The 140,248-nt window shown below is 41.4% G+C and overlaps 9 protein-coding genes and 1 long non-coding RNA gene across 25 annotated transcripts in view; 6 read left to right on the forward strand and 4 right to left on the reverse strand.

Moving 5' to 3' along the window:
- The window catches only part of edem3 (ER degradation enhancer, mannosidase alpha-like 3), a 13,736-nt gene extending 4,224 nt beyond the window's left edge, over positions 1-9,512 (reverse strand). The window contains exons 1-18 of one of the 3 annotated variants that reach the window (XM_040129504.1): positions 9,245-9,512; positions 7,558-8,951; positions 7,387-7,432; positions 6,854-6,954; positions 6,569-6,608; positions 6,113-6,225; positions 5,721-5,874; positions 4,923-5,057; positions 3,610-3,715; positions 3,164-3,261; positions 2,744-2,869; positions 2,569-2,652; positions 2,232-2,315; positions 1,662-1,786; positions 1,056-1,227; positions 813-958; positions 543-687; positions 1-15 (exon numbers count right to left, since the gene is read on the reverse strand). The exon at positions 1-15 is cut by the window's left edge and continues 177 nt beyond it. In XM_040129504.1, coding sequence (XP_039985438.1) covers positions 1-15; positions 543-687; positions 813-958; positions 1,056-1,227; positions 1,662-1,786; positions 2,232-2,315; positions 2,569-2,652; positions 2,744-2,869; positions 3,164-3,261; positions 3,610-3,715; positions 4,923-5,057; positions 5,721-5,874; positions 6,113-6,225; positions 6,569-6,608; positions 6,854-6,954; positions 7,387-7,432; positions 7,558-7,646 — 1,779 coding nt within the window. In that variant the 5' untranslated portion in view covers positions 7,647-8,951; positions 9,245-9,512. Of the gene's footprint in view, positions 16-542; positions 688-812; positions 959-1,055; positions 1,228-1,661; positions 1,787-2,231; positions 2,316-2,568; positions 2,653-2,743; positions 2,870-3,163; positions 3,262-3,609; positions 3,716-4,922; positions 5,058-5,720; positions 5,875-6,112; positions 6,226-6,568; positions 6,609-6,853; positions 6,955-7,386; positions 7,433-7,557; positions 9,079-9,244 lie in introns of those variants that run through there. The other 2 variants (XM_040129505.1, XM_040129506.1) reach the window with 2 other exon arrangements.
- On the forward strand, positions 8,793-18,925 carry npl (N-acetylneuraminate pyruvate lyase (dihydrodipicolinate synthase)). 7 transcript variants are annotated; one of them, XM_040129508.1, is made up of 14 exons: positions 8,863-8,891; positions 9,396-9,428; positions 9,637-9,693; positions 9,956-10,053; positions 10,264-10,337; positions 12,540-12,627; positions 12,738-12,795; positions 15,052-15,127; positions 17,393-17,485; positions 17,603-17,748; positions 17,889-17,935; positions 18,015-18,099; positions 18,195-18,234; positions 18,388-18,925. In XM_040129508.1, exons 4-14 carry the CDS (start codon positions 9,974-9,976, stop codon positions 18,531-18,533), a joined length of 933 nt encoding a protein of 310 aa, XP_039985442.1. In that variant the 5' UTR covers positions 8,863-8,891; positions 9,396-9,428; positions 9,637-9,693; positions 9,956-9,973; the 3' UTR covers positions 18,534-18,925. The 7 variants fall into 7 exon arrangements, with proteins under 7 accessions (XP_039985441.1, XP_039985442.1, XP_039985446.1 ...); XM_040129512.1 differs by lacking the exons at positions 8,863-8,891; positions 9,396-9,428 and adding exons at positions 8,900-9,015; positions 9,797-9,816; XM_040129507.1 differs by lacking the exon at positions 9,396-9,428 and having other exon boundaries at positions 8,793-8,891.
- A 3,879-nt stretch (positions 18,926-22,804) lies between these two features.
- On the forward strand, positions 22,805-27,700 carry sec22bb (SEC22 homolog B, vesicle trafficking protein b). 2 transcript variants are annotated; one of them, XR_005707565.1, is made up of 6 exons: positions 22,805-23,054; positions 24,878-24,987; positions 25,207-25,367; positions 25,976-26,122; positions 26,331-26,567; positions 26,658-27,700. XR_005707565.1 is itself a non-coding variant. In XM_040128386.1 (5 exons), exons 1-5 carry the CDS (start codon positions 22,980-22,982, stop codon positions 26,483-26,485), a joined length of 648 nt encoding a protein of 215 aa, XP_039984320.1. In that variant the 5' UTR covers positions 22,805-22,979; the 3' UTR covers positions 26,486-27,700. The 2 variants fall into 2 exon arrangements, 1 of the variants encoding a protein (XP_039984320.1); XM_040128386.1 differs by having other exon boundaries at positions 26,331-27,700.
- Positions 26,381-39,962, reverse strand: LOC120790640. 3 transcript variants are annotated; one of them, XR_005707568.1, is made up of 3 exons: positions 39,838-39,962; positions 29,897-30,412; positions 26,381-26,481 (listed from the first exon to the last, which is right to left on the reverse strand). It is a non-coding gene; the product is annotated as an uncharacterized LOC120790640 (long non-coding RNA). The 3 variants fall into 3 exon arrangements; XR_005707566.1 differs by lacking the exon at positions 39,838-39,962 and adding an exon at positions 38,763-38,895; XR_005707567.1 differs by lacking the exon at positions 39,838-39,962 and adding an exon at positions 38,512-38,617.
- On the forward strand, positions 38,727-87,272 carry notch2 (notch receptor 2). Of its 2 annotated transcripts, none has more exons than XM_040128383.1 (35): positions 38,727-39,315; positions 54,008-54,089; positions 65,796-66,070; positions 66,927-67,134; positions 67,314-67,447; positions 67,901-68,023; positions 69,031-69,264; positions 69,890-70,045; positions 70,139-70,324; positions 71,053-71,166; positions 71,342-71,455; positions 71,632-71,865; positions 73,196-73,306; positions 73,473-73,665; positions 74,125-74,270; positions 74,405-74,518; positions 74,664-74,783; positions 74,962-75,114; positions 75,524-75,752; positions 75,986-76,187; positions 76,706-76,859; positions 77,155-77,339; positions 77,505-77,637; positions 78,071-78,322; positions 78,530-78,642; positions 79,776-80,311; positions 80,416-80,757; positions 80,896-81,038; positions 81,175-81,379; positions 81,787-81,874; positions 82,025-82,178; positions 82,260-82,579; positions 82,708-82,855; positions 83,286-83,383; positions 84,170-87,272. In XM_040128383.1, the coding sequence occupies exons 1-35, from the start codon at positions 39,243-39,245 to the stop codon at positions 85,607-85,609; spliced, it is 7,512 nt and encodes a 2,503-aa protein (XP_039984317.1). In that variant the 5' UTR covers positions 38,727-39,242; the 3' UTR covers positions 85,610-87,272. The 2 variants fall into 2 exon arrangements, with proteins under 2 accessions (XP_039984317.1, XP_039984318.1); XM_040128384.1 differs by having other exon boundaries at positions 80,082-80,311.
- A 1,307-nt stretch (positions 87,273-88,579) lies between these two features.
- slc35a3a (solute carrier family 35 member A3a) lies at positions 88,580-95,224 on the forward strand. Its single transcript, XM_040129482.1, has 8 exons — positions 88,580-88,961; positions 89,135-89,344; positions 90,641-90,795; positions 90,945-91,067; positions 93,279-93,453; positions 94,358-94,476; positions 94,650-94,783; positions 94,905-95,224. The coding sequence occupies exons 2-8, from the start codon at positions 89,155-89,157 to the stop codon at positions 94,993-94,995; spliced, it is 987 nt and encodes a 328-aa protein (XP_039985416.1). The 5' UTR covers positions 88,580-88,961; positions 89,135-89,154; the 3' UTR covers positions 94,996-95,224.
- A 5,050-nt stretch (positions 95,225-100,274) lies between these two features.
- Positions 100,275-102,936, reverse strand: fam78bb (family with sequence similarity 78 member Bb). Its single transcript, XM_040129308.1, has 2 exons — positions 102,560-102,936; positions 100,275-100,797 (listed from the first exon to the last, which is right to left on the reverse strand). Exons 1-2 carry the CDS (start codon positions 102,934-102,936, stop codon positions 100,275-100,277), a joined length of 900 nt encoding a protein of 299 aa, XP_039985242.1.
- Positions 102,937-105,094: 2,158 nt separating this feature from the next.
- rex1bd (required for excision 1-B domain containing) lies at positions 105,095-107,890 on the forward strand. The gene is made up of 5 exons (XM_040129676.1): positions 105,095-105,242; positions 105,784-105,866; positions 106,081-106,285; positions 107,097-107,185; positions 107,426-107,890. Exons 1-5 carry the CDS (start codon positions 105,240-105,242, stop codon positions 107,496-107,498), a joined length of 453 nt encoding a protein of 150 aa, XP_039985610.1. The 5' UTR covers positions 105,095-105,239; the 3' UTR covers positions 107,499-107,890.
- crlf1b (cytokine receptor-like factor 1b) lies at positions 107,891-119,977 on the reverse strand. Of its 3 annotated transcripts, XM_040129672.1 has the most exons (9): positions 119,954-119,977; positions 119,538-119,806; positions 116,732-117,010; positions 115,270-115,399; positions 114,859-115,031; positions 112,538-112,695; positions 111,998-112,166; positions 109,631-109,812; positions 107,891-108,767 (listed from the first exon to the last, which is right to left on the reverse strand). In XM_040129672.1, the coding sequence occupies exons 2-9, from the start codon at positions 119,593-119,595 to the stop codon at positions 108,744-108,746; spliced, it is 1,173 nt and encodes a 390-aa protein (XP_039985606.1). In that variant the 5' UTR covers positions 119,596-119,806; positions 119,954-119,977; the 3' UTR covers positions 107,891-108,743. The 3 variants fall into 3 exon arrangements, with proteins under 3 accessions (XP_039985606.1, XP_039985605.1, XP_039985607.1); XM_040129671.1 differs by lacking the exon at positions 119,954-119,977 and having other exon boundaries at positions 119,538-119,846; XM_040129673.1 differs by lacking the exon at positions 119,954-119,977 and having other exon boundaries at positions 109,627-109,812; positions 119,538-119,846.
- On the forward strand, positions 119,364-132,635 carry tmem59l (transmembrane protein 59-like). Of its 2 annotated transcripts, none has more exons than XM_040129675.1 (8): positions 119,364-119,487; positions 122,720-122,825; positions 123,558-123,652; positions 123,848-124,000; positions 130,143-130,248; positions 130,383-130,497; positions 130,635-130,752; positions 131,790-132,635. In XM_040129675.1, the coding sequence occupies exons 2-8, from the start codon at positions 122,729-122,731 to the stop codon at positions 131,946-131,948; spliced, it is 843 nt and encodes a 280-aa protein (XP_039985609.1). In that variant the 5' UTR covers positions 119,364-119,487; positions 122,720-122,728; the 3' UTR covers positions 131,949-132,635. The 2 variants fall into 2 exon arrangements, with proteins under 2 accessions (XP_039985609.1, XP_039985608.1); XM_040129674.1 differs by lacking the exon at positions 119,364-119,487 and adding an exon at positions 121,221-121,385.
- The last annotated feature ends 7,613 nt before the right edge of the window (positions 132,636-140,248 follow it).

Here is a 140,248-nt window from a genome sequence, read left to right on the forward strand (position 1 = left end):
TACTGCACTCACCGCCTAGGTGTGGGTGTGACAGCGTGGGAAAGGAGAGGAACGGAGAGAGACTCTTGAAAAGTCCGGATGGAAAGAATACCATTGTTTTGGGAGGTTGGGAGAAAGAACATGTCTGCCGAATTTACACGGTCTCTTAATACAATGGCAGCAGTATCAGTATGTTTTCATGCTGTTTTACATTTAAATGATAGTACAGATGCACAGACTGTTGTATGATGTGTTGACATCAAGCACTTTTATGCACACTTCATAATGCAGTGATTAAATGTGACTGGTTCCTGCTTTTTGAAAAATAACTGTATCCTCACATTCTAAAAAGGTGGTTTTTCTTCATTAGTTCTACAGATATCATTATGTTTATGTCATGAATATCTACATTATATCATGAGTTACCTATTCCCACCCGTGAAGCTTGAAAGTACCGCTCTTGTTAAGAAAATTAATTCTTTTGTGGATTTTGTGTCTTTTAATGACAACCAGCCACTTACTAAAACACGTGACTGTTTATCCTTGATGCGAAATTGTTGTACCTGTGTAGCATGTTGGACCAGTTGCACTCTGCCATCTTTCAGGTGGATGAGACTGACTCCCATCCTCCTCAGCAGCTCCAGATGTTCAGGGTTGTTTGCCATGAAGTCCTGAGCCCTCAAGGGAGGACGACCCATTCCGGGCTCCCTGGAATGAGGGTGACGAGGAAGAAGAGCAAGAAGTTAAAAAAGATGGAAGGGATACAGTAGTTAGTGAAACAAAAGATAATAAGTGCAGGCATATAACCTGGTAAAACCTGTATTTATATATACCGGTAAGGAGCAGGACGGGGGCAGCTCTTGTCCACAGCACTACGGATTGGTTCTCTTAGGTTACGGGGGAAGGCGGGGTCAGGAAACATTAGGCGAGTGTTAGGGCAGGTCCAATCAAAGTTAGAGTCGTCCAGGTCTTCCTCTGACTGAAGTGTGAGCGTAAGACAGGTTTCGTTATACTGTATACTGTAGTGCTTTCATCAGTATCCCAGATTTTAATTATAATGGTATCATGTCCATTACCGTTCTATTTGAGGGAACAGATGAAGAGTGAGGGGCTGCGGAGAGGGACAGAGGAAGCAGGTGTGCCTCAGTTGTGAAGACATAGTCCTCCACGTCAAATGGCAGGTCCTCCGCTTCAGCAAACAGCAGGAACAGGTATTTGAACATCTCAGCAAGGAAGAACGAGTCCATTCTGTCCAAAGAGTCCAAGGGGAGGGGTATAAGATATGAGGCACTGGGCTAACAAAGGGGGACACAGTTAAAATGTCTGTATATTGTCTATATTTATCAATTATCAATATGGGCATTACACAGTAGAGCTTGTCTTATCAGCAGACCGATATTTTTTCACAAAATTTGCTTATTGTAGATATACCAGCGTGCATGTTGGAAGATATACTGCACACTAATGTTTTATAGGCTGCAGTTTTTTGTGTATCCCACTATATATGTTTTCCTTCCTTGCAGTTTGCTGTATTTCATGCCTTACATAGCATTATCTCATGGTATGTATATACCTTTTGGTACAGAATATAACGCATGTCTGAATGGTGTCTACAGTAGTAGTTTAGTAGTCTACCCTCCTGCAAATAATCGTACAAATATTCTGAGTCTTCATATTCTCACCGGTCCTCATGGCTCCCAGTTCGCACGTCCTTCATTGCAGCAAAGCCACAGGGAACACGAGCAAAGCGATTGAGGTTGTCCAGGATGGTGCGACCTGCCTCCAGGTAGTAGGAGTCTCCTGTGGCCTTGGGGAATGAGAGGACAGTAGTGTGGTCATAAAAGACGACAGTACATCAACTAAGGCTCCAGTGAAATCTGGTCAGACACAGAGATGTAACTTCCATTCCTAAGAGAAATTATATCAATGTTTTATCATATTCTTTTCAAAACTTTTATAAGACACCAAAATGCCAAAGGCAGAGGATTATTATATGATAATTATGAACCCTAATTAGGGGTTTGTATGCGGGAGGCTGCTTATTAGTGGCAGAAATTGAGATAGTGTTTCTGAAACATTGTGAGTAAGTCCTGATGCACCTTGAGATTTTAGTCAAATGTCTGAAACTTGAGATCAAACAACAAGTTTACGCCATTTCGCATAAAGTGGTGCATGATAATAGATGTTTACCTCGGGACTGTGGCAATAAAAAGAAAACGCCTGCATTATGTCACGCTTTCTTGATAATGTACCTTGTAAAGGAAATAGGTGCTCTCTGCAAACTCAGGCCTTAGGGGATGTTGGGCCCAGTGTACCCTGAAATCAGTAGTGAAGGCCTGGGGACAGACAGAGAAGGACATGGGGGTCAGACCACCATCCAGAGCGTTGTAATTAGAAAAGACAGACCAAGCTAAAATGCAGCCTTGCTGCATGAAATGCAGGGTGGTTCATTTCAAATCAGGTTTTGTCGCCAACATAAGCCATATGGATTATTCAAATCTATTTGAATGACACCAAGTCATTTATTGTTTAGCAGATAGAACATGAGATTTAGTTTTTTTACGTTACATACACAGAGAGACAGATTACCTCTGGAAGGAAGTTGTGTTTCTTGGTAACTTGGTACAACATCTCGTGAGTCTCGATAGCAGGACGGATATCACCTTTCAACACCTGGGACATGCACAATATGTCAACATTACTGAAATGCTATAAGACACTAAAAGGGACAGTAAAAGGTTCACTTCACATCATCCAATCTGACCTGCAGTCCAGGGAAGAAGGCCAGCAGAGAGTCCATCCAGGTGCGAGCGGGAAGCAGAGGTTTGTGAATGTGGACATCCAGCAGCAAAGGAGGCTGGCTGATGTACTTCATTATAGATGCATAGTGCTAAATGGGACGTAAGCAATAAAAGGACTGATGAGGGTTTAAACCAGGTAGAGTAAAAAGGTGTTCATTGAGTAAAATGTTTTTAAAAAGCAAGATTTTAATGCTAACTTGTGCACTGAAGGACTACACAGAATCCTGAAATGCACAAATGGAAAAGTAGAATGCTGCTTTATTTCGGATTTGCCCCTGTGAAAAACTGCTATTATAGAGACAGAGAGACTTCAAATTACTCTGGTAAGTGTGTGTGTGTGTGTGTGTGTGTGTGTGTGTGTGTGTGTGTGTGTGTGTCCTCACAATATTGAACCGTTGCAGAAACAGGTCATCTCCCAAGAGAATGTAGGCCTTTAGTAGGTATTCATAGTATGAGTCAATTCCCGCGCCGACTCCACTGTCTGTAGACACACAATCATACATCATTTTATAAGACAAGAGAAATCAGATAACAAACAAATGTTCTGTTTTTACCCTTTCACTCCCTGTACGGCCAAATCCTCTCACAGAGACAGAAATATTTATAGCTGTATACTTAATATTCACTTCCCCAAGTCCTTGTCTCCTCATCAGTCCATAACTGCCAAAGCCTTCTCCCCCATTTCTTCACTCCTGTTTCTTTCCTCCCTGTCCTGACCCTTCATCTGACCTGTTCTTCTTTAACTCCCTCCCCCAACCTGTCACTCAGTCATGTCATCCCACTTCCCTATTTCATCTCCCTCAGACCCTCTCTGCCCCCCTTCTCTCACCTCTTCGGACCCACTCTCCAGAGTGAATGTTGATGGTGGTTCCCACCAGATTGCTGTTCCTCTGTCTTTTTTCCCACAGAAAGTCCAAGGCTCTCCGGGCATGGGCCTGTGTGTGTGAGAGGAAGGGTGTATTATTGATTAAAAAAGTCAAAATCGATCTGCAGTAGCTGTCCACTGTTAGAATGATTATAGTGATTGACTCTGTGCTTGTTCAGCAGTTTACTGCTGCCAGGAAATGAACCAGTCCCAGGCTCAAATATGGTAACAGAATGTAAAAATAGTAAACTTTTTCACAAATATCTGAAGTTTTCATTACGTTGCTTGAATAAAAAAAATGTACAACAAGATTTAGTGCCCTGCGGTCGTATGTCTCTGACAACAAGGCAAGTTGCAGGAAATACGGTCACAATTTCCCTTTCTGTTCTTGAGTTATGGCATTGAATAATGGCCAGAAAATTGTTTTTTTACAGAACATTATGATGTCACAGTGAAGTTGACCTTTAACCTTTCGGATATAACGTCTGACTTCATCGTTTTATCCTATTAGACATTTGTGTGAAATTTTGTCAGAATTAGCATATGAATTTTTGAGTTATGGCCGAAAATGTATTTTGAGAGGTCACAGTGACCTTGACCTTTGATCACCAAAATCTAATCAGTTCATCCTTGAATCCAAGTGAGTGTTCTTCACAAATTTGAAGAAATTCCCTTACGGTGTTCCTGGGATATCACGTTCACAAGAATGGTACAGACGGACGGACGGACGGACAGAGGGACGGATAGACAAACAACCTGAAAACTTTATGCCTCCAGCCACGGCTGGCGCCGGTGCTGAGGCATAATAAAATGACAAAGTTTAACCTAGATTACAGATAAAGAAGCTGATATATGTCTGTTCAAAGAGCTGATGGCTTTCTAACAATTTAAAGCTCTTCGACAGTGGTGATAGTTGAATATGTTTAAGTGTCAGCACAAGAAATATTCCAGGAGACCAGACCAAAAAGGAATTAGTCTTTCTGTGTCAAGGTCAAAAATGTGAACTTGTTTTAGTCAAAAGAGGATGCAATCCCCAATAAATATTTCACTGTTTAAGACATGTTGACTAAAACATATTGCTTCAGTATCAAATACACTTTTATGAGCATGAGTATAAATCTGTTTCCATTGTTGATTAATGTGGTAAACAGACATTCTGACTGTTGACAATGGGTTTCTCCTATCAGTGTGGTCAAAGCATTTGAGGTATTAAAGAAAAGAAAAAAAATGTTAATGTGGGCATGGAAGGATTTGATTATCCGATGAAAATGTAACACCTCAAACACAGGATCCCCAGTGAAGCGACTTAAGGCAGCAAACTCCAGGATGATGGTTCCTGCACACGCAGTACAAGTGTCTGTTTCTGTGCCTGTTCTCGTCTCAGGACCCCTGACACCATGTTTCAAGTTCACCTGTGAAGCAGAAAAATCATTCAAAAAAAAAATCTGTTTTTAGAAACACATTTGGTGTGCAAGAGATTGTGCATGAAAACTATTCATGCCACTAAAACGTCTGCCTCTAAAGCTGTGACAGCCTAGCAGAGCAGTCGGGCAGAAAATGGAAATATGTAGCTATGATCTGAAAGAATGCTGCAAGCAAAAGTAGATGTCAATTTGTCGAATTGCAAGCCTGGAAGTGTGAGCATGAACTATAATATTTCTTTTTATAATGCATATATGATCAGATATGTTAAATGAAGACTTAGATAGAACTGAATTTTGTAAAGAGGTAAAGAGATTTCTACTTTTTTCAACATACAGACTTGAACTGAGTCCATAAAACGCATCACAAATCAATCAGAACAATAGTTTTTTCATGCAATTTTATAAACTAAACTACATTTATTAGCATACAACATGAAGAGCCATTTACTTATCCCAAGCCATAATATCTTTGAAATGAAAATCATGAAAACAGAATATTCTGTTACTACCACCAATAAGATACAAGCCCAGTATGTATAAAATTCTTGTTAAAGATCCCACATCAAACAGCGTGTAGTGTATTTTTGGTTTGTTTCTGGATTTAAGGAGCGAAATTACAGTATGTGTTTTTTGTCTGTGTCTCTCTCTCACCCGGGGGTAAGGCAAGCCACTGCTGGTGTTGAAGGCCGGCAGCAGTCGGAGACCAAGGTCTTTGGCCATATGCAGTAGCTCATCCTGATACCACAGCATGTTCTGACCTCCCTCCTTCAGCATCACAGCCATGGAGTGCCCTCCTAACAGACCCCTGAATACACACCCGCACGAGTACACGCACGTACACACACGTACACGCACACAACAATCAAATATTAAGAACAAAGTACAATACAGTCCACTGATTTCTTGTCTTTTGCCCATTTGGAACTCCAGCTGTTGTTTAGTGCTTGTCAGAAAAATAAAGTTTTACTTTAAAATATGTGACAGTATATGAGCGATACATTTCTTAACAGTCATTGTTTGTTGACAGTCCAGTCTAACCTTACCCAAGGACTCGAATGTTGGTTTCAAAGACCGACACTACAATGTCATTATCCAGCCTCACATCTGACAAGACTCTTCTCACCGCAGCCTCAAACTCTGTGGTCTTATTCAAAAGCTGGTAATGAGAAATAGTACAGGATTATAAAAATGTGGCTCAATTATAGACCATTACACAGTTTAAAAGTGGAATAAAATACATTGGACACTGCTCAAAAAAATTGCTCCCATAAATTTTTAATTACAGCCCTTGTTAATTTTTAACTAGTAACACTGACACTTCTCTCTACATTCTACAGTATTAAAGACTCACAAAGACAAAATTTCATTATTATTGAAAAAAAATATAGGATCAATTTTTTGTATAATGTGAATTCTTCTTTCCTGCTATTTTGTCATCACCTCCCCTGTGTTCTTTCTATTACAACCAAGTGTCACAAATACACAAAACTGATACTTACCACCAGAGTATCCAGAGTATCTATGAGGGTCAGAGAGAACCTAGCAGAGAGGGACAATTACTGTTTACCAAGGGTGTCGGTGCCCCTTCAGAAAAATGTGTAAGAATATTCAACACATTGATGGTTATTCAGCAAGTATAAGTACAATTTGCCTCCACCTTCCACCTCTGACATGGGTAAGAAAAGAGCTAGACCAGGCATGGTAATGTGTGTGGCTTTAACCTACATCATCACTTCCCCCATAATACATCAGATCTCAAAGAGCAAAGGCAGTAAGGTACTCACTTTCCCAGAGCATCGTCTATGTCACCTCGACTGGGTTCAAGTCCACGTACTCTTCCTCTGCATGTTAGAGGCATCAGCTCATCTGCTGGGTATGCATGGTCCTGGGAAACACACACAAACTCACTTTTAACACCATGCTTTGACCTTCGGTTCTGTTTTTTTTTTTTTTTCCTCCTTAGGTGGCCAGCTCAGTCTGATTAGACCTCAGTCATCTTAAAATATACATGATATGAGTTATACAAACATATAGAAGTTTCAAAGCCAGATGAAATAGTTAGAGACTGACATAAAAAAAACATGCACCAAAACATCAGTCATGTGTATTTATTGTTCAGTACTAACCCATTACAAGTAATAATATGACATCTTATTTTTAAATCAGACATTCCCTGCTTTACACTAATAGTATGGCTAGGGATGCAAAAAGGTCTTTTAAAAAATAGCCTTGGTCACCTAATAACTGTAAGGTTGTCCTGAAACAGGTACAGCACAAAGAGCAACTTATTAAATTCCTGTTTCTTTAAAGAACTTACCATGTAATTCTGATATGCATGGTCAAACATCTCAACCACTTGGTTCCTTTGGTGAGGAGACCGAAGACAGACATCAGTCAGCATGTGAAACATCTTTTCAGGAGAGTAAATGTTTTGTTTTTTATTACTCACATTATGTTCCAAGAGTGCTGGGTGTTTTTCTCAACTCACCTCAACCTGTGCTTCTCCTCCCGTGACATGGCCTGTCCGAGACTGCATAGTGCTCCAGACAGAATCAGTAAGAACAGTACAGGCGGCATTGTGGCAGCTGGGCAAGATCGTATTATACAACTACAGCTTGGCTAGTCAGTGACTGAGTAAATATCTAGTCATTGACACTGCCTTAACCAAACATCGTCAAATAACAAAAACACCAAGGAAACATAAACCTACACCATCCCATTAATATTATATCTCATCATCAGTGGGTACAGATAGTCTCACGAAACAATCGTAGTTTGTCACTCACACTTGCCCACTTACACTCCATCTGTCTTTCTCAGCAAACACCTAAAACAAAACTATGAGTCAAAGAGTGACTGTGTACAATGTGTGCAGCAACATGTATACTTACAGTCAAAACTGCAACTAAATATATTTGTAGGAATGTTATTTTAAGTAACCTGATATCTGAGTGTATCTGATAGAGATGCCTCAGACATGAGCTGTAGTGTAAAGTTGCTTCAAGTCCTGCGAGCAGGTTGGTCTGTCACACGTTTACTTTTCCGAGCTGTCATCCGGATCCAGTGTACACAAGACGTGTGACACGTTGACTTGCAAAAGACTAACGTTACATGTACCTCTGCCCTAAAGCAAACCCGTTCAGTCAAATGAATCCAGTGATTTTCATATGAAAATTACAAGACCCTTATTTTCCAGATGTAGTGTTCGCGGAAGAGTAATCAGGGAAACCTCGAGCCTTTGCGGTTATCAAAACACACTGTCATCGTCAACACAAACTGTAAACCAAAGCAAGCAACGCCGTGTTAACAGTCCCTGTCTTATCATTTATTATTCCGTTTATAACCCCACTCCTCGAATCGTCTACTTACTCCACACAATCTACAGCCAACTAAACCAAAAGTCAAGCCAACAGCCCTTGAACGCTCCCGTTCATACCAGCTACTCCTCTCAGTCTGATGTGTCTACGGTAAAGCTTTATAAAGCTAGATAAAAGGTTAATTATTTCCTCCTCTTGACAATTTTCCTCCGTCACCTAGTCAGACAAGCAGCCGAGCACTTGACAGGGTTTAATCAGCCAGTTAGCCAGCTGCGCTAACTAGCCGAGCTGGTGTCCACGGACAGGCCGAGAACGCAAGACAAATCGACGAAAACCGCCTCCATTGTTGAGCAACAGATCCGGTCGGGCAATGTTTTATGTCCTCCGGGGTATATAGTGGATAATTACGCCGTAAACTGCTGTTTCACCAAGCCAGTCCGCCTTAAAAACCGGATGCCGTTGAGATGAAAACGTCAACAATATCCGCTTCCTGGAACGCAGAGCGGTTAGTGCCCTGAGTTCAGCTTCTCAGGCAGCATTTTCTCTCATGTGTTGCCTTTCCGTGCTGCTCATGAAAAATTGGGGGAAAAAAGTTTCAGCGCCTCTAGCAAACCCAAGTGATTATGTTTGTAAGAGATAACGAAATTTAATCTTTAATAATAATAATAATAAGTTGAAGTAAATATTGTTTTTCAAGTAATAAAACAACTCTAAGGTCATGGTAATTATTTACGTGAATTCCCGCTATCCATAAATGCAGCGCTTTTACCATTAGTAGCTTGTTTCACGTAGCTTATATGATTTGCTTAAAAAGGCTTAGATCAGCCATTTGGGAGTTATCGTGGCCGCAATATATACCGTTACACGAGATTTCCATTTTCTTAGTGTACCACTTTGTTTGTACGAGTTTGCCGGCCTACAAAATTAAAATATCCTGACCAATTGAATGCAGCGTTAATGTTTTGTAAATGAAAGAATAACCGCATTAAAACCTCTTATTACGTTTCAGTGCTATTGGAAGCACAGTCTTACGTGTTTAAAGGTGAGCTAGAAACTTTCTAATTCATAACTAGCGGAAATGCGTGTTCATCTCGGTCTCTTTTCGTGTTTTTCATCCATTTCCCATGGAGCTTTGCGGTGTCACTTGACGCTTAGATGGTTTCACATGACCGGCATGCCAACAACTCTCTGACTAGTGTCCTGGAAAACAAGTTAAAGTCAGTAACCTACTTCCTTTGCCTACCTTGCAGTAAAATTGATGTTCACAACACACAGAAGTACAAGCAGAAGTAGAAGCAGTCTTACAGGTAGGTTGGCGCTTACATTTGGATTCATTTAAATTTTTTCGATGGTATATTTGAATTTTCTTTCCATAAATGAGTCATTGCTTACATACCGTTTATTCTTTAGGTGCATCTTAGAACATTTATGTAAGTTTTACTTTTTAATAACGGGATAGTGTGACTTCAAAAGTTACACCAGGCTAGCTTTCTCTGTCTGTCACTGTTTCTTTCGTAACTTGTTCTTCCTTTCTTTCTTTGTTTCTGACTAACTTGTCCGGCATATAAGTGTGTATATCAGGTTGTCATGTCAGATATGGCTCCTGCTGCCGATAAAAAGCTGAAAGGACTTGTTGCGGCTACATTTACTCCATTCACCACCCAAGGGTAAGCAGCCTTTATACACCACTTCCCATTGTCTGCCTGTTTTTTCCATAAATCCAGCACTGAATGATGTGTTTGGAGTGTGAGTGTACACATTCAGTTCCCCTGTGAAAAAGTTTAAAAGTGAGGAATGAGTGTAGACATATCTCAATACTGTGGCCAATGTACACTGCGGTAGATCTGTACCACATTTTTTACGTTTTCCCAAAACAGTGAAATCAACCAATCAGAGATTGGACCTTATATTGACTACTTGACAGAGAAGCAAGGTGTAAATAGCATATTTGGTAAGTTTACAAGTGGATTCTTCCTTTGATAGTTGTCATTTTCTGTGTTCCCACCTGAATCACTGACTTATTGGTTTGGTGTGGTGCTCCTCTGTTAACCCTTACCTCTGGTTTAAAAAAAATAATAATAATCAAAAGTTGCTGTTTTAGGTCAGATTTCTTTGAAATGTTGTCAGTTTGGGTTGGAAACACAAACTTTAAACCTTAGTTAGTTAGTTATTTTTGTACTTTTGGATTACACATACTCTACCGTTATCTCTGCATTTAACATTGAAATTATACAGCTATTTTTTTTCTGATTAAAAATCCTTCAATACACATGAAATAATCCCATCAGTTATTGCACACTCATCATTTACTTCATTATACTGAAGAACTGAACAATATTGCTTCATGCTGTATGACTCGTTTTCATAGAGTATAATTCCCATAATGATTTTGTCATCAGCTTTAGTGTCCTTTTAATTGCAATATCTCCAACATTAAAAGATAAATTCACATTTAATTTTCTACAATTTTTAAAATAAAAATGATAATCCCAGTTACAGTATTGCCCCATAATCTCACATAAAGGTGCCATTTGGATTTTCTGGTAAACAAACAAAGTTATGTTTACATTAAGTGTTTCTTACTAAAACGCATTGTGTGTATCCTTGAGGACCGACAAACATGTTAAATGCATTACCTGTATCATTAGACATTTTCATACAACTTTTTTTTTAATTAAGTATATTTCAGATTGAGCATTGTTTACATCCATCACTGTTCCAAATCCATAAATACATATTAATTCTAAGCAGGTTTTGAGTCTTTAGTGTGTTCACGCTGAAAAGCAACAAAATAAAGTGTACTCAAAACTAGGGCTTCAACTGATGATTATATTCATTATCAATTAATCTGCCAATTATTTACTCTATTAGTTATTTTCTCTATAAAATGTCAGAAAATAGGGAAAATTATGCCAAATTACATTTTGCCAGATCCAAAGGTGATTTCTTTTGTCCGATCAACAGTCCAACAGGTTTAAAGGCAATCAAAACAATTGATTATCAAAATAGTTGCAGATTTTCTGTCAATAAAATTGAGGTAACTTGTTGGTGGTAGTGAGACACCCCCACAAAGATCTTGGAAAACTAATGAAAAACATTAAATGTGAATGGAAAAAAAAATTGCTGTTTCTTTAATAAGCAGTGGTAGTTAAGTATGTTGTGTACCCATACAATACAAACAAACCCAGGACCCACTTGTACGAATACTGCTACATAGCTCCACAAACTCAGTGTTGGCTGTTAATGAAAAATACTGCTTCACACTGTATTAACGTTTGCTTCAAATAATTTTCCTGGAAAGGGGGAACAAAAAACTATGGTAGGGCATGTTGAGCTTAACACTTGTGATTCGTTCTCATAGTTAATGTGTTGCTCTTAAAGTAACACAGCTTTATCTGATTGTTTTGTCTCAAAATCTGGTTGCTATCTGTCTGTTTCACATTAACAACTGTCCTTGAAATGGAAACACAGAGAGAGTCTCTCCTTTTCTCTGCATTGATCAAGGGTAATCAGTGTTTCTTGTGTCAAATGTGACTCAGATTACTGTTCATTTCACACTTTGCTCAAACTCAATGAACCACTCTAGTTTGTGCTAACTTTCTCCTTCTGTTAACGCTTCATTTCCTTACTAGCCTCTCTAAGATCTGTCTGTATGACCTTACCCAGCAGAGCATGTTTGAGCTTTGTGCCTCATCATGTTTTATGTTCTTTTCTTATCTCACTCTCATTGTCTGCATCACTGCTCATTACCCTTGACATTATTTTGTCCTGGCAAAAAATTGCAAACTCAGCCATCCTGGTGGTGGATGCCTCTATGAATGGGCCCCACCAAAGGTTTGTTACATTTTTTGGTTTTTCCTCTCCTTCCCTGAAGGTCTGGTGGTGCCAGGTAGGCTAAGCTTAGCTATGTAGGTTAGGTAATCCCTTTACTTCTATATATCTTGCAATTAGCTGTCTTTTGCTTTGCATTGTTTCCCTTTTTATTTGTGGGTTTTGTACGACATACTCCGTTGTAATGTGTCGGTTCGTTTTGTGAGTACCGATTCATTAGGCCTAGATTCATTTCAGCTTGTTTTCCTTACTTTCATTTAAGATATGCTTTCGTGATGTTGAAAATGCTATATAAACAAGACGAGACTTTACGTGTTTACAGTGAATGGCACCACCGGAGAGAGCATGTCTCTCAGTGTCACAGAGAGGAAAATCCTGGCAGAGGAATGGTGTCAGAAAGCCAAGGGAAAGTAAGTCATCACACAGCCTCCGTCTGGAGATTTGTTATTATGGCGAGTCTAATGCAGGACAAAAAAAAGTTGGTTAAATTTCTTTTGCATTTGTGTGCATGTCTCTACAGAATGGATCAGGTGATTGTGCATGTCGGCTGCATGAGTCTGAAAGATTGCCAAGAACTGGTGAGTTGTTGCCTTTATGTTGTCTGTGATGACATGAACATTAAACAAAACATATGACTCACAAGAGGACCAGGGGAAGTGTTTCATAAAGCTAATCAGGCTGATGTAAGTCTGTCCTAGACTAGCCTGGTCCCAGTCAGACTAGTTGTCATGCTTAGCTTCTGAACCAGAATCGGAATCAGAATCATTTTAATGATCCCCGCAGGAAATTACTTTGTTACAATTGCTCAACACTCAGTTATGAAAGAGGAAGTAAATAAAAACTACTGTAAAAACTACTATAAAATCATAAAGATAAAAAATACACAGTTAGTGAACAGAAAAATGTACAAATGCAAATGTGCAAAAAGTAATGTGCAAGCTAGAATCACAGCAGAGTGCAAGAATGGGAACGTGCAAAGTAGATTAACAGTAAATCAATTTTGATGTGTAACGGTAAAGGGAATGAAAAGTGTAAGGGTCAACAGTAGTTTAAACAGCAGTGTTGATGGAGATGTGCATAAACGGGAGGAATTGTATGACTGGATGGCCACAGGAAGGAAAGACATCCTTTGGCGTTCAGTGGAGCACTTAGTCATGAATGTGCTCCTCTGGCAAACCAGAGCACTGTGTAGGGGGTGGGAGACGTTGTCCATGATGGACAGGAGTTTTGACAACATTCTCCATTCTGCAACTACATGCAGAGGATTCAGCTCCACCCCCCTGACCGAGCCAATTTTCTGAATCAGTTTGTTGAGTCTGTTGGTATCGGCCACCCTCAGACCACAGCGTAGAAAATGGCACTGGCCACCACAGAGTAATAAGGCATCCGCAGCATGGTGCCACAGACATTTAAGGACCAGAACCTCTGCAGGAAAAAGAGCCGACTCTGGCCCTTAATGCAGAGAGCCACAGAGTTCCTGGTCCAGTCCAGTATGCTGTCCAAAAAGACACTCAGGTATTTTTACTCCTTTACCATCTCCACCACCTCTCCCCTAATGGAAAGGGGAGTAGCAGGAGTCCTGGATCTCCTGAAGTCCACCACTAGCTCCTTTGTTTTGCTGACGGTGAGCTGCCAGTGGTACAGCTCATTCCAGTCCACAAAACTGTCCACCACCCTCTGGTAGTCTGACACATCCTCCACCCAGTGCATCCCACAGCTGCAGAGCCATCAGAGAACTTCTGTAGATGGCAGGTCTCTGTGTCCTACCTGAAGTGCAAGGTATACGGGGTAAAAAAGGGAGAAAAAGGGAGAGGGCAGTCCCCTTTGGAGCTCCAATAGTGCTCACCACTGTGTCTGACACACAGTTCTGAAGGCGCACATGCTGAGGACGTCCAGTAATGTAGTCCATGATCCATGGCACCAGAGGAGCATCAACCTGCATGGCAGTCATCTTCTTCCCCAACAGGGCAAGCTGAATAGGATTAAAGGCTCTGGAGAAATCAAAGAACATGACTCTGGCCGGGCCCCTTGGCCTGTCCAGGTGGGTGTAGACACGGTGGAGCAGGTCCAATGAAGGCGTGAACAATGGATGGAGGGAATCTAGGACCAGTCTTTCAAAAGCTGTAAATGTTAATCCTCCAGACTCAAACATTGTTTTCCTTTTTTTCTCCAAAGTTATTTTCAATCGTAACTCATATCTTTTCGGTCTATAGTATCTGCATTGAATGATAGTCACCATAAGTGCTTTTTATATGCACTGAAATTAAAATAAAGATAATAAAAAAAAAAAATTTAATTTCTTAAAATTATTTTTTTTTCATCACTTAATGTCACTTAATTCTATAAAGAGTTTATTCTATACATGTAATTCTGTTAATTCTGTAAATTTGTGTTCATTTTTACTTTTCAGTTTTTGAACAGATTGAACAAAAAATATATCAAAGATAAAGTGTTGTTTAGTGAACCTAAGAGGTGCTGGTGGGCAATATCAGCTCAATTTGACTAGCCTTTGGACAGAGCCAGGCTAGCTGTTTCCCACTGCTTTCAGTCTTTATGATACGCTAAGCTAACTGTCTGCTAACAGTTTTGAGAGTGGTGTCAAACTTCTCGTGTAGCTCTCTGCCAGCAAGACAATAAAAGTATTTTGCAAAATTTTGAACTTTTCCTTCAAATGAAGGAAGTGTTTTGTGTAGGTCCTTTTTTTTAACAAACGGAGCTCTGCTATAGATCAAAACACTACAGTGATAGTTTACTGTATAAACTACCTTGTTTAAAATATCTGCTATAGCATTTAATGTCATTGTTCTTCCACACTATGTTCATCTTCCCTCCAGGCTCGGCATGCAGCACAGATTGGGGCTGATGGGATAGCAGTCATTGCCCCGTCTTTTTTCAAGCCCAGAGATGCAGGTAAAGGATGTTGGCAAATGGAAAAATGTTCATGTTTTCAAGTGAAAAGTCATGCACGTAGAAAACGTGCTAACAAACATCCAATTTCTCATTCCCATTCACACGTCAGCAGTATACTTCTCAAACTTAAAAAAGAAAAAGAAAAACGTCAAGGCACCCTTTCTTTTTGATTATTGTTACTTTCCATATGTTTCCATAGCATCACTACACAATAAGTGACAGAAAAACACTACATAAACCCAGAAAAAGATATTCACCAAAAGTGAGAGAAAAAGGATAAATATGACAGAAAAACAAAAGAAAAAAAATTAAAGTAAGATAAAAATATACAGTATATAAGTTGCACTGAAGTGTTTAGTTGTATACTGTTTATAGACCTAAACGTCAACATCAACCACCAACATACAGGGGTTGAAAGCCTACGCCACTACTCCAAGATCAGTCAAGCTTGGTAGGTTTGAAATACTTGCGTGGTGGTAACAAAACTTTTCACTCTTGACAGGCCGGGGTTGATTGTTCAGAGGAAGCAAACTGCCTTAACCTGATATGCGGCGAGTCTTCAAGACCATAATGGCCCTGCAATAAGATACATACATTTCCCCCATTTGGTGTGGTACAGGTCTAGCCAGTTTACCATTATATATGTCAACTCTTTGTCTTTGGCTGCTACTATACTAAATTAAGCGAGCCAGAAGCAGGATGGAGGGAGATCCACCGATTCCCTAACAAGGAGGTTTCGTCCATTGCCCGTCAGGGAATAAGGGATTCTGGTGAATAGCTTGCGCCAGGGCTTCCAGAGGGACCGCGAAGAGGAGGGGTGACAGAGGGCATCCCTGTCTTGTATCTCTTTGCAAATCAGATTGAGCTGATATCATGTCATTTGTCAAGACCACCATCCATGGGTTTGAATACAGCAACCTAACCCAGGAGATGACTCCCTCCCCAAAGGCAAAGGCTTCAGGGGAGCTGAACAAGAGGCCATTCCACCCTATCGAACCCCACAGATTAACCCCACCTGGTCCAGGTGTATAAAATGAGTAACAATTTTGTCTAATCTATTTCCCAAAATTTTTGCCACAATCTTCCGGTCCTGCCCAATTGTCAATATAGACCTTTAGCTTTTGCAGTCTGTAGCCTCTTTGTCCTTCTTTACTATCAGTGTTACAAGAGCTTCACTGAGTATTTGTGAGAGCTCATTCACATATGTTTTAAAAATTCGTCTGTGAAGCCGTCCAAGACTGGAGCCTTGCCATTCAGTAGCTTTTGAATAACCTCAATGATTTCATCCAGTGTGGATGAAAGTCAATGTAGGCAGATATTAAGAGGCTTCCTATAGTACATGACACAGTAGATGAAACAATGCTGTGAGATATGAAGAAATAATCAATTCTGGATAAAAATTATGTGGGTGTCAGTAACATGCGTTATCATTCGCAGTCAGGTTAAGTAGTTGCCAGATGTCAGTATTTCCCAGGCTCTCACGCAATTCTTTCAAGACATTAACAGACTTAAGAGTTCATAGATGTGGGGGTTTACAGTTCACTTTGGGGTCCATTACTCGGTTGAACTCCCCACCCATAATAGTGAAAAAGATACCAAATTCATGTAGTTTATTCTCTACACTGGGAAAGAAGTTTCGGTCATTAACACAGGCGCATACACACAGGCAGGAATCACTGTTTGCCCCTGAATTTCAGCAAGAACTGAAATAAACCTCCCTGAAGTGTCAGCAAATTCCTTAATGTATTTAAATGGTGCTTGTTCACTAAGACTGCCACTCCCCTACTGTTAGTTGTCCCACACGACGAATATACCCTACCCACCCACTGCACAGCCTCCTGCACTCTTGGTCTTTAGTGTGCATCTCCTATAAGAAGGCCACATCAAAGTTCTTGGATTTAAAAAGGACCAACTGTAAAATGTAAAGAGCCATGTTAAACACATATATCAATCCAAAACTACCTACAAAAGTACATTCACTCGTTGTGTATGATCAAATTAATTAACAAATGTATAAAAGAGCAGGAAGTATACTTATACTTAGTTAAATAAAAAAAGACAAAGGGGGAAGACCTACCATTCATCCTACTTAGTAGTAAATGAAATTAAATGCACACACACCAATCATGCCATCTGAAGAGCACCTCAAAGAAACTCAGTTTGAGTCCAGGAAGCACTCGAACCTGTCACACCTAGTTGGAATGTAAAACCAAAACAAAACAAACTATTTCTACAATGTAAATTCTCCTTCTCACCCTGCTTCAGACGCGTTGAGGACGTTCCTCCATGAAGTGACTTCAGTTGCTCCAACTCTGCCCTTCTATTATTATCACATTCCAGCTGTCACCGGTGTTAATGGTTAGTGCTATTGTTGACCAATTTTGCATTCTGTCACCATGGTGAAAAGCTTGCTAAATGTCTTTAATGATGGCATACTGAATGTGACATGATCTTTTTTTTTTTATTTTTTTACAGTGCCTGTGAGGGATGTGTTGGAAGGTATTGAGGAGCTCATTCCCTCCTTCAGAGGAGTGAAGTTCACTGGCAGCGACCTGATGGACTTTGGCCAGTGCGTCAGCTACAGTCAGCCTCACTGGTCAGTCCTCTACGGCGTGGACGAGGTCAGCCTTCTCTCCTTCTCCATCTGTTATGGTTCATCTGTTTTCTGCTATAGTTATGTGTGTATATATACTGCGAGATGACGTTTTGCGACTCTAACCAAGAACCAGCCTAAAACAATTTATATTTCATTTTTCCATAGCAACTGCTAGCAGCTTTGGCTATGGGAGCCCACGGAGCAGTTGGCAGGTGAGTGTGTGATCTCGCACATGCTCTGTCTTAAACAGTTATTTACATATAAATTTTTTATTAATATCTCTGCCCACAGCACATATAACTATGTGGGATGCCATGTCAACGAGCTCATATCAGCATTTGAGAAAGGCGACATTATCAAAGCCAGAGCAATACAGGTACTGTCCATGACCCTGCTTTTGTTCCCAACCTCTCTTCTGATATTTTGCATCAATTTTGGTTACTGACATGTTTATCTAATTTCCATGAGCAGTTCAAGATACAAGAACTTCTCAGTCACGCCATGAAATTCGGTGAGTTGATGGTTGTGTCATGATGAGTTGTTTTGGTTTTTTTTGTTTTTTTTTTTGAATATATATTTATTTGAATATATATAAATGCTCTTATAATATAGCTTATAATGTAGTCTTTCTCTACCTTTGAATCTGCGTTACTGTCATTGACAGGCTTTGATCTGGGAGTGAATAAGCAGCTGATGAATGAGGTGTCAGGCTTATGTCTGGGGCCCCCTCGACTCCCTGTGATGCCATGCCCTCATGTCCACGCTCTGTCCATCGCGCAGAAATATCACAGCATTTTTCCTGAAAACTGATTTGTTCATACTGGATTGTTTAACCCTGAAAATCCCTCAATCACCTCGACATTTAGAGCTCACCTAATGCCAGTTACTGTATCTTGTGCTACTAAAGAAGTAAATCTGAATCAGACAGTCACACTTTGCAATAATCCTTACTGTTAAATAGTATAGGTATAAACTACATGTTCATTTTTCCAACTAAATGGTAAATTTGCATTTAAGTGTCCCTGTGCAAATAGTTCCAGGTGCGCAGTCAGAAAACAGTTTAAGGTTAGGTATATCTCTAAAATCAATCCAAAACCATCTTTGAATTATACAGCAATTTAACATTTTTATCTTTAATTGTCCTGGAAATTACCAGTACTGTTGCAATTTAAAAAAAAAAAAAAAAAAAAAAAAACCCAATTCAGGTGACATAGGGCTTTACAAGGATATTGTCTTGGTTCAGTATGCTACATTATTTTTCATTGGCATACTCTATTGAAATATTTTTAGAGTTAATACTTCACATTGATTGGGAAAATTCTAATATGCTAAAAAATACCTTAATCTCACATTCATCATTTCATAAAATGTGAACAATAACTAACTTCCATTGCCAAGGGAAATGTGGCACTTTTGCTTCATTTAGGGAACTGAGGACTGTCACAAATCAGCAGTATTATTGTCATTATCCTGTACTGTGTACGACCATTACTGAATCTCATTTTAGGAATTTGAGCACTCAAAGCCTTAACTCGAACTTACTGCATTGTTTCTGCGGTTCAGATTTGCAGAATCTTTTGCCTCTGTTCATCATTGCCACCAGTCAAATAACAGTTCAGAATTTATTTTTTTTTTACCTTGAGCTGATTCCATCAGAGGGAGGTTAATGGAGACAGAGGGAGTGTTAATAGAAAATAAATGCTGTTTATTGAGTCAATTGTCTGACACTCCAAAATGAGATAATTAAGCAGACAAGTAGATGGAAGGGAGCATAAAACACTCATAAATGAGATTCAGCCCTTTTCTGTTTGTTGTTACTGAATGTGTACTCTGAATGGCATAAAAAGGGAAATATGTTGTGTAATGAACACTCTTTGCTCAGTATTTTAACAAATAATCAACCATTTCTTACTAATAAATGATTTGATACTTTCATTGGTTCACACTGAGTCGTGTCTCATTCTTACACTTTGTTCCTGAAAAGTTTTAAAATCACGAGGCCTGGTCATCTCCAAGACCTGCACAACAAACATGCAGGTTTGTGTGTGTGTGTGTGTGTGTGTGTGTGTGTATGTGTGTCTCTGTGTGTTCCTCTGTGTCTGTGTGTGTCTTTTGAATGTTGCCAGTGAGTTTTTTCTGCCTATTGCTTAAAAGACAATAAATTACTCTTCTCTTTGGCCTGAGGTTACACAGACTGACACTATTCTTTAATTGTGTGCGGATAATAAAATTGCTGATCTGTTTTGGATTTTTCCTTTTCTTTTGAGAGAGGGCATATATGTTCTGGTTGATTCTGAGAGCAAGTAATAACCTGTTTGCATTTGTGGAACTACAGGAGATTGCATATTAAAATTAAACATTATCATTGGTTTGTTAGCTCAAACTAATAATTAACTTTAAAAAACTGATTAAATTGTGGTTTGTCTTTAAATTCTGTAGCACCCAAAATCACCCCCGCTTTTATGCTAAATTGAAAACCTTTCTTTCAATGCTAGTCCTTTGCAAACCTTAAATGTGACTGCTATTGTTCGAAATTACCCTATAATCATTTATAGCAATTTTGGCAAAAGTACCTTGTAGCCACTTCTTCGCTCTCCACAATAAGGCAGTGTATGTACAGGTACAGTACCCACTGAGATAGACATAACCACCATCTATGGATTCACCAGCTGTGTAACTGTCTCACTTCCATTGTATTTTGCACTTGCTAACTCATCTTGAGCTTGAACAAGTACTTTTACTTTTGATACTTTAGGTACATTTTATCGATAATACTTTTGTACTTACTTCTCTACTTTGAGTGCAGAACTTTTACTTGTAATGGAGTATATTTACGTTGTTGTATTGGTACTTTTATTTAAGAAAGGGATCTTAGTTTTTCTTCCATCAATGTGTGTAGCTATAATCTTTGGACACACTTGCTCCATGTCTCCTATCCTGAGTGTCCTGTTCTTATTGAACAATTTAATCACAGAAGGATTATTTTAAGGATTTAATGGCCTTTGCGACCTAATTTTCTCACTGGTTCTTAGTTGTTCCATCAATATACTAATCAACATACCATGCATGGCACATCAAATATCAAAATAAATGCTTATTAAAGATTACATGGATGATGTGATACTAATATACTTTGGTCAATAGTTTAAACACAAACAGAGATTCAACCATATTTGACACTTGACACTGATCTTCTGTCCAATTACACCCTGAACAGATACAAACTTCTGATCATTTATCTCCTTCCCCTCGGAGAGGTCATGCAAGGTCGGGTGATCTGTTTCACAATCTGGAACGTCCTCTCTTTCTCTCTGCAATCCCCATAACACGTCTAAGCATAGTCTGGAGGAGAATGACTCTCACTGTGGTTCCAGAGTATCAGCCTGTAGATGATGCTGCCTCACCGTTTGGCTATGAGTGCAGACTGCTTGTGTGTTAGTTTTAAAAATGTGCGTATGTGCATGTGTTTGGAGAAGAGTTGCCAAACTCCACTTCTCATGCAAATCCCTACTGAGTGGATTCTCACTGGTGCGTGCACTTGTAAATAAACTACGCTGCATGGTAATGTGTGGAGTTCCTTGCTCAATCTGACTTTTTTTTTTTTATAATTCAGTTGTTTTAAAACATAGTATTATCAGTGTATCATGGGAAAACTAATTGGTGTCCTGAACTTGACCTTCCTTCTCATGAGATGAAAAAGTGCTGCTTTGTCTCTAACATTCCACATTTATGATGCAGGTGATTCTGTAATGCCACCAATCCATTTCTATTTACACTCTATTGAAAAATCCTTATAGAATAAAGGATTGAACAGTGATTAACTCAAGTCATTGCTGGGAAACAAGCTATTTGAAAAAATCAGGCGAAAAGTCACTTTCTTCATGTTGTGAAGAACTCTTGCCCCACTGAGGCCTCTCCTCAAGGTGAACAATGCTGCCCCCTGCTGCCCACAATTCAAACATATAACTACTCATCTGGAGCTTTGGTTGCTCCATGGTGTAAAGGATAATAAAGGATTAGTGGAGCAAGAATGATAACATTCTTGCAATGCGAAGAGGGTGGAAGGTGGCTTATGTAATGACTCATATCAAGCAGACTGACCTGGAAACAGCTTAGCTTGATATTCACAATAAAAGCATCAAGTATCAGTAAAAAAAACTTGTGAAATAGCCCAGACAAATTGTAAGTTTTAAGATTCTTATCATATAAACATATTGTAAATGATTTTTAAAATGAGAACATATTTTTCAACTCTTTATACCAGACATACACACGGTTTCCAGTTTAGTAGGTACACCTAGCTAATGCAGTCTAAAGCGACAGCCCTTGAATAAATCCTACCGTCATGATAATTACAATCTGTTGTTTTGGTTGCAACTTTGTTTCTTTTTATTGGTATTGCATTATATTGAAAGGTGTTTTTAATATTTAGTCCACACATTGATATGAATGGAGTGGACAAAACATTAGAAACACCCGTGGAGAAGAGTTTCAACAGAAACTGAACATTATGACTTTCACGAAGACAGGATTTATTGCAGTGCTGTTAAATTAGACTGCCGTGGTTTTAGCTAGGTGTACCTAATAAATTGGTAACTGAATGTACATTTTCAATTTTAAAAAAAAAATCTCCTAAGGGTCTAATCATTACCAATCAATTAGCCCAATTTAGTAAGCGTGAGGTTCATCCACATTTTCAAATTAAATGGCATCCATTCAAGATACTGAACGTCTTCTTAGCTTTTTTGTTCTTCGCGTCTTTCATCGAGGTATCACACTGCTCAAGTTCAACAACAAAACGATGAGAGCAGGTTTGGGCAGCCGGTCCATTAAGATCTGTTTACGTGAAAGGTGCCAAGAATGACAGGCATCTGAATTATGTAGGAAATACTCACTTCCATCCCACTAACCGCAAGATACAACCTGCCATCAATGACACTAGGTCCCATTTACCTGTTGATAAAAATCTGTCTAAAAATAAAGACAAGTAGACACAGAGAAAAGACAAATGAAAAGGCGTTTCTCTTTATGAAAAGCGTAATCAGCAAAAACACAAACACACACATCGTATTCAGTCAGTGGTTCCGCCTAACAAGAGGGCGGAAGGATTTAGCTGAGACACACAAGCTCCATTGTTTCCGGCCAGCTCAGCGCGTCAGCACTGTGGTGTTGTCAGTTTACAGCCTGTCAAACACTGAGACCAGTCACCTGTAACACTCACGGGGCGGCGGAGAACCACCAGAGGACGAGGGCGACATGGTGCTGCTGACGATGATCGCTCGCCTGGCCGACGGCCTGCCGCTGGCCGCCTCAATGCAGGAGGACGAGCAGGTTCAAATTTCAGCTGTTGTGCCTCTGCGGTCGCTAGCTGCTTGCCGTGCCGTTGCCAATTCGGGCTTCTCCTTTGAAACGCTTATAAGTTTTCCGGATGCTGTAGTGACACGTTAGCTAACATTAACCGGCTGGCCGGCCGTGACTCCCAGACCATCAGGGCGATTTTGATCCAGATGTGGGTCCTGGAGGACGCAGGGACTCGACCAGTGGCTGTTGTATGAAACTTAATTCGACCGCAGGAGGCCCTCTCTATCTGCACACAGAGCCAGCCTTTTATTTACCTAAAGCAACTGACTCATCCCTCAGACATCGGGCTCACTGTGTATCACCCCTGAGCCTACTCAGAGGCTGTCTCAGATCATTTGATCATAGCTCAACTTCGGTGAAACTTGGTATTCAGCTGAAGCTTCTTACTGAGCCTAAACTCACTTCAATTTAGGTCTTCGGAAACCTGATGAACCTGCAGTCCACAGTTAGACGTGTCTACATACTGTTCAAAAAACAAAAAAGGCTCAGAATCGTGCCCTTTATCAGGTTTTAATTGCTGAATAAAATCATAAAATCATCTAACATCTGATCAAATGCATTAGTTTATCTTTTTTTTGTCTTCAGTAGAGCATGTAAAACTGTATCAGCCAATTTCAGCTCATCAAAGAGACATCGGTGTTATAGTATTTATGTTGGCTGTTAAGTAACAAGGAGTATCCGCACATAAATGGCAAAGATACAGTATTTGTAAGAGGTAATTGGGAAAGGCCGTTGCCATTACATACTTTGTCCACCAGAGAGCACTCGCATGTTTATATTTCAACTGTGAAGTATCCTGCTCAGTGTATATCCTGGTCACAATTCATTAATAGCCAGATTTGAAAGACACTTGTTAAAAATGTTTGATAAGGGCTTTTCTGCAGATATATCCTTAATAGATTTTTTTAAAAAACCCTCAAGTATCGTTATGCTACAAGTCTCAAAATCCAGTATCGGTCGAGCTAAAACAAAAGCTGACTATGAGCGTTTTTTTTTTTAAAGGAAAGTTTTATAATGTTTTTTTAAGCTCCTAGTGACATCAAATAATGTGCTTACTATAATTTTTGCAAAAAAAAAAAGGGAGGGGGGGGGCGGGGGCCTGAAAGGGGTACTCCACAGTTTTAGTATTGCACTCCCATAAAGCCTGGGGACACACAAGACACACATTAATGTTATGAAATGTTCAATTGGTTGGCATTTGTAACCTGTTTTATTGTGTTTGAGCATTACTCAACAGGAGTCTAACATTTTTCCTCATTCTCTTTTTTGCTTTCAAAAAGGGAAGTGAAAAGGTTTGTTGTGTCTCTGCTCTGTGCTTCAACCTCATACATACAGACATACATACATGGTTCTGTGATGCTACAGTGCTGCTGTAAAGAATCTGTCACTTGGTAGAGAGAACCAACGCCCAAGAAATGAATACCATCCACCAGGCAAATGCTGGCCATAAACAATTTACCACAAAGAGCTGGAGTGGCTATTTGCTGCCTGCAGTCTCAGATGTAGCATCACACTGATGAGTCTGTCTGCACTCTTTTACACCACGTATTTATTTTCAGCACACTACAGGGAAAGAAATTCACACCATCAAGGGAAATAGTAGTAGGTGCTCCCTATTTTTGTCTGTTTTATCACTATAGTTTATATATCTTCTGGTGGTTAAATAGTCAAATCGGCCGGTTAACTCAAACTGCGAAGTTTTTTTGCCCCGATTAAACACTATTTTTTCTGTGTGAGATGTAACTGAGTTGCTTATTAACCGTTATTCTTTTTTTCCTTTTTTTTCTGGTTAGTTGGGTCGGGATCTTCAGCAGTATCAGAGTCAAGCTAAGCAGCTCTTCAGGAAGCTCAATGACCAGAGTCCCACACGCTGCACTTTAGAGGCTGGTTCCATGGCATTTCAGTGAGTACGAGTATGGCGGGCAAAGAGAGAATTGCACGCCAAAATAAGTCTAGATAACCCACCACTTATTTCCCAGCGACAGTTTCTAGATAGTTCTGAAGTAATTATGTCAGTGAAGCTAAGCTGTGACAAAACCAACTAAAAGACATGTTTCTGCCCAGTGCCCACACCACCAGCTACATGTTTTCATTCTGCTCACTCTCTCGGTCCCTCCTGCAGCTATTTTATAGAGAAAGGAGTGTGCTACCTTGTGCTGTGTGAAGCCAGCTTTCCCAAGAAGCTGGCCTTTGCTTACCTAGAAGACCTGCAGGCAGAGTTTCATGAGCAACATGGAAAGAAGGTCCCCACAGTATCCCGTCCTTACTCCTTCATTGAGTTTGGTAAGAACAAAATAGAGCTTGGATTGAATTAACTGAATTACTGAGGTATCGTCTTTTTTTTTTTTTTTCATTCCTTGTCAAAACCTGAGGCCTGCATTACCCACAACACAACTCCACTCACAGTTCAGCTGGAGATTTGGGTCCCCCGCCCCTGTAGCTTGTTGCTATGGGCAAAGACTTTCTTGCACACCACTTCGTAAGCTTTTAGGCAAATCACCACACAGCCTCCAGGCCAATTTTGCTCTCGACTGCATAAAGTCTAAATTTACACTTTCAGCTCACTGGTCACCTGTTTTGCCACAATGCCTTGAAGAAACTATGTCACTCGTGTCCCCCCAAAAAAAAAAAAAAAAAAAATCAGTAGGAGCAAACTCACGCTGCTCTGTATTAAGTGAATCTTCAACTTTAGTTTATTATGTCCTTTATTAAATTTACCAGAATTGGGAAATCGTCAACCATGCACACATGCGGATATAACAGTCTACCAGCATTGTGGACCGAAGAGTCAACAGTTATATCAACAACTAATTTGGCAATAACATAATTTGAGCAAACACTCCACAGGATGCATTTAACTGATTCTACTTTTGACGTCTCTTCCTCATCAGACACCTACATTCAAAAAACCAAGAAGTCATACATTGACAGTCGAGCGAGAAGGAACCTGGGCAGCATCAACACAGAGCTCCAGGACGTACAGAGGATCATGGTGGCTAACATAGAGGAGGTTCTGCAGAGAGGAGAGGCTCTCTCTGGTGAGTCCACTGTTCCGGTGTCTTCAGGTCAAACTGATGCATGGTGTGCACGTTGTTTCTCATGCCGAATCCTAAAAGCCTGTGATCGGTATGTTTCTGTATCTGAATTTGTCCTTATCTGTGTCTCTCCCTCCTCCTTTTTCACTCTCCTCTTCCCTCTTTTCTTTTGAACTCCTGCTCCTCTTACTCTGGTTTCTCCTCCCGGCAGCGCTCGACTCCAAGGCCAGCAACTTGTCCAACCTGTCAAAGAAGTACAGGAGCGACGCCAAGTATCTGAATACCCGCTCCACCTATGCCAAGCTGGCAGCTGGTGGTGTCTTTTTCATCATGCTGATTGTCTATGTACGCTTTTGGTGGCTCTGAGAGAGAAAGAAGAGTAGAAGAAGAGGAAGGAGGTACTGGAAGTGGAAAATGAGCTGCACACTCTGCAGACACTAAAAAAAAAAAAAGCTGTCACCTTCGACTAAAAACAGGATCCCTGCTCTTAATAAGACTTTACAGACATATGATCGGCCATTATGTTCCTCGCCTGTCCATGGATGTGTGATCTCAATATAAATGGTGTCATCATACATAGTTTTATTATAACAATAACATTATATTGATTGCTTTGTTTATGAAGGCGACTTTCTGTGCAAGCGCAGAGGAAAAATTAAGAGAAAAAGAAATTTCTTGCTTTACGAGTTTCCAAAGCTGTACTATACTGCAGCAGCAGTGGCTGATTAAATCTTGTATACTGCCAAATAATACAGAGAAGAGGAAAAAAGAAAAAAAAAACAAACGTTTTTTTTTTTTTTATCCTGAGCACATCATATAGGTATTGCCATTCCTTAACATGATAATAATAGTAGTGTTGGCTTGATGTGCCTGGACAACATACAGTATGTACTACAGTTACAAATATTTGGAAAACATGGCATCAGTTCTTGGGCAGTTGAATAGGCTCAGCAACAACACACACAGACACAGTAAGTGAAGTAGACTGTTTTTAAAAAAAATGCTGTATGGAAGCCTTTAAAATGCTATTTCACCCGTGTCCAATTTACCCAATTTTTTTCGCCACCATGGGATGTCAGTGACCCTGTAAGGGACTGTACAAAAATTATTAGGAGGGAAAGGGTGGTCAGAAAAGGGGGAGGGTGATTTATTTTTTCTTTTTGGGAAGTGAAGATACTTTTTTTTTTTTTTTTTTTTTTTCCCTATGGAAGAGGAGGGGAGGGTCATTTAATTTTTACTCACCCAAAATGTATAGTCCAGCTTTCCCTTAAAATAGGGGCATTATAAATATGCCCCTTCTCATACGCAGAGGACAATGAGAGGGCCCAAAGAAAATATTAATAACGCTTGGGAGGGTGTTGCTTTTTTAAAGAGTGAAATATAAGATTCAACCCCTCTCCCCAACCCAGTAATTTTCATACAGTCCCTAACCTGATCTGAACACTGTGTATCCACGCTCCCTTTATGCTCTCTTGCACCGTGACTATGTGGACCAGCACCTTTCTGTAAGCAGGCATAAAAAAAAAAAAAAAGATGTGATGTCTGGTCGGGTCCTTTTATTTTGTATAAAGTTTACACAAGTCTAGACTCGATTTAAAAGTGGGTGGAGGCTGAGAGATGGTAAAGGCAGCCGCTCTCTCACCTGGAAAGGACACCTTCTGTTTTTCTGTTCTGTCTGCTGTCTATAAATAAAATCATTTGTTAGAGGACTTTGAGTTGAACTGATGTTTATAGGGTGTCCCTGAACTGGAAATGCAAATTGAGATGCTTGCATTATAAAGTTGGGGTGAAATTCTCACTGTTGATTTAACCATTTATGCAGAATACACAATCAGGACTGCAAATTGCCGCCGGTTAATATGATCATGGTCCTGTTCTGAGGCTATTGAGAAGCAAAAGTAGGTTATTTAATTGGCGTTGTCTAAGAAGGGAACTTGCTACTTTAACACAGAAAAGAGTTTCAGATGATACTTTGTCAATCAGTGGAAGATTTAACCTTTAAGAAAGGTTTTCCCTTGACTGTCTGAGTAATGGAGAGTATGCAGAAGACTTCCGAGAAAAAAAAAACAGTCTAAATATAAGATGGGGGAAAATTAACTAGAAAACTCACAGTCAAACCCAAATTCTGAGTAAGAAACTCAGTGACTCAAAGAGTTACTCCTGGGTAATGTGTCAGAATATTATTTAGATAAAAGTTATTTCTCTCAGACATCCAAAAGGTTTTGGTGGAAAGTGCCAAAGGCTGTTGGTGTCACTGCCAGAGCAATCGCTTTAAAACACTGACTTTCCAGAAATACTTTATCCACATGCTACTTCATGGTGTTCGCAACCATAAACACAGTCCAGTGATACCATTATTGACCAGCAGGTAGAGTGCTTTGCTCACTGTTGCAGTGATGCATCAGAAAAGGGAGGCTCAAAATCTCCATGACTTGCAACCTGGGCTTCTGGCAGTGGTGTCCTGTTAGCTGAGCTCCAAATCATAGGTTAGTCTTAACAAATAGGCCACAGCTTCTGGAGTGGGGGGGGGGCAGTGTTGCTTATGCAGGCTTCTAGCACATTCAGTAAATGCAACAACTATTAGCAGTGTATGCATAAAGAGCAGCAGTCTGATTCTTCAACTTGAGGCAGAACAGGAAATGTCAGAGGAAAAATGAGAAGCAGCAGAGGGTAGCATGCCAAAAACAAACCACAGGGCACATGCTAACCTTTTCACCTCTCAAGAGAAGTGGATCTAAGTCATCTCTCTTTGTAATTTTTTCCGCAAACACCGATTTGATTACCTGAGACATGGTTTTTACAAACTTTCCCTTTAATTAACTGTCTCTGTTTTTCACTTTGTGTCTGTGTGCACATTTGCAGTACCAACAGCAGAAGTATAGAAATAGTCTTGTGTCAACTTGAAAAAATTATTTTTTAATCATATCCTACAAGTCTTTCACCATCGGCAAAGCCGCTCCCCCTATATTTAAACAAGTTGGCCTTTTGTCTGTATGCAACAAAACAGTTCTTTTGTAGCTATAGGCTACAATGATGCAATTATATTTAAAAGTATGTATATATAATTTTGAATTTTATTTCAGGGTTAATCTGTAAGTGCTATGCGAAGGCAACTGGACTTGCTTGAAATTCTTGAACACGTTTCGCCTCTCATCCGAAAGACTGAGAACTTATAAGCCTTTCGGCTGGGAGGCGAAACATCGTCAAGAACTTCAAGCAAGTCCATTTGCCTTCGCATAGCACCTTCAGAATACCATGACCTGGATCACTGAGAATGTTCACAGACATTTCAGGATTGAATTGTTTCCAATCTGGCACATATATTTTTGTCATGAACAGGCACTGCCTCTATCACTTTAATATGCAGATTATATCAGCTCTGATATACGCTTTTTGATGCTGAAAAAAACGGGACAGATGGAAAATCAATTCCTTTCTGAAAACTTGAATTTCCACACACAAAAAGTAAGAATGCTTGAATATCATTTTGTTTTTGTTTTTTTTAAATTTTGTTGTTATTTAAGTAATGGACATCTTGTTATTTGTGATTTCCCGCTTTTGGCTGACTTTCTTTCTCTGCCATATATTTTAATGTCATGTCATCAGACTTCCTTCAAAAATCAGGGTTTGTGTTTTTTCTTTAAGTAAGAAAAATACTGTACATCCAGCTCAAAAACTAAATAAGTGCAAGTCAAGCGTCACATTAGTAATGTGTAAAATACATGTGTGATATGTGTGCGTGTAAATGTCACAGCGATTAAAGAGAGGACAACTTACCCCTTTCTCCGTCCAGCCCTTTCTCTCCTTCCTCTGCAGGTTACCATAGCAGCAGCGAGTGTGTGACAGTCATGTGAAAACAAAGCTGATTGGATTAAAATACTTTGTGTGATCAGGGGTCAGGAATACAGCACATGTACTAAACACACAGACTGATTTAAACACACACACATACACACTCACTCACAAACCAAGACTGCTAGAAAGGCTGCAGTGCCTTCTATACTTGTATCTGTTTTCAAAAACAAAACCTTTGATGTGTATTCTTGCCAACTCATATTAACCTATCTTGATTAAATTTCCTGTCAAAGACAGAGACCCAACCACAAGACCATCCACCCACACTATACGACTCCTGAGTCTTGTGTAATCTTAAAGACACAAGACATTAAAACAACATGACCTTGAACTTGATCTTCAGCCACTTCGTCTCAAAGTCAGTGGAACAGTCGCGCATGCAAATTCAGACTCAGCGAGAGAGTTTCAGTCATGTTTCTGGCAGACCAACTTCAGCACCTGAGGGGAAACAATGTAGACGGCATGCTTAGTTGCAAATTCATTCATTTTCCCCCTGTGCGCCCTAGGTACACTGATCTTCACAGATATGATCTTATTAATGGTAGGCAACACCATAGAGATGTTAGAAGGGCGTATGTCCTGCTGCGCACACTGACAACTTCATCTAATCCCCCAAGGGGGATTAGACCTCAATCTCTGACAGGATGTGTCAAAAAAAACCCAAAAAAAACACCCGTACAATTTTAAACAACACCCTAAAAATCACTGGGTTAAAAATTTACCCAGTGTGGGTCAGTTTGTCGTTAACTTTAGCCCAACACAGTTATCTTAAAACGGTCACAAATCTATTACTGGTTGCACAAGATGATGTGCACATGACATTAAAACTGCAAAGGATCCACATATCATTAACAATAATCTTTGATTAACAAACAGTGATAGATTATGTAAATTAGCAACCATAGTTTAATTAGGTAAACAAAGACTGATATAAACCAGACCACAGCCACGCTAGCACCTCTGGGGCTGTACTCATCTAATGCTAATGCCAACAGGCTAACGGGGTTACAGTGACAATGCCAACACGCTGATGTTTAGCAGGTATAATGTTTACATGTTCATCATCTTAGTTTAGCATGTTATCATACTAACGTTATCTAATTTGCACTAAACACAATTCACATCTGAGGCTGACTGGAACGTCATTAGGTAGCTGTTTTGTCATAAACCACACCACTACAATGGGCAAATAAAAATTTTGTCCTGATGATAGTACTAGATCAAAGGTCAGGACATAACCACCGTTATTAGAATTCATCTTGAGGGAAATGTCAATGTCTGTACCAAATTTGATGGCAACCCATCCCTATCCAATAGTTGCTCTAGATATTTCAGCCTAGACCAAACTGATGAACCAACCAGCAGACCGACATTGCCATCGCCATTGCCATAGCGTTCTCCGCCTGCAGATTTGAAAGGACATAGAAAACTGTTTTCCCTAGCCTCTGATTCCCACATCTCAAAATTTTTTCGGTCATTCTAACAGAAATAATATATAATGAAGTGAAAGCAAAATGGCAATTCAGTCATAATGTCTTCTTTCCTACTGTACACAACACTTTACACATGTGGTGTGGTGGGGAGATACAGGGAGATGGGGACCACAAGGGAGGTTGTGTCCATCAGTCATCTGTAATGGCTATGATAAAAACTTGCTCCATCCCATATCAAACCAGCTTCCCACCTCATCCCAGCTGCTTCCCGGTCTTTTCCCCTTCATCATCTTCCCTCAAACTCCGTCTAATCCAATCAGAGCAAAGAGAAGCTGTGGAGACAGCAGCTGTATGGCAGAGGAGACGGTCATAAAACGCAGAAGGCCGAAAGAGGAAGTCAAGGGAACCGGTGAGTTATTGCCCCCCAAACGTACACACTGGGTCCTGGGAACGGGGAACTTCTCACAGGGGGGGTCAAGTATTGAGTGTTTTCCACAGGCCTGGACCTGCTCTGCGCTCTGTGTATTCTTTATCACCTCATCACAGACCAATGATGACCCTTCACACCTTGCTGTCATAATACTGCACAAGTCTATTTAAAAAAGAGCAGACCTTTAACTCAGTAATAAAACCAATGTAATAAAATCCCCCTTTTTTTCCCAGCACTACATATTTACCCACATCTCATACTGAGTGCTAGAATTACCCTTTAGGTGTGTAAGAATATACCATAAACAACAACAGGATATAGAGTGGGAAAAAATGTGACAGTAAGTGATAAAGAGGAGGAACAGAAGACATTCACATACATAATTGTATGCCACATTGGAAGAGATGCTTTGTTCCGAGCCATGAGTCAATCTCCCAGCGTGTCACATTTATTTCTACATTTCTTCAAATGGATAACATTATTGGTTTATAAATAGTGTCATATCTGACACAATGCTGAGCTGAGCCAGTGAGAAAGTGGGGGCTGAAGTGTGAATTCCAGCCATGCCTGTCTTTTAGCAGCTTGTGAATTTATGATACAAGTAACCCTGGAAGATATGTCGAGCACACTCACTTTACACTCTCTGTAACTTTCAGCATGTTTAGTAAAGCACGCAAACATGCAGAGAAACTTGTTATGAGTATGCGAGTATGGAGAAAATGCAAAAAATGACAGACAAAAACTCAACCAGGTAGATATGTTATACAAATTGATAACCAATGATGATCTGTCAGTCGCTTCTGTTAAAATTTACAGACACCACGGAAATAAAATATGTTTACTTTGAGTTCTTTTGTTCTGTGTCTTAATCCACGTAATATGTTTGTGTTAGATGGTATTTATAGTTTGTTTCATTCTATTCAAAGTCTCTTTATTTTATATCCTTGCATGGCCATGATGTACCCTTTTTTTAATCTGCCTGTGTTTTGTGTATTGTCTATATTTGGGCAATAACGGCAACCCACATATTCTGTTTGATTCCTGTTTATCTTTTAGTATAATTTCTCCTCTCTGTCCTGTCCCTGGTGTTCTCAACTTGGCTGTGTGGTAAACATCATGGACTGTGGCAGATTGGTTTGACCTAATGGACCCTTGGGCCTCAGGGACAAGGGCATGATGGAAGAGGATCTTAATGTGCGTGTATTTTTGTATGTTTGTGTTTTAGCATTGGTGCGTGCACAAGTGTGGTCATACATCTGCGTCCCTGTGTGTGTTAATGTATGGGAGAAAGATTCCAGTGACCCTGGGGGGGAGCCGGCCGGGTTGATATTTGCCCACACTGAGACCTTTCTCAAATCCAAATATCATCAGCAACATAACATGTACATTTGTTATGGGGGATTACACGCAGAGGTCATGGTGTTAACTTCAGGTCCTCTACTATTACTTCCTTTAATAAAGCAGCCCCACCATCAAAACATACTTCCACCCTTAGAGGGCCTAAACAACAACCACAAGTGTTTCATCTTTCACTTTGGCTGAGGCTGTTTTGTGCCTCGTCAAATATTTTTTGCACCACTGAACAGTGAAATCAAGGGCACAGTTCAGGGTTTAGATTACAAGAGTCATATGGTCATTTTGGTTAATCTGACCCAGTACCACACTCTGGTGAACAGAATTTTTTCAATATTTTTTCCATGTTAGATTACATTCATCGTACAATTTGTGACTCCCTCGCTGAATTATAGGCTGTAGGAGGCAAAAAAAAAACAAACACAAACCTTTACAGATAAACTCCAATTGGTCTTTTGTGGAACTGCACTTCTTTTTTTAAGTCAAGCCAAGAGTAGCGTTAGATCCATGCAGGTGCCGCATGTTCACATGTTTACACGTTTCAAAATTTACACCATTGTTTTAATTTTTTCTCCCTATTTGCCTCCTGCAGCAGAAAAAAAAAAAAATATTCCTCCCAGAAGCACATTTTCAGAGGACTGAGGAATGTATGCTTTCCATAGATGAGAATCCTGCATCAATGAGTGCATGCTCGTTCTGTGTGTGTGTGTGTGTGTGTGTGTGTGTGTGTGCGCGCGCGTGTGTGTGTGTGTGTGCGCGTGCATGTGTATACGTTTGGATAAAATCCTATCCAAGCCTCCACAATCCGTTTCCTGGTTATTGCCCAAGGTAATATTGCTTAAGGGTATTACAAACTATTGTCTTGCCTTTTGCCTCTACCTTAGCAACTTGCTCCCCTTCACAGATTTTAGTCAAATCTAAACCACCTACTATGAGGTGAATACAGCTGAATTCTGTTTTAGACCCGCAAGCAGTGATATTGCCAGTGTACAAGGCTTACAGTATATGCCAGTTAGGCTACATACTTTAGTTTGCCCTTAAGTTGTTTGGTACTAACGTAGTTTGGAAGCGTGTTGGTGTTATGAATGTGTGCGGGCGTGTGTGTGTGTGTGGGGGTAAGGAAGTATAAACCTTGCAGAACCCAGATGACGCTGCTTGGGCCGTTATTTTCCCACAGTGCAATATAAATAGCCTGCTAGTGTGGGGTGACGGTGGGCAGGCTGGGGCACTCAAGGGAGGATCCCATCCACACACAACAGCACATTCCTGTCCACCTGGCCCTGCCAGAGACCTAGGTCACCTTACAGGATGTGTTCACATACACACATCCCTCCTCCACCTCCTCGCACCTTTCCTTCATCACCTGTTTCCCCACCTCGTTGCAAGCCCCCCTCTTCTCCTCATCAGGGACCCCTTGGCTGAGGTCTCAACCGAAAAACACGCTTGGTCACACCAGGGCCTCGCGCTGACTGACTCTCCACCTTTGACCACTGTGGAACGCCATGACGCACGCATTCACTCACACACACACTATCCTGGTTTCTCGCACAAACATACTCACAAAATCCTTGCTTTCCCCAGGGACGCTGTCCACTGCAAAAACGCTACATTAGTGTAACGTATGTTGTATGGCCAAAGCCACGGGATATCAACAAGTAATGAGATTTGCTGATGATGGCGTTGCATTTCTTCCTTGTTTTGCAAGCTGTCTGCAACATGACACTGTTGGCCAAGTCATGGGGGTTTACAAAATGGTTCATCAGCTTGATGATTAATCAAATAATTATGACCTCAGATGACGACCTTAGGGTGATCTTAATGGAATGTCTGGTTACAGTAAATGAATTCTGAGTGACTACATACAATAATTACGCAATGAAGTTACACTTTTTATGTATGGCTATTCTGCACAGCTTTAATCTTAATATTTTTTAATTTGACTGAGGCCGAGAAAAAAACTTGCGCAGAATATACTTTCTATCCCATATCTGACCAAGTAAATGATTATACTGATTTAGTGCTGATCTTTGTGCTTTCGTAAATTATGTGCAAATTATCTGCCCCAATGTTGACATTTGACTCATATAACCTCAAGTTCACACAGGAAAATGATTTACTGTGATTAAATGCTTGGAAACTCTTGTATCAGCTCTGCATCTCTCTGTAAATCGGACACCATGTGGCTTCTCATCTTGATGACCCTGCTCTAGTGGCCAAACTATCCCTGTAGGTCCTTGTGTCAAGGAGATCTAAGACTGAACTGATCTGATCTGCTCTTAAGTCTTAAATACTACTTGTTATCATAGTCATGGCCACAGAGCGGAGCGCCACCTCCCACCCCAGCTCTCCTCATTTAAGTCAAGCCTTTACTCCAAATATCCACAGGTCTTTTAGCCTATTACAGAAGGGGGCACACATAACACAATTGTAAAGCCGTCTGCAGACCGCTTCTTTTACAGCAGTTAAAAAGGGGCAGTGAGGAGCAGGTGATAATCAACCCTAAATATATCCCCTTTAGCTTCCTGTCCCCAAGATCTGCTTACACGGTAAAGACGACATCAGACAGACGATGCTTCAACACACAGCATGTGCAAGAGCCTTGATGGGGTTACGGAAGGCATCAAAACTTCACACCCAATGCTTCTTCATGAATGCTCATCTCAACAAAGCCAGCACAAAATTCCTGCTTGTCAACACTTATGTTAACTAAACCTGATCCCAGTGAGGCATACATGACTTCATTAAGGTTGAATGGGGTTGTTTCCAAAATGCTATGCTGCAATAAGTATAACTGTATGTATAAAGTGTCTCTGAAGCACATAGAATCCTCTATGAACAATGAAAGAGAGAAACCTCAGTTATGTACAACTGTTTATGCTAGCAAATCAGCTGCCACAGCCAGGCAACGAAAAGTGAATCAGTCCCTGCCACTACTAATTATAGAAAGGAATCATATATACACACTTCATACTGACTCTCCTGCCTGCCATCTTAGAACGTAAAGGCCGGGTGGCGTTCTTCTTGAATGACAGGCACTGATTTGGTTTCCCATGGCTATCATGTTGGGGGAAGATGGCATGTTTATGGTTAAGGGGAGTACACAAGAGCACACACATACACACATACCCATGCCCATAATCTCTCTAGCATAATCAGTCATTACTATCTGCCCCCACACACCATGTTCTGCAGTATAAATCTACAGGCCGACAGCTGGAGTCAGCCTGACTGATGAGCTCCAAATCAGTGTGAAAAGCCCCAACGTTGATGAAAGCGGCTCTCCCGCCAGCATGGCAGACTGCTAATAAAACAGATTTTAAATGTGGTTTGAAAATGTATTCCGTTGTAACAAAACTGTAATTATTTAATCTGTTTTTTTTTACCCGATAAACTGGAGGGGATATTGTCATCTCAAAAAGGGGATCTGAAGTTCGGGTTGTTGATGCATTTAATACAAAGATGGTTCAAAGGGATTTAAAGCACCAGTGATATTGAGCTTTCACAACACTTTGCTTTCAGATGCTTTTTTTTCCTCTTTGAAACTGCCTCAGACTTTTGTGGTAGAAGTCTTTCATCAGTGCAGTGGCATGGAGGAACTGATCAGGGTTTACTGTTCACAAGGCAGATCCACACCCTTTCTCAACCCATCTTTCCCAAAGTATAGAAATCCACATCTGGAGTGACATCATTGGGAAAACAGTGCTGCTGACAAAGTGATCCTCTGCTGTGATTTACTATTGACTTGCATGACCAATGGTTTTACCATGAAATAAGAGATTTATCAAAGTGTAGTAGAAGAAATTCTGAATTGAATTGAATTTAAAACCTTACAATCTTTTAAAAATTACAGAATAAAAATGCAGGGTTTACTTAGGAAGCGACGCATCTGTGACAGTGGATTCCTATGTTTTGGTGATAGATAATAAAAAAACAAACACAAGACAGGGTTTATCAACAAAAACAGCATCTGACCAAATGCCTGAACAGTGTTTGTTGTCGTGCCAGCACCTGACACCCAACCACGCATGGAAAGCAAGAGCTTGACATTGGCCACAGCAACAAAAGAATTGTTAGTGTGGACCCCTGAGGAGATCAATTTGCTCCCCCCTGGTTCCAGGCCTTTCAGCAGGGTTGAATAGAGGACAGAGGGCCGGTCGCAGCAGCGGGAGGCTCCGCAATGTTTCTCTAACGGGGTGTAAAGACAAACAAATCACTGGGATGAGACATGGTCTTGTTATTGTGATGAGCCTGTGATTTACACCTGGATCATTCAGGCTGATAAGGGATAATTAGTCTGGGATTACTGGTCAGTAATGGTTTATAAAGCTAGTGTGAGTGTGTCTGTCTGTGCATGACGAAAGGGTTTCTCCTGTGGTTAAGACATACTAAAGTTGAGCTTCCTCTCCAGAAAAATAACACAATCATGTGATTTAAAAAAAAAAACTATTGTAAAATACATTTCTTCTGGTAGGCAAAAAAAAAATGTTTCACTACGTAGGCTACTGACAACCTGAGCATTGAACCTAACCTGTATGATGATTGGGGTTTCAACTTTATGGATTAATCAGATGATTATTTTCTCAGTTCATTGAGAAAATATCAAGCAACAATATTCCATTTTCAATGATATATGAAAAAAGAAAAACTGCTAATTTTGAACCCCGAGGAGATCGGACCTGAGAATGTTTGGCTTTTTTGCTTGAAAATTTACTCAATCAATTATCAAAATGTTTGCTGATTAATTTCCTTTGGATTGACTTATTGATTATTGATTGACCAATCATTTTAGCTCCAATCATACCAATTTTTTTTTTAAAAACACAACATTAAAATCTATAGTATTAGCTGGTTATGATTTTTTTTAATGAATGAGATCAATATAATTTGTAACTTATGAAAACTGCATTCCTTCTGCAGTTCTTTACATTATTAATAAATCTTTCAAATTCCCCCTCACAAAAATAGCAGCTACTACACCATTTCCCTTGTCTACCCTGACTACTGCAGAAGCTGAGCGATCTGCACTCGAGTGTGTTGACCAACCTGAAACCTGCAGGTAAACAGACTGCGCCGGTACTGACTAAAAGCTGGTGGCAGGGAAACTCGCCTTGATTTACTCACCTCTCCACGCTCTACCTTCTTCTTTATTGCACGATACAATAAACAAGAAAAACAAAAAACAAAACATGCACGTTTATAGAGGTTCGAGCATAGGAAATGTTTAGTTGGTTTTGGGGATCGGTGGACGTTTCTGTTTTGCCCACCACTTTTTCTCTGCCTCTACCAGTCTCTCAGAGTCAAGAGCTTCATGGCCAAACTACCTGCAAACTGCAGCTGTAACGCTGTGGACCCGAACCCCGCCACATAGCCTGGGATCGATAGCTACGGTAATGAAAAAAGTAAGCAGAGAGTGGGTGTTGAAAGACACATCGGGAAAAAACGTGTGATAAAATGGGGAGGAGAAAAGAAAAGAATCACCGAACGGGTTAATTTTGAGTCACACAGAGCTCCGACAAGTAGAAAAATGAGAAAAAATTCCTCCGCTGCGGGGACACGGAGAAAGAAAACTTACAGCGTCTTCTTATGCTTTGTCCTGGCTGGAATTAACGGACATATCGAGTAATAAGACTTTTCCGCAGACGGTAACCAGCACAATTTTGATACCCGCCTTTAACGAAACGTTTTTACCATCATTTCAGCCCGACGATAGATCCCCGCCGACTTCAGCGGAAGGATATGTGTGTTTGTTTCTTGGCTAGCAGTGGCTTCAGTGTGTGGCACACGTACGGAGGTGGGAGACGCTTCGGCCCCGTGTGTCACTGAGTAGAAAGTCACATTTACGTATATTTTTTTTTATAATGTTATAACGTAAGGGCTCGGAGCAGTAACACGTGTACAAGAATACCGAGATGTTGTAATTTGGCACGACACGTAATTTTTTTCCCCTCTTAACTGTGTGTTAGCCGTTTCCGACGAGACTTTTTGAGAACTAACCGTCCTGGGAGACAGCTCAACTCTGGGCTGGCGACCTTATGTGGATTTTACAGAAAATATGGAGCAGATCCCCGGTTTCTCCTCGGGCAAGTCACTAGTCTTTTTCTCCTGCTTCATCCACCTCTCTTTGGGTAAGTTTATTTTGTTTTTAAAATTACGACAAAACTGCATTGTTTTTCTTTCTCCTAATTCACAACTTGTCATGGTCACGTTTTGTTGCCTCTGCATCTGCGGGACACGGGGCAGACATAGCATCTCTTCACACTCTGCCTTTACACTCGTGTCTGACTAGCCAGGTGAGTGGTTTTGAAAAAAAGTTTGCTGCTTTTGAGAAAGCAAAAAAACTGTCCCCGCAAGTGACGTTTGGTGGAAGACTCATTTATAGGCTGCATTGTAACAGTACTCTGTGGTGATTGTTCGGTTCCCGCTGCGTTTGGCCTTTAATCCAAAATACGAGATAGCTAAGGTTACGTTACTTTGATATTAATATAACATCTTTTATAGAGGTTGAATGTGCCGCTGTAAAGCGAACCTTTAGTTACATTATTCAGCAGTATTTTTCCGTCCGGGTTACCACTTCTGTTAAATTACTAATACCAAAATACGCCCGGACCATATTCACATAGATTAAAAGACTCTAATTGATTGCTCACCTCCACAAGTCCACTTAAACTGCAGCAAACGTCGCCTAGTGTTGGAGTCGGGGGGTTATGGTCTGATTAATGTGGCTACTAAGGCCTACTAGTACTGTTTTCAGTATGAGCTGAGTCGCACCGCTGCCCAGATGTTGAACAGCAAGCGCAAGAGAAAGAATTCAAAATGGACACTTAAACTTGTTTAGACTGCCTTGCTGAATAAGGGGAGCTGACAGTGATGAAGGAGTGAATAAATGTGGGTAAAAGGGCAAATATCCACCAGTAGCATGATAGTAAAATAGTGTTTCAGGGACTGACTTAAGTTTTTCGTCTTTACAGAGCACTACCCATGCATTACTTAACACTAACCTGCAAACCTGCATCTCTGATTTTTAAGTGCACTCTGTAAATGCTTTAAAGTGTGAAATAATAAGGCCATGGGTCAGCTCACTCTGGATAAGGAATTACTCTGAAGAGTGAAAGTTTGTTGTATATAAAAATTGCAAAAAGACATGTCTGGGCATTGTGGCTCACACTACCAAATGGCAACAAAAAAAGAACAAGAGAGTTGGTCCTGTAGACCAACAGATAATGCTATCATTAAATTGTAACACAAATTTGCAGCGTGTTGCCTGATAGAGGCCTAATTCGACCAAGGCAATTTCCAAAACAGCAAAACGACTCAAACCACATTGAGTTCACTTAGGCTATGCCCATTAGTGCATATCTTCTAATTTAGGTAATGCTTGAGATATCATTAAATATACTAAAATACAGAAAAGCACGTATTCAAAAAAATGGGTACATTGGACAGGACAGTGTACACTGGTTAATTTTTCTGTAACTTATGTTAATGTTATTTACATATTTTAAAATATGGTAAAGCTGTTCTGCAAACATAAAGAATATAAAGAGTGTTAAATGCCTCAATTTAAGAAATGATAAACCTTAAATGCGTAATTTCCAGGAGATTAGCAATGTTTCATCTGCATCTATCTTAAATGGAGGTAAGTTGGATTTGCCTTGATTCTGCATCATCTTGGTTGTAATATTTAATTACCTGAAGCTTTATGTAGACCTTTCTGGCATGGTTATTCAAACTATTGATGACTTTTAGCCACGGTGTCTGTTTCAAGGGTCAGGCCTTTATTTATTTGTGAATTGAACTGAAAATCCTATGTGGTGTGTTCCTTACTTTGACTTTTTTCATTAATCTGTGTTTCTCAGCATATATATAATCACTACTGATGATATTGTTATGCTGTATTTTTTAAACTGTATTTGTGTCAGTGGCTGCTGTGAGAAATGTGCATTAAGAAGTAGCCTGTAGCCTTTATGTAATTATGCCAGTAAATTGATTAAATCTCACATGGTTTTTAACATGATTTTTTAGCCTTTAGCTCAGAGTTGATACGCCCAGCCCTGCTAGTCTCTCTCACGTTTTTTTCATGGACTACTGGTTACTTGTGAACAGAGAGGTTACACAAAAGAAGAAAAGACAAAGTAAAAGTGCTGCAGGCAGTGCAAGGAGAACCACTGGAATGTTGTTGGTGTTTGACATTCCTCCCTCTCTCTCAGTTCGACCTCTCTTTCTCTCTCTCTCTCTCTCTCTATCTCTCACACACACCCGCGCTTTGTGCACCGTGATTTTTCTTTTTCTTTTTTTCCCTCTTTCCATCCTCACCTGTCCTTCTTCTGTAGGCTAATGCTGAACGTCCAAATTGGTGGGATACTGTGCCTTAGTCTACTGCACCGTGAGCATCACTGTTCACAGCCTGTGATGTGTGCAAGGCACAATTGCTTTTCCATATGGCAGGATAGCATGGTAGAGGGTGTTGCTTACCTTGATGAAAAAAGGGAGATTTGAGGTTAACTCATCGCTGTGGGTAGTACTTGTTTTAGTGTTTCTTGTTTGCTGTTTTTTAAAATGGTTCAGCAACATAATTATGTGAAAATGGCTATTGCCCCGTCTCATTTTGGGTACTTCGTTAGTACACTTACATGTAATATACTGTGTACATTATGTACTGACTTGCGTAGTGCGTGAATTTCAATTGAGTAGTATTGTTTCAAATCGAACATGGCCATTGTGCACTTAACACATTCATTGAAATAAGTTAACCGCTGTTAGCTAGGTAGCAAGCCTTCGCGCTAATTCATGGTACCAAATCGTCACAGATTGCTAAATTAACCAAATAAGCATACTGATGGCTTCTATCTGACAATAGTATAGTGGTACACATTGTGTAGACATTTATAACTTAAATTTATATGGTGTGGTGTTCACCGTTGGAACCATCACAACAGCTGCAGCTTTCTTGGCCGCCATTTTGGCAAGTTTGAAAATAGGTTGGCAGTCCCTCCCCTTCTGCTCCATAGCCAAGAGGGCCACCGTTTAGGGTGAGAAGTATCCAGCGTTTCACACTCAACTTTTTGACCATTATGAGTACACCATGTGGGTAAGCATAGTGCACTGCATGTTGCCATAATTGTGAATGCACCTACGCACTCAAAATAACAAGTGTACGTATGGAAGAGCGCAAAATGAGATACGCTGTATGTATTGCTGTCTAGACCAATTTTGATCAAATACTGTACTGAGTTGGCAGTCCTTTGCTAACCGCTGTGGCAAATACAGCTGCGCCTCTTGTAGCTTCTTCACAATAAAAGCCTGCCAGATGTTTGGTGTTGGAAAGTTTTTAATGTGAAGCAGCAGATTTGAATTAGCAGTATCTTAACTTGACAATTACAGCTCTAGTATGACAAATGATTGTGGGTCAGAAATTAGCTGCAATCTGCTGAACACAAAAATCTCAAAAATTATGCTTTCTGTCTCATCACCTGCATAACCACACGTTAAGCCAGTCAGTTTAGTGCATCATGCCTCAGTTGGGGTAATGGCATGCAGCTTGACTTTACTCCAAGTAGGACCACAATATTGTGTGCCACAACAATGATCCCCTCCTGTGACGGTGAAGTGGGAAAGCTTATTGTAACTTTACATACAGCACAGCTAAAGCATGTTAAATTTTTATGGTCTGTAGATAACACTATCTGTATTTTCTTTTTGCTCAGTGTTACTGAGCTCTGACTGCAAAAGTTGGTTGGTGACATTCCTAAACTACTAGTAACAACATACTTGAAGTACACTGGCATTTGTCAACAAGTTCCTGTGGCTTGATTTGCCAACTGAGCTGAAATATTTGCTACGATATATAGTGCTAATGTATGTGACGTCTTCCATTAAGAATACATGCTTATACATAGTTTAATTATAATTTTGAAGCCCATCTGTGTTGATTAAGGAGCATTGTTAAAACTGTTCTACAGTCCAGTGTTGTAGTTGAATGTTAATCTGATTCTTGAGGAAGCATAGGTGCCATCTTTGTGGCACACGACTTAGTGTTACCCCCGTGGTGTGGGTATGTGGATGCTTGCATATATTTGCCCATTGCAAACAGCAGACAGCTGACATGCGTGTGTGTATCTATTTGCGTGTTTGTATGTAGTGCATTGTGGATACAAACTGACAAAGGCAAGCAATTGTGCCGCCCATGGCTTACTTGCATCTGACCCAAGCTGGAGCCTGGTGTGAAATGTGATTTATCTGTGCCATGCTTCGCCCTGTGCTCTGGAGACAAAGATATTTATTGAGCTGCCCACTACGCTGCATTATTTACTGACCACCAGCTCTACCCACTGCTTTGTGGCTGTGTTATTAATGTGGCTAAAGACATCTTCTCTGTGACACCTTTCAAGGTTTCCCTTTGGTTTCTTTCTTATCTCTTCTCGTCTGCTCCCTGCTGTCTCAATAAGATACATTTGCCATTTCTTCAGTGTTCATCATACTTCATATTGATTAGTAGTGTAGTTAAAAAGCCAAGCCTCCACATGTGTTTCGGTCCCATGCTGGTTGGTTGTAGTGGGAGAGAGTAAATAATGTGTGGAACTGTATGAATCAGTGGGTGAATGTCTGTTTAACTGCGCCCCAGATGTATGTATCTTTTTTTTCCATGCCCACACATACAATGCATGTGTGAACTGTAGCCACGTTGGCTTAGAATAAATGTAAAACTATAGAACCATTGTGATTAAGGTCTTGAAGTTGAAATGCATAGCCTACAAGGCTAGGTATGGGCGGGTTACCATTTTGCTTCACCGCGGTAATACAGCACCCATACATGCTTGACCAGTTTGCTCTGATAAATAAATACCAGTCAAAATGTGAATGAAGCTAGGTGCACGCCCTGCATGAATCACATGCACTGTTACTATAGGAGGCGGTGATTGTGGCTGTGAAGGTCGAGGGGATTACAGAGCGTTGTCTGGACTGTTGAAAAGGTTAGCAAATTAACAGGGAATTACTGCGGCCTGCATTCCTTGGCCAACACAGTCCCGTAATCCTGGAGACAGGCAGGCAGGGCGCATGGAGTAATGAACCAACCAGGGCACATCAGGTAGGAGAAGGAGGGAAGCTACACAGAGAAGCTTAGAAAAGAAATGCTTTGTAATAATGGGCTGCGGTATTAATGTAGTACTTTGTTTAACAACAAGTTGTAACTTGTAGCTTATAACCAGTCTTATTTCAATGAATGTGTTAAGTAGTTTTTGTTTTTTGTTTTTTTGTTTTGTTTTTTGGGAAGACATTTTAAACTTAGGTTGGGACACAAGATTACCTGGTTAAAACACAGAGTTTAACAATAAATATTTTCCAGTGCATAGAAAGACATGGCCTCTGGTCAGGCAGTAGTCTATTTGCTCCAACTATTTGTCACCCTGTGATACACCTATTGTCCTTAAATCTCTTCTCTGATCAACTATGAAAAGGTTTTATATTTTGGGATGGCACTTTAACCTCACAGCAAGAAAGTTCTGAACTTGAACTTGCCGGCTGGCTGGGACCTTTCTGTGTGGAGTTTGCATGTTCTCTGCGTGCCTGCCTGGGTTTCCTCCAGGTGCTCTGGCTTCCTCCCACAGTCCAAAGACATGTAGGTTAGGTTAATTGGCAACTATAAATTGCCCATAGTGTGAGTATGAGCAAAATGGTTGTCAGTCTAAATGTGTCATCCCTGCGATAGACTGGCGACCTGTCCAGGGTGTACCCTACCAGTGTCAGATGGGACTGGCTTAAGCCCCCCGCGACCCTCAAGGATAAGTGGTAAAGCTAATGGATGGATGGAGTTTGTATATTTTGCCTGAAAGTCTGGAGAAAAAAAATACTAAGGGAGAAGATAGAGAGAAGTCTTTATGTGATGCTACACCAGAGTAGCGGAAAGAATTTCTAAGGGTTAACCACCTATGTATCTCACTATTAGAAAAAAAATCTCATACTGAGACATGGGTTTTCATTGTGATCACTGGTCAGTGTCATTGTTGAATACTAACAAATAAAATTGTACCGAAATCTGTCATGAGATGTGAAATATTTGAGAACATACACTGAAAGAAAAGAAACATTTGACTCAACTGGATGAAAGGGAGTTTGACTCTGTAGCATGTGCTTGTGAATTCATAATATCAAACAAATTAATATTGCGATAATGCAGTGATAATTGTTAATGTTGTCCACTGTTATCCCTCTTATATAGTAATTAGTTAATTTCAGCGCTGTCAGCCTCTGTTTCAGGAGACAGTGGTGAGCAGTTAGAGTATTAAAGTGAGTTGCACGTTATTCTGCAGATATCATAATGCATCACCGGATATGTATGTTATTTCGATATTTTGTATGAAAATATTTATCGGCGCAGTTGATCATAAGTTCCAGTAATCGAAGCAGGGCTAAAAATACTCTAGACTAAAGTTGAAACAATTTAAAAAAAAAAAAAAAAAAAAAAAAAAGCCATAAAAGACCAAATTTTTTTTTTTTTATCATAACAAAACAAAAAATAGTTTTGAAAGACAAAAAAATGTTGGATATGAATGAGCGAGGGAAATTCCCTACATTTGCCTTGTCTGGTCTGCACTCTGTCTGTGTTTTTATCTGTCTCTCTTTTTCTCACTTCAACAGACACACACACACACAGACACACAAACGCGCCATACACTGAGCCAGCAAAGCCCACAGTGCGTCCTGCTGTACCAAAACAGCTCAGCCCTGACTGACAAACTCTGCTTTAGATGAGACTCTCCCAACTGTTCCAAGTAATTACAAAAGCAGGGCAACCGTCTCAGTTAGGAGGTCAGCAGGGTAATTACTGGGGCTGTCACAATCAAGATTTTTGTCCTCCATTTTAATCTCATTTTCAACAATTGAAACTACTGGCTGCTTTGTATCTCTTGTGTTAGTCTGTGGTTCACTTGTGCATTTCAGCTGAAAAGGTTCAGGAATACTTTACAGTGTTTTAACTTAAGGCAGTGGGGCATTTTTGACAGCAGGTGTACCCGGAGGGCAATGGGTTACATCAAACAAGCGATCGCAAGTGGATCAGGTTATACTGATGCACTGTTGCATTTAAAAATAATTAGATCTGTCCTGGTAAAGATCCAAGAGATCAGCCTTATACATCCCTATTTATCACACGCTTTTGTTTTTTTCTGTTAGCACTGACCTGTTTCTTAATGTAAGTCACCACCCTCAAACTGAAACTGACCTGGGAGACTAAAGCCTTAAAGCCCAGGCTTAGTTCGTCTGCTGGTTCCTCTGCTGTTTGTGTGGGCCAGCTTCCCTCAGAGCAGTAGTGTTTAGTTTGAGCGTCGTCTCCCTCCTTCCATGCTGAGCTAAGGGTATTTTATTGCAAGTTACCATGACGACTCTTTGGCCTGCTGGATATAAAGGCTTGTACAGCAATTCCAGGAAATGGGGTTACTTCCTCACTCAGCGCGAACAACTTCCTGCCCTCTGCTGTAAGGATGTGTGCCAGAGCTCAGGGACACCCATTCGTGTGCAGTCTTTGTCTGTAGTTTTGGAATTACTTCCCCATCTCAATCCACGGCTATTTAGCTCAAAGCCCCTCTTTCTCTCTCCCCCTCCTCTTTCTTCTTTTTTTTTTTCTTCTCATGACATGGCTGGATCCCTCAAGGGACCCGCTGTGGTTTAGATGACAAAGCAGTGGCAAGTGCTGAGGGAGGACCCAGTGTAAGGCCAGCTGAGTACAAACAACCAGACTGCCCCTTTCATTTTTTTCTGTCTAGACCATCAAAGGCTGTGATTTCTCTTTTCTTTACTTAAACTTTAGTTCCACTTAAGGATCAGTGTTTTCAGTTTTTATAGGTTTTCACAGGAAAATATCCAAACCGAGGGCAGATTGGTTTAAACTTATTTTTACTTGGAATTTATGTCACTGTGCATCCAAAAGTAGTTGTGGTTGCTGCCCTCCCCGCAGTTTACAAAATCCACGGTGCTTTTAGTAATAGAAAGTGAAAAGTTAAAAATCTGGAAAAAACAAATGAGCTGATGATGACGCACAAGAGTTCTTTTAAGGTAATAAGAAAAACAAGACTAAGAGGCATGCTAGCAGCTCTGTGAGGCTGTACTTATTCACAGCAGTGCACAATTTTCACAATTCATCCTCTTCAGAACATGATTGTCTGTACCAGATGAGTCGATTAGTCGATTAACTGATTAGCGATTTACAGAAAAATATACAGCAACTACCTTAATAATTGAATTATTGTTGAAGTCATTTTTGAATGAAAAAAAAGCCAAATATTTGACATTTACATCCAGTCATTTTTGGGAATCTTCTGCTATTCTGAGTCTTACATCATACTAAAAGGAATATGTTTGGATTTTGGACTGTCGTTCAAACAGAACGGGTAATTTGATGATACCACCTTCGGCTTTAGGAAACTGTCTTTGGACATTTTTTTTTTTTTTTTTTAATTTTCTGGCCTTTGGAGACCAAACAATTACTTGAGGAAATAATCATCACATTAATTGATAATGAAGATAATCATTAGATGCAGCCCTATGGCAATCCATCCAGTAGTTGACAAGACATTTATATACAGTATAAACCAAAAACGTTAACCTGCAGGGGGCGCCAGAGAAAAAAGTCAGGGGATCACCAAAGTCATTAGAATTTATTCTCTATGGACCTTGAATATCGGTAGCAAATTTCTTAGCAATATATCAAATAGTTTTCAAGATATTTCACTGTGAGTAGGATGATTAAACTATTAGATGATTTGTCATAATGTTTGCACAATATTTCATGGCAGTCCATCTAATAGCTGTCATTCAGTCTGGACCAAAGTGGTGGACAGACAGACTGACATTGCAGTCCCTAGAGCCATGTAGCTTGCATGGCTGAAACTTGCCTCACCTCCATTTTTCACCTGGATTTCTGTATTTTCATCTGTTTTTTAATATTCAAAAGAAACTCAGCTACAACCTGTGGGGGTTTTCTGCTTTCCACATTGCAAGATACTGTGTGGATATGTTCACTGCATTTAGTAGTCTGCTTTAAAACTAGACCGCCTGTCTGCTTTAACACTAAATAATTAGTTTCATCGTCAGTTATTTTGAGGATGATGGTGCAATCCGGCTATGTCAGAAAACGACGGGCTGCCCTTTCTCAATACTCTAAATACACTGGAAACTAGAACATGTCTCGCATGGTTGAACCCTTGGGCTGAGTTAGGTTATGTCAGGTGAACATTACCTCATTAACCTAATGTTTACTAATACAGGGCCAAGTTTTATATCGTCCAAACCTTGTGCGAATTTTAATAGCATAACTTTTTTTATATTGATTGGCAAGACAAACAAGCCACTGTTGTTTTTTTGGATGGATCGCAACAGCGGGGCGAGCCCTATAAACGTGAATGTTCGGTAATGACTGAGTGAGTGCGTGATAAAGTTACACCATTGGTCAGCCAAAGGCCATGTGACTGAGTGCTGACATTACACCATTGGTCGGCCCTCCGAGTGTTGGAGTTACCCCATTGGCCATTGCTCTTTTAAAATGAATTTGCGTATACAGTTTCTATTGCATCATCAGGGTGTTGTTTACAGGCAGTGTTGCCAACTTAGTGCCTTTGTCGCCAGACTTACCGACTTTCCACACTTCTTTAGCTATTTTTCTTCACAAAAACACCTAGCGAGAAATTTTGCGGCTTTTTGGACAAACCTTAGCTACTTGCCATAGAAGAGAGTCACCAGTATTGCCCCGCTAGTGCAAGGTCAGGCTTTCCCTCTGCAGGCACACCTCTCTGTTTCTCATTTCATTGACCGCATGGCAGCTGACACATGAATGAACTTCTAACTCTGTCTCTGAGTGAACATTTTACAAGTAAATATAGCCGAAATCACAGTAAAGCTGTTGTCTTGAACTTATGTTTGGTTACTTTTGGTGATTTTGTCAGACGACGATGCGGTTATAAAATCGAGATATTAATGGTGCAGAGCAGCAGCTTGGAAATGGCTTGGAAGCGACTGCTGATTAACATGTAGTCTTAGTGGACCTCGTTTCAGTCACTGTTTCATACTTGTTCTGATGTCAAGCTCTTGTTTTCTACTTAAACCCCCCCCCCATCACCTTCACACATCCACACACACACAAGGACTGCAGATTGATTAGGAAGGGTCCAAATAATATTAATCATCCAGCCAGGTAATTTCTGTGTGTTTCCTCTCGGTTCAGACCATCTGGCTGTAGTTTCACTGTTGACTTTGTCGATCGGGTCTTATCAAGGCTCTCATTCCTGGGAAATTTTCCTGTCCATGGTTCATTGATAGTGAAGTGTGAGAACAGCTAGATAGAGAGGATGCAATGCTGGTGATATGAGCTTGGGTTATAATACATTGGTTAGTCACTTGAATGTGTGTGAAGATTTTGTTTGTTTTCCTTTTTAGAGAGATGGATAGCTGAAACCTTTTCCAAACTTTCAGTCAGGGAATTGGTGACAGATAGATAGGTAGATGGATTGTTTATTAGCCGCACGACCAAGTCTGGTAGAATTGTTTTCAGTACAGTATGTTAAACTCTGCAGCACAATACATGCATGGACAACAGCAGACAAGCCTTATATAATCGTGAAACAATACAATGTTACCATACCAGAAACATATTACACACGGTATGCATGCCAGTGGTTTTGAAGAGGGGACAAGAGGGAGGAGTTAAAAGTTCTGATAGCCATGGATAAAAAGGTGTTTGTGAAGCCTTTAGTCTTAGTGGGTAGTGACTTGTAGCGCCTCCCTGAGGGAAGGAGCTGAAAGAGGTGATCAGCAGGATGTGGGGGGTTGGAGTTGATCTTTTTTGATCGCTTTACAGTCTGGGGGATATGTATAGATTCAACTGAGGGGAGTGAGTTGCCTATGATTTTGGATGTGTTGTTGACAATCTGGTTTAGTTTATTCTGGGTTTGACTGTCCATACTGCCGTACCCTACTGTAACAGAAGATGTGATGACGGACTCGATGATGTGATGATGGACTCAATGATGGCTGAGTAGATCAGAATGACAAGTTTGTGCTGTAGCCCGTGTTTTTTAAGCTGCCTAAGGAAGCAAATTCGTTGTTGAGCTTTTGCAGTGGTGTATTCAGTGTTAGTTTTCCACTTCAGGTCATTGCCAATGTATGTTCTGATGAATTTTAAAGCTACACAGAGTCAATACAGTCTCCGGGTTTCGGCTGTATTAAGCAGGGGGTCGTTGTTTGCACACCAAGTCATAACTTGGTCCACCGTAATTCAGTACTGGGTTTCATCAGTGTTGGAGATGAGGCCTACAATGGTTGTGTCGTCTACGTATTTTATTATTTTCACAGAATTATCTATGGATCCAAAGTAGGTGGTGTAAAGTGAGAAGAGCCAGGGGGAGAGAACACTGCCCAGGGGAGCTCCTCTACTGAGGGTAAGAGGGTGTGAGGTTTGGTTATAAACCTTCGCCTCTGTAGCTTGTTCAGCAGGAAGCTCTGAATCCAGTGGCATATGGCTGGGTCAATGTTCATGTGCAAGATTTTGGTAAAGAGTTTGAGTGGGTCCATGGAGTTAAGGGCAAAACTAAAGTCTATGAACAGGATGCGTGTGTAGATGTTGGCGATTCCAGGTGTTGCAGGGCATGGTGGAGTGCTATCCGACTGCACCCTCAATGGACCGGATGACCTGGTAGGCAAATTGATATGGGTCCATCACCCAGGAAGTGCAGGATTTCAGGTATGACAGAATGATGCGCTCAAATACTTTCATATATTAGGGCAACTGTTCTGAAGACACTGAGGCAGGTGACCTTTTAAAGGACTATGGCACAGGAATGATGGTAGAGAGTTGTGGGACTCACTATGAGACTGTACATTGGCTCAGAGAGGTGTTAAATATGGTGGAAAATACTGGGGCCAATTGAGCTGTAAAGTAGCCCAGCAAAGCTGGAGGAACCCCTGCTGCTTTCCTGATGTTCAGCTTCTTGAACATAGCTCTCACCTCATCCTTCTGGATGCAGAAGTGTAGCATTGGAGTGAAAGTGGGGCGAACTGCTGGTGTAATAGGTTTTTCAAACCTTGCATAAAACTAATTTAATTTCTGCATGGGGTAATGGAGTGGGTGTGGGTAGGTACTTGTTCTTATACCCTCAATTCACACTAATCTTTAAAGACTTATGTCACCATGGGCACAAAAATTGAGGTCCCCATGGTTAGAGACTGCTTTTTGAGGGTTAAAACTTGGTTTTAGGGTTAGTGTTAGAATTAGGTTTTGGTCAGGGTTCGGGTTAGTGGAAGGGTGTGTGTGCGTGTGTGTGCGTGCGTGAGCGTGTGTGAGCTTGTGTATGCGTGTGCGTGTGTGTGTGTGTGTGTGTGTGTGTGTGTGTGTGTTTCTGTGTAATGTTGTGTGACTCCTGTACATCATGCAGTGTATTCAATGCAGCAGCCCAGGCCCCCCCGAGATCTTGCAAGGAAGACAGACGCAGTAGTGCTGTTTTTTCTCATCGAATTTTAATTTTCACAATTGAATGTCTGGTTTTTAGTTTGTTTTTTTTAACAATTAGATTATATAATCAAATTTAGAATATTCTTTGACATCTCTAGTCTGCGTGTGTGTGTGTTTGTGTGCGTCTGAGTGTGTGCTAAAGTGGCGTAATAGGAGGCAGGCTGTCCCAGATCTGGTAAAATCATTGCGTTTGGCATTACAACAGCATCTATGGGAAGCTCGTCAAACCAGTCAAAGGACGTCAGCAGCTTCTTCCGCTCTCTGCTCTCTTGCTTTCATTCTTTCACTCCCCCTGTCTCATGCATTGGTCTTTTCAGCTCTCCCTACCTCCTCCCCCCAGCCTTTCTCTTTTTTTGCTGATTTTGCAATTGTCTGCTGTCTATATCCTGCCATACCCTATGATGTTTTCCAGATTTACTGTATAGTAATCTGTAATTTTATGTCCTTTTTCATGATTTATTCAGAAGCAGATTAAACATTATTTTGCATTAAATTTGGGTTTAAATGTGATCAAAACCAAAGGTGGAAGTTCCTCCATGTTATACATCTAACAACATATGTCTGGATTATCTGCATTGTGTTATTATATTTGCACGATTTTCATGTGCTGACCGTATGTCTGCTCAGTACAGAAATAGCCCTGAAATAGCACAACATTTTCTGTTGTCTCTTGTAATGCAGCAGTAGCCTGATATCAACTCACACTTTATTACAGTCGATGTGTGTGCAAGTATGCACATAGAGGCAAGTATGTGTGTGTGCGTGCTTGCTAGGATTAGGAATTTCACAGTGGTTTATGTATGGTATCCCCATGTCTAATGGACTATGTCTGTCAGCCTGGCTCTAAAGCATTAGTCTGCCCTCACTCTCTGATTAAACCAGTTCAGAGCCTGGACCCTGTATGTTTAGCACTTGAAAATGAACAAACTATCTGTGTAAAACTTTGATCCCCCAGAAAAATCATGTGAAGTAAGGCTAATAATAGTTATTGTCTCTTCTTAAGGACTCCTAAACTTAAGTGACACTGATTAATCTAGGCGCAGGAAGTAACACCACTGTTGAGCACACTTCCTGTAATGCAATGACTGTTTTTGTGAAGACATTGTTGGAGTTTCTTCAAAATCAGCTGACCTACTGTTAGTTCTGTAAAAAGAGTGCTGTTCTGTAGATTGGTTATACGTCACATAATCACTTAAACATATGAGACTATAAATGTCACTATAAATGAAAGAAAATGTTAAATTTATAACCAGTGCTATATATAACCATTGCTAATTATGTATTGCAGTTTGCTTGATTAATCACACACACACTTAACAGTGGCTTCCTTCGTTTGACTGCCATATCATATTGATAAATACAGACTGAGAATAACACACTTCTGTTTGGCATGTCGAGCCAGCATGGTGTGCATGAAGACCACTTGAGCCTGTGTCTCTAGCGGTTTGAAGGCCGCACAATGGCTGATGTGTCTGACTATGAGTGTCTCACTGGCAGGGAGATAGTTGGGCTTTGTTGTCTTCGTCAAGGCTAATATCTGTCTGCCTGGCCATCCGGCCGCCCTGTGACCACTAGCTAATTTCAGGCCGGTTCTGCATATTTGGCTAGATAGGTGGCAAGCCCTTTCTATTATCTCTGTGAAATAATGAGGTGAAAGAGGAGAAAGCTTTAGACTATGCAGAGGGTTTCCCTCAGGGGGCTAGGGAGTGTGCATGGGGGGGATCTTTCCAATTCCATTGACCATTTTTCTGGGGGAAACCCTAAATGAGTTTTGAGCAGTGCCAGCTTTGAAATTTAGCAGCAAAGCTAAAGCTACCCAGTTTGTGAGGAACTTTTGAGTAATTTAAATAGGCAATTTATTTGATATACAGAAAAATTTTAGGCACATGATGCCACAAGACATCACTATAATGGTGTCCCCGTATGTCTGTGTCTAGACACAGCAAGTCAAGACCAAAACATGATGGTAACTGCATACCATTAGACCTGGTTCTCCTTCCTATAGCGTGGATAACCAGCCAATTTGTCACATTCACAATATACAAATCTGTGCATTTTAATGAGGACACTGACATGCCTGAAACTAATACAACTCCTTATTGTTTTAAGGTGCGAAGACTGTCTTTACATACTCCCCAATGTGGTGCAGTATGTGAAGTAAAAAATTTTTGAATCTGTGTTAATGAATGGTTTAATTAGCTAAATTAGCAATACCATTGACATATGTAATGATATTGTCACACTTAACATATTGACTGATCATCTAGCAGATAAAGTGCCTCTCTGACTGTCCACTCTATTTCGTCTTTTGTCTCTTGCAGCTCTGCAATGTATGGATGATAAGGCGCCTTGTGTTAACAACGCTACATGTCTGACCTTTACCAATGGCACTGAATACTGCAGGTAAGATTGACTGGCCAAGACTGATGTAGGCTTTTCAGTTAAATTCATGCTCTCATCCCAACAAAAATGTGAACACAGCAACAGAAACACCTCATAAGGGGATTTTTGGATGTGAAAGCCAGAACAGAAATAGGGTTTTTAGATCAACTCCAGTCTGTCCTTGGGACCATGAGGTTTTGCTCAGGCACGAAAGGGGGAATAAAAGACTGCTCTGTCTGACAGAGTGCACCAGTACTGGGAACAATACCAATATACACATTTCCACCTCCAAGATCTTATTTAGGACATTTCAGGGATTTTGTTACATACTCTCTTTTTGCTATAGAACTGATAGCTCTAGGCGTTGCCAACATATTTTACTGTCCACTGATTTGTTGCTGCTGGGGGATGTCAAGAAACTGATGAGACATATTTATTACATGTGAAAGTGTAACTGATGAGAAAAAAACAGTCTTAAACTTGGCGTAACGAATCAAAATGACAAGTAGGATATTAAATGTTACCACACATGTTAGTACAGCCTTTTGTTCCCTGGCACATGCACATGTTGTGGAAACTTGAAATAACCTGCAAGTAAGCCTCCTCTGCTACCGTTGGTGCAATCAAACCATTAGGGAAAAGTGCTTTAGTGTAAAGGAGAGCAGTGGCCTCTGTGATGTATGCCTTCCACTCTCTGACAGCTTAGCCTAGTTTGTAATTAAGACTGAGCCGTCTTTATAATTGCATAGCCACTCCTGAGCCAAATTCCCAACTAAAATACACACATAGCTGGTTCATGAACCTGATCATATTTCATCAAATGTGATGTGAATCACACTGTGTCTCTGTTCCCAGAGCTTTTGGAATTTCAACACTCTGCTACTTCTATAAAAAGGGAAGGAGAAGGCAACACTCCATAATCAGTGTCTGATATTCCTTCTGTCTAATCCAAGGTCAGATAGACACTGTACTGCAGGTGCGAAGAGGTTTATTGTTTGGGTGTAGTATCTGCACGTGTGTGTGTGAATGCGTACATTTGTGAGAGTCCTGTAGACTCTTAGTAGTCTTTGATGTAGAGTCAACTACTGTATTAAAATAGACAGAGGATCTTAATGTCAACCAGTTAAGTGAGGCTAGGATGGGTGTGATGTGATGTGGTTTTGCTGCATCTAGTTAGTTAGAAGTTTGAACTAGTGTGATGCGGGCTTGGGCTGTTTGTTTAAGGCCAGTAATAAAGATGTGATTTAACATAAGCTAGGATGACCATTTCAATGTTGTGTAACGATAAGCAGTTTGTCACTTTGGAAATGTTTCTCAGATGGAGGAAACACAGTTGGATCATCTTGATTAAATGAATTCAAACAACAGGCCCGGATCAAAAATCACACCTAAATCCAGAGCTGTGTTTTTAATGTGGGCTGACAGGCATGCAGTATCACTAGAGCCAGTTATGTCAATACTTAGTGACCTGTGTCACTGAAACAGCACTCAAATCATTTGCAGCAGTTTAAGGCTTGACCACATCCTCTTAGGTTTTATTTTTATGATGTTTTAGTTTGATATTACTTTTACTAAAATTATATAAATACGGTTATGAATAATAATAATATTACATGTAATATTTTTTTATACCAGGTAACGAGTAATTATTAATTTTTAAGGGGCCTGGGACTATTAGATTTCTCTTGTATTTAAACTTCCTCTTTCTCAGCCAGGCTGTCTCCACTGCTGACCATGAAGTCAGTATTTTTTCTCTGAATTAAATGATGACATAGATGATATAGGAAAAACAGTAGAGAGGCCTCTTGCCCTGGAGACACACAGTTTAGAAAAGTCAGCTGACAGAGCGCAGGCCTACTGTTAGACTGATTAACTAGTCACTCAGTTTTTTCTGCCATCCACAGGTAAACACACACAAAAACACACACTCATACACACATGTGTTCCCACAAATGCACGCTCTTGCCTCTGTCTGGCCTGTCTTGTCCTGTCTTCCCTGTGCTGCTAGTCAAAAGGCTCATTGTGTAAAAATGTAATTATGTCTTTATTAATGTCCTCTGTTTATTAAAGGCAGTCGTTAGGAAGGAAAGAGTCACTGTGGCCTTTTGGCTCAGAGCTGCATCACATGGATCACACCTGGGGTCAGACTGGGATTAACTGTAATTAAACCAACAATTAATATAACAGGCTTATTATAATAAGGGGCACCATCATGGTGAACCGAAGAACGATTACATCTGTTTTCCAAGACATTTAGGGCATTCATAGTTAACAGTTCGCCCGCTTGTTTATAATGCTTAGAGTGGGCAGGAAGAAAAAGTGTCATCGTGTTATTAACTTTTCTCAGTTTATGCAATAACAGCAAAAGAATGATCATAGATTAATAAGAGTGAGGACAGTATTTTTCTTATTGGATATCAGTGAAGAAACAGCTGCACAATTAAGACAAGGCCCTGTTTTGAGTGGCAACAGAATGAGCGTCTGTGTGTCTTGTCATTCTTCAGCTTGCCTCAACTGCCTCTTCTGCAGGTTTCCCATACATCCTGGAAACTCTGGCAAGCATAGAACTACTCTAGTCAGTTTTCCTACTTTAGAATCCAAAGCACCAGAGCTTTGTGCTCGCATACAGTACATTAGCATAGACTAATAATATGACATTTCCAGAAAAAATCTATTTGAAAATGTCTTGGAAAAATATTGCTTGCATAGAAAGCTCAGGTCTCTCATTTAAGAAACAAAGAATGCTGAGAGAGTGAGTTAAAGTACATGGGAGAGGTCGACCTGCTGCCTTGCAGGGCAGGTTGTGGAAAAGCTGTCAAACCGGTGACACTGCAAGCCATCAGCTTTGGGTTTGAGAAAAAGGTGTGTGCTGTGAGTTTTTCTCTACGTGGGTTTGTGCATGTCACAAGTTTGCTTGCTAGGTATTTGTATATTACATCATTTCTGAAGGGACACATAAATATGTGTCTGTTAAGGTATTGGCTAAGAGCACAAAAACATTGGTCTTGTTTACAGGCCACAGATGATTCGAGACATATGGAGTCTGACTCACTGAGTTAATACCTGAGCAGTCCAAACAAGAGGGAGACGACACACATTATGTTGTCCAAACCCTGTTTTCCTCCAGAACAAGCTCTCTTTGTCTGCTGTAAGGCCAAAGTGCAAACTGATTAACACTCCTTCCCTCTCAGTACCTCTTTTTTTTCTATCACTTTATCCATTGTAGTAACTGTCGTGACTTTATGTTTATTATTTTTTTTAAAAGCTTTTCTTAAGAGTGAGAGGAGAGAGTGAATGTGTTGTATAGATCTGCTGCCTGTTTGATCTGACAGGTAAAATTTGCCTGCTGGGCAGACCGAGGAAGAGAAAGAGCCAAAAGAAAAGAGGATGTCTCTTTTCAGGTAATTTGAGGAGGAATACCTTGGAGCACAACTCCTTACTAATGATGAGAGAGCAGCACTGAGGGGGGAAGGGAGACGAGGGAGAAGCGGAGCGGAGAGAGGAGTGTAATTTCCCTCTTGCTACGCCTTCTTCATCAAACTGTCACTCATCCATCAATGCCTCAGTCCCTCCCACTGCTTTAGGTATTTAGATACCTCTGGACACAACTCACCTGGCCTCTTAATCCTTCTCCAGACTATTTTCACTACAATCTCTACTATTTCTTTATTTCCTTCTCACCAGTAGTCCCTTGTCATTATTATCATCTGTCATTATTTTAGAAATTTAACTGTTTACCTTTATTATAGTTGTACTTGCTCCATCTTCCAATCATATCTGTTTGTTTGTAGAGTTTTGAACACCTTTTGCTCTCGCTGTTGTCGTCTACCAGACTCAGCCACTTTGTGTTACCTCACAGAACCTTTAGTTATGATTACACATCCACATATCCTCTCAAAGAAGACAGAGGAAAGAGAGAGATGTTTCATACCTTCACAACAGACACAACACCCGCTCTATCAGGCACAAATATACACACACTCACACGGATTTTAACTGGATTAGGCATATGATCCAAACTAAAGTCAACAAACCCTAGTGTAAGAAATTGGAACCTATGGCAGTGATTTTCCGCTCTTACACTCCAAAAGACTTATCTCCTTCCCACAGCCCAGCTAACTGTACTGTAGATGTGGCTGACTATGGAACCACAATGATAAGAGTTTCTTTGTGTATATATTTGCGTATGTACTCTGTCTGCGTGTGTGTCTCTGGATAGTCAGGGGCACCTTGAGCCTGGGGCAAGTTCACATGCCGGCACAGAGCGGTCTAAAGTTCAGTTACCATGTTAACATGTACCTCTGTATGTCTCTTCAGGGCCCAAAAGATTAGACAAATAAGCTGTTCATCAGTGCAAACCAGGGCTGCAACTAGGGATTATTTTGATCAAGGATTTCATTTGTTTAGTTTTTAAACATTGTCGTCACAATATCCCTGAGCGCAAGGTAATGTGTTCAAATTGCTCATGTCTAACCACCAGCCAAAAGCTGAAACTAGCAAATGTCTTACATAGTTGCTTGATAAGTAACTTAAAAGATTAATCAAATACTAAAATTGTTGTCAGTCAATTTTCTGTCAGTTGAATAATTGATTAGTTGACTGATCCTTTCAACACTATTGCCAACTCTATATTTGAGAGTGGTGAACATGGCCTGCTGTCAGTGGCTTACCGTGATAGAAGAAGCAGATACACAAACAAACAAAAAAAAACACAAAGGGTAAAATACACAAACAACATGCTGCTTGGAGGCCTGGAGATTCAAACGCCAATCTCAGAAAGAGGAAGCCTTACAAAACAGTGGGGAATGTAGCAACCAGACAATAAACCCACATTCAGTGAGGTGATAAGTGGCCTCTGTCACACATTGATGATGACACTGTGGGGTCAAAAGTACCTCAGTTTTTGTTATAAAGTCAAATATTTTCTGTACATCCTCTGCAATGTAAAGTATATGACCACTGTGAGTTTTACCCCATCTCACTCAGTTAGTTGTTTAAAAAAATAAAGAATAAAAAAAAACAACAGTCAATAATGTACTAGCAACTGTTATCAGTTAATGTAATTAAATATGATTTAACTTTTGTTAATTGTAAAATCATTAACAGACAAAAAACAATGAAATACAGCGAAGAAACGCAAATATAACTTGTTTAATTTCTCACTCTGTTGTGCAGACATTTGAAGTAAAGACCAAAGAGAAAACAGAAATTAGCTGGGAGCAAATCTCTTTGGGTGGGCTGCAGCAATAAATTCAATATTTGGCAAATAATAACAATATAGTTATCTGGTGATATTAGTAGGAGAGTATACACTATATTCTTTTTCGTTATAGATGTCTAAATCAGTCAGTGGTTGACTATGCATAGCGTAGCTCTACATATGGAACTTTTATGGGCCGACAGACCCAATGTTGGGAGATTCCACTTTAAACAACCACACAAACAGGATAATGAGAGATCAACATAGAGAGGCGGGCAGGAGAAGCTTTCAGAGAGAAAATGGGTCCCGTGCTTACTCAGATGGCTCTTTATGAACATGTTTCTAAAGAAAGCCTGAGATTTTACCACATGGCCCTAGTTTAGACTCCACCCTGCTTTGCACTCCTTTATTCTGTCTACACTGATGCTTTTCAGTCTGGCCGCCTGCCTTCCTTCTCTCTCTAAATGTCGTGCTCTCTCATTACTTTTCTGGCTCTTACTTTCACCTAATTGCGCTCTCTTCATCTTATCTGCCTTCCCCTTTTTTGCTCTCTCTTGGTTTTTGTTTCTGTGTAACATTGACATCACTCTCACACCTCCCTCTGCCCGCCTTCTCTGTGATGTTATTTTTGCTGCCTCTCTTCTTCACTATGAAAATGAGAAAAAAAAACTTTGCTGAGAAGTGACTCAACTTACAAAAACTATGTCGCTACTAACAGTTACATAAGTAATAGATTCATAGTTTCCGTCCCCTAAAAATGAAACCTATAGTTGAACCTTTACGTCGAGAGTTTAGGTGCATTTTACTTTTCCAATGGAGAACAGACCTCTTCCCCTCTGTGGCACCCACTGATCAATGGGCCTAACTGATACACTACTGCTAGTCTCTCACTGCAAGTCCTGTTTTACACTGTGTCATTATTGAGAAACCTTTTTTCATTTCTGTTTGTATTTAGTTTATATTCTTTTAGACTGACCTCGTATGATAGTAATGGTAATGGAGACTGCAAGTGAGATTGGAAGGAAGTAGGAAGGCCTAGTCAGCTGCCCACACATGCACAGATGTAGATCTCTCTTTTTTCACCTTTTTGCTTTAGCTCAGTTCTTGTCTGTTAGTTCAGTTCTTTTTTTGTGTACAGTAGTAGCAGCAGTTGACTGGACTGCCTGCACAGAAATGGTGTCAAAGCATTGAGGGTGGACTTTTCTGAGTCTTGGTAGAACAGATAAGGTCACACACTGGTGTACCTCCACAATTGAGATGTATATGAGCACACTCAAGCCAATCTTTGGAGATCCTCAAGTGGGTTTCACCATACACCTTTGAGCTCTAGAATATGCCTCCCAGCTTTTGTCACTTCTGGGTCTGATATGACTGTAAAGGTTTATCTCAGCTAATCATCCAAGTGGTACAGTGCCTGAAGAAAGTTTTTGATTCACATGTGTGAAGAGTCTGGTATCATGTAATGACTCACACAAACTATTGCTTTGAACATGAGGGATTTTGCATATATCTGTCATACCATGATATAGATCAGTATTGGAAAATTGTGATTATGATTGCAGCCATGTTGGCCAGCCCTAGGAAGCAGTGTTGTGACCTAAATTCCACTTTCTCCAGAATGCTTGGATCCGATAATGTGGAAATGGCTTCAGATCTTAATAAATGAACTACTCTATCTAACTATCAACCTGGATGAGTTTTTGTGCAGCTCACTTTTCTTAAAATGATGTACCGTTTGCTACAGTTTGGTAAGCTGGGGATTCTATAGATCCTGATTTACCTCCACTACTAAGATAGCAATATAGCCATGCATAGAACATATATAGCAACAGTAAAGAGAGTAACGTGTTCTGCGTTTGACTTGTGATGTCCATGCATGCACACACAGGACTACAGTAAAGTGAATAGGCCACCTATGCTCCAGCCAAACCAGGGAGTGATCCAGGGATTGAAATGTGAGCTGGTTTATGCTCTCCCTCTTTCTCTCCCACACCGTTTTTCTCTGTGATGGCTGCAGGGGAGAGCATGGTTGAGTTATTAACTGTTGCTGAGACTAGAATAGCTGCTGGAGGAGGAGGAGGTGGTGGTGGGGTTGTAGCAGAGGAGATGAGGGTGGAGAGGTAGGAGGAGAGAACTGACGGAAAAGAAAATGGGAACGAGGGATTGGGGATGGGAGGAGAATGAGGAGTGGGGAGCCTGGGACATGGGAATTAGGAATGGTGGAGGTGGGGGACATTACATGAGTCAGTGAGAATCAACCCGCCCCTCTCTGCTCATTGATGCCCCCATGGCCAGCCAGGACAGGCAAAGGTCAGCATGAGGTAGAGGAGGAGGAGGAGGGAGAGAATGAAGGAGAGAAGGGGTTCAGAGAGGGGGGGGTATGGGGGTGTGCACAAGATGGGGGCGCTAATGTGAACCAGCTGTAGAAACCTGACACCTCTAGAGTGGGTTAGAAATGAGAGGTGGAGGAGTGAGAAACAGAGGGAAAGAAGGGCTGCAGGAAACTGCACAGAGTAAGAGAAGGATGGAGAAAAGAGGAGGGAAAAAAAGTCCTCATGGAGCAAAACAAAGAATTCCATAGATGAGTTTGGCTGCAGAAACCCTCTCTGCTGTGTCGTTCATGAAAGCAGAGCTGACTGTGTGTGTATAGATGTCTATGTGTATTCATCTGAGGGCAAATTATAGCTTGTGTTCTGTAGTGTGTATGAAAATTTGTCAGAAGAATCACGCTGCTTCCTGTGTTGTTTTCAGCGACAGACTAGTGTGTCAGTGTGTTGGGTTATCTCTTCCTTAGTGAGACACCACTCCCTGACAAAATGTGAATCATGCACAGCCTTGTCTGTTTGTTTCAAGCGCTAGAGATACAACCAGAGGCTAATAATGAGCTTTCTGTCTGGCAGTGAAACCTGAAGGACAGGGTGATATCGTTTCCTGACGCCATGGCATTTGGTTCTGTCAGCACTAGTTAGATAGCAGCGATTGAATTTAATAGAGCTTACTATGCATCTCTCCTGTCAGCAATGTCAGAATTTTTACAAAAATCTTAAAGTAGCAAATCACTTTTAAAGGGTGGTGTTGAGTTGCAAGACAACTCTAAAATAGGAATTATAATGGCTTGGAATGATTTTCTTGTTTTATGTAACATTATTTACAAAAGAAATGTCACTTGTAAACAAAGTCATGTTTATTCAAAACTCAAAAGACTGAAAATTAAACGGCTAAACGTTGCAACAAAGCACATGTTTCAAATTTCCCCTCTCTCTCATTGAAGTGGCTATATTTGACATTGAAAATGCGTCTCATATTCCCCATTGTTTTAACAGTGAAAATGTGTGAAATGTTCCCAGTGAAATGTAAACCTGGCATTAACCTGGACACGGTGTTCTTTGTGTGTCAGCCTGCTAATGTGATGTATGTCACAGGGCAGAGGGCTGTGTCATTACTCTGGGAGAGGGCGGAGAGGTTGTCCAGGAGAAAAAAGAGAAGCCCTAATTCCCAGGACGGCCGCCTTGTTGTGATATCATGACCAAGCTGTGTTTTTGTTTAGAGTGGGGAGTGACATCTTTGTGTTTGTGTATTTATGTGTGTGTTCGTGTATAGGCATTTGTTTTGGCGTATGTTGGGGGTTGCAGTGCACACATGCTGATACTTGGACGGAGACAGGGAAGAGGGCGGGTGGCCATGTCTAATCTGACAGGGTTTAGGTAAAGAGGGATGAAGCTGTCTTTTCTTTGAAGATCTGACATCACTAATCTACCATCTTTTTTGTGTGTTTACCAGCACCACGAGTATGTTCAAATAGAAGATTTTTAGAGAATATTTTAGGGAAATGAACTATATAATAAAAAGATATGGCTGGCTTTATTCTGTGTTTTGTTATTATCAACAAATCCCATGAAAAGACAAAAAAACAACAATGTTTTAGTTGTCGTGCTTTCCAATGTCACAAGCCTCTCCATGCCTAAACCAGAAATCTTAAAAATAATCAACAACTGTATACTTTCATATTTAAATAAGGCTCAGTAATCTCCTAAAAGTTTTAAGCGAATTTTAGTCAACTTGAGCAAATACTGCATTTGTTGGACTTTTTTCAGCAGTGGATTTGGTACATGGCAAATGTTTCTGGCAGAAGGACAGCGAATGTTGGCTTGACCCAAAATTAACTACAGTGCCCATGTTCATCGAGATGAAGCAACATTTCACTTTGTGGTGTGGCACGGTGTGGCTCATTGATGTATTTATAATGTGTGTTAATAATTTTTTAGACAATACTGTAGGTTTATGGCAGATAATATACTGCCTATCAGGGTTTGGCTATGTAGAAAATACTTGTTACATCTAGGATAAATTAACTAGTTAAAAATAACAATAAAAATAAAATACTACCAGACCCATCCTCTACTTGAAGATAGTAAATAAGTTTACAGCATACCTCTTCTAAACAGACTGAAAAATGTAAAAAAGTATGGACACATTGCTCATTATTATGTGTTTTTTCCGTTGAATTAATAAACACTGGTTTGCGCACATGTCAATGCATTTGATAAACTGTGCACATGTGAACCAAAGATGTTAGTTAGGGAATTTGTTGTCAGATGTTATTTATCATGATTCAAGAGACAGTGGTTGACTCACACGTCATACCAAGCAGAAGTATCACAGATGAGACTGATCTGTGAAACTTCTGCCGAGCATGATTCAAGACTCTCCTACTTTCCCATGCGCTCACAAACTAATATATTCAAGCTGCTTTGGGGTGGAGAGGCCAACAATAAAAAATTTTAAAAAGTTAATAAGCAAGATAGTGAGTTTCAGATAATTCCTATCTCCACAGTTTTGTCATCATTTCATATGATTGATAACATAGATCTCTGATTCTGAGTACTCTCTTCCCTTTATGTTTTTACATGCTCCAGGTATGCTAATTTGTGAAATAACAATATTTTTGCATTTCAATTTTTTTTTTTCTGAAAGAGGGTGTTAGTTTGCCCGTGCATGTGAATGTGTGTCTGTTACTGTGTGCTGTATTTTTGCTCTTCTGTTATGCTACCTGAGCCCCTCTAGGGAGGGGGGTTTAGAGGCCTGTGTAAGAGGCATCAGGTCTCTCAGTCACCCACAGTCCCCAGACAGCGTGTCTGCCATGTGCCATACACACAGTCACAGTCTGACAAATGGCTGATCAAAATAGTCAGACCTGACTATAAGCATTTTTGTTCAGTAACAAAATAAAACCTCTGACCAAATACTGTCACACAGAGAAGTGGTGAGTGAAAGTGGGAGGGACTGAGAAAAAACAGAGGAATAGAAAGTGACGAAGGGAACATTGTATCTGACGGGATCCTTAGTGGACACGTGTAATATTGCAATTTCCTACCCACTGCTTGGCATGCAGCTAAGTCACTTTAAGGACAAAGATCAGAAATCTAAATAAGTGGCTGATAAATAAGCAGAGGGAAAATTACACAACTGAAAGCAGTCAACTTGTAGACCAAATGTGGTCACAACTCAGTAGATGTGAAGTGTTGCTTTTCTTTCAGTTGTATACCATACAGTTCTTTGTGAACTATTTTCAGTTGCCAACAAAGGTTCCTCACTTATACTGTGGACACGTTTGTGTAGATTATGGCATTACTTATCTGTTGGCAGGAATATTGTTTATCTATTACTTTGCTCAAATAAATGCTGGTGCTTTCCACTTGTTGTTTTTAGTTTCTACCAGGCTTCATTCAACAACTTCCAGATGACTCCACCTCATATCCTTCTGCTTTTGAACTTCTTCTTTGCCAATCACTGACCCCAGTTTAACCCTTCTACCAAGCTCAGCTTCCCCATTTTGGAGCAGAAGCTCAGGGTTCAGAGCAGTTGGTTCAGTTATCTTAGGGCTACTGGTTCAATTTCGTCTCATCTTAACACCATGTCCAAATGTCCTTATAAACAATAAAACCCCAACTTTTTTCTCTCCAGTAGCTCATGGCCATATGGATATATGTGTGAGTGTGTGTGAACTGTTGAACATGAGGCCTTGCACTGTACCTTCATATGTCTCCTGGGATAAAGGCACTATATGAATGCAGTCCATTAACCAATATTTGGAGTAACTGAACAACTAGTTTCTCTTTACCATACAACCATACATTTGTCTAATACTCCTATGTGGTTCCCCACATACTTTTGTTTAGATCACTATACGGCAGTGGCAGAACTGTGTAGTAAACAGTAGTGTTTTGCTGTGCTTGTTAATTTGCTTCTTTGATGTGTCTTTGTGTACTACAGGACTCTTGAGCAGATGTTATTTTCAGCTATCAATGCTCTCAGCAGCACTTGTCTGATGTGGTGCATTACATCCATCTGACTGAAACTCACTCTTTTGTTTTGTTTGTTTGCCTCTCAAGCACACACACATACATATCTGTCTATTTGTTTAACTCATCTTTCAACTTTGTCTTCTGCATTGAGGGATGCTCAGCTTTAAATCCTGGTGTGTCCCTTTGCCTGCTCAATCACTGATTTCTGTTTTTGTGTCCCAGGTGTGCACCTGGCTTCCTGGGTGAGTATTGCCACCACAAGGACCCTTGTCAACCTGGCTACTGTCTGAATGGAGGGAACTGCTCAGTTTCCATGTCAGCTGGTGTACCTGTACCAGGCAGCGCCACCTGCACCTGCCCTCTTGGCTTCACTGGACAGCACTGCCAAACTCCCCAAAATTCCACATGTTACCCCAACAACCCCTGTGCCAACAAAGGTTTCTGCACCCTGCTGTCCCTCGACAAGTACAAGTGCGAGTGTGCCAGAGGATGGACAGGTGAGAAACTGATTCTGCCACAAGGGCAGCGATGTCTGATATCTGTCTCTCACCAGAACACTGATGTATTTTTAAAACATTCTTAATGCAAATATACTAGTAAAAACTTGTATACCCTATAACTCTTTGACTGATTGTTGGTACAAAATAGTTTTTGCATTGTAGTTTCTAGGCAGGTTATTTTAAGCTAATGCAGTCAAACATCTGAGAAGCCTGCTATTACTTCAACCAGGGATGTTATGTTTTTGGTCCTGCTTGTATGTCTCTTAACAGGATATCTCAAAACTTTAAAAAGATAACGAAATTTAATTAAATGTCAGGCTATATGGCAAGGAACAAGTGGGTGCAGACCTATGTGCAAATCCAGGAATTTTGGAAAGGATTTTTAAACATTGCCTAACGTTGCCTAATTGCATGACTGTATTTCAGCAGTTTTCTCTTGAATTACCAAACTTACTGATGAAATGAAAACAAGTCTGGCACATGTATCCCACAATTGTTTATCAGTGTATTTTGATGCAATAATGAATCCAGAAAATAAAATAACAAATTTAGAGGTTTTTCGAAACCTTGGTTTTGTGATGTGTGACAACTGTGAATAAATTTTTAGAGAGGGTTTAAAGTGTCCTCCAGATGAGTGTAGGTCTAATATGTACTGACAGTATCATGAAAGAAAGACACAACTGGGATAAGAAACGTTGTTGGTAAGCGCAAATATACACTGATCGTTGCATATTGCTTTTCCACTTTTATCTAACCCATAATTCCCCATAGGTGGCCACATTGTCAAATGACACAAAGGATAGCTAAAGCACTAATGCCCAGCTGTTTGTCCTGTTCTTCCTCTTCTTCCCAGGACCACGATGTGAGCATGAAGACAGCTGTCTATCTAGTCCCTGTGCCAACGGTGGGAAGTGCAGCTCTCCATCTGCTGGTAGCTACAAATGTTCCTGTCCTCCTGGCTACATAGGTTCTCGCTGCCTTAATGACACAGATGAATGTGCCGCCACACCTTCTATATGCCAGAATGAAGGAGTATGCATCAACACCCCTGGCTCCTACAAGTGAGAATCTAGCTTATAGTAACCCAGTTGGGAAAATGTCAGTATCTGGACAATTTAAACGACTATAATTTGACCACTAGAAAATAATGGAATATTTTTATAGAAGTGTTTGAAACAGATGTCCACTGTCAAGACTGAAAAACGAAATTAAATGAAACCGACTCTTTCCATTGCTACAGGTGTTTCTGTGCCCCAGGGTTTACGGGCCGACATTGTGAAAGTTCCTACATCCCATGCTCTCCTTCACCATGCCTAAATGGAGGCACCTGCCACCAGAACTCTGAAACCAGTTACTCATGCCACTGCCTTCCAGGTAGGAGGTTTCAAATTCTGAAAGACTGAACTTCTGTTCATCTTTTTTAAGCTCAAACTGAATGAGAACCAGACAGAGAGAGTGGGTGAAAGCAGGATGGCCCTAAAGAGAAATGAAAATTTAAGAGAAGGAAATGGAATGTAGGAAGAGAAAAGGAGTGACACTGTAAATGGTACTTATCTATAAATGAATGTAGCTTTGAGTTTCTGAATTGTTACATTAGGTTGTTTGAGGTGCAAACAATCTGATCCTCTTAGCTGTGTTGTAATAGACACACTGTACTGTCAGTTTGCTACAGTTTTCAAGTAGACACAACAAACAGACACACAGCTGCTGTTTATACACTACCAGAACACGATACACTACTTATGAACACCAGAGGATGTATGCCTTCCCAGTGGACACTTAATTAAAACAATGAATAATTAAATAAATTTCTTTCATTTGTGTAAGGTTTCAATGGGACTAACTGTGAGAACAACATCGATGACTGCCCCGGTCATCAGTGTGCCAATGGCGGAACCTGCATGGACGGAGTCAACACTTACAACTGTCAGTGCCCTCCAGAGTGGACTGGTAAGGGATCTGTGTGTATGATTGTTTGCTTATGTGTTCCTATGACCACTATTATAATCTGTGTTTGACCAGCATTCTTTGTGGTATAGTATGTTCCTCAAATCCATGCAAGATATCAGGGGTTATCCCTGTGTGTCTGAATGGGATACGTGGCTGAAGATATTTTAAACATGTTGAAAAATTAAAAAAGCAGTATTTTGTACTTCACACATGAGCTCTTAAGAATATTTGATATGAATAAGACTAGAAGCAGTATTAACAAGGTTTTGGTATGCATGCTGTTTTTAAAAAAGTTGTGTTCAATATGCTTTGCAGAATATTTTGTCATCCGTCATATTTTTAGAATGAAAATCAACAGCAGATGATTTGCGTATGTAGCCTTTTGTTTTCTAGACTTCACAACCATATCACTATGAAATGGCTTTTCTACTTTTAAGTCTTAATTTCTCTGTGTGCCGGTTTAGCAGTGAGGTGGAATAGATGTTCCTGTTGTGATCAGTGATAATAGCTGACATACTTTCATGTTGTCTGTTTTGATTTCGTACTTCCTACCATCTTTCTGATGTCTTTCTTCATATTTCTGAGGCTCGTTCTCTACACGAGGTGTGTCTCTGCTAACACACGTCTGGCATAAGCAGTCTTTCCGTTCACAAAACAAACATGCATACATCAGCTTCCTTGGGCTTTTTTGAGTTTATGTAGCACTAATCCAGCATGGGGAAGCAAAGCCAATGTGAAGCTTGAGCAGGGTATTTAAAATGGCTACTGGTGATAAATAATGTTCTGAAACGACATTTTCCATGTCTGCAAAAACAGAGCTTTCTAAATAAGATGGAAAGTATCCAAAAAAAAATTTAAAAAAATGGGTCAGTATGTTTTATTTCTCCACCAGAAACCCATGAAGTTCCCCATTGAGTTATGTTGTAACATCCTACACAGGGCATTAACTTTAAAACTTTAAAATTTTTCTCCTTCCACTTCATGTCGTCCTCCCTGCCCCTCCATAGGTCAGCACTGTACAGAGGATGTGGATGAGTGTCGTCTACAGCCAAACACTTGCCAGAACGGGGGCACCTGTAGCAACCTGATCGGCAGCTATGTGTGCGTGTGCGTTAATGGCTGGAGTGGCCCCGACTGCTCTGAGAACATTGATGACTGTGCTACAGCTGCATGCAGCCCAGGCTCCACATGCATCGACCGCGTTGCCTCGTTTATCTGTGTCTGCCCTTACGGAAAGACAGGTGGGCCTGTAGTGGGAAACCATAGGCAGAGATTTTTATACCAAACCCTAAAATGCATTCAAGAGAGAATATGATGAAATGCTTTGGGTCTCTGCCATAGATCAGTTCCGTACTTCTCCTTTGTTATTGGGTAATTGTTTAAAACTGAAAAAAGGGAAACAAAAATGCAAATGCTGAATACATAATATATAATAATAAATAAGCGTTGGTTTCTAAACTGAAACTGTATATTTCCTTTGTTAGTCTAACTAGAACTGATGTTTTCCTGAGCAGATAATTTCACTCTATTCATCAAAACTTCTTCCTCAAGGAAAAGACACTGGATGTGATCCATGTCAAACAGTCAAATCCACTAATTATACCACAGAATAGATTTTTTTCTTCCAGCCTGCTGATTAGTGACAGATTCCTAAATTTGGATCAAGCCTTTGCATAAAATAAACCTCTCCCTAGTAGTAGCAAATGCACATTGAATTTGTTTTTCTCTGAACAGGGCATAACCCTGTATTGGAAATTCTCTGGGGAATTTAGTCTCAGCAAAGGTTTCTTTGCATCAGGATCTTTTATTCAAATGGGTGAACATACTGTTTTTAGTAATTCCTTGCCCACACATTATTCTTTTCAGGTTTGCTGTGCCACAGAGATGATGCCTGTATCAGTAACCCCTGCAGAGAGGGCTCTCAGTGTGACACCAACCCCATCAGTGGCATGTTCAACTGTAACTGTCCACCTGGATATGTAGGCAACACATGCAACATCGACAGAGATGAATGCAGCATTGGTGAGAAAGAATGCTACCCCTCATAAACTTCTGTACGTACACAACATGCATTTGCTCTGTTCAGTTTTCAAATCTTTTTCTCTTCACCCTCAGGTACCAACCCTTGTGAGCATGGTGGTCAGTGTGTGAACACTGATGGCTCCTTCACCTGTAACTGTGTTAGGGGTTACGCTGGGCCGCGCTGTGAACAAGATGTCAACGAGTGCGCTTCGAACCCCTGCCAGAACGATGGCACTTGTCTGGATCGCATTGGGGACTACACCTGCATCTGCATGCCTGGTACATTTCTTGAGAAATGATACATTACCGTACATTTTAACCAATTTAAGCAGACATCCAGATAAACCTCAAAAAGTGCAGCATTTGAAATTGTCACTCATTGTGAGTGTCAGTGTTTTGCAGTCAGGAGAAGGTTCGGTGCATAACAATACAGTATTAAATACTAGAAAGCATTCAGAGAAGGCATAGCTCCACCAAGGCTGCACAATCCTCTAAATTTGTTTTAACAGTTGTAGAAAAAACTGAATTTGCATCTAAATCCAGATGTTCCAGATCTGTATGGAAATTGGACAATCATGCCATTCATGTGCCAGATTTTTTACATTCAAGAAACTGCAGTAGTTCATGAGAGAATAGCAAACGTGTTTTGTTTTGTTTTTTTCAATTTTGCAGTTTTTGAAATATAAATATATACACATAAGATGTAAATTTTGAAATTTCTCTATCCTGATCCACATAAGAAATTGTTATTTATTCCTTAGCCCATAACTCAAATCTCACTGGAAAAAGGTTGCCATTTTTTTAAGGGTATCCAACTAACAATCAAACAGAACCAGAAACGTAACCTCTTTGGTAGAGGTAATGACTTAAGTGGCTGACACTTGTATGTTTAATTGACTTGTTTAGAAACTGCAAAGAAATGGGGCTGGAAACATAACCTCCTTAGCCAACGTAACTTTTAAGAACTGAAGAAATTATAAAAAACGTGTTTCTCATAATTCCTGCAGGATTTGAGGGGACTCATTGTGAGATAGAAGTGGATGAGTGTCTCAGCTCCCCCTGTCTGAACCAGGGTAAATGTGTGGACCAGGTCAGCCGCTTTGTCTGCGAGTGCCCAGCAGGTTGGTACACACAAAGCTATGTTCATGTATTTTTCTGATTGACGTCTATCTACTCAAAGTGAAAATTATTTGCTTATTTCATCCTACCTGTTTTCAAACTTTTCTTTAATGTATTTAATGTATCTTCAAAGTACTCTCACTATGTTCATCGTGTTATCCTGTGTCCTGTTTTCAGGCTTCAGTGGTGAAATGTGTCAGATAGACATTGATGAGTGCTCAAGCACACCCTGTTTAAATGGGGCCAAGTGTATCGACCGACCCAACGGATATGATTGTGAATGTGCTGAAGGTAAAAAGCCATATATTAGCCAGCATGCTATTGCGCCATAAAAACAGGGAAGATGGTAGATTGCATAACACCGAACTTCATGTTCTATTTGACCAAGAAAATAATCTGAAATAGTCACATGATCATTGATTCATTAGCTTTGGTTATTTTTTCTAAGAAGAAATGTCCTCCCCCAGGCTTCACTGGTCTATTATGTGAGGAGAACATCAATGAATGCATACCAGAGCCATGCCACCATGGTGTGTGTAAAGATGGCATCGCCACCTTCTCCTGTGAGTGCTATCCTGGATATACAGGCTCCATCTGTAATATCCAGGTCCAAGAGTGCCACAGCAACCCTTGTCAGAACCGAGGACGCTGCATCGACCTGGTCAATGCTTACCAATGTAACTGCCCAGCAGGAACTACTGGTAAGTACTTAATGTGCAAAAAAGCATTGCTTGTATCATGAGACAAGTTAATTCTAATTTATTCTTCAAAGAAAAAGTGTTGTTTCACATGGGGAACATGATGGAGGCAGATGTACAACAGCTCTGACAGGATGTTTGGGGACAGCATTATTCACTGAGAAAAAGTTAATATGTTAATATAGACAGTGATAATAAGTCACTCTGAAACACCCATCAGACTGGTAAGAGCAGCAATGTGATCATCAAAATGGTTAATCCACTTTTTCATCTGACTTTTTCTGCTTTGCAAGCCAGTACTCTCCTGGTATCTTTCACGATCTAGTCCAAGCCACTTTCTCCTTCGAAGTAGTGTGTGCTGCCATGTCTTCTGCATGGTTTTAAACAAAGCTCTGCTCTGCTTGACATCTGGTTGCTATATTAAACCATGCAGCCTGAACCATCAACAGAGGACATCATATGAGTTCTAGCTCCTCTGACACTTTGTGACACAACTTTTTTTCACTAAAATGAAAATCAGTTCTACAAAATATTTTATGAAAGAATGTAAATCTGAGTCACTCTAAATAATCTGTTTGCCCATTAATGTGAGTTTTCTCTTATTGATAGAAAAGCTTGAATTGAATGTAAAGACCCCCATCCCACACATATAGAGCTTCCTGTATAGCTTTCAGTGTATTGTAAAGTATAGAGCACTTGACATGTTAGCAGTCACAAGTCTGGGTTGAGCCATGCTACCCCACATTGCTCTGTGGATTAGTAAGCTCAGTTCAGTACGTTGTATCACCCTGAGGCCTGGTACTGGAGTCTGTACAGTACTCACTTTACTAAAACTGGCGGCAGGTCACCCTGTCAGATCACACTTTCAGGTTTCATGCCCTCACTTCCCCTCCTTTGATGTGCCGTGTTCTCTCTCCGTCCAGTTTTGTCTTTGTATGTCTCTCCCTCTTTCTGTTTCTCCTCCTTTCCCTCTCTCTTGCCTTCTCCCACTAAAAAAAAAAAAAAAAAAGTGCCTCATGGCAGTCTCGTATGTCATATTTGTAGTATTCCTCTGCTGTATGAAAGCTGTCTCCATTTATTTTAACATTTATCACTTCTTGTTTATCTTCATTTATATGGAGTCATACTCCCCCTGGTGGTAATATGTTTTATTTTCATTTTATAACAGCTAGTTGATCTACTTCAACTCTAATGCAACTCCTTACTAACTTTAGCCACAAGTGATTTGAGAGAAGTTTTTTTGTTTTTGTTTGTTTTTTCAGATAAAATGATAAAGCATATAACCTGGTTATTGTTACTCTATATGAGAGACTACATGTATTTTTCTCCTCAGGGGTAAACTGTGAGATCAATGAAGATGACTGTGCCAGCAACCCCTGTGAGTACGGAGAGTGCCAGGATGGCATTAACGAGTACAAATGTGTGTGCGCCCCAGGATATACAGGTATGTTTTTGCCTAAATCCAGTGAAATCAATGTGATAACAGCATACAGTGTTTCAGATATGAAGCAGGTTAAAATATCAATATTATACAACCATATTTTGATCAACACATTAATTGAATGTGTGCTTTTGATACAACTAATTCCCATCGAATTGCTCTCTGATAGGAGTTAAATGCGATGTGGAGATCAACGAGTGTAACTCAAACCCATGCATGAGTGGGGGAACCTGTGTGGACAAGGTCAACGGGTTCCAATGCTTGTGCCCACCCAGCACCCACGGCCCTCTGTGCCTCTCTGGGACAGACCACTGTGCTCCTCAGCCTTGTGTGCATGGAGAATGTATTGAACAGCAACATGGGTACGTTAACCATATACTGCTGCTCTGAAGTTTTATGTTTGGAGATCCTTCTTTTCTTATCATATTGAACCCATGAATGTGGGCTAACATACACTAGTTATGTAGTAGTTGTGGGACTTTAAAAAATCCATAAAGTAAGGCAACAGTTGGGCCAACAATCCAATAATTTTTACCATGTTTTATTTTAGTAGTGTTTCCCTTTACTCTGTTCATATGTTGGGGCCCCCTTCAGTTGGAAAATTTCTTCCAGCCAGCCTTGCTTTCCAAATTTGTACCTGCTCAACAATAAAACTACAGTATCAGCACAACTACATATAAATAATCATATAATAATCCAAGTATTTGCCATTCTTGAACTGCTGAAAGTGTTGTGGAGAGCCCCATGACAACCTGCTGTTATTATTACTATGTGGCTAATTTCACATTCTAAACTCATGCTTGCATTTCCTTGGTGTAAAGGTACCGCTGTGAGTGTGAAGCTGGCTGGGTGGGACAGCACTGTGAGCAGGAAAAGGATGAGTGCCAGCCCAGTCCGTGCCAAAATGGTGGCACCTGTTTGGACCGACATAATGGCTACACCTGCCAGTGCCAACCTGGATTCAGAGGTAATAACACTAATAATAATTGTTGTATTTCAGCATAGCATTTTTTGAACACGTGTAACTCAGCAATCAATAGAAAAAACGGCACTGAATTTAAAACAAAAAAAATCCTTGAATCGCCCCTCCTCTCTCATTAGGTGTGAATTGTGAGAAGAACATAGATGAATGTGCATCTGGGCCCTGTCTAAACCAAGGCTTTTGTATAGATGGAATCAATAGTTACACCTGCCAGTGTAGTCCACCATTCACGGGTTAGTGACACCACATTTCTACCAAATTGACATCCACTTTTTAGCCTGCAATCGCAGTCTTTGTAGTGGCCTCCTGAATATCATTTTTTGGAAAATTTTCATTCACTTGTTTTAATCATTAAAAATGTGTGCAATGTCAAAATAGGTAAACACTGTGAGGTGGAACAGGTTCCCTGTGCCTCTCATCCATGTGAGAGGGGAGGAGTTTGTCATCCATCTGCAGACTACACCTCTTACACCTGTCGGTGTCCCACTGGTTGGCAAGGTACATATGCATCTGCGAGATATTGTGTTCTTATGTGTCTGCCTGATCGAGTCTGTGTGAATGTGAGATAGAGGGAAACTGTGAAACAGTGTGCCTGAGGGCAGTCATATCTAATGCTAAGTTTCACTGCTAGATTGATCATGTACTAATATATTTTTGTTTGTTCACAATTGTGTAGGTCAGCGCTGCAGTGAGGATGTGAATGAATGCAAAAAGAACCCTTGCAAAAATGGTGGCCGTTGCATGAACAGCCCAGGCAGCTATACGTGTAAATGTCAACCCGGATACAGCGGACACAACTGTCAGACAGACATTGACGACTGCTCACCCAGTGAGTCTCATTTCAGCTAATTCTGTCACCTTGTTGGTGGCTGTACACAAACAATGGAACCTGCACCTCTACATTTATGATGCACATGTGTTATGACACCTATTTAATGTTCTTAGACGTATCAATGGAGACTGGAGATAGCCTCAGTAGAAAGCAGCCTAAAAAGCCCCCGGAAATATTGAGTTACACATGGGTACAAGTCTGTACACATTGTAAAAAGATCTCAGACAAACAGTCTTGTTAAAAGAAGGGAATGTGCTTCCATGGCATCTCTATTTTTTACTCTTATAATTTCAGCCAGACAGCTGACAGTTTTCTCATTGATAACTTGTTTATTCAGCGGCTGCTACTTAAGTCAAATTTTCGTTCATGGAAAGCCTCTCTTCCCTCCCTCCCATCCCCTCTGTAGACCCATGCCTGAATGGAGGCTCCTGTGTGGACGATGTTGGGAGTTTCTCTTGTGACTGCCGCCCGGGTTTTGAAGGGGAGCGCTGTGAGACTGAGGTAGATGAGTGCGCCAGCCAGCCCTGCAGGAACGGTGCCATCTGCCGGGACTACGTCAACAGCTTTGTGTGCGAGTGCCGACCGGGCTTTGATGGAATCCTGTGCGAACACAACATACTTGAATGTACTGAGAGGTGAGCCATTTGTTTTTATTTCTAAAAAAAAAAATGTCCAGGTTGTCTAAAACAAGTTTTTCTTAGGACTTTTTTAGGGGAAATTCATGATGTATGACATAATGAGGGTTTTTGGTTTCTTGTGGATTTTATACTGTGTTTGCCCTGTCTCCTCAATCGTACCTTTTCAAGTATGTCTCAGTAACCGAGACATTTTTTCATTAATCACTACTTCTTTCTCTCTTTCCCTCCAGCTCCTGCCTGAATAATGGGACTTGCATTGATTACATCAACACTTTCTCTTGCCGTTGCCGTCCTGGTTTTTACGGGACATTCTGTGAGTACGAGCAGAACGAGTGCGACTCTCAGCCATGTAAACACGGAGGAACCTGCACCGACGGCCTGGGCACCTATCGCTGCACCTGCCCCATGGGATACAGTGGACAGAACTGCCAGGTAAATTGTCTGTGTGTCGCTGCAAGTGTATAGAGTGGGTCTCCAGGTAACGTGTGAGCTGGGTCATACGTGTTCTTACTAATTTGAGGTAAAAAGCCATTGAATATTTGCTAATATTTACAACTAAAGTGCCCAGGGTAAGTATAGAGGGGTTTTATGCTTTACAGATTAGAAAACCTTTTAGGAAAATTTGTAATTTAGGGTCTAGATATAAATACAAAGTGACCAAAGTAGAAGAAATAGTCTGCACACAGAACGCTGAGCACTCAAAAAGTTGGGCTGCCACAAAATAATTTTTTTTGAAAATGGAGCGTGGTTAATGGGGTGGCTTGGAGTCAGTGTGCAGGCGTTACTTCTTTCATTGGTGCCAACTTTTTAAAATAGCCCTGCACCTATACGTGATATGCCTATAATTAGACCCCGTAGGTTAGATGTATCCAACTAAAAATATCTCACTTAAGAAGGTGGCTGGATACAACCGACTTTGCAACTTTAATCTTTTCATTCTTTGCATGCAGAACCTTGTCAACCTGTGCAGCCAGGTGCGCTGTCTCAATGGCGGCTCCTGCTCTCAGGAAATAACCCACTGGAAGTGCCACTGTCAAATGGAATGGACGGGACTTTATTGTGATGTTCCCAGCATGTCCTGCCAAGACTATGCTGCTAAAAACGGTGAGAAACTACTTCTTGTTGAGTTGTTATCTGAACAAAAAAGAACACATTATTCCAAAGTAGGATGGGGCGATAGTGAAATCTTTTAAAATATATGCAGACTCAACCCAAGAGAAAACTCTCATTGTAGCTAAACAAATTTACAGTTTAAACGTTATTCACTGCAGCCTGACAACGATGAGTTTGTGGGTTTCCTATATACTTTTTCATCAGACAAAATCTTAAAATAGGCAGCAATTGTATACAGTAAGTTCAGTCTTCCCAATATGTATCTCCGTTTCCAAATGTGCTGTAGGTCTGGAGGTGGAGAACGTGTGTAAGAATGCTGGGCAGTGTGTAAATCTGGGTAATTCCCACCAGTGCAAGTGCCAGCCAGGATACATGGGCAGTTACTGTGAAGAGATGGTCGATGAGTGCCAGTCAAACCCTTGTCGCAATGGAGCTACATGCAAGGACTATCAGGGCACATACGAGTGTATAGTAAGTAAAATTCTCAGCTGTTTTTGTATGTATGTTTGTTTTGTAGGTTTTTAGTTTTAGCTTTAATAATTAAGATGCTTCAGATTTTTTGTCAAATCCAAACTAGCAACAATATTCCTAAAGCACACACTGAGCTAACCTGTCTCTGTTGTTACATTACTACAGTGTAAACCGGGCTACCAGGGGGTGAACTGTGAGTATGATGTGGATGAATGCCACTCTAAGCCCTGCCTTCATGGAGGAACCTGTATCAACCTCATAAACCGCTTTACCTGCGCCTGCCCACCTGGAACACACGGTAAGACTCCGTACAGCATATCCACATGAATACACACACACACTAGGTTGAAATGTAATTGAGGATTAAGGTAAAAACTAATTCTCATAAAGCAGCTTTGAAGCTCAAATGGGAAATGAAAAAATGCTCCTATGAATTAGAGATAACCTTTTTCGCATTTCATTGAAGTGGATTGGTTGGAGCAAATGGCAACCATTGCAGTTAGAACTTAATATTGGATGTATAGTGCATTTTTGTATAAAAATCAAACAAGTCTTAGTTTTACATATGTATTTCATGGTTAAAATGATTGATTGATAATATGATTACCCTGAAAGGGTATCTTAAAAGGGTATCTAAAAATAATATTAAGAGCACATGAAATACTATCTTGAAAAAGTTTATTACCTTACTTGATACATACAGTGATATCTTTCTGTTCTTTGCTTTGTAGGGCTCCAGTGTGAAGTTAATGTGGATGACTGTGCGCCCAAGCCTGGCTCCTGGGAGCCTCGCTGTCGGAATGGAGGACAGTGTGTGGACGGTGTAGGCCGTTACACGTGCTCTTGCCCTCCAGGATTCGTTGGAGAACACTGTGAGGGAGATCTCAACGAATGCCGGTCTGGGCCCTGCCACTCTCCTGGCAGCCTCGACTGTGTGCAGCTGGTTAACAATTACCAGTGTCGCTGTCGCCTCGGATACATGGGTACATACGTTTTAGCTGCTCAAAGGGACATTACATTCCCATATCTAGTCATTTTCTGTGTTAGAAAATCAGCAAGGCATTAGTGTTTTACGTACAATATTTCAGTAATGTCATTGTCTTGTTAACTAATCCTGCAAATATTTCAGTTGTTATCTATTATTTCTTTTCCTGTGTAACTTTCTCTTTTCTCTCACCTTGATCTGCTAGGTCGTCATTGTGAGTCCATGGTGGATCTGTGTCTGTCTAAGCCGTGCCACAACGGTGGCGTCTGCTCTATGAACATGAGCTCAGTACATGGCTACACCTGCTCCTGTGCTTCTGTAAGTTTATTTAATGTTCGCCCTTTTCTGGCATTATAGGGTAACACAGTTTCCATCAGTTCTCCTCTTTTACGCTCACAAACAAGCTTTACAGTCATTGCGTTTCCATACACTCCAGTAATTTGATCAAACTCAATGTAACGCTGTACTCTCATTATGAAATCTGTGATATAAGTACCTTGATAACAAGTTTTTACATTAAGGTCTTGATTAATAGTGCTGTGCTCATCAGTCTTTCAAATAACTATGGGCATGCCATGTATATGCATAGTTTAGCTATTTGTTCTGTGTTTTGATTTTTGCGCATATGCCACACATTTCACAGTGTGAACCAGAGGCAAAGCGAGGTGTTTGAAAATAAGAGGGTCATGGCTGGCAGATGTCCAAGAAAACAAAACACTCATTTTGGCTGGACTGTTTTACAATTCATCAACACTAGAAAACATGAATACCAATGACACACCTCCATTCGCTTGATAAATTCTCATTATTCTGTAAGCTTCCATTTTCCAGTTATCTCCCTTTGAGTCTATTGGCTACCACTCAATCCTCCAAACTCGACTATCAAACAGAAACTTTTAACTTTGGTTAATAAAGAACACAAGTGTTTTTGAATTATGGTAGATAAATAATTTAGATTTCTCTCTATAAAAGGTATGATAAGAAAAAATACAATATCTATAGTGTTTCTGATGTTCAATTATCACATAAGTCTTAAAGGAGAATTGATCTATTTCATTAATCTGTCTGATTACGGTAAAAAATAGTTTTTAAATGTATATAAAGATACTGAGTGACCTCCGGAAGATTACAAAAGAGGACAGGCGGCTGACATTACTACCTCGTTGTTTCCCTTTGTTTTGTTCTTATCTAGAACATTAATCCTTTTCACACTAAATGCTTGTTTTTTTCTCCACTAACCTCTTGCTCCCTCTGTTATTCTCATGCATGCTTCAGAGGGCCACACCATGGCTCAGGTATAGTAGACAAGCAGGGGATTTGTAGGAGAACCTAGATGTACGTTAGTTATAGTAGTTAGTTTCATTAAAGGCCTTTTACAAATGCGTAGTCAAGCCCAACTTTTAAACTGACTCTATGGCTATCACACTTCAACAACATGTTATGTTTTATAGGGTTTTACTGGGTTCAACTGTGAAATAGAAATAGAAGGCCACTGTGCAAAGCTACGTTGCCAGAATGGTGGGCGCTGTGTGGAGTCACCAGTCGGCCACCTGTACTGCCAGTGCCAGCCTGGCTTCACCGGCCTACACTGTGAGAATGAACAGAGGTGTCAGTGGAGCTGCCAAAATGGAGGAACCTGCGTCAAAGACCCGTCCAATCCGAACCAGTACAGCTGCCGCTGTCCCATGCGCTTCTCCGGACGATACTGTGAGAACACACTACTTGTAACAGTCACTCCAACCTGCCCCTATCCGCAGTGTGAGCGGCAGTCAGGGGATAAGGTGTGTGACGATCAGTGTAACAACCATGAATGCAAGTGGGATGGAGGAGACTGCTCGCTCAACTGGCAACAGCCTTGGGTTAACTGCACTGCCAGTGTTCCCTGCTGGGATCTCTTTAAGAATGGCCATTGTGATAAGGAGTGTGACAACCCTGGGTGCCTCTTTGACAGCTTTGAGTGCTGGGAGACCACACCGACCCCCTGCAAGTATGTGACCCTCCTCTTTATTTCTTAATAACCAGGTACAAAGTCCGAAACATTTTGAGGCCAAATCACAGAACACCTGTCCTCCTTGTACCATGTATTTACAGGTATGACAAGTACTGCGCAGACCACTACCATAATGGCATCTGCGACCAGAGCTGCTACACGGCGGCTTGTGGCTGGGATGGCCTGGACTGTTCTACCGACATTCCAGCCAACGTGGCGATTGGCACTCTGGTTATCGTGGTCCGGCTGCAACCCGAGGAGCTGATTGGGGACTTAAACGGTTTCTTGCGCTCCCTGGGAGCCCTGCTGCACACCAACCTGCACGTGAAGCGGGATAAAAATAATAACCCAATGGTGTACCCTTACTATGGGGTGGAGGAGGAGCAGGGACGACACATACAGAGGAGCAGAAGCAAGCGGGAGCTGGAGAGGGAGGTTATTGGGTAAGGATAGTTCATGATGGGATAGTCACATCATTTTTTCCTCTTTTGGCTATCATATAATATTCGGTAGCTCGAAATTAATCACCGGTTAACTGCGTGCCATTAACTGTCTTTGCATTTCCTCATTTGTCTGTCTAGCTCTGAGGTGCACCTACAAATTGACAACCGAGAATGTTCCCAGAGTTCTGTCGACTGTTTCTCCAACACTGATGAGGCTGCGTCCTACATTGCAGCAGCACACATCAAGGCTGAACTGCCTTACCCTCTAGTAACTGTTAAAAGTAAGTAGGCTTGTCATTCAGCAGTTAATGGAATTTAACCTAACTTAAGTCCGATTACCTATTTTTTTTAAGGTAAAAACATAAATCAAATGATGACGAGACATCTGGTATTCAGACTTTTCTTTGTATCCTCCAGGTGACCCGACCGTGCCATCTAAGCCATTGTATCTGATGTACCTGATTGGAGTGTCCGTGGTTATTATTCTGCTTATCCTGGTGCTGGGGGTGCTAGCAGCCAAGAGGAAGCATAAACACGGTGTCCTGTGGCTGCCTGATGGCTTTTTGGCCAGTAAAAATGACAAGAGGAGAGAGCCTGTCGGACAAGATGACTTTGACATGAAGTGAGTGGATATACAGACGAGCAGCTTATGTTAAAGAGTATTTAAAATAGGATATATGATAGCAACTGCTTGGTGAGAATTCATACCAGAGTAAAATGTAGGGTGTCTCAGATGATCTGGGTAAAATGTGGGCAGAAGAAGTGAACAAGTACCTATCCTACTGTTAGGAAACTTTGAGTGTATTGATACTGTACGTTAAATGGCTGGAGCAGCTCAGTGGACTCAGGAGAAGACTGTGGTTGTACTGGCCAGCACCCAGTCATCAATACTCGTGTTGGATTGAGTGTGAAACAGAGAATAGCTGTGACACAGAAGCATGCTGTGTTTTGGAATAAATGTAAGTGTAAGTGAATAAATGTAATGTTACTGTTGCTTAAACTTTTTTTTTTGTTTTTGTGTCATATCAGGAATTTCAAGAGCCAGGATGGAGCCATGATTGATGGAGGTCAGAGTCAGAGATGGCTGGAAGAAGAGGTCCCATCCAAGAAGCCAAGAGTAAGCAAATTGAGAGTGAATAAACATGGTCCAAATACAGCTGATAGATTGGAGTCGTTACAATGAAACTGGGTAAAAAATGTTTGAAATAGCAGAAAAAGGTTTTTGGTTCTTATGAATGTTGTTTCAAATTCTGTTGCTTTTTCGTAGACTGAAGACAAACCCCTGCTGCCCATTGCTATGGATGGAGGCGTTGACCAAAGGGAGTGGACCTTGCAGCACCGCAAGGCTGCTGACATCACGCTCACTCCCCCACAAGCCGACCTGGATGCTGACTGTCTGGATGTTAACGTCAAGGGACCTGGTGAGAAGGTTTTACTTCTAGACTTCTAGATCAGATTCATTTTCAATAATTTCTTTAATAACGAATTTCTCCCCGTCTCAGACGGCTTCACCCCGCTGATGTTGGCATCGCTGCGTAACGGTGGAGGCCCGGACTGCAGCCTGCACGGAGAAGAGGAGGAGGAGAGTGGAGGAGATGAACCAGGGCCGAGTATCATTTCAGACCTTATCGCTCAGGGGGCTTCACTGATGGCCCAGACAGACCGCACAGGAGAAACAGCGCTCCACCTGGCTGCTCGCTATGCCAGAGCGGATGCTGCTAAGAGACTGCTGGACGCTGGAGCTGATCCCAACGCCCATGACAACATGGGCAGAACTCCTCTGCATGCTGCCGTGGCGGCAGATGCCCAGGGAGTCTTCCAGGTGAGACGACTGTCTGATCTTGAACTTGATAACTATTGAACTGATAACTAACTCTGAAATCTGCTTCACGAAGGCCTTCCATCATTATTCATCATCTTTTGCGTGTCTGAATCTTCGTCTTCTCCCAGATTCTGATTCGTAATCGTGCAACAGAGCTGGATGCCCGGATGAATGACGGCACTACTCCCCTGATCCTGGCAGCCAGGCTAGCTGTGGAGGGCATGGTGGAAGAGCTGATCCACTGCCACGCTGACATCAATGCAGTAGACGACCATGGTAAGGAAACCATATTTGTTTTATTTATTCCCTCTGTCAAATGTCTTCCTTTTTAACTGGATGTCTGGTCTGCATTATAGCCTGTACTGTAGGCAGCCATTTGGATTACTATGAAAAACATTGCATGTATTGAAACTGCATTATTAGTATGAGGAACTTTGCTACTTGTAAAGCAGGACAAGTATCCAGATTAGATCAATCCATCCAAATCTGGTAGGTTTATGGTGGTAAACCTTAATGACCATATAAGGCTCACTTCAGTCCTTTAAAATTTAGTTAGATAGCAATTGTTAAATAGCTCTCATTAGCTCTCATAAAAATACAGTAGTTATGAATGGATAAGAGAAAAAATTGGCACTAAATTGTAATATTTTCATTGTGGTTAACATGGATGTGCTTCTCTGTCTTTTCCCACGCCCCACCATTTTAGGCAAATCTGCTCTGCACTGGGCAGCTGCAGTTAATAATGTGGAGGCCACTCTTGTGCTTTTGAAGAATGGAGCCAACCGTGACATGCAAGACAATAAGGTTTGTCCTTGTGTTCTCATTTATGCCATTTCAAACCGTGTTCCTTAGTTTGTGTGATAATTATGAATACTGTATATCCAGTGGTGTGACAGTAAAAAAAAAAAAAAAAAAAAAATCATATAAAAGTAAAAATCAAAGATATTTTACTAGAAAAGGACTCAAGTAAAAGTAAAGTCACACATTACAAAACTGCTGAGTATACTGTATGTCATGGAGTATTTGGAGGCAAGTGCTTGTAAAAAGTGATATTTAATCTATAAGAATTTAGCAATAAGACTTTAATTCATAGATTTATATTCCATTTGCTTAAATGTAAAGTTTAAAGTGATACCCCAAACAAAATCCATCTTTTGTGTATCAGAACTTACTCAACAAATTCACCTCAAGCAGGCTTTAAAGGTAAATATATAAGGAAACCTCTCAAACCAATCCTGTGTAATCAAACATAATCTCACTTATCAGCCGTCAATCTGTATGCTCAGCTAAACTCAAGACACTTGAATTTTAGTCGAAATATAGCTCAAAACAAGTCTGACAGGAGGTAGGAGCAAAAGTATAAGTGAAAGTAATCAGAGAGATAAAGTGGGTAAAGTGCAAATTTCTAAAACATGTACACTCCATAAGCGCAGTGAAAGAATTTCTATTGGTACACCACTGAATAGACTGTAATGTACAGAACTGTGAAAAAGAGTCAACAGTTTCCCATGCGTTAATATTGAATTTGTACTTTATGACATTAATTGTAAAACAGAGAAGTATATTTATCATTATCTATGTTTCCTTCAGGAGGAGACCCCACTCTTCCTGGCAGCCAGAGAAGGCAGCTTCGAGGCAGCTCAGGTTCTCCTTGATCACTACTCAAACCGTGACATCACTGACCACTTGGATCGGCTGCCACGCGATACCGCTCAAGAACGTATGCATCATGACATAGTCCGCCTGCTGGACCAGTACAATTTGGTGCACAGTCCACACAACGGGCCTAACCACATGGGTGGAGGAGGAAACTCGGTTATGTGTGGGGCCAATGGAGCAGGCTTCATTGGCATGCGCCCCGGACCACAGGGGAAGAAGAGCAGGAGGGGCGGAGGTGGGGCGAAGGTGGGAGGTGTTGGCGGGGGAGCTAAGGAGTTGAAAGACATGAAGGCAAAGAGAAGAAAGAAGCCTGCTGGAGGTGAGGGGCCAGGCGTGGGTGCTGGAGTGGGAGGGGGAAGCGGAGGAGGTACGGGAGGAGGGAGCACGAATGGCATGAAGGCAGCAGGAGGACTTCCAGAGAGCTCTGTCACCATGTCACCTGTTGACTCCCTGGAATCACCACACTCATACACAGGTGATGTGTCCGGCGCTGTCTCCACAACAGCAAACTCCCCTCCCCTCCTAAGCAGCCCCACCTCCAGACCAATGCTGCCCCCTGTCAGCCACATGCTTGGACAGCAGCAGGGCTGGGTGGGCATGACCAAGCACGGCTACAGCGGCCACATGTTCGGCCTCGTACCGCACCAGATGGGGGGATCTCACCCTGGCATGGGCCAACACCATGGCCAGGGCCCAATGCTGACCCCCATGAATGTCACCATGAGCAGAGAGCAGCTGCCGCCCATTGTTACGTTCCAGATGATGGCTCCTGGAGGAGGCCAGGCTATGTTGAAGCAGCCACAGCCTGGGCAGGTACAAGTCACGCAGTCCCAGGGGCAGAACCAGAGTCAGGGTCGCCCCCAGCAGGCGCCAAGCCACCTCCACTGCACCCAAGGTATGATGTACCAGATACCTGAGCAGATGAGCATGACGCACGGGCTCTCCCACAGCCTGCAGCACCCCCACACCGTCGGCCACGGAGGGATCGAAGGCCAGTCTCGACCACTGCCCTCCTATCCGCCCATGCAGAGCCCTGTGGATAAATACCCCACACCCCCTTCCCAGCACAGTTACGCCACTGCTGGCTCAGAGGGCACCACCCCCGGCCACTCTGCCCATCCACCCAGCGAGCACCCGTATCTCACCCCTTCACCAGAATCCCCAGACCCTTGGTCGTCCTCGTCGCCTCACTCCAACTCAGACTGGTCTGACGTCACCACCAGCCCCACCCCTCTGGGGAACCCACACCACGCACTAGCATCATCACACCACACACACATTCCAGAGCAGGTGCAGCCGCAGCCGCAGTCGCAACAGATGCAGCAGGCCTCTCAACAGCCGCAGCTTGGAAACATGCAGGTGTTTGCGTAAGCAGGCCGGAGGACAGCTTGAAACAGACTGACTTTGGGGTTTTGTGTAGTTAAATAACAACACATGATAACTCATTCAATGCTTTTCTCATCTCTTTTATTAATTCTCTTTGTATGTTCGTCATTGTTATTATCGGTCACCTCCCCTTTTACGTTTTCTTCTCCTCTTTGCACTTAAGAAAACTGTCTATAGTTTCTAAAACGTCATTGAGTATTATCAGCTAGATATCAAAAGTTCTCTATACCAAAAATCGTGGAGTTAGATGTCTGTCATAAGCTGAAATCAGTTTTTCCATGTAGTTCCTTCAATCCCAGCCAAGCATCCTCTGCCTTCTGTTGGTTGAGGCAGGACTTTTTCTTCTCCGTCTTTGGCACCCAAACACAAACTGTTTATCGAGGGATCATCGAGGAACTGCCGACCAAATGGTGGTCAGCTGGTACTGCATCGGAAAAACAGACAGTTGAGATGGACACTGAGAAAGGACTGCAGACGTTCTGCATTGATATTTACTGTTTTGGAGGACATTGTTAGTTCTTTCTGCTATATGCTATCCGTATGTGTTGTTTAATGTGATAAACCTGCCAAAACTAACTCGTCGTTGAAACTATTCACTCTACTTTTTTAATACAATGGGTCACATTCAGTTGATGCTTTTATTCTCAAAGCAAGACTACTTAGTTGTCACCTTATTTTTTTCATTCATGCATTGTTTTTTTTTAAATGTTTTACTGTGGGGAAGGGGGAATTTTATAAAAGGCCATTGCATGATTCGAAAGACAAACACCAAGAAAATAACAGAGTAGAAAGACGTGCACTCAGAGGCATCTTGTTACTAAACACAGTGAATTCACCATATTTTGAAGGCAGTTACTGTTACAGAAATACAGAAGAGTTGTTTTGAAACCCAAGTTAAGTTTTTACGGCCACCGTCATATCCTGTCTTGTGATATCTCATCACAGATGCTGCCACTATACTTCCTGTGTTGCTGGGGGATTAATTCAGAAGCTTGACAAACTTTATGCAAAAACATACATTAGTTCTGTCACACTCATTGTTACTGTTGTGCACCTGGGTTTAGTTTGTTGTATGATGAAATGTACATAGACTTACAGTATAGCACATTCTGCTTGTCATTACCGAGCTTAATTTGGCAAAGACGTGTTGACTCTTTAAAAACATTTTTTTATATGAATATTGTTCGCACTTGAATGATTCTGAATGTTACTGAGGTGCGTGTTTTACCTTTAACCTGCCTCTTTTCTAAGTAGTTTCTCTTCCAAAATCATCTAACCAGTTTCGCCTTTTGCTTAACTACAATCAGTGTATCTCAGCACCTTTTTAAATTGTCATGATTCACATACCAAGTCTGGAGGTGTGTAAGGTTTAATAAAGTTAGTTTTTGTTTGTTTTTTTTGTCTTCCTTCTTAAAGTTGATGTTGAGCATAGCTTTGTGTGACTGCTCTGTAGACACAGACAATCATTCACTGTTTTACTTTTGAAACTTAAAAAAGGAACATCCGTGTCTCTAAGACCAAATTTTATTTTATTCAGCCAAAAATGTATGTCATGTCCAAATTTCTGTTGGTTGTTTCCCTCGTTTGCAAAAGTTGCGCAATCTCTGAAAATCTCTAAAAAAAAAAAAAAAAAAGTGAGACACACAGCACGCACATCCTGTACCAAGAAATGTTGCCTTTGTTTTGAATTACTACTGTAAGTGTAAACAAACCAAATTATTCATGTTTTGTCAATATTCCCAGTGCCTTACATTTCAGGGCTTTATTCTCTGTACTTAGGACAATCCCTGCAGTTTCACAAACAAACGTGCTGTACGTTGAGATGTCAGTCAACATTTTTAACAAGAATTGCGCATGTCAGTTCCCATACATATGCGAGGCTATGTGTCTATGTTCTGTATATAAAATGTTTTTTATTGTACTTTCCTCTGTTAACCAAATAGCCTATAATATACATGTCATATGAAGTAGTTGTCACCGTGTTTGTACTGAATAAGGTAGAAGACTAAAACTGATAAAAAAAATAAGTTGTCTGTTGGAAAAAAACAAAACAAATGATCAACCAAATGTGCTTGCTGAAATAAAAGCCCAGATCTTGATAGATTTCTGCACTTTTGCCTTTTTTTGGAACTATACTGTTTTCTCATCATGTTTACACAAAGTGCATGCGTTAATTTTGAATCGATGTATGGTGGTTTCACAATTAGACCTTTAACAGAGGCTGTTGATTCAATCATGCAGCAATTTTTGTCTCTGCTGAATCAGTTCTCAGTCCTTTTAAAATATGAATGTTTTTTTTTTTTTTTTTAGTAAAATAAGATCAGGACAGCAAATCGATTCCTTCAGTAAATATTATTGTACCAGGGTGTTTCAGAGACGCATCTTCTTCCTCGGGGCACATTTTTTGTACTTCCAAACAACTGAGGAATATAGATTTCATGGATGTTCACGGGGCGTATTTTAATGAAAGACAACACCAATATTCAACTTTGGACTTACCTTTTTTTTTTTACCTAAAGCCCTTTTATGTACCTGACATCTTCTGACATCAACGCATCCATGGATCTGAAATAACTTCAGCAACAAGCAGTATCAGTTAAAAAAAAAACACCAATGTTAATAGTTTCTATCCTATAAATCCGCATCATTCTGACATTTCAAATTAAAGCGAATACTTAAAAAAAAAAAACAGCTCTGCTATTCCTGAATGTTAATCGTAGAAAGTTTCATTCTACACTGTCCTGCACGGGCGAGTGCTGTTCTTTTACTGTTTCGTGCAACCTGTGTTTGGATTCCAAACTGATCACACGCCCTGAACAGCCCTTCGTTGTTTCACTGTGAGTTCTGTAAATAAGGTCCATTTTGTCAGCCCACATTGAATACGAGCAGTGCAGTTTGTTTCCAGACCAGCAGGCGGCTCCGAGCCTCGCGGGGAAGCCTCGACGAGGAGACGAGGAAGAAAACCTGTACACGGAAGTTATTCGGGACCCTACATGCATGAGAGTTACCTCTCCCAGTGTACAATTTTACTTTTTCCTCTGGCGGTCAGTTGGACCGTAATGGCGGTGGACGCGCTGACCCTGAACGGATAATGAGCGGGCGTCAGCGCGCGGTAGATCAGCCGAAGGGTCGATGGGCGCCAGGAGCTGAAGTGCAGCTGTTTTGACAGCTGGGTTGAGCCTCCAGTACCTGGTCTTTGAGTCTGACAGAGAGAGCCGCCGAGAACAGACGAGACCCGAGGGTTTAAACCCGGGAGAGGGGGTTTTATTTCGTGCAGAGACATTTACCGACGTCTGTCAAGTTGCTTTTGAGGCGCCATCGAAGGAAAGGAAGAAAGGTGAGAGCTGCCCTCAGTCAGCGACTGCTCTTTGAGGGAAAACCTCTTTTTTGTGTCTAAAACCCTTCTTCCAGTCCCCTTTGTGGCCTTGAATTTACCTCCCAACCTTTATGACATTTCTAACTACTTGCACTGTATCTCTGTGGTCTCGCTTTTCCCTTTTCTGTGGCCAGCTGCCCACCGACCCGTGGCCATGACTTCATCCCGGCTGAAGTACCTCTCTCTGGGCGTGCTGGTGTTCCAGACCACCTCCCTGGTGCTCACCATGCGGTACTCCCGCACTCTGCAGGCCGAGGGCCCGCGGTATCTGGCCTCCTCAGCTGTGGTGGTGGCCGAGGTCATGAAGATCCTCACCTGTGTGCTGCTCGTCTTCAAAGAGCACAGTGAGTGCACATGGACACAGTCAATATCACCTTAATTGTATGGCTGCAAATAACCCATTGTTTTCCTTATTTTGTTTTATACTATCTAAGTCAATTGATTTTTTTTTTTAAACCAAAGAATCGCTTGTGAGGTCTATAAATTTTCATTTAAAAACAAGAAGGCACAATTTCTGAGAGCCTACGTTGATGTCTTTTAATTGCTTGTGTTGTCTGACCAACAGTCCAGTACCCTGAAATATACATTAACACTGATGTACAACAGAGAAAATCAGGAGAAGCTGGATCCACCTTGTGTTTGGGTTTTTTGCTCAATAAATGACTGAAATGATTAATCAATAATCAAAACGGTTGTTCTTTAGTTTTCTGTCAATTGACTAACTAACAAGTTGACTCATACTTACACCAGTATTACATTTGAAAAAAAACACGATTTAACATCAATGATAATGTACTGCTAACAAGGTGCAACTAAAACTAAGGCTGGAAACCACTTCAAAATTGGTTATAGCAGTGTTAATACAATAGCTGAGTTTTGATACTGATGCCAAAACGATGCTTTTTTTTATGCCTTACTTTGAGAAATATAGAGACATTTCTCTCATCGAACAAATAAGGTCTCTCATGTTGTATGTTGCGTAAACATGCGCAGCTGTACAAGAACTTTTTCTGGAATAAAATACAGTCTAAAACTGGAAACATTTACAGTATGGTACCGTTAAAAAAAGTACTGAGGTTCAGTGCTTAGCCTGACCAAACATGGCACACGTACTGTTGCTGGAGGGGCAGAGGCTCTACACAAAGTGCCATTAAGAGGTGTCGATCGGGTTTGTTGGGTTGTCCCTGTCGCATTGAAACAAAAAAGAAAATTAGGAAAATGAATCCAGGGGGGTCGCTTTCTTTGAATTGCTTCTGTCCCGCTGCCTGAAGTAGTCATCCGATAGCACAGTAAACCTGCTTCTTGAAACAAGCCCCCAGTTGACAATGCCCGAGCCGCCTAACTTTATCACTTCAGGAAATACTTTTTCCTTCACTACCAACCACTTCTACTACAAGCATATCAAAAACAACAGAGTGGAAACATTTCAAACACTACACTGCTCTCTCATCTTTGCTTTAATGGGAATATGTAGACATGTAAAGATTACATACAAATTAACTCAGTACCCTGTTAAAAAGACACTGCTAACCAGTTCCACAGCTGATTTTAATCTCATTACATTGTGCCAGACTTGCTTTAAAAATTGGACTGAAATGGACTCAAAGTGATGTACTAACTTGTTTGTTTTCATTCCTCAGGCTATAGCATGCGAGCTCTGAACAGCGTCCTGCGACAGGAAATCGCCCACAAACCCATAGAAACACTGAAGCTTGCGATCCCCTCGGGGATCTACACCCTGCAGAACAACCTGCTGTACGTCGCCCTGTCCAACCTGGACGCAGCCACCTACCAGGTACAGCAGAGGGAAGGTTGGGTTTGGATTTGAGATGTGTGATTCTGCATGACGCACAGGAAATCACGTGTCTTTCTGGGCCTTTTAGCAATTAGCACATCATTCTTTTTCATGGGTTATTTACAGTTTTCGCACTTTTTCTCCATCAGGTGACGTACCAGCTGAAGATCCTGACCACGGCTCTCTTCTCAGTTTCCATGCTGGGCCGCAAGCTGGGCGTCTACCAGTGGCTCTCTTTGCTGATTCTTATGGCTGGAGTGGCTCTTGTGCAGGTCTTTTACAGTCTCTTTAATGTTAATGGCTTTAGAAATTAAAACATTTTCACAACCTCAAGAAACAGGCCACATTATGTCTTCTATGTGGTTCCCCTGGATGGAAAATAGCAAACACATAGAAACATCGGAGGGATTTTATGAGTAGCTGCTTTTAAATGGAGTCTTTTTAAGTGAATAGCAGAGCTCTAGGATGGTTACTTGTCTTTACTGTTGATAGAATTAGGACTACGATGATAGGGGCAAGCTAAGAAATCTGTTGGGTCTGAAAATGACACATTGCAGTCATCCATGTATCTTCTAAAAGAGAAAAAAATACACAAGAAACATATCACTTTGTTTTTGCTTTCATTAATGGGTGATCTCTAATTTCAGCCCGTGGACAGATTAAAAAAAAAAAAACAACTCTTAATCTCTGTGGGATTTACTCAGTTATATAAAGGTGAAATTTAAAAAAAAGAAATGAGGCCTGAACTAGAACGCTGAATAAATATTGGCTACGAGGGGTTACGAGAGGTGTGCCGATGAATGATGAAATCTCAAAAAAGGAAAGACAGTTGTGAAAATCACTTCCTCCTCCTCCATGAAAAAACAAAGAAAATGCCCGTCAGTTAGTAATACGCCGGATGTGACCTTAATGCTGGCTGAGCCCCCATACAACTCTACAAGGGAGGAGGAGGAGGAGGATGAGGAGGAGCAGCAGCTACACCCTCATAAATCTACAGGATCAGCCAGGTAGAAACATACACCCCCCCCCTTTGCTCTCATTGTAACCAGGCTGAGTGCAGGAATGTGACTGCGGTTTACCCATGACGCCTCCTGAAGGCTGAAACAACAGACCACCACATCAAATATGATATGAACAGGCAACCATAGCAACTGTTCTGGTTGCACACGGTATCACCTACAAACAAAAAAGAGCTAAAAAGCCAGCAAGAATCAGCTGAGAAATAATTGGCCTGTTTTGCATTAATGCAGTGTCTCATTTTCACTTTTCTTTTTCGGGGTTTGTGTTGTTAGTTCTCAGTCAGCAGGGTTTTTTTTTTTTTTTTTTTTAGGGGGGTATTGGAGGAGGTATTAAGGTGGAAGCATCTTGTTGCAAAAATTAACTTACTGAAATAATCTTTACCAAAGAATAACTCAACCTTGTTATGATATATGTACATATTTACCAAATAAAAAAAGTGCAATAGCTGCAATACTACTACTACTACTACTACTACTACAATATATTTCTTACTCTGCACAACCAGAGATCATTATCTTAACACCTATACCCATCTTTCTTGCTCAGTGTAACACATTATGCCGGAACTCGCACTCTGCAGCATTTTTACAACTCGTTAAAGTTGTGAAGATGCCTTCGTATGAATATCATGGTACCAGCATCATGGATTCAGAGAGAGATTTGAGTGTGATTGTTAAGATTACATTTCATCGGCATGTTTATTTGGTCCGAAACATATGATGCACATAGTTTTATGAATGAAATTGCTTCTTTTGACAGTTGGTGCCCATGAATTCTGTTCCGCATCTTCCTAGTTGAATAAGAAAGTTGATACCACTCATATTTGCCACTTTGATTCAAGATTACAGCCAGCAGAAGGTTAGCCTAGCTTGAAGATTGGAAACAGGGAGAAACAGCAGAAATGGTTCTGTCCAGAGGTAACAAAATCTGTCTACCAACACCGCTAAAGCTCACTAACTAACGTGTTGATTCTGGTTTGTTAAATCTGTACCTATACAAAAACCAAAGTGTTAGAACAAGTTGTTGTTTTACAGGGGGTTGTGTGCCAGACTGTTTCTTGGCGAGGTATCAGTTAAATCTGTACTTGAAACACACACAGAGAGTCCTTTTTTCTTTCTTTATTCCCACTTTGTATAATTTGTGGTGGTATTGAGTATTTATATTTATATTCTTAACTTTTGCATCACTTTGTTAGTTCAGATTTTTAACCTCTAGAGAGGTTCGTTATATGGTCTTTCTGGGTGGATGGAGTTTGCTGGTAGTAAATAGCTTCTGGGATTTTCAGTCAAAAACTGAAATGGTGTAATTTTGTCATGTGACGACAACCGAGCTACCATCATCTGCTGAGGAGGGTTGTTTGTTTGTTTGTTCGTTTGTTTGGTCAACCCACTGTTTCCAAGGTGAAGAATGAACTTTCCAGCTCAAGGTTTATTTTAATCCAAGCGTTTCTCCCGTGCCTGCAGTGGCCCTCTGAGTCGGCTGCCGCTCCGGAGAAGGAGGCCCTGTCTGCAGGCTCCCAGTTCGTCGGTGTGACGGCAGTTCTGGTGGCATGCTGCTCCAGCGGGTTCGCCGGTGTCTACTTCGAGAAGATCCTGAAGGAGAGCAAACAGAGCGTCTGGGTCCGCAACATCCAGCTAGGTCAGTGTTCATCATATCAGTCGAATCAACCAGCTGTTTAGAATGTTTAGTCTCAAACGCTATACCAGGTATTCTTACAGGAAAGATGTAATTCAATGCACTAGTGTTACAATGCTGAAGACAGAACTATGAAATTCTCCACAACCATTTTATGACATCTGATTAACGCACGTCCGTCAACACAGCGATGCCACTGTGAGATGTTGGAAACAGATTGAAAAAGGCCCCAGCACCATGTTTCTGACGTGAGCTCCTGTATACAATTTCCTTTCTTCCCTGCGCAGGGGGCCAGCTGGTCTTTTTTACCTCCGAAACATTTCTGCTAAGATGAATGTTCCTGTCTAGTTATTTTTACCCCGAACGCGTTAGGCATGTGTTAAGTCTCCTGCGATTCCTGGTGTGAGCTTGGAGCTTTTCCGCCTGCATTTAATGTTGGAGTCGAGACAAGAGCAGTGAAGAAAATGCTCTGCAACTACCTTTTTTCTTTCTTTTTTTTAAGTAGTTGTAAAAGTGATACAACAAAATGGAAAATGAAGGAAATTAGGATTTAGTGCTGAAACGATTAGTTGGCTAATCGATCAGGGATGTTGATAATCTAATTGTTAAAGTCATTTGACAGGCAAAAATTCCAAACATTTCTCTGTTTTATAGGATTAAGAATTGAATATTTTGGACTGTTGCTCCAACAAAACAAGCAATTTGAAGATTTTTGTTCACAATTAGAATGAGTGGAAACATACTTGACACATTAATCATAAATGAAAACATTTGTCAGTTGAAGCCTTATTAGAGAGGTGGCTGGAGTACATGCTGTGTCAAGATATCGAAGGAAAAGAAAAAGAAATCTTTGAGCGACTGACCTTAAACTCAATCATTCCCTTCCTGTATGTGTGTGTGTTGCCAGGGATGTTTGGCCTGGTATTCGGCCTCTTTGGTATGCTGGCCTACGACGGGGAGAGGGTGAAGGAGTCGGGAATGTTCCAGGGTTACAACACTGTCACCTGGACAGTTGTAGCGCTGCAGGTAACTCTCGCTCCACCGATAGTGATTCATTGTGCGTTTCCCACCAAAACAATCAAATATATTATCAAGCCTCTGGGGTAACGGACTCTTTAGTTTGGTGGATCAGACTCCCTGTTGGCCCGCACAGGTCATGCCTTTGTCCATCTGTGTCTGTGTGTTTGTTGTTTCTCAAGGCGCTGGGTGGTCTGGTCATAGCAGCGGTCATCAAGTATGCAGACAACATACTCAAGGGCTTTGCTACATCGCTCTCCATCATCCTGTCAACTCTTATATCATACTTCTGGCTGCAGGACTTCGACCCCACTGGGTAGAGGAAATAGACGCTCTCTTTACCGCTGTATCTCCTCTGTATATTTTTTTTATCTGTGTTTTTCTTTCGCATAATCACAATTTCGCGAGCTGATAGAGTTGTCTGCTCTTGTCCGCAGTGTGTTCTTCCTGGGGGCCATTTTGGTCATTGTGGCCACTTTCCTGTACAGCTATGAAGGCAAGTCATCCCCCAACCCCAGCAAGGCGTAGGACACTCAAGGCTGACACTACAGCAGCAGTAGGAGGTCCTGTTGAAGCGTCAAGACCAGGAGGGGAAAGGAGGACAGGGATAAAAAGAGGGGAAAGGTCTTTATCGTATATCGTGGTCACAAAAAAGGAGGAGCAGAGGAGTAGGAAGCGAGGAGGTAAGCAGGTTGGGAACAGAGGACAGGAAAAGTGAAAAGGGAGATTAAAAAAAAAAAAAAAGCAAGCACAACGCTGTGATAGGCCTCAACCACCAAAAGTGCCTCAGCTGGGAAGAGTAACCAGTGAGAAAAGAAAACTGTGGCGAAACAGGATCGTATGGTTTGCTTTTTTCCAGGAATTACCACCGTAGAGATAATCCTGGCGCACCTCCAGAGCTGAGGAGAGACTCTCGGCAGGACCAACTGATTGTGTTCATTTAGAACCTGTTTGACTGCCAGTCGCTGTTACTGTCACGTCCATCACACCTACACAATAAAGGATTAAAGAGGCAGACAGGCAGGAGTTTCTAATACTTCTTTAATACCACATATTTCAGATGTAGTGTGACTTTAGCCCAAAGCGTTGGCTTGTTCACCTCAGAGTTGCAGTATCTAATGCTCTGACAGTCTTGAGTTGTCCCACTTTGGGCCTCTGAAAGCACATTTAGGGCCTTTTTGCCCTGAAATGTGCTTTCCCAGCCATTGTTTACTCCAGAGCTGTGAACAATACTGCAACAAGCTCTGACAGTCACATGGTTGCAAATGGTCAAGGTTAGCGTTGGGGCCATGGTTGGGGTTAGAGCCCGCTACAGAGGAGGGATTTGTACACAGTTTAAGAGGCCTGTCTACCTGGGAGGCACCATTCGGGGCAAAAACTCATCAGTTTTACAAAGGCCTTTAGACTAGGGTAGTGGAAATCACCAGAAGTAGTATTGTTACCTAAATTACTGCTCTCATGTTGCGTTTTGTTCAGCTATTTTTGGAAACAGTTTTTGTTGCCAGGCAACATATAGTCAGTGGGACGTCTTTGATAACATATACAGATCACTGTATGACTCTGGGCTGTCTGTAATCTGGGTGTATGGATAAAATGCTACAGGAATAAATTAATCCGACACTTCAGAAATGCTGTTCTCGGCTGTAACGGGGGTATTATTTAAAGATTTGGATTTTGGAATTAAAAGGACAGATTGATCATGTGGTAATTTTGTACAACTTTAAATTATATTAACCTTTGGTGTAAATAATAGCACCATTTAAATTGTAACCTATAAATCTAAATGAATTGTCTGTTTAACTTATTCAGTGATTAATTAGGCTTAAGTTTAAATTACTTTTTAAAGCCACTGATTAACGACATCCAGCTCCTTATGTCCTGTTCTTGTGTAGAAATTTATTCTGTTGATTCAAAGTAAAAGTAATCGAAATATTAGTAAATGTGGCCCAGGTAAGTCTGAACTGACTGAGTTATTGATACTAATTTGATCAGACATCTGTGAAACATTATCTACATAGAAAGTAACTTTGGACGGTACGCTTGGACTGGTGTTCATCCTCTGGAACTACTTTTTTTTTTTTTTTTCTTGGGATAAAGCGGGTATAATTAATAACTTTATTTTAATTATGGATATGTGAATCTTTTATAAAAGAAAAATGTTTCCTTTAACTTTCTGAATGTGTTATTGTGTCATTGTGTGTCTCCTCCCCCGATGTTTTCCATTGTACAACCCACACATTTACGTTTTATACTCAGACTCGAGCGCACCACAGTAAAAATTTATAATCATCTTTGTAGCCTTTCATTCACTTCGCATGTCGCCTTAGAACTGCAAACTACAAGTCATGAATAAATTCACACTTTGATATATTTGGCATTTGTTTTAATGAGTTTAAAAACACTGCATGCAAAAGCCAGACAGTCTGAGAGAAAGGACTGTAACACGGCAGAAGTTGATGTTCTTCATATTATAACACTGTAAACCACCTTTACCCAGTCGTTTTTAAAACAATCACTGCATTAAACTCCAGTAAGTCAGCAGAACAAGTAGGAATTAATGAGTCGAGCTCCTCATGAAGGGCCGTGTACTGCTCTACCCGAGTCCTCAGGCACATCTGTAACTGTAAAAGACACTTGAGGCCCTGATACACACAGGCAGCAACTGTGTGACCTCCTGGTCAAGTATAAATGTATTTTCTTTTACACTTTAATCGGGGCAACTTGTGAAAAAAGTTTCCATTGTGTTTCACCCTATAAAAGCCGCAATTCTCTGAATAAAATCACAGACCGATAAAGCTCATCTTCTTAGTTTTCTCCAGTTAAAAGTGCTGCTCTAGATGTTTCCCTTGATTGTCAGTGTGGGCTCTCGGATGCTGTTTGCCTCACAAACTGCTCCTGTGTCATGGCTACAATAGGCATGTTGTTAAAAATATCCACTGTCCATGATAAGTGTGTTGCAGGGCTCGCAATACACAGGCGGGACAGTCCTTCCGGTGATCATGGCTCTAGTGTCGTTCTAGATGAGGTGTGTATGTGTGTGCACGTGAAGGCTTGTTCGGTTTGCACCAAGAGTAATGAGCAGCATGGGTAAAATAACGTGGTTACATCCTCCGTCTCTCTTCATCTCTGTCTCACCCGGACCAGCTCAGCAGTTCAGCAAGGCCTGTTTTAATGGCCCACTGTGCACTGAGTGTGTATGAGCAGAAATACAGCACATAGACCTGCCTGGAAAACAGTAAGCAACATTTACTCCCAGATTCAGCTTGATTGTGAGATGTTCTTATTCTGTAAGCTGCACTCTGGTTTTCTTTTTCATTCAAGAATCATCATAAAAACACATTTTTATAAAATCATAATGGCACAAGAGACTGAATTGTGTAAACCAAATACTGCACCAATCTTTAAAGGGTCAGTTCGACCAAAACCAAAACCCCATACAAATTCTCACTTACTTTTAGCAGTACATAGCAATGTATGTTGGTTTTGCTTTTATTTTGGCAGGCTGTGAGATACCTGAGATTCCTGCTTCCACTCCAATACAATGAAGGTGACTGGAAAGCCACTTGTGCTCAGAGCATTGGCAAATTTAGATGAAAAAAATCAAAAACGTGTTTCTTACCAGAAATAGTAAATAAATGTAAATACTTTCTACCAAAGAAACAGTCCTTATGAAAACTTTTGATATCAAAGTCTGTGAATAATACAGAGTATTTGTTAAAGACACAATGCTGCTGGTTTTTTAGTCTAGCGCCAAAGCTCTAGGGACAGCAATGTCCGTCTGTCATATGGTTGGTTGGTCCACCACTTTGGACTGAAAGATGTCAACAACTATTGCGTTGGATTGCCATGAAATTTTGCGCAAACATCCATGGTCCCCAGATGATGAATCCTAATGACCCCTGATTTTTCCTTTGGCGCCACTGAGAGGTTTTTGGCTTTTAGTGAAATGTCTTGTATTGGATGGATGGTCATGAAATGTGGTACAAATAGTCATGTCCCCCTCTAGATGAACTGTAATAACTTTTCATGTAGCACCATCATCAGGGAAAAATGTAATTTACAAGTACTTCACTACTTCCAAATACCTGCAAAATGAATGACATTCATCAACCTCGACTTTCTTTTTAGTGTTAATTAGCAAATGATAGTATGTTAACACTCTAGCCTAAGATGGTGAGGATGGTGAGCATTAGACCTGCTAAACATCAGCATGTAAACATTGTCATTATGAGCACGTTAGCAAGCTGACATTAGCATTTAATTCAAAGCACTACTGAGTCCAAGTACAGCCGCCAGCATGGCTGTAGACTCTGCCTAACTGTATGTTCAACTTTAATTTTTCAAAGGTGTGATCACTAAAGAAATTTCTTTGACCTCCATTGTATTGTTTGCAAGGCAGGATCCCACAGACAGATATTTAAAACCTTGGACAAATAAAATCCCAGAAATCTGCATGTTTAGATACAGGTTAGAGGTAAGTGAGAAACTATGTTTTGGGTTGTTTTTTTTTGTAATTTGGGTGAACCAACCCTTTAACAATAAATACAGTTCTCTTTCACGGCAATCTCTTTTCTTAAACAACATATACTGACAGAATGATGACATATTATAGGTCTGTTAGTCCTCTCGCAGCCAATGCAGGCAGACTCGTTTTATGACTCGTAAAATAAAGTAACCGATCAAATCTAATTAGATGGGACATTGGAAAGGTGAAACCGTGTTTCTGCTGTTGGAGGATGTCATCAACACAGGCATCACTGGCTTTCAAAAGGCAGGGAGGGAGAAGCTCTGCAGCTTGGATGAACTGGCCATTTGTGATTGAAAAAAAAAATCCTGCTGCAGGACTTCATCTATGACTGTGTGTTTGTGTGTGAGAGAGACTAAATCCAAGCTATGATTTCTACATTTTCTCTGATATGTAAATAGCGAAGTAGCTCCGAGGATACGTGTATGTTGACAATCTTTCTGTTTTAAAATCATCTTTAAAAATGCTCCTACAATATAACATATTCACCCACTAGTGTGTGTCTGTGTGTGAGCATGAGTGTGTGAGGCAGTCTGGTGTGACAAAGCAGCAAGCCTGGACCTGACCCTGGGGCTCCATTATAGAAAACACACGACCACAAACACATACACACATGCCTGCACACCCACACTCACATCATCTCTGAAAGCACATCATCCAGTAACATTTCAGCTGATATTATAGTTATCTCTGTCTGCTATGAATAAACCCCGCAGCAGTGCCGTCCTCCGTGGACCTGTGTGACACATAAACACTAACACCTTTTCCTTGGTTACACTCTTACGCGGCACTTTACTGTGCAGTACAGAGCTGGCCAGGATTATGTCATCATTAAGGCTGAAGAACCTTTGTAAAACGGGTCTGTGTTTAGGCTTGATCATTTCTTTCTGGGCCTGAGAAGCTACAGTACAGGTTTGCGTTACATCCCAGCACTGGTGGCGGATTTTCAAAGTTATACAATGCTTCGCTCAGTTGTGCTGGGCTGGAGGAAAAGCCTGAACACCCAACAGCTTAACAGCACCAGAAGTGGAGAGCGACATACTTTCTGGATCCTCAAAGGCAGCAGTGGGGAATTAAGGCAGTTGTCCCCTCAAGATTTTACACGCAAAACACTGCAGCTCTTATTTGTGCCATCGACAGTTCATAGAAGTCTCAGCTTGCTTATAGATCTTCATTCGTCTATTTTTGTCTTTTCATCTGATTATCTCATTAGCCGTTTCACTGGAGAAGTGCCCCACTATGATATGATATAACAAACGGCCAATCAGACGCTCTCGACGATCTATTTGGGTGGTATGACAACAAGGGGAGGCCCTCTCCTCGGCCTCCACATCAGAACCTGGGCATCATTGGCATTGGGCCTCCCCATGGCATTAGGAGGGATGGGCTCCATGCGGGTCAGCACCCGAGGCTGTTCCTGATGCACCCGGCCCACCAGCCTGGCCCTGGAGCCCAGAGGAAGGGATGGATCCACTGCGATGTCGACCTTCATTCTCCACTTGATGGTGTGAAGCAGGATCTTTTCCCTGGACGTGGTGTTGAGCGCCACCAGCCAGGTGGTGAAGCTCTGGTCCCTTTTGATGTTAGTCAGTAAGGGCGTGTTGGATTCACTGACTGGCACGGCCCAGGTAACGCTTGGGTAGAAATTGTCATTCATGCTGACGATAAAGCGGGACGGCTTGGAGGTGGGGCCCACTATGGTGACAGTCTCTGTTGTATTTCCATACCAGGGGTAGCTCACACCGTCAGAGTCGCTGATGGCCCTCACCAGGCCCTCTCGCAGCTGAGGCAGTTCCCAGCTCGACCTGGAGCGAGACAGAAAGTATGAAACTGAAAACAAAGACTTCTGGGTAACTGTGTGCCATTAATTGAAGGATAGCTCTGGTTATATTCTGTCTTTTTCTTTCTGTCAACAAATCACATGAAAGACCAAAAAAAACAATGAATCGATCCTACCAACAAATATTCTGAGTTTATCCAAAGCCTCGTATAGCTAATTGCTTTGTGCCGTGGACGTCTCTTGGCCAAAAACCATTAAAATTAATTATTCAACCACATTGTTGCACTGGGTGACATGTTCCTTCACGTGAAGTAGTTTACTTTGAGTCGATTCTGCACAGTCCTGGTGCCTTAAATACATCTAGAGCACCATGTCGGCTGCTGGAAATAGTCCGCAGCACATGCGAAGTAGTTTTTAACTTCCTTATTTCATTTAAGTGTGTTGCAGAGGAGCTCTGTTGCACCTGTAACCACAGCCAGTGTATTGTCACACCCGGGGGTACGCTTCTACATCACTGCAGAATGGTGAGAATTTAAACTACTGGAGGTCAGCAGAAACAAGACTTTCAGCTGCTGTTAAGTTGCTCTTTAAAGACCCAATCGTTAATTTATTACTCAAATAAATTGCATGTACAGTAATTATGTTCTTGTACATAATTCAAGAGTTGGACCTGTAGATAAAAAATAAGCATTTTCTCAGCTAATCATTATTGAAAACAATTACTCCTGATGCTAAAAAAAAACATTTTTCACACAGTGCTGAAACTGGATTGATCTATTAGTTGATCATTAGAAAATTGTACAACTATTTTGGCAAATATTCAAAACTTTAAAAGAAAATCTATATTAACCATTTATCAGACAAAAATGTCAAAGATTCTGAGCTTTCAGCATCTTGAACGTGTGGATTTGCTTCTTGTCTTTTGGTGTTTTTTTAGACAAATGATTTATTGAAAAAGTAACTGTAGCATCAATCATCTGGCAGCATCGAGAAACATCAATGAATGAAGTGTCAGTCAATTTGGGAGTGATAGTAGTTCCACTCTTGAATTTTGCTGATGGGGGGGGTTGAGTCTGTTATTCATATTTGGAGAAGGGATTGCTGGCATTTTCATGGGTCAGAGGTATAAAAAGTTGTAAATTTTTGTTTAAAAAAAAATCTTATCCAGACACAAGCTTGCAGTGAGACTATAGCAGCTGCCTGTGAATGGTATCTAGTGGTTCAGTATGTCAGCGGATTACTATCATCTCTTTGTTGTACCCAACAGTTTTTGTGGTCTGATGGCCCCCCTCCATCTATTTGTGCTTTCATGGCCAATCTGATGACACCCCACACTGAACCCCATCCTCTCAACCCTACACCCACTCCCTACACCCTGCGGGATTAAACATATATGCCCTCCAGATAATTTGTGTGTGTGTGTGTGTGTGTGTGTGTGTGTGTGTGGGGTGTGGGGGAGGACATGTCTCCGTGGGCGCAATCTGAGTGTGAGAGCAGCAACTGTTGTTTAGCTCATCTAATAGCAGGTTTTTCTATTTAGGAGCCAAAGTCACAGGAACAGAATCTGTCGGTGGGCGTTTGCATGAAGGAGGCTGACAAGCACAGTTAACCTGCTGCGTGCACAAATGCTCCTCTGTGCAGCCCGGTGTGATGCGCGGCCATGAACACGTTATTATGCGGAGGGTACAAGCATGCATTCAACCCCCCACGCAGGCGATAACGCATGCATCTGAAAGAACCGCCGTAGGGGCGTGATGCGGACGCAGGTGACAAAGGTGTGGACTCACATGCCGACGTCTCCATAGGTGTTGTAAAATTCCATCTGGGTGCACGCCTGGATCCAGCCCACCACCCAGGTCTCATTGCGCGGAATGGGGGGCATCACAACCCGCGCCGAGGCTTTGAAATAGGGCGTCTTGTACCGCAGCACTATTGGCGAGTTCTCCTCAATGACAGTCGGGCAGTGGTCTATGGTGGCGGACAGGTCGTACACCACGATATTCTCCCGTTTGATGCGCGACTTGTTACAGGCTATGCTCTGGATGCAGCCCATGTCTGTGCAGGTGAAGGTGATGGTCAGGAGCAGCCAAGTGAGCCTGACAGGCCTGGGGAACAGCACGGCTGACTGAGACTCGACCAGTGTCGACACTATGAGGCCGTGCATCAGACGAGACTGTAAGGCAAAGGTGGGTGCTACCACGCCGCGGGTCCGAATCAGATTCACAAGAAGGCTTTCAGCTGGATCACAGGAAGTGGAGGGGACCGCTGGGTCCAGTGAGACTAGGATCCGGGTTCAGTCCCTCCGTATCAGCAGGCCCCCGCCCCGATGATGTGTGGGCACATCAAGCAGCTCCAGGGGCCCTGCTCTGTGGCTGACCCCGTGCCTCTGACCCCTCTGGAGGCTGCAAAAGCCAGAAGAGAAATGCCCTGCGGGAATTAATGAAGCATCACATAAATTTTTGACACGGGTCTGATCTTATCCTCTCTGTTTCCCTGTGCCCTCTCCTCAAGGATCCGACCCGTCTGCGCTCCTGCTTGAACCCCAGCCCGTAACCTTTGATCCTCCTCTTCCTTCCCCGAGCTGTCATGTCACAAGAGGCGTCGGGAGACCGGCGGACACCCGGGCGCCAGCAGGGGGACCCGGTGGTCGAGCGGCGAGGCTTGTTGATGCGGAACTGTGCATGAGACGCTGCTGCTGCTGCTGCTGCTGCTGCCGCCGCTGCTTCTGCCTGTAGCCCGAGCGGCGGTTTTACGGTCCGTCATGCCTGTCGACTCGACGGGAGGGAAACCCGGCAAAACAAACAAAACCAGCGAGTCCGAGCATCTGTGATGATGAAAAAAAGCTTCCCCTAGTAGAGTCAGGCGACACGATCTACGCGATCAAAACGAGGGGGGAAGTGAGCTGCAAATACACCGACCCTAAACATCTGACAAAGCCTGACAAAACAACGCCATTAGGGCTAAAAAATGAAAAGAAGAAGGAAAAAAAAAAAAGGAACAGGAAAAGAATCAGATAAATAGTCTCATAGTAACCGTGTAGGGCAGCGTACGCCGTGCGGCATCCTCATTTGCTGAGCGCTGCATGGCTGTGTGTCGCTGTTCAGTCTGCGTGGTGCTGAAGATGCTGAATGGACCAATGAACGGCGGAGGGAGACTCGAGGCGTAGGAGTGCCCGCGTCTGCACAGTAGTGGCTTTGCGACCTCTTTCCTCCATATTGGAATAATGCTTTTCTAATCCCGTGAACACAAAGCAGACAGGGGCCAGAGAAGCCCCCGCCGCACAGGGTGTCAGGCGGTGTTAGACACGATGCAACAGGTATCCTAGTCTTTGTCACATCCCGGGGATGGTTTCGGAGGTCGTCTAGCACACACGCGGTGCTCATAAAACACCGCTTCATAGTCCATCATTGCTATCTTTTAATAAGACACCATCTGTAATTAAATATCAGAGATGAACTGCCTGTAATTGTGTAGGAGAGTATTTGATTGGTTAGTGGCAGTCAGCTGCCAGCAGCATTATGACGCTTTTCAAAATAAAACTGGCACCGACTTCATGTTAGGAAGGAAGATTAGATAGATAGATAGATAGATAGATAGATAGATAGATAGATAGATAGATAGATAGATAGATAGATAGATAGATAGATAGATTACAGCAACCACCTTCCCTCAGTGACATGAGCTATGAAAAATAAAATACATTTAAGTCTTAACAATACTATAGTGGGCAAATGCTGAAGGTCTTCAAACAGCTTTTAATTTGTTGTAAGGGCCTTAAGGTGTCCTGCTTCACGAAGCCCTGTCTTGAAGAGACGCTCCGGGTCAAAATCTAGCTTTGGGCCGATACAGTGCTTAAATGGGGCGTATTCCTGAAATGATCTGTATTTAATCAAATTACCACACAGCAAACCCGGGGCCATGTAATATTACAGCATTAGTGGGAGTCAGCAGTTTGACCTGACCATGGTGTAACCATATACTTTGGTTTTTACCTTTGTCTAAACTGTAATATACTCTCTTTGACCGACCTGTAAAATACCCTCAACACCCAGGCTGCATTGGGTGATTGGACAAAATACTGTCACAGCTGCAAGGAGAGCTTGAGTTTCAGCATCATCATCAGAGGAAAATGTCATCACAAATCCAGCACTAAAACTGTTAACAAACCCGAATTTATAACACAGACTAATGGACTGTGTTTAAAATATTGTTATGAAACAGACCCGTCTTTCTCTTGTCCAAGTAGGCTACAGTTGTCTTACTGTTATGTAGTCGTTATTTTACGACGACCTTTACTGTGAAATCCACCGCTATGTGCTTAGCTCTGGCGACATTTCCGGGTGGGCGGGCGCTCGGGCTGCTGATTCACATACGGGAGGAAAGCAGCGATTAGTACCTGAAAAACATAAACATGTCACTGTCATAGACTCTGTAAAAATCAAGCGCCCTATTTAACGACAGGTTGCCATGGTAAGTGCTTGTATTTTTACTCAGCTGATAATTTCACGTCTCACAGGCTGAGAATTGACGCTCCACATGTGCTAAACTACGCTAAACTAAACTAAAAGCTAAGCTAAGCTAAGCTAAGCTCATGGTAACTTGGCTGCTGCTGATAACAGGGATAGTTGACTACTTGTAGCTGTTTGCCTCTAACTTTAACGTTATTGTTGGGTAAAATAGTGATGCAAAAACTGATAGTTTATTCACACTTGATAAACTAATCAGAACCATTTATGTTTAGTACGAGTTTCGCCTACGAGATCTCAAAAATAACACCAATCTCGAGAGTTCAAAGAGATATCTTAAAAATTGCTTACTAAGTCTTACTAGAAGCCAAAAAAATCTAAATATCTAATTTAAAATAATGTGTAGGAAAAAAATGTTAAGCTGTGTCCATAAAGGGTTTTGTGTGTCTACCTGGCAGGATTAAGATTCCTCTCAGATCTAAAATACATGAGCCCTTTCCACAGATTTTGTGGTAACGTTCTTTAATGTGATCTCCTCTGTGTAGGTCCCTACAGACTTAAAGGGCCTAATCCAGAGGTTCTATCATCTTCAGTCTGAGCGAGTGGAGACGTATCGCCTCTTTGAAGAGTAAGTTTGGATCTAGTAATGATAACTTACACGCTGCTGTTAAGTCACTACGTGCAAGGATATACACCTACTTTAAACAATCACATTTCTTCCTGTCTCTAGGCATCACTTTTCTCGATTCAAAAGCACATAAAAAAGGAGAAATCTGAACTGTATGCCTGTTAGATTTCTTCTCTTGTTTTTATTGTTGTTTTGGCTGATGACTGCCTTCCAGGGGACATGAAGCCTACTTGAGGACAGGGCCTCATTACGACTTCGACCACTACAGGCAGCTGGTCCATGAGATAACGCAGGCCTTCTGCGGCATCTCCAGGGAAGTGCTGGAGATCAAGGGGAGGCTGCACCATGAGTTTGACAGGCCAGACCTCTCTGAGCACATTGAGAAGCTGCAGAGCAAAGAGAAGCAGAAACTTGAACTGGTAGGAAACTCTCTTTGTCTAGTTCATTTTTATATCAGGTTCTGAAGCTGACAGAGAGACTATAGAACGAGAGACAGCAGTGTAAAAGATAAGGAAAATGTAGAGAATCTCTGAGGCCTCCATTTACTGATTTGTCTCAAACATCTGCTTTACCTGCCGTTACTAGGTTTCTTTAAAATGAATGTTATGTAATGTTGTTTAAGAGTTCACAGTATCTGTTTAATGTTTGATACAGTTCCTCTGTTTCACCGCTAGGAGGCAGAGCTCTTCTGCAAAACATTTCACAGCTGCTCTCCCTCCTAAGGCAGGCGTTTGCCACTTTCATGTTAAGGATTCAGATATTGTTTCTATACTGGCAGCTCAATCATAAATGTTTTATGTATATGCCAAAAATGGAAGAAAACTGTGGGTGATGCTACTGATGGAAAATACTTGCTTCCTTTTGTGCCGACGGAACAGTAAACACTGTTTCAGTTCAGTCAAGTCAGTCGGTGATGCTAGAGTGTTTTTCAAGTGGTTCTGTTTCATGTCTACAAGGCTCATCGTGGCTAGAGAGACAGTTTGATTCAGACTGGTGTTAAAATGTGGTTCCCCACATTCTTGCACAGTCCGCACCTCATACATCTGGTGTTCAGCCTTGATGTGTAGCACTTTTGTATTAAGTCTTACACTCCTTTATATTATTAATTCAACTTCCTTTCTGCCAGAAATTTTATAAAGCTTCTATTATCTGAGCTCATCCTCTGTCTCTGCTCCATCCTCCGCTGATGAATGGTTTGCATAAATCTTATCTGATGTGCCTTCTCAACAGACAGCCAAGCTGCAGCTGGCCAGGCAGCGGGCCCAGGATCACCCGGAGGACGAAGGCTGTCAAGAAAAGATTCAGGAGATCAAGCACGAGTAAGAACAGCTATTACCACCCCTGCGTTTACTGCTTTACCTTCCCACTGACCCATTCATTCACCCGCTTTCAACCTGCTGTCGGCATGTAAATCTTCTTCCTTAGTCTCTATAATTTAAGCAACTGTCCTTTTTTTTTTTACCACTGTAATTTAATTTCTTCCGAAAATAAATTGTCAATAACTATTTAAGCACCGTGGTTTTCAAATACATGTGTGTCTCTGTTATTCCCTTGTCCAGAATCATCAAGAACAAAGAGGCTCTGAGTGAGATCATGCAGGACTTTAAGTATGACTCCGAGGAGTCTGATTGACAGGTGACTCCCTGGGGGCCTGCAGCCGCCCTCTCACATCACAAGACGGCAGGGCTGACAGATCGACTCGGCCTTGCTGCAACTTCAATCTTGGATTCCTCAGCTGCACTTATCGATCTCCCCCTCTGTCTCCACCCTGCTCATTGCTGCAGTCTTATTCCACCCAGGGGGCTTTTCACAATCTGGCTGTGTGTGCGTGTTTTTATCAGTAGTCACGTGTTTGTGTTAATGTATGTCTCAGCAGAAAAAAAGAAAGAGAAAACATGCTTATGTTGTAATGAAATTGATGTAATGTGTAAATACTGAAAAGGGTAAATAATATTAAAAAGCTCATCCATCTTTGTTTTCCTTGATACATTATATTTTTGAAATAATAAAAACACTTTCCAAGATATTTTCTGCTCTTTACTGTTCTTTTATACACATTTTATACTCAGTATTTTTAGTCTTAATGACCAATAGTAAAGTATATAACTTAAAAATCCACATTCCTTAAATATACAGTTATAAAAATATAAAGTATCAAAATGTCTGCTCAGATACACAACAGTATGTACACGTTACAGATAATGGGGCCTTATTTTATTGGGGTTTAATCACTGATCACTAATTATGCAGTTTAGAAAGATCTAAATTTAAATGCACTGATGGTAGAAAATATTTTTGATGTTTGATTACTGGCTTTGTAAATGTAAATTTCACATATTCTGATCTGTTTAGAGATTTAGAAAAGTACAAAACTGTTCGTTAACTTCCGCTTTACAAAAAAATACTTAACATTTCTTGACTTGCAAACATAGATACCCATATTTGGTACTCATTCCACATTCCCTCATTTTACTGTCACTGAAATACATAATATTTTTTCCCACATGCTTGAGTAATGCTTTGTTACCATTTGACTTCAAAGTACCATTTAAGACTTGCTTATCTTACATCAAGTTAATAAAAAGTCTGAACTATTACATAACTTCTTTCTTTTATACAGAATAAAAGTGCAGTTACGAGGCCCTGGATGTTAGTGTTTGTGCAAAGACAGATTCGGCCAGCGGAAATGGCAGAGAAAGGCTGCATTGTCTCACTTCAGTTATCTTCCACCCGGGCCCTTTAAACTCAAGGCCGATGACCAAACACTGCAGTATCCCTCAGCCAGGGCGTTGGACCTCGCACACAGCTGAGACGCTCGGGGCCAGTTATCCGTCAGTGCTTCTTGACGCTGTTCTTGAATTAAACACCGCAGTGGTGCTATGAATTATCGTCTTGTTGAATCTGAAATGACAAAAGCAGATGGTTCATACTGGGATAATTCAATAGGAAAACCATGTAATTTATAATCATCAAGATAACTGCTCTGTCTGGCCTCCACTTTTTCTCCCCGCCTTTCTTCGCATCATCTCTTTCTTATTCTCTGTGCATCGTTCCCAGCCCCCTGCTACTTTTCTCTCAAGGTAATCAATGGGAACCTGTCACGCTTTGAGAACAAAGACATTATTCAGGCGACAGCATGTGCCCTATAAAGCACAAAAAAACCCAGGGACTGCTGAACTAATTGAGTCAGGTAGAGGGAAGGTTTCTGTTAGTTCAAGGACTGAGCAGCAGAGGATGTGGCTGAAGGATCTGAACTCTTCACAAAGTTACATAAACACACAGAAGATGCCGGGGCTCTGCGTGCCATTTGGCCTGAGTTATTTTTGTGAATGGGGCTCCTCATGCCAAGAGAAAACAAAACACAAATGGAACACATTACAGTGGGCTGTTAATTACATTTACATGTTCATTTCTCTTTGTTGTGGTCATCAGCTCAAGATCAGAAGTCGACATCATTAAAATATGTAATAAAATCAGAGTGCATGACGGAGAGCGTGTCTACTTTTATGCTCCCACTTCTGGGCCAGTAAAGTCAAAACCGCACATTTTAGCTGATCATAAAGTACAGACTGAAACTTCACAGAGCCAGTCAGTTCAAGAGAAATCAGTCCTGTGTGCGTTTGTAAAAAATGCTGACCACATGCTATAACACAGGCTGGGTCGGAAATTCAGTTGAGGACATCAGTGCAGCGATGGCTGTCAGTGTGTGTGTTAGTGAGAGCGGCTAAGCGGAGATAATGAAAAGAGAGATTCTTCTTACCTACCTGGTTGGGCGTTTTATGCGATTTCTGCAGCCACACCCGCCACTGATCATACAGTTTGATTGACATGCCGCTGCAGCCATACGTGTGCTTGCGGACCCAGCCGAAGAACTGCTTGAGTTCCCGCCGCAGGGTGGAGTTCTGCTCACCGGGCTTAGGATCACACGAGCCGCTCTGCAGACGCTCTGGGAGAAGAAGGGAGGGAGGGAGGAGCAGGGTGAGGAGGAAGAGGGAAAAGAGACAAAGGGAAGAGAGCAAGTGAAGAAGGGAAGGAGGAGGCGAGCGAGAGGAGGGAGGATGACAGAACAGCGTCAAGGTTATAGTTAGGACAAGTGTTACTAGAAGGTGGTGTATGGATTATGCACAGCCCACTTACCAGGCAATGTGTCAGTACAGATGTGATTGAAATCTTTCATCTTTTTGGCACTTTTTCAAGATATGAATTCTTGCAGTCAACATTTTCTACCACCAAAAATACAATAAAAAGTAAAAATTGACTGAAATCCCATAAAAAAAGATAGAAATAGAATATAACACAGACAACTTCTATCTTTTAATAAATGTGCAGTTTGATCCAAAAGTCTAAGACCACTGTATGTTGTTGAGCTGCAAGTAATTATCATTTTCCCTTTTAAATACTTTATCTACGTGACTATTGCTTGATATGTTTTAATTGTCATATTGTTTTATTGTTTTTAGTTTTTAAATACGTACCCAGACCTCTACTTCTAGGGATGGCAATATAGGTCTGTCTGTCAGTTTGTCCACCATTTTGGTCTAAACTGAAATATGTTTACATCGAAGGGATGGATTGCTATTACATTTTGTTCACACATTCATGTCTCTCCGAGGATAAATTGTAATAACTTTGGTGATGTCCTTACTTCTCATCTAGTGCCAAATTTCCAGATTTCCAGACTTTTATTTATGAGCAGTTACCTGCAAAACTAATGACATTTCCATCAGCCTCACCTCTAGTTTGTGTTTAGTGCTAATGAGCAAATATAACCAAGCTAAAATGCTAGACTAAGATGGTTGATGATTCGAAGCGGGTTTTTCAGTATTTAATGTGTTCACATTATCAAATCTGACAAAATAAAGGATACTGTTTAGAATCTGAAAATTACGGATTTGGGACATGGCTATGGTAAACATATGTGCTTAACATAAGCATGCTAGCGTTAGCGTTTGCTGACATTAGCACTTACCTAAAATCACAGCTAGCATGGCTGTGGACTCCTACATTTTATTAATCCAATAATTGTTTAGCCTATAAAATGTCAAAAATAATGAAAAACGACTGTCATAACTTACCAGAGTTCAATGTTTTTAGAGGGAAAGAAAATTCATTTTTCTAATATCAGAGATAAAACTGGTTTCCAAACAATAAAATATTGCTTTGGCGCATTATTTAAAAGCAATTTAATAAAGAAGAGAATTCTGCATGTCTTCCCAAAGCTTCAAGAGAAGACAGAGTTTCCAAGTTAACATTTATGATGTTGTTGTAATTTCGCAAAACAGGATGTATAGTGGACTACAGTTTCATATGAGCTGAAATGTTTCTCAATTTAATCTCCTAAACTGGGGAGATGATTTACCATACTCGGATGTCTGTGGAGGAAAGGCTACTGAAAGTCCTACGTCCGCCACAATCAACTCTTTATGGCAAACAGAGCCCGATAACAACTTCCTCCCTCTTCCACATAACCCATGTAACTCATTATCTGCTCCTCCTGCTCTCAAACCTGCTTCCACTCAAGCTTTATAGGTCCTATGTGTGCCTCGAACAGACAACGAGCTTTTTAACTTGATCAATCTTTGAAGCCGACGACAAAAATCTATCAAATGTCCCCCTGGCTCTTGGCATTTCCTCTTAATCCTCCGCTGGAAGATCTCTATCAAGGTATCTAGCCTATTGATGTTTGGTTTCTCCTGGGTCACATGCGGTTTAGATCTGCTCGTTCGGGATGTTGAATCAGGGATAATGACGTTGTTTTTCTGGATTTAATTGGCAATGAAAGGTTGATTATTAGAAAGGAAAGAATGGTCAAGATTTGTGGGCATCACAGATGTTTGGGAAGCATTTAAAAGCCATTTAAGCCATGACACAGCCAAGTAAAGGAAAGACTACGACTATACTTTTAAACATTTGGTGGATTCTGTCTGGGCTGTCCACAAAGCACAATCACTGTTTTGTTTATACAGTCTTATATTAAAATTTCTGCAATTATCCGCATTTGCCCTGCAAACAAAAAAACAAATCCTCAATGATGAATTTTACTTGGAAAGGTTAAAGGCTTATAAAGGAATTTCTAATTTGTTTTTTTTTTGTTTTTTTTTTTTTGGTCATGTCCTCAGTGAAGTACGTACCATTGCTGGGCGTGGAGGCAGCAGTCGGGTGACTCCAGTCACTCCAGATTCCGGCCTTCCTGGAGCCATAGATGCCCACTGGGTTGCACCTCACCTGGACAAAGTAGACGGTCCCAGGGCGGAGGCCTGCCAGCCGACATGATGTCTGGTTACCAACATCATCCACCACCTGAGGAAAGGAAGGAAAAGGAGAGAGTCAAAATCCATTCATCATTCTGTCAACACAAACCGAACAGACATTTGCTGCATCTTTTCTCTCCACTTTTTTTAAAACTTGTTTTATATCCCTCTAGTACAGATTAAAATTGTAATCACTTTCTCTAATGTTGTTTTACAGACATTTTGAATATAGTCTGGATAAAAGTGGCTTCACTAGCGGTAGTCAGAGTTTTTACACTGGAGTGAGATTTTCCTTATAACGAAAGCACAAACAAGAAGCTGAAGATGCAGGAGGAGCAACTTTTTTGTTACAGTTTGATGTATCGGGTGTCAGGGCAGTAGGAGAGTGTGTGTGTTTCAGTGTCTCAGTGGGTGGACCACCTTCCAGTCAGTGCTGTCCTCCAGTCTGTAGCGGATCTGATACTTGGCCTGAAACAGGATGTCCTTGAGCTCGGGTGGGCTGGCCCAGCGGACCGTCAGCTGGTCGTCAAGGTCGCCGACACGACTCACGTGCACGTTGGCAGGAGGGTCTGTGGTCACTGGCCAGACAAGGACAAGCGTTACAAAGTTTGATTAGAGCAGATGTACAGTATTTAGAGCAAGGCCACAGGAGATCTGAATGACCTCTAGAGAGAGATGAACCACTGAGCATCATATCACACAATTCTTCTCAAATAAAACATGGTGAGGATAATCAGCGCTGAGCCAGCTATCAGCCTACTGCCTGTCTGAAAATAACCACAAGAGAAATTTTATTTCAGAAAGTCTGTCAAGTCTGAGAAAATGTCAGCCTGAATTTTTAACAGAAAGTGTGGCGTGGAGTCTAAAAAAACGAGAGCATTTAATTAGGCAGGGAGGGTCTAAGGAAAGATGTTACTCAGTTGGATTATGGGAAGTGTATGATCCAGTATCCAGACTAAAAGTCAGGATATCTTTGCCACTGCTGCTTCCATTTTGACCAGTAACCCTTTAAAATACAAAGAAACATGAGTCAGTAAAATACTTTGTTTTGGTCTGCTTTACCACATGATCAAAGCAATAGCGTATGTCCATTATTTCTCTATACTGTAGCTTTCTCAAACCTTGTGCAGGGGAACAGTCGAATAATGCATACACACATATACATACATTATATGCAAACATCCATAACCAGCTGAGAGAAATAGAAATACAAATAAATATAGGAATCCCATTAACGAAATTCTGTTAGGCATATACTACCTAAACACGGCACCCCAGAGGTTATAAGTAATTACACCTATGATCTCATCTTGATCAACAAAGCCTCCTAAAATTTTATATTTGCAATTTTCGAATCACGTATTTTTGATATAGAGCCTTCAAGAAGCCAAAATGAAAGCAGCCATTCCTGCTTAGATAATGTGTGCAGTGGTGTCTTTCTGTATGTTGTCAATTTTTGGACGATGAGCGAGTGGAAGAGTTAAGTGTTTTCCTTTGAATATATAAAAATTCACTTGAGAAAAAGAAACTTGGTTTTGGTGGGTCTTCCCCTCCCTGCAGACTGACTGGCAGGATTCGGTTCAGGTTAGTCAGTACTTCCTTTAGAGAGCATGCTGTACCCTCACACTCAATATCAAATAAAACATTTTACCTACTGCAATAAAGAGTGCAAACAAATGAAGTGCTTTGAAGGAGAGAAAGATTGAGGGAAAGACGAAAGGAAGGAGACAAGGGAAGGGACTTATTAAATGTCCTGTAAAAGTGTTGCTTGTTTGTAACCTTTTGCTTCAGACATCCTTCGCTGCTGGCATGTGACGCTGTTTTTCAGCTGACGTACTTTATTTGTTCTACTTTATTCAGCTCTGGGGGGGTTGGGGTGGTGTTTATTGTTTCTGTTACTGAGGCAATGCAATGCCCCATACACATGGCACTGCTCTTCCTCCTCCTATAAACCCACTCTTAGACTCCAAGTTATCATTTCCTCAGTGTGTAGTGAAGATGAATGAGGGAGAGGATGCTCAGTCATGGACAATAAAAACTCTGTCCAAAATGTGGCATTCACCGGACGTGCCGTTGCATTAGAGCTGGAGAAATAGTAAGGAACGCCTGCTCTTGCTCATACGTCACAAACTCAATTTCTCATTGAGAAACCTGTGAAGCCTTTACCTGAGAGACATTGGCCGTGTTCTTAACTTTTAAAACAAAATAGTTTATCTCCGAGCGTTGCTGCCTGAACCCATAATCCTGTTAGAGCAGCAGGCTGGAGGGACCGAACCATAAAAGTAAATCCCCTCTTCCCTAGAGAAGTGTGTTAGCCATGTGCAGGAGATCTGCAGACAAACAAATATAAATGAGGACAGGAAAGGAAAGGAAAGGAAATGAAATGAAAAGAAAGGAAGGAAAAGAAAGGAAAGGAAACGAAAGGAAAGGAAACGAAAGGAAAGGAAAGGAAAGAAAGGAAAGGAAACGAAAGGAAAGGAAACGAAAGGAAAGGAATGGAAAGGAAAGGAAGGAAAAGAAAGGAAGGAAAAGAAAGGAAAGGAAACGAAAGGAAAGGAAACGAAAGGAAAGGAAACGAAAGGAAAGGAATGGAAAGGAAAGGAAATGAAAGGAAAGGAAAGGAAAGGAAAGGAAAGGAAGGAAAAGAAAGGAAAGGAAAGGAAGAGGACAGGAAATAGCTGTGTTAATTACCCTCCAGGAGTTAAAATAACGACGTGCAGCTTCAGTCTTCACCTACTCACCTACATCCAGGATGTCCAGGGTGGTGATGTCAGAGGCGGCAGAGCCCAGCTGATTGGTTGCCTCCACCCAGATCTCATACGGGGTGAAGAGGGCGAGGTTGCGAGGGATGTAGCAGGAGTAACACTGCTTCCCTGAGCTGTAATTTTCACACTCTTTCTCTCTCCCGTACCACCTGGACAGAAACACAGCAAACACTGTGACCAAAACAAACTCGGAGGTTTGTCTCTGAAACGCCACACTGACTATTTTTGATACTTAGCACACAAGCAAGACAACACACTGCAGCCTCTGAGTGTTGTATGTGTTACAGATGATACACTGTGTACTCTATATAAGTTTATTGCTAGTCTACCTGAGTGGCGTTGGACGAGGTGATCACCTGTGAGCTGCAGCAGGTCTGGGGCGCTCACCTCAATTTGTACTTGAGGGTGTATATGGTTCGAATGTGGGTTTCACCCGACCCCCCTGGACTCCACTTGCAGCTCAAGTCCTTCGTGTTGCGGGACCAACATGTTAAATTGTCCGGTTTTTCTGGAGGCACTGTTGGAAAAAGGAGCAATGAAAAGCCTCATTTTAGAAGCAGAACAAGACTTTTAAACAAACTGTTGTCCACATATTGACATCAAATACAGTCAAATATTTAAAAAAAAATCAAAGAAAATATCATGACTATTTCGTTTTTAATTTCATTATAACAAAGACACTGTATGACCTTGGTTCTGAGATGAAAAGAAAGTTTATACCACACACTCTCTGTGTTAGTTTTGTAAGGTTTCATTCACTTTTCATCGTTCCTTAAATAGATAAACAATAGAAGAATAAATTTTGTCTCAGAGAAGTTCAGACGTTATGTTATTAATAATGATTTTTTTTACAGAACTGCATGAGTGTTGTTATAAAAGGAGGGTTGATAACCATAGCTGGAACTTGTAAACACAGTAATAGTCATCTTTTACATATTCCTGTTTAAATGTTTTGAATTGATACAGAAAGTTCTCCAAAGATGGAACAGTTTCTTAATTCACACTTTGAGTTGGGAAACTTTTAAGTTCACGATGCAGTTATCATTTGGCTTTGAAGTAATCCGAACTGGAGTCATACTGTGTGTTAGAGTTGTTTGTTAGGGCAAGAAGTTCGATGTGCTCTATATAGGAATAAAAAAGCGCCAATTTCAGATCATTTATATCTACAAAAAACTATGACAGCTGGCATCATAACATAATTTTGGATTTATAAAGTTTTTTATGACAATTTTTTCTTCAAAATTGGAATATTTACAAACTCATTATTTCTGAACATTCTTTATGCTTGAGTGGCATTTTAAGTCCCTTGTGGGGTATAAATGAGGTTTTAATTAGATGCAACAGTATGGTTTTCTGAAGCTTAAACCCTGTCACCTTTAGATTTCCCCACCATATGATTAATGGTTTTAAAACAAAAACACGATGCTGTTATTTTGTTAATTGGCAGCTGTATTAAGTGACAAACATGACTCACCAAAAAGAAGATCTCAAAAACACCACAGCTGTCTGTCTGTCTGTCTGTAGTGAAAATAATTTTGGACCAATTCTTAAGCTTTTAAGAGCTGATCAGCAAAATTATCCTGACAGGGTAAAGATATATTGATGCAACCCTAGTTTACAAAATCCACAATAGTTTCCCCAACTAGTGGATCTACAGCACCGCATCGTTTTGGTGCTGTTGGTGTCTTCCAGAACAACCTTTCCCCTAGACAGAACTTTATTACATTGAGTTTGCTAAACACATTTTTAAAAAAATTAAGTCTTTACCATTTGATGTAAACACACCGTGCCGTCCTATAACAGCCCTGTCCCAGCCTCTTCAGCCCTATAGATACCACTCTGCACTTACTGCCCACATAGAGACAAGAACCGCCCAGGACGTGTCCATCTGCGCTGTGACACACCAGGTTGTCTCCAGACTGCTGGCGGGAGCCGTTCAGGTTGTGAAGGGTGACGCTCAGGACGTCGGAGGACACCACGCTGCAGGTGCTGCTGGACAGGCGCACCCCGTTCAGCGTCCAGTACAGTGTGCTGGCGTGGAGGCCGAGCTCAGGGCTCAGCGTGCACCTGGCTGTCAGACTGGAGCCGATACGCAGGACTGGATCCTGCGGGGAGATCACCGCTACATCTGGGTGATGGACACACACACACGCACGCACACACACACACTCCAATCTGAACATCTCTTATCTTTTTTCTTAACTTTTCTTCATCCAAAGCCTCCATTCTCTTCCATTCATCATGAGATGTATCAACTGATCTCTTTTTACACATGTATTTAACTTGGGGCTGCAACAACTGATACTTTTCATCATCACTTATGGTTGATTAATTCTTCAACTAATCAATTAATGGCCGACACAAGTTCCCAGGCCTCACCGTAAAATTGCTTGTTTTGTCTGCTCAGTAGTATAACACTCGAAGATATTCAACTTAAAATGATACAGAACAAAGAAAAGATAATATTTCGGAAGCATGTTTAACATTCCCTCATAAATGACTAAAATCATTAAAACAATTATCACAATCGTATTAGATAATTCAGCCGACCAATTATTCAACTAATTATTGAATGTAAATTTGGTTTTAGTTGTCCTTGTGATTTCACCCCTTTCATCGATTGTGGCTACTGTTGTATTGTGTGTTTCATGCCTGATAAAAGTCAATAACCACAACATTTCTTTCTTTAATAAATGTAACGCTGACAGTGTGCAGAAGTCCACTGCTGCTTTTGTACAGTTTCTCATATGTGCCTGTTTACCAGTTGTACATTAGAATATACATAATTTCTATGCTACTATTAACAAAAATGTTAAATTCACCAGAGCTGGAAAAATACAGTGAACTTGCCAATGTTCTTTTTCTTCCAAAGACCAGAATGCAAATAAATTTACATTTTATCTGTTTATCTCCGTGTCATCCTTTTATTTTCATTGATTAGGCTTTCCTCTATAACACTTGTGTATTAGGTCCTGGGCGGCTGTTTGTCTGTGAGTTGAACACACTGCCAGCGAGGCTTGAGGTGAAACTGTAACACCAAGAAAATCTTTACAGTCCGAACTGCTTGCCAAACATAAGCAAGGTTTGTGAATGCAGCGGCAGCAGCCGGCAGCAGCACTGCGCCACAACAGAGCAGGAGCTCAGCACATATTTATGACCCTGTAATGAAGGGGATTTATGGAGCCTCAGAAAGGTCACCCTGGTTTGTCAGTAAAATCCTTGAACGCTTTTAGGCTCAAAGTTTACCTTTATGATTGATGCCCATGAGAAACCCTGTGCTATGTGTTTGAATGTTACCACTGGGCTCCTTCCTCACAGAGATATGAGGGTTAAATGTGTAGAGTTTTATTAACCGTGCTGCAGGTGGGCGGCAGACAAGCTTTCTAACATATGTGCCACGATGCTGCTTCTAGCCTCACTGGATTTAGTAGCATTTATGTGAGGAAAAAATGTCCAGAGGTGAAAACTGTATCTACATGTAAGAGGAGCGAGGACTGACCTTTGGGCCTCGGAGAGCAGCATTCACTTTTAACATACTTGTATGCATGAAATATAAACGAGAACGATAACCAAAACACATGTGTTTTACATGTTTGTCACCACACATAAAGAAGCTACTCACGGCTGATTTGCTCAGTCTGATGCTAATAAATCTCTGCCTGCTGATGACGTGGAGCATTGTTATCTTTCTTGCATTCCCTCCGTGCAACAGCCCCGATGAACACTGTTTATTTCAATTTATCTTGTCAGCTTCTTCATCACCACGTCTAATAGGCGTTGTTCTCAGTCTGATTTGCCATTAGGCACACGATCACATCTAATGATTACTCTCGGATTAATGTGTTGTCACTGCATCTGGATTTATCTGAGTGGGAAACGCTGCAATTAGGCTGGTATGTGATGATTTTTCATAATATTCAACAAGGTTTTCCAAATAAATAAGCACTATGTTTGAGTGATACGACTGTATACACAGCGAAATGATATCAATTTACCAACTGTCATCGATTTTACCACACAGCTTTTACCATATCTATCCCTTTTACCATTTCTGGATGTATTCAGTCATTGTGGGTAACACTGGATTTTTATATGTATATTTTTGCATTATCATCATAATCTTTCTTCACTTGTCAGATATTTAATAATCTGGATTAGACAAAATGAGACATTCCCATCTGGTTATTTTAGCCATAAACAGTTTCTCTGTTTATTTTGATATCATGATATATGCCTGTGTGGCAATATAAAATCACACATACTATGACAGAGGATTATCCGTATCACCTACACCTCATAAAGCACTGAATTGAACATGTACTTGGCTTCTTCCAGAGGAGATCTTCAAAAAGAAGCCAAGTTGATTTTTGTGGTGTCTTATAAGTTAGTGTAGAGCTCTCACCTGTTATGATTATAGCAGGTGGGGGTGATAATAACACCTGGGGAGGTGAAACCAAAGAGTGAACCAAAGAGTCAGCCCTCTTGCTGATTTTAATGAAGTTGAATAACTGGTTAAATACATGAACTGGAGCCTCCTTATCTAACAGCTCGCAACTGGAAACGCTGCACCTCCCACCTCCTGCGGTCTGAGCCGACAGCAACGAGGTAAGCTTCAGTAGGTTGCGTCTGTCTGTCAGTTAAAGTTTGGTACTTACGTGTCGAGGAGAACAACACACGTGGAACCAGGAGGAGCAGGAACATGAAGGAAAACATGGTTCTCTCTGCCGTTTGCCCCCACCTTCTCTGTCCTTTTGGACTTTCCAGAGACGTGAGGAAGGGAGTTTAGGAGGAGGGACTGCGCGGCTTCACTCTCCAGCGGCTGCTCTCGGAGCAGATGTGACTCTGCGACGAAACCCCCGTGGAAGACCAGACCGACACGCGGAGTTTGGCTCCTCGCACCTCCGGAGTGGCCCCGCCGCGGCTGCTGTAAACACTCAGGTTCACGCTGTTCGCTCCGCCCTCGTTTCCCCACACACTCCCATTAGTGCTCCTCAATTTTGCCCCCTCCCAGACACACACCCACAACCCACACACACACACGTCCCAGCACAACGTTACACACTTTCCGTACCTTTCACAGTTGTCTCGCTTAGAGCCAGTGGTGAGGTGGCGACGCACGCGTCTGTGCGTAATACAAGACACACCAGGTTATTTTCAAGACAAAGGTTCGGGCAGTCGAACAAACATGAGGTAAAGTCATGTGCCTCATCAAATGAGGACTGGAACATTCAATTATGAAAGTAACATACTTTTACTTGCACTTTAGAGGAGTATTTCCATTTTATTATATTTTATACAAATAAACACACGATGAAATATACATGATTTAAATTTTACGACATACATGAAAATCTTTTAAAATGATGCATTAAAAATGTCCAGCAGTGTCTAAATTACTTAGAAATAGCTCCACCTCGACCAACTACATCATTATGTTGCTGCTTACGTGAATTCATAACATCATTCCAATAATGTAATAATAATAAAAATAACCCTTTGAGAGGTGCCATTCCCTGCGTTTATCTTCTATACTTCAGTACATTTAGCTGGTAATATTTTTTTTTTTAACTTTTACCACGTTTTAATTATTCTATATAATTAATTTCTTTTAATTATTACGGGTTGTTTTACACAGTTAAGCTTTATTCGTATGAAATATTGTGGTGGTACATAGTATGAAGATGTATTACCCTTGCAATATTTATAATTGGGGGCGATATAATAACAACAATAATAACAACAATAACAATACCATCGTTTCTTTTTTAATTTGCACTTTTTCTAAGTAGAGTTAGACACTACATCACAAACAACAAACACAATGACAAAATAAAGTCACGTTTTTTTGTTTGTTTTTTTTTGTTTCCACTTTAGTAATGCAGCACTGGTTCTGAGTTCACTCTACGTATAGTTTTTATCAGATGACGGCTGTCCGGTTCCTCGCATTCACCTGATAACTGTGACATTTGATTCTGGATGAACTGTCGGGTCCTCGACAAACGGTCCATCTGCCCTGTGCGGGACATCTGGCACCCACAGTTTGGCCCCTCATCCACTCTCCGCCTCATTTTTATGAATGTCATCACTGCCACATGATGCACTGCAGTGAGGGTTTATGTGCATGTGCGTGTGTTGGGTGGACTGGGGGGGCAGCGTGTGCGTGATGATGATGATGATGATGCTGATGATGATGATGCTCGTGACGCCATGAGCAGCAGCAGACCAGCGGAGCAGACAGGACCGGGGCTGAAGCAGCAGCAGCAGCAGCAGCAGCAGCATCCGCACCAGCAGCGCGGCCACAAAGGGACTCTCCGCTCCTCCTCTCTCCAGGGTTTGAGATGCTCCGGCTCGGCGGCAGAATGTCTGGCCTCTCGGCCCTGCTCTCGGTGCTTCTTGCTGGGCTCGCGGCGGCGTCATCGGATCTCTTTGACAACCAACTGGGCGACATCAACTACTGCAAAAAACAATGCCAGCTCACCGTCAAAAACAAAAGCCCTGCCAAAGTAAGTTATTGCCGTGTGCTGTAGCGTAGGCTGTCTCTGCAGAAAGCGCATTATCAGCAGCCAGCTGACAGCCTCGTCCTGCTGTCCGACATTTCGGCGTCTGCAGCGACATACGGACTAATACGCCATGGTCCGCACCGAAAAGCCGCTACTTTATTATAAAAAACATGTTTGTTTTTTTAGATGAATAAACGTGTTTAGATCTGTGCGTAATAACAGGGAACCATACTGGCTCCGATTTTTCGCTGCGTCCTCCTGGATGCTACAGCGCACAATCAGGCCGAAAAATGGTTGCAGCTCATTTTCTTCTGCACCTTAAAGAGCAGTCCAAGAAGTGAACTGGACTCAAACTCGTCTCGAGATGCACTTGCAATAAACTGCGCCAATAATGTATCATTCTTTACCAGCAATTAAGACCCACCAGGCCAGACGTAATGCAGACTATGGAGGATCAGTGAGACTATTGTGAACCGTGAACCACTGATCCTTTATTGACAGTTCGCACAGCGTCCTCCAGCTCAGACAAGGCCACACTGGACCGGAGCAGCACGGCAGATGCTGGCTTTGAATTCCTGTGAGTTTCTGTGTCTTGCCCAGATTCCCAGTGTCGGATGTTTTTTTTTTTCCTACTACCACCACTTCACCCTCATCCACCTCCACCACCACCTCCTCCTCCTCCTCCTCCTCCTCTGCTGACTTCAGGTGTGGTTCAGACATCCCGCAGGGCAGCAGGAGCAGCGCTGCAAAGCAGATCACAGTCACCCCGTTTGAAGCCTGCGGTGGAAAACAAGCCGCTTTTGCACATCGAGTTTAGGGTCATTACCCCGGGGAGATAACTGTAACGCACCGTCTCGCGGTTCGGGATAAATACCCATCTCTGCTGTCTGTGCGCAAACAGGGGAAGGCGGCGAAGCCGACGACAGGCACAAGGCTGTGATGAACCGTTCGTGGCCGCGGTCAGGGAATCTCTCTGTCCCTCCTGTTCTCAGAGGGGTCACCAGGGGGCGCCGTTTCTTTACTTTGCAGTGAGGATGAGGGCATTATGACAGGAGGAAGCACAGTGGCGTGCGTCTTCCTCGCTCGCCGCCTCGTTTTCCCGTTTTCATAAAAGTGGCTCATTATCACTGGTTTTTCCCTTAACAGTGACTGAAAGCTTCATATCAGCTGTTTACGACCGGCTGTGATGCAACAGCAATGCACCGTGTCATTAAGAGATGCCATGACCTGTCTTTGTCCTGTCTCCTAACGAGGTTCTCTTGTGTTTATCCGAGAGTGCAGGAGAATCCCTCTAATCCCGCACCCCCACTTCCCTCTTCTCTCTGTCTGGCCGGTAGGACTCCATAATGAACGCCTGTCACCGTGGCTGCCGCCTCTACTCCATCTGCCAGTTTGTCAATGGCAACGCCGGCTTCAATACCAGCAGGGAGGAGTGTCAGGGAGGTGAGTCAGTCTTTCCATCTGGGTGTTGGACTGTTTTTTTTTTTGAATGGGTTTGGTGGTCTTGGTTGAGGCCAGAGTCGAAGCTGCTGAGGCCTTGATCCTTGATAAAATGTGTCAAAATGAATGACAGGACCGAATCCTCATAAAAATAAAATCTACATGAAGTCAGGGTCACGAAAACCTCGATCTACTAAGTGCAACGGGACAACTTCTTATTCCTTATTCCTATTGTTACGTGGATGGTGTCTTCAAATCCCAAAAGGTTTGAATCAGAGGCCGGACAGAATATATCGTGCCAAAGATCGTTTTGAGGTGCAATCAAAAAGATATTTGGTACCAGGTTATCAAGGCAAAGACAGAAGACATGATATTCACAGGGATTTCGATGATTGGTGCATCTGTTCAACATCAAAATGTTGGACACAACAGCTGGTGTGATTTGCCGTCCAGAAAGCACATGCCCCATTAACCCCCTGTTCCAATAGCAGAAACGCGGAGGGAATCGTCTCCGCAGGGGCCAATAGATATGTCTCGCTTGCATCTTTATCTCTCTTCTCAGATAAACAGCCTGTACCTGTTCATTTCTCCTTCTCTACTACCAAACTGACTGTAGTGCTCCATGCCCACTCATTTTGTGCTTCCTCTTTCTCTTTCCCCTCCTCCATCTGTACTCTCAACCCCCTCTTCGTCTCTTCCTTTTATACCATCATGTGTCTTCTTTCATCCCCCCAGCCTGCCAGGAGGCATATATTAAGCTGCTGGAACAGGAGGCCTGCAGCACCGGCTGTGCCAGCCAACCCTCTGAACCTGAGATCAAGAGGAGGAAGGTGCGAGAGGCCACTCCGCTGTCAATGGCAGCACACACACGTACAGGAAATGCAGCTAAAAGGGCCAAACGTGCCTTAAGACGCCTGAATACTAATATCATTACTAAGAATACGAGCGTGCACATAAACTGAAGGACAGACGCATACAGACAATACTTTCCCTCTTAATACAGTGTCCTGCTGTCTCTTCTCCAGCTGAAGGCCATGACTCTCCGCCCGAAGCCCCCCTCTGTGATGGAGGCCGTGTCCAGTTGGTGCAACGATATCGTCAGCTCTGCTCAGAGCTTCATCTCCTCCACCTGGACTTTCTACCTGCAGGCTGATGATGGCAAGGTTGTGGTTTTCCAGGTAAACCCAAACTAAATGTATGTCCTGGACAGGCAGGGTTTGCATTTGGGGCAGTGACTTTTTTGTTTGTTTAGCAAAAAGTATTCATCTCTAAACTATCTATTCTAGGTTTAATGTTTGAAGATAAACGGTTAAAGTCATATTATGCAAAATGATTTGCTGAACTCTATTAACAATTTATACAACCTGGTTATGTTTTAACCGAAAACCTAGTCCCTAAAGCTTTTTAGATTTGATGGATGCAATGTGGTGTTGTGTGTTTCTAGTCATAGTAGCAGCAGTTTGTCCATATTAATAATTAAGAGACAAAAGCTGTGTAGTTGGGGTGAGCAGCAATGGTTCTCCTGGCTGAACTCCAATAAGAAGAAAAAAAAAACTTCCAAAAACAGCTTGGTGGTCTCTGGGAAATGCAGTGCAGAAACACAGCAACAATGCCCACCTGTAGATATTTAGAGAATTTCATAGTGAGTCCTTTTTCCTGCTTTGGTTGTATTTTAAGTTCATCCAACACATTTAATGCCGAATCTTTTCAGTGGACAAATGCAGTTAGAAACACAGAATAGATCACTTCACAGCACAATGGTATGAATATATGTACTTTTATAAAATCCTTGTACTATGTTGTATGAATAAGAATTGATTTAAAAATCATACGTTGCGGCAAATACATATGGAGGCCTTTTTGTCTTAGCTGCTGAACTGCAGAATGTCGACTAATCCATGTGAATATCTGCGCTGACAGCAGAGTTGGATTTTGTGAGTGATCACTGAAATTTCTAAAGTCCCTATCCTCGTACAGTATACATGGCACACTGGGTCATGATGGCACAGCATTTTTTCACATCATGTTTTTAATTGGAGGTTAAAAGCAGGCCAGTAGATCTTTATGGATTATTGGCTGAGCTAACCTCTGCTTCCTGTTTAGAGTGTATAATATATCCTGGGCTATATGGTGCCGCAGAGCGTGGTTCGCTGCCAAAACATCTCACAGCCCATTTCAGTGTCAGTGCATCTGTGATGATTGAGAGAGCAAGGGCACACGGCAGGGTGGGGAAAAATTTGGTTGAATTCAGAGCACTGCAGTTGTTGTTGTTGTTTTGTTTTTTCCAGCACTTTAATTGTTTATAAAAGTCCTTTTAAGTTATGTCACTGCCCTCAGCAACATGCATATTTGATAACCGGCAGGGCTAGCTGCATTAAACTCGCCTTAGGACAGAAACACACTGCAAGATTTAAGAGAGACTGGACTGTGCTAAAGGATAAAGTTCTGGCTGTACTAAATAAATATTCAGAAGTTATTTCCAAGATTTGACAAAAAGGAAATGAATCGACTTGACGGACTCATGCACGATTACCCCAACCAAAGGGAAGTCCTGTTTGTTTGTCCGTCGGTTTGTTTGCTTGTAAGTTAGCAGGATATCTCAACGATTGTTAAAGGTTTTGATGAATTTTGGTGGGAAGGCCATAGGACAAAGAAGCTGCTTTTCCGGGCGAACTTTCGAACATATTGCTAAAGTCAATACAGCAACCACCTATACATTAAAGCTATAATAAGATTTGGTCTCTCTAACCACCACACTACCCAACCATATCCTCCAAATTTCAAGAGTTTGTCAGAAACCTGCATCTCTCTCACGGGTTTTCCCATTTGGATAATATGACTTTGATGGCAATTTTAGCTACATAATTAAAGGGCTCGATGGGAAATTATAGTATTTATGCACCCTAACCCATACAGAAGGGCTTCTGTATAACAGAGGGCTCTTTTATATGCTGGGATTTACTATTAGGTATAAGAAAGCTGTGTTCAGGCTGGGCCGTGAGGCTCCACATTGTATATAGAGATGCAGCAGCCACAGAACATGAAATTACCAAAATTTCTTTCTAACTTGGTGATGGATGTTTGCTCTTTATGGCAGTGACATGCAGGCTGAAGCAGCAAGGGGAAGCCAGGCTCCACGGGGCTGTGAGAAGACTATCAAGCCTGTGTTTAGTGGGCAGCTGGCAAACCTCCACCAACTTGACAGATTGACTCTCCGAGTGTTGAAACAACAGAAAAAGTCCAGTTAAATTGAGGGACAGCAGAGGGGGAAAACAAACTGGTGTTGCCTAGAATACAAATTTTGTGGATATCCGTAATGAGCTGACTGTCTATAAACCTCCATCTGTGTTCTCATGTGTGTATTTGTGTGACCTCAAGCAGTGAGAATAACTAGTTGTGTGCAGCCTCAAGCATCATAAATACAAATCAGGAAGCTATCAGTAACCAATCAGTGGCAGCACTTAGTTGAGATTATAAGGCTGGCGTAAGTCAATTTTAGGTCACAATTGGGGTTTGTCTCAGTTGAAGGAAAAAATAAAGAAAACTTGTAATTTTGAAGAAATTCTGGTAAAACACAAGCCTTTAGCGCAGTCATTCCCCCTCTCACCACCTGCGTGTGATTTTGACAAATCAGCAACAGATATCGCGACAGTGTGAGGGAGTTTGGGACCAAAGTGAGTCGATTAAAAACTTCCTCCAACTGAGCTGTGGTATGTTAGCGAGCTGGCCTGCTGCAGAACAAATTGAACTCGGTGTAAGCCTGAATACAAAGAGAGTAGTCCCTACCCCAGTTCTTCTTTACAGTTGCATTAGTCATTCTGCCAGAATTAATATTACAGAAACAAAAACCCTGAACAGAACAGAGAGAACCGGTGATACAACACTGTTTGAGGGAAGTGTGACTCTGACTTATGATGCTACACTGAAATAGAAGTCAGTGTATTTTCTCAGCTTAGTTTATTTATCCAGGCACAAGAGACATAAGTGACTTAAGCATGAACATTACATACAGGATGCATATGTGAAGTACATTCATGAGAGTCAACATATTTGTACGAAAAAACACTTTACAGTCTTTTAAATATGGTTTATCTTTGGTTTTAAGTATGACACTGGCTAAATAGCATTTTATATTTTCCTTGTTATCAACAGATCTTCTGAAAAGACCCAAACCAGTAATGTGTAAGTCGGTACTTTCTGACTTCCCCACCATGTCTGTTGATGGCTCATTTGAAAGCAGTTCAGTAATTTGCTAAAACAGCTGCTAAAACATCTGGGTACTGTAGTTTTTAGCAAACATTACTCAAGCAGGAATAAATAGTGCTTTTGTTGAGGGCTATATTCAGCAGCGGATTAATGCACATTTGGTGGTCCAGTATTTATGGCAGCAGGACACTGTATGTGCTGGCTGGCTCAAAATTAATCGCATCTGCGTCTTAAATGAAGGAACATGTCGCCCACTGCAACAGTGCAGCTCACTGATGTGTTTTTAGTCATTTTTGGACAACAACGGAGCTCTGTCGCACAGAGGAATAAGATTTAAGGATTTGGATACATATTTAATACTTTTTAGTATTTGTTGACAGTAAGAAAAATATGGACCCATTACCAGTGTTATTTTTTAAAACTGAAGAAAAAAAAAATAAAAAAATAACAAAAATAATACAAACAAAAACAATAAATGTCCCTGTGTCAATAATCCTCAATGGCCAGATGGGGGAGCTGTAATTGAAGTTAAGATTTTAGGCATTGTTAACATCTTAATTCCAACTCCATCTGTCCAATTTAAAGTCTAATTTACTGCACATATTTGCCAAAATTTTTAGGTTTGCATACTTTTCTTTTTTTTTCAGTTTGAATGATATTTTCTTCCCCTAAGGCTTTTTTGTTTGATCACTGATTTTCAGCAGACTTCATGCACAGCCAGAGAGGCTTAAAATACGCTTTGTAATCATTTTCCTCTCTCAGCATGGAGATACAAATATGGAAAAGACATTTAAAGCCACATTATCCAGGCAAACCCAACATAGCAGTTTTTCTAATTGTGGTGAAGAATCAATCAAAGTTCTTTTCCATTACATATTTACATTAATTTGTGAACCCACTGTATACTGTGCCTAGTCCTAAAATCATCTAAATAAGAGTTGTGAGACCCTGACGAATTGTATCCACCACTCCTCTGCCTTAAACCCTCTGTCTCTTTATGGCTGAGATGTTTCTGAACTCTCAAATCCCCCTTTCTTTGTCTCTCTCTCTCCCTCTCTCTCTCTCTGTAAGCCAGAGCACCTTTTGCACTCCCCCTCATAATGCATGACAGATGCAGATCAGGCACTGCTCGTTCTGACTGTTAGATCTCTTTAGTCTGCAGCCAGTGAGAATCATCCCCCTCACATCTACCCTTGCCTCTCCCCAAACTTTGCGCTGGTGCTGCATCTGGTTTCAATGCACCTTGTCAGAAAACATTGGTCGCAAGGGGTAATAAACTGGGTTGTGAAATAACTTTTTCACAACAAAGGTTTGGAGGATTTAAAGTGTTTTGGGAGGAAAAATAACCAGCAGTTTCTCACAGGCACTGTCAGTGTTTTGTTACTCTGGACAAGTGATTGAAATCATGTAACAGAAAACAGATCAATCATTTCCTAAATAAAGTAATGACAATGAATGAAACTGGATTTTTCTGGTCCCACATCATAATGTGAGACACAGCAAAAGGTTCCAAAGTTCATTGATCTGTTTAAGTGTCAAAATCGATAAATACTGGGAGGTTGACACCACTGCAGTGGGATATTCTGTACTGTTCGTGTGTTTGCGTGTGTGTGTGTGTGTGTGTGTGTGTGTGTGTGTGTGTGTAGTATTGTTACAACCGACTACAGCCGCTGTTGTAGTGGAGAGAGGGTCAGCAATGGGGAACCAAAATCCTCTTTTAATGAGTTCTCCAGGGGGACCAGAAACACAGCACATAATGAAAAACACACAACAGTGCAAATACTGACAGCAGGCTCTCTGTGTGTGTGTGCGTGCGTGCGTGCGTGCGTGTGTGCGTGTGTGTGTGTGTGTGTGTGTGTGTGTGTGTGCGTGTGTGTGTGTGCGTGTGTGTGTGCGTGTGTGTAGAAGTTTTAAAAAACATTTTTCAGAGGTACTGTCCCAGTACAAGGGTTTTTACTAAACGGATTTGGGTGGGTGAGAGAGATTCTGTAAGAGACAACCAGACCAGATATTGAACAGGCTGCAAAAAAAAGGAAGGAAATCATTAATTTACACCTTATTAAATTCTCCAAATTAGGTGAAACACAACTATAATTGTGCTAGTGTTTGCAATAAGATTCTGGAGAGATTTATTTTCACATTTAGCTGGTGACAAAGTTTTTTGTTTTTTTTTAAAAGACTTGATCATACTTAGAAATTCTTACTTTCATGCTTTTTTTATCAGTGCAAGACTCACTTGTTTATATTTCTTTTTTGGTACGATGTGGCCACCTCACCATGATCCGTTGTGCTGGAGGCAGAAGAGTGGTGGTGTCAGTTGGCAGACTGTTCATCAACAGGGAAAACTCAGACCCTGTGTAATACTGCTGAGGTGTCCATGAGCAAAAATCTGAAGCTGTTGTAAATGTTTTTGGCTGATCCTGACCACGATCTTTTTATCAAGCAGAGAAATCAAAAAGAGAATTTGGGGTTTCACCGTATGTGAAGTGTCCAAAGTTAACACACAACCTAGTATCAATTGAGTGCTGATGATTTACTTAGAGTCGTCTTGTCCTGGTTTAATGCTGACTATGTAGCTACAGCCAGCAAATTAGTTTAGCTTAGCATAAAGACTGGAAACAGGGGGAACCACCTAGCCTTGCGCTGTCCAAAGGTAACAAAAGGTTTCAAAATCCACCCACCGGCTCACTACTGAACAACCAAAACCACAAACTTGTCGTTTTTACATATAAATTTTTGGCTAGCTCGCCCGGCATCCCTGCTTCTTATATGCTAAGCCAGGCTAATCACTTCAGGCTCTAGCTCCATTGTTCATGCTCAGACTAGAGAATGGCATCCATCCATCTTATCATCTAAATCTCAGCAAGAAAACAAATGAACGTATTTCCCAAAATGTCAAAATTTTCCTCTAATGTTTAAATCTGCAGGGTGCCTTTCCGCACATTTCTCATTTTGATTCATCTCCTGTGATGTTTCTCTCTTTTCCTTTCAGTTTCCCAGCCAACTATACTTAGTAAGAGCTCCTCCATGGTGCAACCTCGCAGTGTTACACAGACTCTTTGAATTACTGTGGTGTAAACTGAGTGTGTTTGACGTCGTTTTTTTTCTCCTCAGAGCCAGCCGGAGATGGAGTACTCTCTGCCTGAGCTGCAGGCTCCTCGATCCAATGTGGCGGACAAACCCTGGCCCCAGGTCCACTCCCACACCCAGCGACCTCATGGTAAGAACATAACACACACACACTGTACGTACACACACTTATCAGGGTATGTATAGCAACACTTGTACGGTATGTTGCTGCAATGTCCCCTCATTCGGTGACTCAGACTGATTTTTCGACGTGTTGTGTCGTAGGTTTGAGGGGACATGGAGAGAAGGGAGCATCCAAAGCTGGAGGCAAAGGGAAGCACCCTGTCCAGCACGCAGACGACCCCACAGCTGAGCACGACTTCCTTGGCTGCATGTCAAGGTGAGCTGCCGCCCAAGTTACCCGGCTGAGAATTAGAGAGTTAAATGAGAAACCAGAACTTCACATTACTGCCAAACACTTTCTAAAGGCAAACCACGAGTTTCAGAGTCTGATTTCCTACCTCTTCTGTTCTCCAGACGTTCAGGTCTTCCACGGTGGATTTTGGCGGCATGTCTCTTCCTGTCCATCATAGTCATGTTGTGGCTCAGCTGTGCCAGTCTCGTCACCGCACCAGAGCAGCACATCAAGACACAGGTAACGCACACAGATGAGCTCAGGCACTAATGAACACACACGCACATACGACAGAAGCAATGACTCAATGGGCTCAAGGTTCAGTTGCAAAGTCAAGGGATCTTCCTACACCTGCTTGTTGACTCAGCATGTGCTGCACTGAGAAGAGGCACAGTAGTGTTACCAGCAATTCAGTGTCAAACAACAACTTAGACTGAGGTCTTAAGTCCACTTAAATCTATGTCCGTGTGCTCCCGTGTTTTCTGATATTTTCATGTCTGAATTAGGCAGAGGTGCACCCTCTCCAAAACCACACATTTTATGTTTTGCTTGCTTTCATTATTCCTCAACCAGTGGACAACCAAATGAACAGAAAGAACCCAAGTTCCACCTTCATTATGAGTTTGGCAGTGATGGCAGGGAGGCAGAGTAATGATACTTCTGATTCTAACCAGCATCCCTCATCCACAACAGCCTGTGTGCTGTGTTATGGCATTTCTTTTCAGTTGATTAGATCCCTTCACAGTCATCCGAAGGTGTTTTTCATCTGCAGCCTCTAATTTGAGTGACACGTGTTGTCAAACCGTGGTTATGCACCGCGCATTTATTGTGGTTACCTTGTTTAAATCTTGCACTACCAGGCTGTAGCTAAAAAAACGTAAACACATTTGCGTACTCCGGTTTCTTAGTTTTTTTGCGGTAAAAATCATCAGCGGCAGTTCACACAGATCCATGAAAAATCCTTAGACAGATAAAACGTCTACCTCCTTTCTACCTAACTGTCTGTTCCCATCAGTCGTCTCTGTATCCTCATCAGAGACTCTGGGTTAACGGGGCAACAGTTGTGTGCATTTTCATAAAATCATTGCAAGAACTCTCAGTTCATGCAGCCGTGTAAAGGCTTGAAACTGACGATTTTTTCGTTACCGGTTCGGTGTTAGTGACTTCATTGTTTCATGCAGCCAAATCTAACTGAATGCAAAAGTCAAGACACTGTTGGGTAAAGTACTACAGGCTTTCTCTCTGTTGTCACTTGGTCTGTCTTTGTGTATTTCCAGCTGAGTATCAACGGGGATAAAGAGTTTCTGGACAATGCCCACAAACTCAACCCATACCACCTGAGTCCTGTGATCGCCGTCGCCGTGAAACAACCGGAGGATAGCCAAGAGGCGGGGCCGCTGCCATTGAAAGTTGACCTCGACAAAACATGTGTTTAGACCAGAAAGGACCTGCTGTCTTGTTTCCCAGGGTAACCATGTCTAAAAATCTGTGAGCAGTCAGCAGAATTTTTGAAAAGCATATTTTTAAGAGCATGGCACCCTCCCGTCTTTTGAAATGATCTTACTGAAACATCTAGCTTGTGTTGTTCAGACAGGTTTTTCGGTTAGCTACGCCTGTCATTTCATTTCCTTGTACAGTCCAAATATGTTAAAGTCCATCCTCAAACTATCCTTAGTGATCAGCCTGCTCATTGCTTATTGATAAGACAGTGCTCCAGTCTCAGAGCCACGCCGGAGACAAGCAGAGAGGGTGGATTACAGCGGAGAGCTTTCATATCATTTTTCATGTCTAGTGTGGACAAGAGAAGACAAACGCTAGGATTCGTTTTAGATTTAATTTTCCTCGTTCTCACAGGAAGTTTGGATGAATTGATGGCTTGCTGAGAGCAGAAAAAAGGAGTAAGAAACGTGTGTGAGAGAAGAAAGGGAGATGAATTACAGGTGGGCACTCCTGTGAGGGCTGCAGAAAACAGTTACTGTAGCTCACAGTTGATGGTCAGTTTACATAAGCAGCATTGTGAGCTATTCAGTAATGTGGTCTTTAAAGATGGCCTAAAAACTGAAAACAGTGTTTTCCCCCTCACACAACGGAAAACTTTCAAACAAAGACATACTTACTCAGAAACCTAAAACAGCGTCGTTGTTCACCTTATTCCTGTGTGTGTGTGTGTGTGTGTGTGTGTCTGTGTGTCTGTGTATGTCTGTGTGTCTGTGTGTGTGTGTGTGTGTGTGTGTGTGTGTGTGTGTGTGTGTGTGTGTGTGTGTGTGTGTGTGTGTGTGTGTGTGTGTGTGTTTTGATATGTCTGGGTAAATCTACAAACAGCACACATTCATTTATGAGTAACAAATTCAGAACTGGAACTGGATCCAAACAGGACGCTGTGTCTCTGAGAGTGAGCAAAAATGACACCTTTATTTATTTTCCTCTCGATTTATTCAGAATCATCAACAGGATTTATCTGTTAAATAGTGTTATTGAAGTGCCATGTACAGTTAATTCATCATACAAATGTAATTGCTCTGTATGTAAAATATACTGTAACACAGCCTGGAAAGAGACACATAGAGAAGGAAGATTGCACCTAATACTGTATTATTATATTACTATTATTATTATTATTATTATTATATTGGTCACTTATATCACTTAAAGAGTTCTTAGCTGTTATATGTGCCATGTGCTTTCAAATAGCTGACTATTTTGTATGTCCTAGGAGCACATACTGAAGGATAACCTCTGTAACAATGTGTAATGCAAAGCTTTTAACATAGACCTTTGTTATTGAACAGAATTGCACAGTCTTAGATTTTCTGTTTTCCTTTCAGTGCTTTGATGTCCTGTAACGCTCTCTTTTAAACCAGGCTATGTAGACAATAAACTGTGCATGCAAGTGATGCTTCTATAGTTTATCTTAACTGCCCGCCATGCCGGTACGGCACAACTCTACTATAGACTTGTGATTTTTTTGTGTTCATATTTACTGTAATCATTGAATAGAATGTGTAATGATGAATGACAATATAATCATGATTTACAGGAAGGACTCTCAATTAAAAAGCCATTCAATCAATATCTGTGCTTGTTCAAACTGAAGGTATATCATAAAGGAGTATGATATGATTTTCAAACTGTATTGTTTCCTTTTTACTGGTCAGTTTATTTTCAATGAAATGATACTTAGGACATGATGAATAAACTGTTTTCATTGTAAATAAATAAGAGATCTAAGTGTTTTGGGTTTTGTTTTTAGAAGAATACTTATAATAGATGGCTCACATTAGCTGCTCTAGCCGGAGCGTGCATTTGTGTGTGTGTGTGTGTGTGTGTGTGTGTGTGTGTGTGTGTGTGTGTGTGTGTGTGTGTGTGTGTGTGTGTGTGTGTGTGTGTGTGTGTGTGTGTTTGTGTGAGTATGGGAATTTGTGTTTTTCTTTTTCCTCTGAGAATAAAAATGAAGCAGAAGAATAAAGGAGAAAATCAAAAGAACTGGTCACAGTTTGATAGCAGGATGGTGCCTGATCAAATCCACAACCTAAGTTAAAAAGGTGCTACATGGACAAACGTATTTGAACACCTGAGCTTTTCTCCCACATGTTTGTTAAACACCTTACAAAACTGGAGGCATTAAAATGCTGCTGCTGTGACAGCCTCTGCTCCTGTAGGAAAGCCTACCAAGAGAAACTGGAATCTGGCTGCAGGGATTTGCTCCCACTCAGCCACAAGAACATTTTTGAGTTCAAGCAGTGATGTTATGAGGTTTGCCTCCCAGTCTGCTTCCCATTTCATCCCAGTGGTGTTTAATGGGGTTGAGGTCAGGGCTCTGTGCAGGCCAGTCACGTTCTTCAACAACAAACTGAAAAAAAAAAATGTTTTTTATGGACCTTATTGATAAACAGTGACATCCACATACTTCTGGCTATAAAATGAAGGTCATTCAGTTTATTTACAAAAAACCCCATTAAGTTACAAAACTACATTTAGTACTGGAAACTTTTTTTTTTTTAAACTCTGTTTTTTAAATCCCACCAAGGAAATTTTTTCTGGATCAAGCTGCCAAAATGACATTCCCATTATGTAATAATAAGTAATAAGTATTTCTATCCACTAGGTGGCAGCAGAGTTTAAGCGGTTGAGTGAGAAATTTACTGTAGTACTCTGTGCAAAATGTAAAATACTGTATATGCAGAACCTTGTTTTGAGTTCACCTGAGCTTAAGCAACAACTTTTATAATCATTAATGTTTATACATCAAAGAGGAGTTTAACGCTTAATGTAACTGAGAGAAAGTTTCTCTGTTCCAAAGCTGACAGCTGTATAGATGAGGAGAGAGAGACCGCTGCCTACAGCAGCTGTACCATTACAGACTACCTACAGAAAAAGCTGAGGTGGACAATATAGTCGAGAAAAAGCAATGGGTGACATTTTGCTCCAAAAAATAAATTAAGTAGAAAGTTTATATATAGAGGGATGAAAAATGACAAAAGAACGCGACATATGAAGGGAGGGCAAATGTTGCTGCTGGGAGAATAAATGAAACACCTACCTGCTTAAGCCCGCACGAGACAAAAACATGTAATGAAGTTCTTAAACTGAGTTAGAGCAAGCTGACAGCGGGCTGCATCCCAAAGTGCTTATCATAGGCTTACATCTTAACACGCCATTCATATGTTGTCATTTGATCGACTAGGCATAAGTTACATATTATTTTACGCATTTGTGTCATTTGTTTCTGAGTGTGTCTGTGTGAGTGTGTGTTTGTTTGTGTGTGTGTGTCTGTGTGAGTGTGTGTTTGTTTGTGTGTGTGTCTGTGTGAGTGTGTGTTTGTTTGTGTGTGTGTCTGTGTGAGTGTGTGTTTGTTTGTGTGTGTGTCTGTGTGAGTGTGTGTTTGTTTGTGTGTGTGTCTGTGTGAGTGTGTGTTTGTTTGTGTGTGTGTCTGTGTGAGTGTGTGTTTGTTTGTGTGTGTGTGTCTGTGTGAGTGTGTGTTTGTTTGTGTGTGTGTCTGTGTGAGTGTGTGTTTGTTTGTGTGTGTGTCTGTGTGAGTGTGTGTTTGTTTGTGTGTGTGTCTGTGTGAGTGTGTGTTTGTTTGTGTGTGTGTCTGTGTGTGTGTGTGTCTGTGTGAGTGTGTGTTTGTTTGTGTGTGTGTGTCTGTGTGAGTGTGTGTTTGTTTGTGTGTGTGTCTGTGTGAGTGTGTGTTTGTTTGTGTGTGAGTCTGTGTGTGTCTGTTTTTGTGTGTGTGAGTGTCTTTGTGAGTGTGTGTTTGTTTGTGTGTGTGTGTCTGTGTGAGTGTGTGTTTGTTTGTGTGTGTGTCTGTGTGAGTGTGTGTTTGTTTGTGTGTGTGTCTGTGTGAGTGTGTGTTTGTTTGTGTGTGTGTCTGTGTGAGTGTGTGTTTGTTTGTGTGTGTGTCTGTGTGAGTGTGTGTTTGTTTGTGTGTGTGTCTGTGTGAGTGTGTGTTTGTTTGTGTGTGTGTGTCTGTGTGAGTGTGTGTTTGTTTGTGTGTGTGTGTCTGTGTGAGTGTGTGTTTGTTTGTGTGTGTGTGTCTGTGTGAGTGTGTGTTTGTTTGTGTGTGTGTCTGTGTGAGTGTGTGTTTGTTTGTGTGTGTGTGTCTGTGTGAGTGTGTGTTTGTTTGTGTGTGTGTCTGTGTGAGTGTGTGTTTGTTTGTGTGTGTGTCTGTGTGAGTGTGTGTTTGTTTGTGTGTGTGTCTGTGTGAGTGTGTGTTTGTTTGTGTGTGTGTCTGTGTGAGTGTGTGTTTGTTTGTGTGTGTGTCTGTGTGAGTGTGTGTTTGTTTGTGTGTGTGTCTGTGTGAGTGTGTGTTTGTTTGTGTGTGTGTGTCTGTGTGAGTGTGTGTTTGTTTGTGTGTGTGTGTCTGTGTGAGTGTGTGTTTGTTTGTGTGTGTGTCTGTGTGAGTGTGTGTTTGTTTGTGTGTGTGTCTGTGTGAGTGTGTGTTTGTTTGTGTGTGTGTCTGTGTGAGTGTGTGTTTGTTTGTGTGTGTGTCTGTGTGAGTGTGTGTTTGTTTGTGTGTGTGTCTGTGTGAGTGTGTGTTTGTTTGTGTGTGTGTGTCTGTGTGAGTGTGTGTTTGTTTGTGTGTGTGTCTGTGTGAGTGTGTGTTTGTTTGTGTGTGTGTGTCTGTGTGAGTGTGTGTTTGTTTGTGTGTGTGTGTCTGTGTGAGTGTGTGTTTGTTTGTGTGTGTGTCTGTGTGAGTGTGTGTTTGTTTGTGTGTGTGTCTGTGTGAGTGTGTGTTTGTTTGTGTGTGTGTCTGTGTGAGTGTGTGTTTGTTTGTGTGTGTGTCTGTGTGAGTGTGTGTTTGTTTGTGTGTGTGTGTCTGTGTGAGTGTGTGTTTGTTTGTGTGTGTGTGTCTGTGTGAGTGTGTGTTTGTTTGTGTGTGTGTCTGTGTGAGTGTGTGTTTGTTTGTGTGTGTGTCTGTGTGAGTGTGTGTTTGTTTGTGTGTGTGTCTGTGTGAGTGTGTGTTTGTTTGTGTGTGTGTCTGTGTGAGTGTGTGTTTGTTTGTGTGTGTGTCTGTGTGAGTGTGTGTTTGTTTGTGTGTGTGTGTCTGTGTGAGTGTGTGTTTGTTTGTGTGTGTGTGTCTGTGTGAGTGTGTGTTTGTTTGTGTGTGTGTCTGTGTGAGTGTGTGTTTGTTTGTGTGTGTGTCTGTGTGAGTGTGTGTTTGTTTGTGTGGGTGTCTGTGTGAGTGTGTGTTTGTTTGTGTGTGTGTCTGTGTGAGTGTGTGTTTGTTTGTGTGTGTGTCTGTGTGAGTGTGTGTTTGTTTGTGTGTGTGTCTGTGTGAGTGTGTGTTTGTTTGTGTGTGTGTCGTGTGAGTGTGTGTTTGTTTGTGTGTGTGTCGTGTGAGTGTGTGTTTGTTTGTGTGTGTGTCTGTGTGTGTGTGTGTGTGTGTGTGTGTGTGTGTGTGTGTGTGTGTGTGTGTGTGTGTGTGTGTGTGAGCCCATACTTGTGTTTAGATGTGGTGGAGGAGGAAAAAATAAAAACAAAAAGGAGTGGGACCAGATTGTACTTTTCACAATGACATGCTGACTCATTTAAAGGAGGAGTAAGCGATTCTGGAGAGGGACTGTTGATATTTGCACTAAACTGCAAAACAAATACAACCCTCCGTTCACTGCTCCTTCAGAAGCTCTGCCCCCCAAAAACTAATGGACGTGCATTGCCAAGGCAACAACACTAACACTGACCAAAAGGCAAATATGGATCCAGAGCGTCTTATACGTGGACCCGGTTACTCATTCTAATGGCTGAAGCGAGACAAACCTTAAAACCTCATAAAACAAACGACATGCACACAAACACAGCATCCAAAACACAACGGAGTAAAAACTTGCTGGAGTTAGTTGTTTAGGTTGTTTTTACAAAACTCGAATGAAAGAAGAGAGGACCGAAGGTTTGTAGCTAAGCTAACAAGGAACGTAATTTTACCTGGCATATAATTTTGAATTATGCATCAATCCAAATAATACTTCTGTTTTTAAGTCTTCGTGGCTATAAAACCCTTCACGTGTTTTATGGACAGAAAACCATGCATAAAGAGCAAACAACAAGACAGCAAACTGTGGCTACAGTTACTGCTGCGGAGCAAACATGCAGAGGGGACGAGACGGTTTCCATTGGTCAGCACACCGGCTGCAGACAGCGATACTTACTACTCTCCTGCTTCCATAGTTAACATCACACCAACAACATGTCTTGGCAAACTAGGACGTATACCGAATGTCCGTGGGCAAGTAATTTAACGTTACCGGACACACAAATGCGACACGGGTACCTACTTGCTAACTAACCAGTTGAGATTAGCTAACACAAACATTAGCAAATGGGACAAAACTACTGGTTCTGTGAAATATAGCAAAAGAAATGTTTTACACATCTTTGAAACAGAAGCAGAGCAACCTCCGCATCCATTTTCACACCTTTCAACTCTCGGAGGTCTCTCCGCTGTTGGAAAGCCTCGCCGATGTTAACATGGTTCTTGGCTCTTGCCTGATAATAGCACTTCTTTTTCAGGTTTTCTTCTTCTGACCTTCTCCTCTCTCCTGCTTCTCGGCTATCTCGCCTTCTTGACAATGCGATTATGTTGTGGAGTTCAGCAGGTTAGCATGTGCCAGATTTACCGTCTCTCGCTCCCACTGCGAGCATTCCCCCATTTCCCCGCTTCTCTTCTTCTTCCCCATGTCCTGTGCACGAGCACCAACGCCCCCTTTTGCTGATTGGCTCGGTCGACGGCCACTTTGTTTGTTTCCCATGTACAGAGGCAGAGCTGTGCAGGAAAACCGGATTTTTTTTTCAGTGCAGACACAGAGCAGAGCGTGAAGAGATATTCGCTGAATTTAACAAAAAGTGTATTGGATTAGAATCGCTCACTGTACCTTTAATGCAAATGGGACTTGTTGTCTCACTCCTTCTCTGTCTCCAACAATCAGCCGTTCTCTGTTGACGCAGGGAAAGATAAACTGAGATTTTATGGCCCTTGGAGCCTCGGGCTCAGACAACACACGAGCTGACATTTATGACCTGATGAGAGCTGTGTCCCTACTTTGAACACTGCGTGTGGAGGATCATCCAGTAATTTTGAGTTTGAATTCGCCTTTCCTGCACAACAAAACCCAGGAGGAATCGTTCATATACTCGGAGTGATGCTTACTTTTTCCTGCCACAGCCATAGCCATAATTTTGTATGTCAATACTGAGGTCGTGAGTCCAGATTTCCAAAGAAAAAAACACAACTGACTGGTGAATTTTACCATGATCTTAATGCTGATTTAAATCCTTCTCCACACATCCAGGAATAAAATTCTGTAGAGAAATACTAAATCCCTTTATTTAGTTGATAACTTATCTTTTGTTGCGAGAAAATGGTTGATTTAAATCAGTAGAGTCAAAACAATTGGAATCAGGCAATAATAACCTGTCATGTCAAATTTGTGTGTAATTGTAGAGAGCTGGTTAGAAACCCCACATTCCCAGAAGCAACACTGATCATACAGTATGTCCAAAATGGTAAAGCTATGGCCGTGGCTCCAACTTACTCTCTGTCTTCATTTCTTTTTCCTCTTTTTTCCTTCCTTCCTGCCCTGACAACCATCTGCACCCATCATTGTATGCTTTATTGCAGAGGGAAATCGTTGTTGCATCTTTTCGCTAACTAACCCCAAATAATTCTCACGAGTGCCTCCTTCAGCTGTGGGGTCCACAAACACTTAGAACATCCAGTAACAAGGACCCTGTCACTTTGGCTGTCACTCAGCTAATCACCCACAGGGGGCGCTATGGATCCAGGTTTGAGTGCTGGTGGCCCCATTATTACAATTTAATGGTTTATGTGACTGAAGAGGCAATGTTCACCTCTCTCTCTCACTCTCTCTCTCTCTCTCTCTCTCCCTCCCAGCAGAAAGCTGTGTGCTGCTCTTATCTAGCCAGACCTGCTGCAGGAACCAACCTGCAGTGCATTAAACAAGCCACCACCACTGACACACACACACACACACACACACACACACACACACACACACACACACACACACGACACAGGACGTCTTGTGTGTACGTGTGTGTGTGACTGTGGAAATGTACAGAATAATGAGAGAGGAGGGACAGTCAGAGACAGTTAAGGGAAGGAGAAGGAGAGCTCATCAAGGGGGGGTTGATCGGACAGTCTATTGTAGTGTATATTATGTATCTCAAATATTACACTCAGAGAAATTGATGAAAATGTAATGTACTCTTGCTCTGTATA

The sequence above is a fragment of the Xiphias gladius genome, chromosome 6 (genome assembly GCF_016859285.1).
Source record: "Xiphias gladius isolate SHS-SW01 ecotype Sanya breed wild chromosome 6, ASM1685928v1, whole genome shotgun sequence".
Taxonomy (NCBI): domain Eukaryota; kingdom Metazoa; phylum Chordata; class Actinopteri; order Istiophoriformes; family Xiphiidae; genus Xiphias; species Xiphias gladius.

What these genes read in the sequence shown, in the direction of transcription:
- notch2 (XM_040128383.1), top strand. Translation starts at nt 39,243, where the DNA reads ATGGAGCAGATCCCCGGTTTCTCCTCGGGCAAGTCACTAGTCTTTTTC. An exon ending in ACACCTGCTCCTGTGCTTCT is followed by an intron (nt 78,643 to 79,775) that starts GTAAGTTTATTT and finishes TATGTTTTATAG; the next exon opens with GGTTTTACTGGGTTCAACTG. An exon ending in ATGCCCAGGGAGTCTTCCAG is followed by an intron (nt 82,580 to 82,707) that starts GTGAGACGACTG and finishes GTCTTCTCCCAG; the next exon opens with ATTCTGATTCGTAATCGTGC.
- fam78bb (XM_040129308.1), bottom strand. Translation starts at nt 102,936, where the DNA reads ATGCACGGCCTCATAGTGTCGACACTGGTCGAGTCTCAGTCAGCCGTG. An exon ending in ACCTATGGAGACGTCGGCAT is followed by an intron (nt 100,798 to 102,559) that starts GTGAGTCCACAC and finishes GTCTCGCTCCAG; the next exon opens with GTCGAGCTGGGAACTGCCTC.
- tmem59l (XM_040129674.1), top strand. Translation starts at nt 121,221, where the DNA reads ATGCTCCGGCTCGGCGGCAGAATGTCTGGCCTCTCGGCCCTGCTCTCG. An exon ending in GCAAGGTTGTGGTTTTCCAG is followed by an intron (nt 124,001 to 130,142) that starts GTAAACCCAAAC and finishes TTTTCTCCTCAG; the next exon opens with AGCCAGCCGGAGATGGAGTA. An exon ending in AGCAGCACATCAAGACACAG is followed by an intron (nt 130,753 to 131,789) that starts GTAACGCACACA and finishes GTGTATTTCCAG; the next exon opens with CTGAGTATCAACGGGGATAA.
- sec22bb (XM_040128386.1), top strand. Translation starts at nt 22,980, where the DNA reads ATGGTGCTGCTGACGATGATCGCTCGCCTGGCCGACGGCCTGCCGCTG. An exon ending in TTACTCCTTCATTGAGTTTG is followed by an intron (nt 25,368 to 25,975) that starts GTAAGAACAAAA and finishes CTTCCTCATCAG; the next exon opens with ACACCTACATTCAAAAAACC. An exon ending in GAGAGGAGAGGCTCTCTCTG is followed by an intron (nt 26,123 to 26,330) that starts GTGAGTCCACTG and finishes TCCTCCCGGCAG; the next exon opens with CGCTCGACTCCAAGGCCAGC.
- npl (XM_040129507.1), top strand. Translation starts at nt 9,974, where the DNA reads ATGTCAGATATGGCTCCTGCTGCCGATAAAAAGCTGAAAGGACTTGTT. An exon ending in ACTCCATTCACCACCCAAGG is followed by an intron (nt 10,054 to 10,263) that starts GTAAGCAGCCTT and finishes TTCCCAAAACAG; the next exon opens with TGAAATCAACCAATCAGAGA. An exon ending in AGGTGTAAATAGCATATTTG is followed by an intron (nt 10,338 to 12,539) that starts GTAAGTTTACAA and finishes ACGTGTTTACAG; the next exon opens with TGAATGGCACCACCGGAGAG.
- crlf1b (XM_040129672.1), bottom strand. Translation starts at nt 119,595, where the DNA reads ATGTTTTCCTTCATGTTCCTGCTCCTCCTGGTTCCACGTGTGTTGTTC. An exon ending in TTCTTGTCTCTATGTGGGCA is followed by an intron (nt 115,400 to 116,731) that starts GTAAGTGCAGAG and finishes TTTTTCCAACAG; the next exon opens with TGCCTCCAGAAAAACCGGAC. An exon ending in ACCCTCAAGTACAAATTGAG is followed by an intron (nt 115,032 to 115,269) that starts GTGAGCGCCCCA and finishes GTTTCTGTCCAG; the next exon opens with GTGGTACGGGAGAGAGAAAG.
- slc35a3a (XM_040129482.1), top strand. Translation starts at nt 89,155, where the DNA reads ATGACTTCATCCCGGCTGAAGTACCTCTCTCTGGGCGTGCTGGTGTTC. An exon ending in GCTCGTCTTCAAAGAGCACA is followed by an intron (nt 89,345 to 90,640) that starts GTGAGTGCACAT and finishes TTCATTCCTCAG; the next exon opens with GCTATAGCATGCGAGCTCTG. An exon ending in CTGGAGTGGCTCTTGTGCAG is followed by an intron (nt 91,068 to 93,278) that starts GTCTTTTACAGT and finishes CCGTGCCTGCAG; the next exon opens with TGGCCCTCTGAGTCGGCTGC.
- rex1bd (XM_040129676.1), top strand. An exon ending in AGAAGCAGAAACTTGAACTG is followed by an intron (nt 106,286 to 107,096) that starts GTAGGAAACTCT and finishes CCTTCTCAACAG; the next exon opens with ACAGCCAAGCTGCAGCTGGC. An exon ending in ATTCAGGAGATCAAGCACGA is followed by an intron (nt 107,186 to 107,425) that starts GTAAGAACAGCT and finishes TCCCTTGTCCAG; the next exon opens with AATCATCAAGAACAAAGAGG.